This window comes from Lynx canadensis, chromosome A3 (genome assembly GCF_007474595.2).
Source record: "Lynx canadensis isolate LIC74 chromosome A3, mLynCan4.pri.v2, whole genome shotgun sequence".
Taxonomy (NCBI): Eukaryota; Metazoa; Chordata; class Mammalia; order Carnivora; family Felidae; genus Lynx; species Lynx canadensis.
This window is the reverse complement of record NC_044305.1, coordinates 51908747-52052925: the sequence shown is the minus strand read 5'-3', so window position 1 is coordinate 52052925 and position 144179 is coordinate 51908747. Positions and strand designations below refer to the sequence as shown.

At 40.3% G+C, this 144179-nt stretch overlaps 2 protein-coding genes and 1 pseudogene across 3 annotated transcripts; 2 read left to right on the top strand and 1 right to left on the bottom strand.

Annotated features, from left to right (window-relative positions):
* The first annotated feature begins 52195 nt into the window (after positions 1-52195).
* LOC115510437 (sulfotransferase 1C1) lies at positions 52196-96213 on the top strand. The gene is made up of 8 exons (XM_030310292.2): positions 52196-52404; positions 67544-67728; positions 69940-70068; positions 88876-88973; positions 91900-92026; positions 92974-93068; positions 94258-94438; positions 94673-96213. The coding sequence occupies exons 2-8, from the start codon at positions 67557-67559 to the stop codon at positions 94783-94785; spliced, it is 915 nt and encodes a 304-aa protein (XP_030166152.1). The 5' UTR covers positions 52196-52404; positions 67544-67556; the 3' UTR covers positions 94786-96213.
* Positions 96214-100623: 4410 nt separating this feature from the next.
* LOC115511213 lies at positions 100624-107681 on the bottom strand (annotated as a pseudogene).
* Positions 107682-114481: 6800 nt separating this feature from the next.
* LOC115509692 (sulfotransferase 1C2) lies at positions 114482-134450 on the top strand. 2 transcript variants are annotated; one of them, XR_003967456.1, is made up of 9 exons: positions 114482-114647; positions 120087-120264; positions 120698-120823; positions 126885-126982; positions 130684-130810; positions 131244-131338; positions 131470-131650; positions 132270-132387; positions 134097-134157. XR_003967456.1 is itself a non-coding variant. In XM_030309021.1 (8 exons), the coding sequence occupies exons 2-8, from the start codon at positions 120114-120116 to the stop codon at positions 134207-134209; spliced, it is 891 nt and encodes a 296-aa protein (XP_030164881.1). In that variant the 5' UTR covers positions 114482-114647; positions 120087-120113; the 3' UTR covers positions 134210-134450. The 2 variants fall into 2 exon arrangements, 1 of the variants encoding a protein (XP_030164881.1); XM_030309021.1 differs by lacking the exon at positions 132270-132387 and having other exon boundaries at positions 134097-134450.
* The last annotated feature ends 9729 nt before the right edge of the window (positions 134451-144179 follow it).

Here is a 144179-nt window from a genome sequence, read left to right as displayed (position 1 = left end):
AGAGGGATGGCTAAAAGAAGTCCGCCAGACATTTGAGCACAGATCTGGCTAACTATAAAGAAAAACATAAAACCATAACCATTAAATTCTAGAGTCTAACTCTTTTAAAAGTTTAAGTGAAGGATGCTCCATCTGCTAGCAGCTGAAGAGATGACACAGTGAAGAACAACTGAAGGACCCCACTCTTGATACATTCACAGGCTGCTATGACTTAGAATTTATCATTTTAAGTCCTTCATTTCTTCAATTTCACATTCTAATAAAATTTATGCTGAATGCCATATACCTTAGTTTTCTGTTTCTGATGGCTCAAATCTTATGCACAGAAATCAACCAGATTTGGGTTTTTTTTCTTTCCTCAGATGTGAAGTGAAAAGTTCAGTTCATTGGTATGGAAGATGCCTTCCAGAACCAAAGCCAAGTGCCCCGAGACCTAGCCTCAGTGGCCTCCTGTATCTGACTATTGTGGTAAAACATCTCTCTGGGGATCCACAGAGAACCTGTTTCACCCTCTCAGTGCCCTGGTAGAATCAGTGGAAGCCAGCATCTATCCTGACAATGTGTGTGAAAAGGCTTCCAAGCCCTCCTTCCACTGTGTGAATAATACAGAAGAAATCCAATTAATAGAATAAAAAGAAGAGGAACTGAACTAAAGGAATTTTATGGCTTTAAGCATATATTTCTTTACCACAAGTCCTATTGTGGTGTCTTAAAAACCTCTTTGTCAGCTCTGTGAAATTCAGCCTTTTTCCCTGTTTTCCATAATTTCTTTTGAAATAATTTTAAGCTCTTTTAGGGAATATGCATACATTCACACCACTTTCCTTGTTACAAGAAAATGGTAAGTCAATATTGGCTCAGACTATACTTTCAAAATCCTCATGGTATGTGGATGAGGCGCAAAGATTCTTTTGACCCAAACCTAACATTTTTGTAAAAAAGTCATAATAGCCACCTACACACAGCTCTTGCTGTTCTGAGAAAAGATGCACACAAAGATGCATCATGGAGACTGAGCTTTCTTGGAAAAAGCAAGGGCAGTAGGTCACCCTGCAGACCTTGGCTTTTATTCAGAGTGAAAGTGAAGTCATCAGAAGGTTTTAAGCAAAGGAAGGAGGACATAAACTAGCATATACTTTCATGATTATTCTGGTTGTTGTATGAAGAATAGGTATAGGGAGCAAGGGTGAGAGCAGGATAAGTCTTGAGGCTATTCCAACACAGGGGAGAGATCGTGGAGGTTTGATGGGAAGCGACCGTGTGATTATATGTAAAAATATACTGACTATATTTTGGGAAGGAAAGAGTGTACAAGGGCTCACTAACCTACCTTCAGCCTCAGAGACATCTGAGGATTTGTCTAACAGTTACGTTCTTCGTAACACTTTAAGAATGTTAAGAAGTATACCAGATCCCAGACAAATGAGGATTTTTCTGAGGTCACTGTGTACTGAGCATCCTATCAGAGCACATTGTACTGGCTTCAGAATTGTTAATTGTGTAACTTATAATTCATGAGATGCAGTTACACTGATTAATGGGCATAAATGGCTCACAAAGTATTGACAGTAAGGAATCCCAGAACTGATGGCTTCACTGAGCTGAGGAGGAACACCTCTACTTACTCAGTCTCATTTCTCATGATATACACATGCCCATGCATAATGACTGGGATCCTTGGAAACTTCCCCAGGAAATCATAAGACCTCTACTATGTGGCATCTGTGTATGCTCTGTCTGTCTTATGTTGTTTCTCAAAGCTAAGAAAACCTAGCTTTTGTTTGGAAAGTCTTTTGTGTCTTGTGAGTTTCTCAACCTGAATCAGACCTTCTTTGGTTTTGTAGGTAGAGGTGACAGTTCGATGATGGATTGAGTATAGGATATGAGCAAAAGAGGAGTCAAGAATGACTCCAGGATGGAGAAACATTTATCACCCAAGTAGATGTCAAAAGGAAGTCAAGGAAGCAATAAAAAAGGAGGGGGGCAATCCAGCAGGAAGATATAACAATTGTAAATATTTAGGCACCCAACATGAAAGCACCCAAATACATAACATGATAACAAACAGAAAGGAACAGATTGATAATAATACAAAAATAGTAGGGGACTTTAATACCCTACTTACATCAATGGACAGATTATCTAAACATAAAATCAACAAGGAAACAATGGCTTTGAATAACACACTGGAACAGATAGACTTAACAAATATAATCAGAACGTTACATCCTAAAATTGCAGGATATGCATTATTTTCAAGTGCACACGGGACATTATCCAGAATAGATCACATAGTAGGTCACAAAACATGCCTCAAAAAGTACAGAAAGATTGAAATCATACCACACATCTTCTCTGAATACCACACTTTGAAACTAGAAGTTAACCACAGAAAAAAATCTGAAAAGACAACAAATACATGGAGGTCAAAAAACAAGCTACTAAACGATGAATGAGTCAATCAAAAAATCAAAGGAGAAAATTTTTAAAATTTTTTTAACATTTATTTATTATTGAGAGACAGAGAGAGACAGAGCATGAGCATGAGAGGGGCAGAGAAAGGGTGAGACACAGAATCCGAAGCAGACTCCAGGCTCTGAGCTGTCAGCACAGAGCACGACACAGGGCTCGAACTCACAAATAGATCATGACCTGAGCCAAAGTTGGACACTTAACTGAGCTACCCAGGTGCCCCCAAAGAAGAAAATTTTTAAAAATACATGGAAACAAATGCAAATGAAAACACAGTGGTCCTGAGAGCAGTCCTAAGAGAGAATATAACAATTCAGGCCTACCTCAAGAAGTAGGAAAAATCTTAAATAAACAACCTAACCTTACACCTAAAGAAGTTACATAAAGAACAACAAATGAAGCCTAAAGTCACAAGAAAGAAGGAAATAAAGATTATTGGAGAAATTATATAAAAACTAAAAACCCAATAGATAGGATCAATGAAACCAGGAGCTGGTTCTTTGAAAAAAAATAAATAAAATTGATAAAATTCTAGCCAACTTATCAAAAATAAAAAGACCCAAATAAATAAAATCACAAATTATAGAGGAGAAATAACAACCAACACCACAGAAATACAAACAATTATAGAAGAATATTATTAAAAACTATATGCCAACAAATTAGACAGATTGGGGGAAATGGATAAATTCCTGGAAACATATGAACTACCAAATCTGAAACAGGAAGGAACAGGAATACTTGAACATATCAATAACCAACAAAGAAATTGAATCCGTAACAAAAACTTCCAATAAATAAAAGTCCTAGGGCCACATGGCTTTACAGGTGAATTCTACTAAACATTTAAAGAAGACTTAACACCTATTCTTCTCGGAGAGCCTGGGTGGCTCAGTTGGTTGAACATCCAACTCTTGATTTTGACTCAGGTCATGATCTCACAGTTCATGAGTTCAAGTCCTGTGTCAGAGTCTGCACTAAGCATGGAGTCTTCTTGGGATTCTTTCTCTCCCTCTCCATCTGTCTCTCTCTCTCTCTTTCTGTCTCTCTCTCTCTCTCTCTTTTCCCTCTCAAAATAAAAAAAATTTAAAATACCTATTCTCAAACTATTCCAAAAAATAGAAAAGGAAGGAAAACTTCCAAATTCATTCTATGAGGCCAGCTTTACATAATACCAAAACTACTAAAAAAAAGAGAACTACAGGCCAATATCCCTGATGAACATGAAAGTAAAAATTCTCAATAAAACACAACAAACCTAATCCAAAAATACATTTAAAAAATTATTCACCATGAACAAGAGAGATTTATTCCTGGGTTGCAAGTGTGGTTCAATATCCACAAATCAGTCAACATGATACACCTCATTAATAAAAGAAAGGATAAAAACTATGTGATCTTCTCAATAGATGCAAAAAATGCATTTGGCAAAGTACAACATCCATTCATGATAAAAATCCTCAAGAAAGTAGGTTTAGAGGGAACATACCTCAACATAATAAAAGCCATATATGAAAAACCTATAGCTAATAGCATCCTCAATGGGGAAAAGCTGAGAGCTTTTCCTCTATGGTCAAGAAGAGAAGAATTTGGGATTTCAACTCTCACCACTGTTATTTAACATAGTACTGGAATTACTCACCACAGCAAATAGACAACAAAAAGAAATAAAAGGCATCCAAATCATCAAGGAAGAAGTCAGACTTTCACTATTTACAGATGACATGGTACTCTGTATGGAAAACCATAAAAACTACCCCTAAAATGTGCTAGAACTGATATATGAATTCAGTAAAATTTCAGGATACAAAATCAAGATACAGAAATCTGTTGCATTCTTATACACCAATAAAAAAATAAATGAAGGAACCAATCCTATTGCACCAAAAGACTAAGCCTAACCAAATAAACCTAAGAATAGACCTAATAAAAAATGTAAAAGACCTGTACTCTGAAAACTATAAAACACTGATGAAAAAAACTGAAAATGACACAAAGAAATGGAAAGACATTTCATGCTCATGGAGTGGAAGAATAAATACTGTTAAAATATCTATACTACCCAAATCAATCTACACATTTAATGCAATCCCTATCAAAATATCAACAGCGTTTTTTACGGAGCTAGAAGAAACAATACTAAAATGTGTATGGAACCACAAAAGACCCTGAATAGCCAAAGCAACCTTGAAAAAGAAAAGGCTGAAGGCCTCACAGTTCCAGACTTCAAGTTATATTATAAAGCTGTAGTGATCAAAACAGTATAGTACTTGTGCAAAAGCAGACACATAGATCAATGGAACAGAACAGAAAACCCAGAAATGAAACCACAACTATATGGTCAATTAATATTCAACAAAGTATGAAAAAAATCCAATGGGAAAAGGTCTCTTCAACAAATGGTGTTAGGAAAACTGGACAGCAACATGCAAAAGAGGGAAACTGTACTACTTTCTTACACCGTACACAAAAACAAATTCAAAATGGATGAAAAACCTAAATGTGAGACATGAAATCACAAAGATCTTAGAGGAGAACACAGACAGTAGTTCTTTGACATTGGCCATAGCAACTTTCTATATATGTCTCCTGAGGCAAGAGAAACAAAAGCAAAAATAAACTATTGAGACTTCATCAAAATAAAAAGCTTTTGCACAGCAAAAGAAATAATCAACAAAATTAAATGTCTACCTATGGAATGGGAGAAGATATTTGAAAATTACATATCTGATAAAAGGTTAGTATTCAAAATATATAAAGATCTTATAAAACTCAACACTGAAAGAGGAAATAATCCATTAAAAAAATGGGCTGAAGACTTGAATAGAAATTTTCCCAAAGAGGACATACAGATGGTCAACAGACACATGAAAAGATGTTCAACATCACTTATCATCAGGGAAATACAAATCAAAATTACAGTGACATATCACCTCACACCTGTCAGAATGGCTAAAATCAACAACACAAGAATCAACAGGTATTGGCAAGGGTGTGGAGAAAAAGGAACCCTCTTATATTGTTGGTGTGAACTCAAACTGGTACAGCCATTGTAGAAAACAGTATGGAGGTTCCTCAAAAAGTTAAAAATAGAACTACCCTATAATCCAGTATTGCACCACTAAGTGCTTACCCAAAAAATACAAAAATACTAATTCAAAGGGTTACATGCACCCCAGTGTTTACAACAACATTATGAACAGTAGCCAAATTATGGAAACAGCCCAAATGTCCATTGACTGATGAGTGACTGATGATAAAGAAGATGTGGTATACATACATTGGAATATGACTCAGCCATAAAAAAAGAATGAAATCTTGCCATTTGCAACAATATGGATGGAGCTAAAAAGAATAATGAGAAGTGAAATAAGTCAGTCAGAGAAAGACAAATACCATATAATTTCACTCATTTGTGGAATTTAAGACACAAAACAAATGAGCAAAGGGGAAAGAGAGGGAGAGGCAAACCAGAAACAGACTCTTACCTGTAGAGAACAAACTGATGGTTACCAGAGGGGAGGTGAGTAGGGGGAGGGATGGATTAAATAGGTGATGGGGATTAAGGAGTGCACTTGTTGTGATGAGCACCAGGTAATGTATGTAATTGTTGAATAACTATATTGTACACCTGAAATTTATATTACATTGTATGATAACTAACTGGAATTTAAGTATAAACTTAAAAAAAAAATAAAGAATAGCTCCAAGGTTTTAGGCATGAGCAAATGAAGTACAACGTTGACATTGATAAAAACAAAAATGATACAAGAGGAGTAGGGGAAGCAAAGCATGCAAATAAATTATGAGTTCATATACAGATGTGTTAAACTTGAGACACCCTAGTAGAGTTACCTAGTAGGAGCACTGGATATATGAATATGAAATTCAGAAGACAGAAGGTATTTCATACTGAGTGTTTGGCACTTTAATATTTAAAGGTAAAGAAGAAGAAAATAAATCATCACAGAAACTAGAAAGGAATGGCCTTGGGGAGAGATGTAAAAGCAGGAGACAATGTTGCCGAAGACCTAAAGATGAGATGCATTAAGGAGATTTATCTGACATTACCTCTATTAAATACTGCTGATAGTTTGAGTAAGATAATGGCCAAGAGCTAACCACTAGAAATTGCTAGGTGAGGTCATACACAATACTTGAAAAGAATGGTGAGAATAGATGAAATGTCACAAAAATGGGATTATACTGCACGCACAAATGCACTGTCCATTTTCATTGTTAAGCTGAAGTGAAACTAGAGGGCTTGTTGATCTTGAAGATGTTCTTCACTGTGAGCACAGTTACTCTGAAGACAGCTAGTAAAGTCAAGAAACAAGATTACAACAAACATTGAGCTGTTGGAGTCTCTTTCTTGGTTAAGTACATATTCATTTTTGTAAGTCAACTTTTGTTGGTTATTTTAATGATTTTCTAACATAAAAGATACTACTTCTTTACTTTTAACCATAGTTCTTACAGTGACTTAGTCTTGAGTCTATATGTAAATGAAATAATTATCAATACCTATTCTTTGGCCATTGAGCCACCATATGCAAATTAAATTGAGGATTTGCTGAATTTAATCATTTAAGAGTTTTGTTTGGTTTATTTGTTTTCTGTTTTCATTTTTTAAGAAAGACGAGACATTAAATTTCTGAGTTCTTATATGTTTAATCATTTTATTTGTTTCCTTTATATTTAAAATGCAAGGTGGTTTCACTATCAAAAAGAATGAAATCTTGCCATTTACAATGATGCAGATTGAGCTAGAGAGTATTATGCTAAGTGAAATAATTCAGTCAGAGACAAATATGATTTCACTCATATGTGGAATTTAAGAAACAAAACAGATGAACATAGAAAAGGGAAGAAAAAGAGGTGGGGTGAGGCAAACCATAAGAGACTCTTAACCATAGAGAACAAAGTCAGGGTTGAAGGAGGGAGGTGGGCAGGGGATGGGGTATATGGGTGATGGGTATTAAGGAGGGCACTTGTAATGAGCACTGGATGTTATATGTAAGTGATGAATCACTAAATTCTATTCCTGAAACTAATATTACACATTATATGTTAAGTAGAATTTAAATAAAAAGTTGAAACAAACAAACAAAAATAAATGCAAGATGGCTCCAAAAACAATTTTTAGGGGCACTTGGGTGGCTCAGTCACTTAAGCGTCTGACTCTTGGTTTCAGCTCTGGTCATGATCTCACAGTTCCTGAGTTTGAACCCTGTGTCAGGCTCTGTGCTGGCAGTGCAGAGCCTGCTTGGGATTCTCTCTCTCTCTCTCTCTCTCTCTCTCTCTCTCTCTACCTCTCCCCTTCTCTCTTTCTCTCTCTCTTAAAAATTAATAAATAAACATTAAAAAAGGTATCTCTACTTTCACCCTTTTAAAGTTTTGTAGACACTGTTCCACTGTTTTCTGGAACTAAGTATTAGAATGAGAAAATATAAGATGAGCCCAATTTGTCCTTTTCGCCAAATATTTCTTTTTCCTGGCTGGATTAACTTAGTTCATTTTTCATTTTTGACATTTAGTAATTTTACCAAGATACACTTACTAGTGTTCTATCATGTTCTTCTCTGACCCCTCTCTAGATAATGCTTCATCCCAACTGAACAAACGTTTATTTCTTGACAATTGCATGAACCTGGCACACTTCACTCCTGGAAACTGTTTCTCTCTCATCTCCATAAAACAAATTCATCCTTCAGGTTTCAGCCCAAATGTTGCTTCCTCCAGCAAAACTACCCTGACCCCACCCTCACTACCTTGTGTCCCTACTATAAGCTTTCCCAACATATTGTGCTCCCATCTTCATGATATTCCTCTCACTTTATGCAATTACTTATTCCTCATCTGTCTCCACAGTCAGACTATATATTCTATGAAGGCAATGACCATATGCATCTTGCTTACCCATTCATCCCCAGTGGCTTTCATAGGACTACTGTACACCTAAGTTTTCACAAAGTCCTTAAAAATATTGGTTGAATGGACAATAAAGTGGTATTTACACCTGTGATGCAGGACTATTCCAATATCCATAAATTGATCAATGTGATACACCACATTAATAAAATAAAGGACAAGAATCACATGATGCAAAGAAAGCATTTGACAAAATAAAGCATCCTTTCTTGCTAAAAACCCTCAAGAAAGTAGGGATAGAAGGATCATACCTCAAGATCATAAAAGCCATATATGAAAATCCCACTGCTAATATCATCCTCAGTGGGAAAAAACTGAGAGCTTTCCCGCTAAGGTCAGGAACATAACAGGGATGTCCACTCTTGCCACCATTATTCAACATAGTATTAGAAACCCTAGCCTCAGCAATCAAACAAAATGAAATAAAAGGTATCCAAATTGGCAAGGAGGAAGTCAAACTTTCACTCTTCACAGATGACATGATGTATATGGAAAACCCAAAAGATTCCACAAAAAAAAAACTGTTAGAACTAATCCATGAATTCAGCAAAGTAGCAGGATATAAAATCAATGCACAGAAATCGGTTGCATTTCTATGCACTGACAATGATGCAGCAGAAAGAGAAATCAGGGAATCGATCCCATTTACAATTGCACCAAAAATTATAAAATACCTCAGAATAAATCTAACCAAAGAGATGAAAAATCTATACTCTGAAACTATAGAAAGCTTATGAAAGAAATTAAAGGACACAAGAAAAAAGGAAAAAATCGTCTATACTAATGGATTGGAAGAACAAATATTGTTAAAATGTTGATACTACCCAAAGCAGTCTACATGTTTGATGCAATCATTATCAAATAACACCAGCATTCTTCACAGACCTGGAATAATAATCTTAATAATAATCACAGAGCTGGAATAAATAATCTTAAAATTTGTGTGGAACCAGAGAAGATCCCAAATGGCCAAAGCAATCCTGAAAAAGAAAACCAAAGCTGGAGGCATGACAATTCCAGACTTCAAGATGTATTACAAAGCTGTAATCATTAAGACAGTATGGTATTGGCACAAAAACAGACACTTAGATCAATGGAACAGAATAGAGAACCCAGAAATGGACCCACAAACATATGGCCAACTAATCTTCAACAAATCAGGAAAGAATATCTAATGGAATAAAGATAGTCTCTTCAGCAAATGGTGTTGGGAAAACTGGACAGAAACATGCAGAAGAATGAACCCGGACCACTTTCTTACACCATACCCAAAAATAAACTAAAAATGGATGAAAGACCTAAACATAAGACAGGAAGCCATAAAAGTCCTAGAGGAGAAAGCAGGCAAAAACCTCTTTGACCTCAGTCACAGCAACTTCTTACTCAGCATGTCTCCAGAGGCAGAGGAAACAAAAGCAAAAATGAACTATTGGGACCTCCTCAAGATAAAAAGCTTCTGCATGGTGAAGGAAACAATCAGCATAACTAAAAGGCAATCAACAGAATGGGAGAAGATGTTTGCAAATGACACATCAGACAAAGGGTTAGTATCCAAAATCTATAAAGAACTCATCAAACACAACACCCAAAAAACAAATAATCCAGTGAAGAAATGGGCAAAAGACATGAAGAGACACTTCTCCAAAGAAGACATTCAGATGGCCAACCAACACATGAAAAAATTCTCAACGTCACTTGTCATCAGGGAAGTACAAATCAAAACCACAATAAGATACCACCTCACACCAGTCAGAATAGCTAAAATTAACAACTTAAGCAACGACAGATATTGTTAAGAATGTGGAGAAAGAGGAACCCTTTTGTACTGCTTGTGGGAATGCCAACTGGTGAAGCCCCTCTGGGAAACAGGATGAAGCTTCGTCAAAAAATTAGAAATAGAACTACCCTATGACCCAGAAATTATACTAGTCAGTATTCATCCAAAGGATGCAGGTGTGCTGTTTTGAAGGGGCACATGCACGCCAAAGCTTATAACAGCACTATCAACAATAGCCAATGTATGGAAAGAGCCCTGGTATATACACCAGGTCTTTATCCATTCATCAGTTGATGACTATATATATATATCTATATATCTATATCTATATCTATATATGTATATAATGGAATGTTTTCAGCAATCAAAAAGAATGAAATCATGCCATTTGCAACAATGCAGATGGAACTAGAATCTATTATGCTAAACAAAATTAGTCAGAGAAAGACAAATATCATATGACTTCACTCCTTTGTGGAATTTAAGATACAAAACAGATGAACGTAAGGGAAGGGAAGCAAAAATAATATAAAAACAGGTAGGGGGACAAAACATAAGAAATTTAAATATAGAGAACAAACTGAGGGTCACTGGAGGCGTTGTGGGTGTAGCGATGGGCTAAATGGGCAAGGACCATTAAGGAGGACACTTGTTGGGATGAGCACTGGGTGTTATATGTAGGGGATGACTTACTGGATCCTACTCTTGAAATTATTATTGCACTATATGCTAATTAACTTGGATGTAAATTTTAAAAATAAATTAATAGAAGGACAAAAAAATATTGGTTGAATGGGAGACTGAACTGACAAAACTATAAGCACATTGATTTTATAGGCACCCTTGATTTTAAAATATCCTTAATATCTGGTAAAAAGATTGATCTCTGATTTGTTTTTCTTTCCCAAACTATTTTATCTGTTCACATCCCTTTATTGTTCTACATAAATTTTAAATCAGCTTTTCAAGTTTACCTCAAAATCCTTTTGAGATTTTTATTGAGGTTACCTGCTGCAATCTGTGGTTTAACTCAGGGAAATTTGGCAGTTTTATCCAGTGCTTTTTTTTAAGTCCTGAAGTTTACATTTTTCTCTATAATTATCTATGCATTCTTTATCTATATTATTGGATTTTGATTATATTTAAAGATTTATTATCTCTATGAAGAGTAATATTTATTGGGGTGCTCATGATGTATCAAAAACTTTGCAGAAATAACTTATTGGTTTGGTTCTTTTGATTTATGAGTTATTTTGTTTTCCCTGTAGGTTTTCTTATCTTCCAAAACTAAAAAGTGTTATCTCTCTTGCTTCAGTTTTCAAATTCTTCCCTAAGTGGATATTTTCTATAGTTTTTTGGCAAGTAGCCTATGTAAAGTTGAAATTTTCTTCCAAACTTAGTTTCTGTAAGGTTTTTGTTGTTATCATTATTGTTATTTTTGTTGCTTAAGCATAAAGAGGTGCTGAACTTTTTGCCATAATAGAGTTATTTAATTCATGATTGTGGTAAATTCCTTCGATAGATTTATCTGATGTTGAATTATTCTTAAATTCATCCTAAATTTTTAGTATCCTATTAGATTTGACTAAATATGTTCTTTAGAATTTCCATGTTTGGGTTTGTCAGTAAATTTGTGCTAATTTGGGAATAAAGTTTGCTTGATAGAAAACTTCTGGCATGAAAGTAAGGTGACACAAATATAACTTTGAGGTGGTTAAATAAAACCCTGTAGACCTGAATTCAAAATGGAAACACCAGTGTGAACTCATGAAGTATTTTCTCCTCAAAAAGTGCATATTCTTAACCACAACCTCTGAAAAAGCCTAGAAACCAATGAACATACTGGCAATGGGAATGCTTAGTATACATTTTGAGGTTCTCTATCTCTATTTCCTTCCTGCTAAAGAGAAGTGAGGGCTCCTTGAACATAAGACTGATTCTTAGTCTGGGATGAGAACATTCCAAATGAGCCTAGAACTTCTTGTCATGACACAGCATGTCAATGGACTCAGGAGCTGACTTGAAGAGGCTTCCACTACCAAAGATGGGTTAATTTGGGTATCAATAAATGTAACTGCAATTTATTTAAACATATTACATATATTTAAATTTATGTGTTTTAATGAGTATGACATGTATGGAAGCAAAAAAATAACATTTTATCCGTTTGCAATACAACTAGGCATTGCACAAACCACATTTGGAGCAGTCAGGGGCGTGGGACATTGTATATGTTAAATGTTTAAATGAAACCAATAAAAGGCGATTGGATCTGGTTCTGTGCCCCAAACAAATGAAATCTTGAGTACTTATTTGGATTTGACACAAAAGCAAAGGTTGAGAGTGAGCCCAGGTGGCCATCAAAACACTAGAGCCATCTAGTGCTTTTCTATATGCCAAGGTCAGAATTTCCCATGGTATTATTTTTAAAATGCAAATTGTATGAGAATTTATTTTTTAAAAAGTCTTTAAGGATTGGAAAGTGCTGCAAACTAGAATCTTCTCTAGTTCCTTCTTAGGGATTCCCTTCTTAGGGATTCAAGACCCTCTTTAATAAATTCAAGTCTCTGAGATGTCGTGCAGGAGGAAAGCTGCTTCGCTCTGTATATCTCAGAAATTCCTCAAATTTATATCATCATAGGATCCATTTCTCCCATAACACTGGTTATCAAGCTATGGAAATATATTCCCCTAGATATTTTGCCATATGTTTAGAAAGAGAGAACTAAGAAAGAGAAAACTAACATTTCTTCAGTTTCCTATATGAAAGACATTGTACATTGTGAGCTCACATATTTTTGCATTTAATATGTCATCCTTACCCGAAATATTTCTGTTGCCTTTTTTCATTTCAATACATAGGTTGTTTTCTGTCAGCGAATATAAGACTTATTCTGAAAGGACTCTTTTCTTCTCTTCAAAATGGGATACAGGACCTCATTTGGCATGTATTGTAAAATGGCAGGGAACACATTGACCTTCTGCACAGAGATCTGGGAAGAAGAAAAAAATAAGAGACTATGGAAAATACACTGATTTTTAATATATTGAGCAAGGAGGTGTGGATGGAAAGTGAGGCATATATCAGCATTTAGTCTCTTTCCCCCCAGGGGGTTGTCTAGTTGGGCATAAAGCTAAAACATAACTTAAAATATTGATAGACCTTCTCCAGCAAAAAAATGAAAAATAAAAAGAGGAAGAAGAAGAAGGAGGAAAAGGAGGAGGGAGAGGGGGAGGACGAGAAGGGGAAGAAGAAGAGGGAAAGGGAGCAATGGCAGAGCATCATGAGAATTTTTTTAAATATACGTGTGTTGTACTGTACATAACAGATAAAGCAAGAACATCATACCGTGCATTTATATATGTAACCTAGTGTGAATTTCACAAACAAAAGAAGAGTCCCTTTATTAAGAGAAAGGACAATGTGTAGGCACAGTGCTTTTGCACCACTGATATGTTTGCGTATAAATAACTCACAAAAGAGAAGAGTTGATAAATAGGTTTTAGAATCACTTTTTTTTCTTTCCAAGAGTTTATTTGAATTCAAGTTAGTTAACATATACTGTATTGTCGGTTTCAGGAGTAGAATTTAGTGAGTCATCATTTATATATAACACCCAGTGCTCATCACAAGTGCCCTCCTTAATGCCCATTGCCCATTTAGCCCATGTCCCCATCCACCTCCCCTCCATCAACTCTGTTCTCTATAGTTATGAGTCTCTTATAGTTTGCCTCCCTTTCGATATTTATCTTGTTTTATTTTCCCTTCCTTTCCCCTATGTTCATCTGTTTTGTTTCTTAAATTCCACATATGAGTGAAATCATATGGTATTTGTCTATCTCTGACTGAGAAGCACAATTTTTTAAAAAAATTTTTAATGTTTATTTTTTGAGAGGGACAGATCATGAGGGGGAGGGGCAGAGAGAGAGGGAGGCATAGAATCCAAAGCAGGCTCCAGGCTCCTAGCTGTCGGCACAGACCCCAACGTGGGGCTCGAACTCACAAACCATGAGATCATGACCTGAGCTGAAGTCAGACCCTTAACTGACTGAGCCACCCAGGATCCCCTGAGAAGCACAATTTTAAATAACAATTACCTAATGTATCTGATCTGTAAATGGAGATTTGGGATGAAAGCACCATGCAGTAACATTTCTTGTAATAATTAGTTTATTTTGTGTTACACTAATAATAAGAATAATCTCAGATTCATTATATATTTGGTATTTCAACTATGTTTCAGTTAAGAGCTGACTTTCCATATGACCAAGTAAAACTGTCCTATTTGAGGAGAAGCCACTAAGAAGTTTTATTGACCAAGAGCTGCTGTCTGGGCAGAAGGCCTCAGAGAGACACAAGCTACAACTATTCTCCAAGTGCAAGGAAAGTATCAAGAGGGGAGGAATTTGGAGAGTTTTAAACTCAGAAATAAAATTAGAGAAATCCTAAAAGACTTCAATTACCATCTCAAAAGGTAATCAGGAACAATATACCGAGACTTTAATGCACAGAACAAAGTAATCCCCATGTGTTTGTGATTCTTGTTCCCACTGCTTGTAGTAATGAAACCGTGCTATGCTCCCCACCCCAAGCAAAAGAAAACTAAGAGGAGGCTCATTCTCTAGCCAACTTTGAGGACACCTTTAAGTAAGGAAAGCAGCTAATCCCCAGAAACTGTTTTAAAAAGAGAGGATGGAGGGTGGCCTGGATGAAGTTGCCCAATCAGGCATCACTCCACTGCCTCTACCAGCCCTATAATCCAACCCCCTGAAATACCACCCTCAGAAAGAGAATTTCCACTTAAAGGTAGAGTAAGAACAAAAGAGATTCATCTATCATTCCTGAATTGACAATAGACTTAAAGGCTGATTCCCGGGACAACTAAACTTTGAAATCCAAGAAGAAGACATAATGAGTGGCACCTGGGTGGCTCTGCCAGTTAAATAGTCAACTCTTGATTTTGGCTCAGGTCATGATCTCATGGTTTGTGGGCTCAAGCCCTGAGTCAGGCTCTGTGCTGACAGCACGGGGCCTTCTGGGGATTCTCTCTCTCTCTCTCTCTCTGCCCCTCCCTCGTCATGTGTGCCCTTTATCCCTCTAAATAAATAAATAAATAAATAAACCTAAAAAAAGAAGACATAATGGATAAAGAGCTCTGGGGACCAAGGTAAGGTCCACATCTAAAGTCAACATGAAAAAAGAAGAGAGACAAGAAAAAGTGAATCCAGTTTTCCTACTTGGTAATCATTCTCTGCTGATTGAAAATCAATTGAATGATGTAAATAAAAACATTTCCTGCATCACCCTTTGAACTCCTTGAGTGCTCATGACCAACTACTACAAAAGTTGCTTTCTTCAAGGAATGGACTATAACTGCATGGCTCTGCAGGTATTAAGGGGTACAATATTGAGATTTGGTATATAGAGCTGATGTATTTGGAGCAAAATATCTTGGTTATATGGTTCAGAGAATTTGAAAAGGACTGAGAATCCTTGATGAAATGCCTTGATGAGGGTAGGAATAAAGCTGCCTTGTATTTCTACATTGAGGTTTTGAGTTATTCTTCATCCTTCAGCACCATGCCTTAGCTGCAGGCTGGGGAGACTTAATAGAGTTGATAGATATACAGATATGCCAGATCACTTCTCACAGAAGCTTCTCCAGGAGATCTTCCCACTAGGAGTGGATGAGAATACCAGTTTTCCCACATCTTTCCTACCAATGGGCCTTATCATGGCTACTTAATTTTTGTTAATCTGATAACCAACAGATTTTACTCATTTTTATTTTGTGCGTTTTGTTTTGTTATTGTAATTATATACCATTCATGCTTTAGAGTTTCTGTGTGCATATGGGTGTGTGTCTGTGTGTGTGTGTGTGTGTGTGTGTGTGTGTGACTGACTTTTCTGTCCATAGCTGTTGCCTCTACTTTTTTTTTTTTTGTTTTCAAAAAACTACTTTTTTGATGTTTTCATATTTTTTCTTACCAGTTTGTAAGGTATGAATATATTTATATATATGTATGTGTATTTATATATTTAATTTCCACCAATCTTTGTTTATATTAACTTTGTTTATGCTATATTTTATCATACAGATGATTTTCTCTTTTGTCAAATTTGTAGGATCTGTAATCAAATTCTTATTTCCTTTTATGGTTTCATGGGTTTTGATATTCAAGACTAAGAAGGCATTCATCCATCTCTGAGGACATTTAAGGTGTAAATCTTAAATGCATCCATAATCATATATAGTATGAAGTAGGGAACGAGCTCAATTTCTTTCCAATTCTCCAAACACTAAATAACACTTTATTTCCCACCAATTTGAGATTCTACTTTCATTCTTTCTGAAACTATGAATGCATACATTCTCTTCCACTAAGCTATTTATCTATGGCAATGCCAACCTTCAGATAAGAATAAGATCCCCATTTCCCTTTTCTTTTATAAGTTGATTTGTATTTAGTTTAAAAAATTATTTTTTCATATGAATTTTAGAATATTTTTTGAAATTAAAGAAATCACAATTTCACTGAGATTGTATTACAGTATACAGAATAATTTTTATATTCTTGATTATTTATATTAAATCTTCACTTCCAGAAACATGGATTATAATTGTCCATATTTATATTTTGTAAAATTTTCTTCCTTTAATAATTTTTTCACATATTTTGTAAACACATTCAATTTTTGTTTTTTAATATTTAAGTTTTAATTTTCATTGCTTTAATGAAAAGGATCTTCTTTCCTTTTTTACATTTTTAAACTTTTTTCTTTAGTGCTACCATCAAAAAAAGTCATTGTATTATATGTGTGTATTTTATACATGTGTATGTGCACATATAGTGATCACATTACCAAATTTTCATTAGTTCTAACAGTTATCAGTTAGTTTTCTTAGGTTTTCTTTGTATGTTAATATCCTCTGGGCACTCCCAGAAGCAAATCTGAGGCAAGAATTTGAATGTAAGTGGTTTCTCTGGTAGATGAGGGGACTTCCAGCAGAAAAGTGGGTGTAATTCGGGGAGGAAGAGGGAGACAGTGTAAGCTAAACAAGCTTCACAGAAGACAACTAAATGAGCATCCCACAAAGAATCTCTAAGAAATCCTTCAAAGCACTGTTGAAGGAGGTCAGCGAGATGTGACTGCACATTGATCCATGAGCTGGACACTGACAATCAGAAGCTCCTCATCCCTGCCCCTGTCCTTGGAACATGAGTTCTCTTTGCCTTTCCCTGGTCAACAAAGGCTGCCCAAGGACACAGCTTTGACATATAGAAAGCATAGTGACTGAACCCACTTAAGGCCTGTATATAAACTTTTAAGATTTGGCTGGTAGGTGCATGGATCTAATCATCTTGCTATCACCCTTGACAAGTCTCATATGTAAATTCCCTTGCTTATTAAACCTGCCCCCTACCAACATGGAGTGGCCTGACTCGGTGTGTCCCTGCTGCGTCCTTGCCTTTTGTCTAGGGGCCAGTTTCAGATTACACCCAAAAAGCTCCCCAGGTTACAAACCAATAAGCACATGCTTTGGGGTGTTCACATTGGAGTGCTACCAGAGGCAGGATGTTTATACTCCTGCTAATCACTAGTTGATGGTTGCCAAAGGAAGTATAAATTCCAGCACTCCCAGCTTGCCACTAGTGCCTGCAGAACAGCCTTCCTGCTCAGACCCACAATGCAGATCCTGGTATTGGGGTGATTTCAGAAGCACATGGCATATGGAGGCCACCAGTGTCCACTACAGCCCCCATTGCCCCACTCAGCTCCATGTGTTATCCAAGTTAAATCTATCCTGTCTTTTAATTTCTTCAATGTTGGTGGCAATTTCTAAAACATAAAAAAGAAAATCTTACAACAGGAGTGTTAATAGGACAAACCACAGTCCCCACTGCTGTAATTGGTCCTGAGGCCTTAATGTATGTTCACCATCTCTTTCCTCTGTCTTTCCTTAGCCGTCTCCTAACTTTTCAGGACACTGGTCAATCAGTGGCCCATTTTCTCCTGCCCAAAAGTCCATGTATATCCTCAACTTGGGCAACTTTTGCCTCAGAAAAGAGATGATGACCAGATGTACTGCTCAAAGCTCTACTCACTGAGAGTTCTTTTTTTTTTTTATTTTTTTTTAATGTCTATTTATTTTTGAGAGACAGAGAGAGACAGAGTGTAAGCAGGGGCGGGGCAGAGAGAGAGAGAGAAAGACACAGAATCTGAAGAGGCTCCAGGCTCTGAGCTGTCAGCACAGAGCCCGACACAGGTCTTGAACTCACAAGCTGTGAGATCATGACCTGAGCCGAAGTTGGCCACTTAACCAACTGAGCCACCCAGGAACCCCTGAGAGAGAGTTCTTAACCTCACCATGCTCTTGCACCATTCCAGTAATGTGGAAACAGCCTATTATTCGATCTCATCAACATATAGAACACGCTGACAGCAAATCTATTCTAACTCACATCTTCACTCCTATCAGCTGGTCATGGGCAGGCAGAGAGGAGAACTGAAAGAAAAAAGCTGAACTGATCTTATCAGAAGGTTCTGGAGGTCTGACAATAAGGGAAAGCTGCCAGAGGGAGACGGGCCAAGAAGAGCATGGTCAGGTAAGAGAGGGGTCTGAAGAAGGATGTCCAGGCAGGTTTGAAAAATAGGAAGGAAGGGATCAGAGAAAATGATGAGTGAGCAGGAGAGATGTTGAGACGACAGAGAAGTGTTGAGAATCTATTCATGAAGCTGATGCCTTCTGGATCTGCTCTGGTCTGATCATAAATGTCCATTTCTAATAAACAATGGATTGCTGCTTATGCAATTTTACGATTTGGCAGGCCTAGCAATACCTAGTTCATGGTGGGAAGCTTTGCCTTCATAGTCTCTTGACATCTCAAGATTTGGTGCTTAATCTCTGCTACAACTGAGTACTGTGCCAGGGGCTGGTCTTCAGATAGTTAGCAGTTCTCTATTACAACACTATTGCTCCAGAGACTTAGGAGTCTGCACTGTGGATCTCTTAATGGGACTTTCCAGAAGCTCCACAAAGCATCTTCCATGAAAAGAAATAACATCTTTCTCTTCCTCTGAAACAATGGTTCTTAACTGGGAGTAAGTTTCCCTTCTCCTAGGGGACATTTGATAATGTCTGGAGATATTTTTGATTACCACAACTGGGGAGATGCTACTGGCATCTAGTGGGCTGAGGCCAGAGATGGTGTTAAACATCCTACAATGCGTGAAACAGTGCTCACCTCCAACAAAAAAGTAGGCTTAAAATATCATAGTGATAGGATTCAGAAACTCTGCCGTACATCATTTTATACAAACTGTGAGAGGCCATTCCAGCAGAACAGAGCAAGACTGACTCCAGATCACCTTGCTAGGATGTTAAATTTGGAAACATGGGAGTGTCCCCATGAATGAACTCTCTTTTCTAGTTCTATAGCCTGCCCACTCTGTCCCAAGTCAAACACAATGTCCACTCCCAAGTATCATCTACCACTTCCTGCCTGTAAACTGACCTGGTCCAGCAATACTTCTGGTGAATAATCCCTTTTCCCCAGAAACAGGATGTACCTTTCCCAGTTGAGCCATAATAAGACCAATTTTATAGTCCCAGAGTGTTTCAGGGGAGCACAGGGGCTTGAGGTTCTCAGGCTGTCCCAGGCCTCAGTTCTCATGCTTTCTACCAGAGCTTTGGTGTTAGCAAAGACTTGTCACAGCTGATGTGAAGAACAAAGGCAAAAGTAAATGTAGATAAAATTAAATTTCCTTGCTATTTGCAGCCCATTGACAAATATTTGAGATAGTCAGTGTGACATTCCTCCAGGAACTCCCAACTGTCTTAAAGTTTTTTTTTTCTTAATGTGTTTTTTCACTAGAGACAAAAAATAACCTTAGCCTGACAACAGCCAGGACTTTAGGATCCTAGAAGTCTTCTTACCATATGAAAATCTTTTTAGAAATTTCCTTTATCTCTACCGTTCCCCCAGTTAAAAAAATATATAATCAATTGTTCCTTCCAATCCCAGTGCAGGTCTTTCTGCCCATGGGTGCTGTCTCTGTGCTTTAATAAAACCACCTTTTTTTTGCACCAAAAATGCCTCATTTTTGCTCCCAAATCCCATATCAGATCACATCAAATCACATCAACAGCTGCACATTAAATCTGCCCTACTCTTCTGCCACATTCACAATTAAATCCTGAGTGTAGTTTTCTGCAGTGCTCTTCTAGCAGAGGGAGATGAGACTCATTTTGAATGCTGCCAAGGAGGACTTCTCACACCATAGTAGGCCCTGAATTGGCAGCTGGCAAATTTGAGCCTTCACTCTATTCCTTCAGCACATCATTGTCATTTAACAACACCCAACTAACCCCACAGTCCTTATGATGAGGTGTCAGAGTGATGATGGGGTCTGGAGGTGATGGCCAAGAAAGAATTCTCAAGATGTCTTTTGTGCAAAAAGGTGATTTTATTAAAGCACAGGGACAGGACCCCTGGGCAAGAAGAGCTGCCCTGGGATTGTGAAGAATGACTAGTTATATACTATGGAGTTCAGGGAGGTAAAGACAAGAGGAAGTTTCCAAAGTGATTTTCATATGCTAAAGAAGACTCATAGGATACTGGAGGCCTAGTTATTGTCAAGCTAAGGTTATTTTTCCCTCTGGCAAAGCATTAACATTAAGATAATAAGGAGTTCCTGGAGAACTGTTATATTCTGCCTGCCTCAAGTATTTGTCAATGGGCTGCAGGTTATAAGGAAATTTAATTTTATCTGTCATTTTCTTCTGCTTTTGTCTGTCCCCCCATGAACAATTTTGACCCTTAAATATTTAAGGTTGTTGAGAGTGGAAGGTCTTCTCTTCTGTAGCTTCTTCCTGCTGAATAGGGCCATAGAGATGTCCATACATAGGGCCAACATTGCCAGTTGGAGAATTTATATATAGAGTTACAAAGGCAGAGGCAGCCAATCCAATATGTTCTCTAGACAATATGTTGTCTAACATATATGAACCTCTTTGAGAAGAAAGGATCATCTGTCAGCTGGAAGTTATGGCAGGGAAGGAGTCTTGGAACTAAGCAAGGAGACACCAGAAAAGACAACAAAATAAGGTTAATGTTATGAGAAAGAGAAGCCTAAATAAAAGACCTTTGATAGTTAATCAGAATTTTCCTCAAGTCCTTTATTGTCATTTGAAGATAAATTTGAGGTCTTCCACAGGTTAACAGGAATAAGAAGACACATTAGTTTGCTCATTGGCTCCCTGCAAAGGAAGTACAGGTTTTATTCTAGATATATGAGCCCATGAAAGGTGCCCTTCTAAGTTTACTACAGTGGGAATACATAATATGACTGAGTAGGGGCCCTTCTATTTTGGAATTAAATCCCCTGCTGTATTAGACTTTAACTTTTTTTCTTTTTTTTTTTTTTAAATAAACCAGGTACTTTGGGTTTATATGGGGTGGGTTTCTAGTAACTGTCAGATCAGGTTGCAGGAGGATATGGTGTATATATTTAGTGATTTATGAATTAACCCAGCCTTGAGTGAATAATTTAATAAAGCAATATAGTCTTTATCTACTGATAGGTCTACAGTGAGACAAAGCTTTTCATATACAATTGTTGGAGGAATCCATCCCTTTTTCAGTTGTTCAAATAATCATATACCCAGGGGGTCCTGTTACTATTCCCATAGAATAACAAGCAAGAAGATTGCCCATACCTGTGCTATTATGACAATTTCTCAGAAGTTTACCTTAAGTTGTCCAGTTTAGGCTAACAACAAACATTTAAAGACAATCAGAACTAGAATTTAACATCCATATAGGTGCTATTGAAACATAATTTTTTCTAATAACCCTCATTTCCAGAGATAGCCAAATCAAGACTAATTTGTTTGCAAAACAGGGTCAGTTTTAATAAAATTAGCCTAATTATTTACATAAGTTCAGCAAGAATGGTGACTGATCATATAAATCTTTTAAAATTTGCTTTGCTAGAACTTTTTATAAGAAAACTTTTAGTAGCCTCTCCAGACTAGAAGCCAAGCCGAGTACTTGCCATTAGACATGCTGCCTGTAGATTTGGGCAAATTTCTCTTCATGAGGTTCCCAAGATATCCTGAGGTTCCTGCACCTGCTGGGAAGTGACATTCTTTACTCACCTGGTAAGGCTGCTGGGAACATGGCAACCAAGGTATCAGGCCAACATTTCCAAAAGGCTTTATGGCTCCATGTTTCATAGTCAGGTCTTCGTTCCTTAAAGCTGTTTGGTCATATCTGAGTCTATGCATATCTCTCAAATATGACATTCCAGTCAAAGCCTTGGTAAAATAACCAGTATTTCTAATGGTGTCCTGTTATAAGGAGAGCAGATTCTTATTGAACTTATGCAAATAAATATGATTGTAATGGAAGAGAGAACACTCATTGAGATTTTGTGAATTTCAGGGGGTTCATGTAGAGTGAAAAGCTAAATGCTTCAATTTGTTCACAGAGGAATACTTTATCTGATTTTTGTATATCATGGATATCTTAAGAGAAACTTTCCTTAATCTGGAAGCGCAAACATATAGAAAACCAGCATTTAACACAAGAGTCACAAAAACTATAATCTTCCTCAGTTCATTTATTTCCATGTTCTTAATTCTTGTCCAGTTCAAATGCAGCTTTTTAGTCCTGGAAATTCTTACCCATTTTAATTTTTAGGATTTTAAAGATGTCAAATACCTCTATTTGTTTTAAAGGTCCTTTTTATAAATCTCCTTGAAGATGTTCTTTGTAAGAACATCAGAACAATAACTATAAATGACAAAAGACTCAAAAATGGACATGGTTAATCTGAGGGTTCATTATTATGTAGTTGACAAGGTAATCCAGTTATTTCTGTGACACATAATATTTCAATAATCAGTATATCATGATGACCTTATTACCAAAACATATTAAAACTGCAGGAATTGCATTTATACATATGAACAGTTATAGCATTTACCCAGCAACAACCTGAGGTTTACTATTATTTGACAGGGCTTTCCAGAGTAACAACATACCAAATAAAAGAGGCATAATTGTTCAAAAAGGCTTAATTTACAATTTAAATCTTGGGAAGTTTGTTAAAGCCTTAGAAAGTTATAAAAGACAAGCCTGCTGATCACACATAAAATTCCTTTCCAAAGATTTCCTTTCATGAAACTTCTACAACTTTTCTTTGCATTCAGATTTTGTTCCAAGCCATTTCCACACAACCAGTCTCACTTAGGACAAAATTATTTTCTTTTACCTTCAACAAAAAATGTATTTCCATTCCTTGTATCTTTCTTACAGATCTCCTACTTTTCTACATACAGAGTTGTCTTCCTTATTTCTATCAATCTTAATTACATTTAGCAGAATTTTAACCCTTAGAAATCTTAGTCTCCAGTGAAAGCTAAGTAGTAGCCAATTGTAAACATTTACACCAGAAATCTTTAGATGGTAAATTTATGAATCAGTTAAGCACAAAGTATGTTTCCAATAGACACAAATATCCTTAGTTTCTCTGCAAGAAGTTAAAAGCACAAACCTATGTTTAGTATTCAATGCTTTAGCATTTTATCTCATTAGATATCCAATGAATTCAATCCCATTTGTCATGCAAGCCAAACTTTAAAGTTTCAGGTTACCAAAGACTTTGAAAGCTATCTTAATTACCCGTGAAAACTTTGAGACAGAATTAAGCATCATTTCAAGCCATCTTTTTGCTAACAAATTGCAACAGAGATACACTGTGTGGGACACAACGCAGACACCCCTTTGCCCGCTAAAAGATAATCAAGAGTTATTCTATTATCAAAGACAACTTTGGCCAGAGAATCTAAGGATCTTTATTGGGTACCTATTGCTTTAGCAGCAGATTTTGTAATTATTTTAGAAATTAAGGAGTTCTTGATCATAGCCTCATTTACATTTATCCCTAGTCAGAGAAGTAGGGACCTGCCAAAAGCAGTGAATTCTGAATCACAAAAGCCTTCTAGGTCCTGTTTAACTCAACAATATAAATTTAGGGGATTCAACTAATGAGATGTCTTATTTTGTTTGTGAAAAGTTAGAGGCACAGTTAGATTTTCTGCTGGCCCAGAATAAAACATTGTCCCCCCTTCCCAACAGCCTGGGGAATATAGACTGAAGACATTACCTTTCCAGGCCAATGCCAGAGGAAAGGAAAAGAAAAGGAGAAAGAGTTTTACATTCAGGTAAAGTATGAAGTCTTGATCTGTTTGTTGTCTTAATGTGCCTCTGTGTCTGCTACTTCTCTTCCTCAGTTTGGTTTAGAGCCTCCAGCATCTGGACTGGACCAGGTGTCAGATGAAGCCATCTTTAGCTGTGTGATGCATAATCAAAACTTAATACATTTTGCAGCACTGTCAGTGTTCAGGAGCAATCAGTAAGGTCCCTCTCAATGGGGCTTGAGGGCTTTCTTCCTCTGATGACATTTTAGAAAACCCAGTCACCCAGGCTCTACACTGTGACCAGCGGTTTCCTCTGAATTAGGATCCAGAAAGCTTCTTTAACCTGTAGGTGACAGGCTGGAGCATAAGACATTAGAGACTTAGAGTAGTTGCCATACTAGCATAGTGCAAAAAGGAATCAGCAGAAGGTTGTAGACTGATAGAATTTCAGGGAGTTTGTAAGGTTTTTGCTAAGGCTCATATAATTTGTCCAATGAAGTGAGTGCCTTAGTCACTGGAGATAGTAGAAAGTACACTCCAAGTGGAAAATGTATTTTTAATGGGTTTCTTTGTGTTTTTTTAATGTTTATTTATTTTTGAGAGAGAGAGAGAGAGAAAGCAAGTGGGCAATGGACAGAGAAAGAGGGAAACACAGAATCAGAAGCAGACTCCAGGCTCTAAACTGTCAGCACAGAGCCCAAGGTCGGGCTCAAACCCACAAACCCGTGAGATCATGACCTGAGCCAAAGTCTGATGCTTAACCAACTTAGCCACCCAGGCACTCCTGTTTTTAACTGTTAGGTCATCAGTCTTATGGCAGTGAAAGAGGACTTCAGCTACCTCTATTTTGACCTTAAAGTTTCTAATTAAGTTCTTTCCAGTGTATCTCTTAACTCAGGCAAATGACCCTGAAGGCAAAGCACACCCTGATGGGGACCAAAACTACCCCCTCAAAGAATAAGGACTGTTCTGATCCAGGAAGATACCTCCTCCTCGGCCGCATGATTGACCCCAAGACAACGATGGACCTGACCTTTACTTCCCACCTGCACATATCCTCCAAACTTTGTCCCACACTTTCATACATAAACCTAGAAGTACTTTCAGCATTTAGAGACAGTCTTTGAGATGCTAGTCTGCTGTCTTCCTGGTGTTGGGCTCACTGAAATAAATTCCTTTCTTGTGTCACCACCACTCCTCCCTCTGCCTTTGGATTTTATCATTGGTAAGTGGCAGAGCCTGGTCTGTTTGGGACCCCTGTCTGTTTGGGAGCCAGGTGCTCTTGCACCCCTCCACCCCAGCTACAGAAGGGAAGAGCATTAACCCATCCAGAAAACACACACAATAACAAGAACATGTTATTCTTGTTGAATGAAATCCAGCTGCAAATATTCAAAGAGTCCAGAAGGAGGTCTGAAGCCTTGGGAAACAAACAGAAAGTTTTTCCAGGATTATGGAATGAACAGGTCAGACATTGCCAGTAGACTGTTTTTGTCATTTGATAGAAGTCTCCACATCAATGTCTATTCATAATTTGAGTCATCTTAAATGTACCATGGTGGGCGGAAGAATGTAAATATCAAAAAAAATAGATTCAGGGAGCCAGGAGGAGCCCATTGGCTCTCTTGAACTTCCCATAGCCCTGTTCATTGAATTTACAATTGTTATTTTCCATCTCAGTTTTTCTTTCAAATATAGCCTTCTATTTTTTATTTTTATTTTTATTTTTTTATTTTACAGAGATAGAGTGGAGGGAAAGAGTTACAGGAGAGAGAGAGAGAGAGAGAGAGAGAGAGAGAGAGAGAGAGAGAATCTTAAGCAGGCTCCATGCTTAGCTTGGAGCCCGAAGCGGGGTTCGATCCCATAACCCTGGGATCATGACCTGAGCCAAAATCAACAGTCAGATGCTCAAGTGACTGAGACACCCCTGCCTACCCTAGTTTTTCTGATTCAGGAGCACTGTTGACATATCACAAGGACAGCAGAATGGAAAAAGTCTGACAATGAGGGACCACTTTAGTGGAAGCAGAATGGACTTTATATGAACCATAGTCTCACAAATATGATGCAAGCAAGGCTTAGTATTATTTATTTGACAATGCTTTCTATGTAATTTACATATCAAATATGTCTAATTAGTTTGAAAAATCTTTTGGAATATTCCAGGTCAAAAAGCTTTAGTTTAGAATTTGGGGGAAGTTTGTCAAAATATGAAAAGTTTTAAAGCACTTAACTAAATAAGATCATTATAAACTTAATATTTAAAAGATAAAAAAACTTTTATAATCTTATTAAAAGCAGACCAAAAGTCCAAGAAAATTCTGTCCTTTTAAGAAAGAGATACACATTTTGGGGCGCCTGGGTGGCGCAGTCGGTTAAGCGTCCGACTTCAGCCGGGTAACGATCTCGCAGTGCATGAGTTCGAGCCCCGCGTCAGGCTCTGGGCTGATGCTCAGAGCCTGGAGCCTGTTTCCGATTCTGTGTCTCCCTCTCTCTGCCCCTCCCCCGTTCATGCTCTGTCTCTCTCTGTCCCAAAAATAAATAAACGTTGAAAAAAAAATTTTTTTTTAAAGAAAGAGATACACATTTTAATTTTGCACCAGCTTAATTTTGCCTTTTAAAACTCGTTTTAAAATAAATCTATTTTAATCTTAGCCAACTTGACCACACATGACAATTTTTTTCAAGATTCCTTTTTCACAAAACTTCTACAACTATTTTTTCTACATTCTGATTTTGCCACATGATTTTCCTCCTTAAACCAGCCTTATTTTAAGGCAAAATTACTTTTTTTAACTCAACAAAAAAATGTACCTCTATTTCTCATCCTTTTTTGTAATTACTGAAAACACATCCTACTTTCCTGGCATACGGAGATGTTTTCCTTATTAATTCTAATAGTTTTAATTACATATATTAGAATTCTTAACCCTTAGAAATCTTCATTTCTAGTGAAAACCAAGGAGCAGGTAATCATGAACTATCTATCATACTAGTATTCTTTAAATTTGCAAATTCATAAATACATCTTAAAATTTTTAGAAGCATATGAATTTTTAACTTTCCACTGGAGCATTAATATATCCACACATCTTTAGTTTTTCTGTAATAAGGAGCCAAACATAGTGTGGCAGAACCCCTCCCTAAGGAATGCGGTGGAGGCCTCCTCAAAACAAAAAAGGCAGCGTGGTCCAATCAACTCCTGTATCCAGATATATGTACCTCTGACACAACTCTGTAACTTGGACTGTGTCCAATCAAACTATACGTCACCATATATGGGAGACAAAGAAGTAGAAATTGTATAAAAGGCTACACCCCGCTGCACTTGGGGCTGTTTTTGGATACAAACCCACTGAGCCCATGCCGGCACGAAACATAAAGTTGCCTCCTGGAAAGAAAAGCTTTGGTGTCCCAACTCTCTGTGCAAGAATCCTGCTACAATAGGTAAACCTATGTTTAGTAAATATTTTAGTATTTTGTCTCAGTTGGAATTGATTTAGATATTTAAAGGCTATAACTCATCATTTAACTTAACAAAACTTTAAGGTTTTAAGTTAACAAAAAGACTTGAGAAAGCTATTTTAAAATTTTACCCAAAACTTTTTATTTAATCTACTTGTTCTTGGGGTGCCTGGGTGGCTTAGTCAGTTAAGTGTGTAACTTTGGTTCAGGTCATGATCTTGCAGTTTGTCAGTTCCAGCCCTGCATCAGGCTCTGTGCTGACAGCTCAGAGCCTGGAGCTTGCTGCAGATTCTGTGTCTCCCCCTCTGCTCTCTGCCCCCCTCATGCCCTTGCTCTGTCTCTCTCTGACTTTCAATAATAAATAAAAGTTAAAAAAAATTAATCTACTTGCTCTTAACACTTATGTTCTGATTACCTATAAAAACTTTATTAACATTAGACAAAGTCAGTTATTATCCTAAGCCATTATTTTTTTGTTGACAGATCTTATAAGAGATAACATGAATTTAGTTGGCTAGTAAACTTAGGTAGAAAAAAGTTTTATATTTAGTGTTGCTAACTCTAAAGACATGTCTGTATTAATTAAACCATTAACCTTCAACTAGCTTTTATGACAAATATTTTTCCAGATCACATGAACTTGAAAAACATTTGGGTTAGTTTCTACCTGTCTCAATTTTAGAATACCCAGTCCTTACAAGCATTAGATGGAGCTTTTTTACAAATTAATTTTAGTAATACCATCCAGAGGTAGAAACACATTTACAACACACACACACACACACACACACACATACGTATATTGTATATATATAACATATGTGTATATATATATTTACAACATATATGTGTGTGTGTATATATATATATATATAGAGAGAGAGAGAGAGAGAGAGAGAGATGTGAACATACAGAGACATGCAGAGACCCTGTAGCTTCTGTTTTAAAATTACCACCATGCCTTAAAAAGACAAAAGTACCACCATGTAATAAGTACAGAATTGACTAGTTATAAAAGTTGGATGTGAGTTTGTTTTCCTGGTAGATGGAATAAGTTAAGGTTATTTATCTGGATGGCTAAAACTTTCTTTTAATATTTGTGAGGAAGACACTTAACAATTTTATTTGTCCTTGACAAGTCAACTTCTAAATGAACTTCTGCCTAATTTTTTTTTCTTGGTAAGATTATCTCCCTGGAATTTGCATTTTATTTTTTTAAGTTTATTTATTTATTTCGAGGGGAGGGGGAGAAGGAGAGAGGACTGGAGTGGTAGAGAGAGAGGGAGAGAGAAAGAGAATAGCAAGCAGGTTTTGCACCATCAGTGCAGAGACAGGTGGGGTTCAAACTCACCAACGATGAGATCATAACCTGAGCCAAAACCAAGAATCAGACACTTAATCAACTCAGCCACCCAGGTGCCCCTGGAATTTGTGTTTTTGTTGGAGAAATGAATAAAGTACTTCACCAAAGATGACCAAGGGGACTAAAACAAACTCTGGTCTCTAGCTTAGAGACTCCTCTTCTGGGTTCTTCTTGCCCTGTTTGCCATGTGCCCAAAAACCTGCCACAGATATGGAAGCTGACAACTATAAATTACCCTTCCCACTTGCATTCAGGGCTCAGATCTTTAGAGAAAACAGTCTCCTCTAAGCCCACCAGTGTTAAATAAATCTCCAATCCACCAAGATCTCCGAGTGCTGCTTGGTTTTTCTGCCAGCATTCCAGCCTGGTTCCATAACATTTTAAAGAGATGGACTAGATAAGAAGTTTCTGGAGAAGACCAGGTAGAACACAATAAATTTATATTTCAAAGGCACAGGGGGAAAAAATGTAGGCACCTTCTAGAAAGGCCTTTGTTCCCTTAAGGCCAGATTTTTTTTACAATACTTATAAGCCTTTTGAGATAAATGGGGGAGTTTGGGAGGTTGGTAAAAACGATTGGTGGTCTGTGAATTGTTTCTGAACCTGTTTCTGAATTGTTTCTCTGGCCTGGTAAAAACTGGATTTGTTAAACAAGGATAGCTGTTTTTCATTTCTCAAAGAATTGGTTTGCAACCTAAATCATACCAAAGGATTGACACACCCATTCATCTATGGGAATGTCTTGTTTTCCTCTGGGTACATTTAGCTTAAGGGAGAAGGCCAAGAAAAATTCCTATCAGGCTCTGAATATCACCCTTCAATTTGGCCAAGTTTCTGATCGTAAATAAAGTTAGATACCCCCAGTATGGAAACCTACTTTTCACTGAGGTTTTGTTTTGTTTTGTTTTGTTTTGTTTTGTCCAAAATGGGGGTTTAAAGCAGACAGCATGGTTCTGGTATCAACTATAATTTGGCAAGGTTTTTCATTTTTTTTTTAAATATTTATTTATTTATTTATTTACTTTTGGTTTTCCCCTGAGCTCTAAGGGAATATTTGATAGCGGTTTCCTGGAGAATCCTATAGAGTCCCATCAACTCTGGGAGGGACCTGTGTGTGAGCCCTCCCTTGAGGGGCACTCAAACTGAAGAATTTGCCTAAGGTCTTTGAGGACAATCTTTTTGCTAATGCTTCATTTTATTACAAATGAAACATCCATCTTAAGACCATGATTTTGATGGTGGACAGCTAGAAAGGTGAAATGTGGGAAGCCCAGGTGTTACTTTAGGTCTCTGGCCTTGGAGCCATTGTAACTAGAAAGCCAACCATGTGGCAGGCTTTTGTTTACAATCTTTCCCCTAGGTCCTTTCAAAATACTCAGCTATATCAGTGAATTCGGTTAGGCCTGTGGCCTCTCATCATATTTTGTGCCTTTTTATTAACCCACTTACAAACAGGGCATCTGAGCAGATTTCCTCACCTCTTTTATTATATGGAATCTGGAACTCCGCAGGAAGAGCACCTCCAAGTGAGCACTAAAGTTTGACAACCACTCATCTTTCTTTTGTTTGCATATTTGAGTAATAGACCAATAAGTATGGGAAGGGAAGACTCTAGGAATGTCTTTTAAAAGATTAGCTGCTATTTTTCGAGCCTTCTCTGGTCCAATGTATGGGCATCTTGGAAGCCAAAAAGTCACAAAAAATGGTGGGCATGGGTCAAGCATTTAAAAGTGAATGCTCACCTCAAGAAGACTCCCATGATAGGGTAAGTTGGTCATAGAATGGGTTACATGGATACTAGGTCACCTGCCAGGCTCAAGAAAATGAGATATGCTGTATAACATACACAACCCCCAAACCCACAGCACATCCCCTTACAGTATTGGTTCAGCTCCAAGAAATCCAAAGACTTAGCTAATGAGATCCTTAAATTCTAGAGTCATGCATGACACTTCAGGCACACCTGTTTATTTTATGTCTAAGAACTACAGTCCTGGAAGTTGCAGATATCCTGCAAGATGGAAAAAATTTACTAAAAATAACCTAGAATTACAGTGGCCATCATGGGGAACATTCCAGTTAGATAAGATTATTCATTTAAAAGGTGGACTTGTGGGGCGCCTGGGTGGCTTGGTCGGTTAAGCGTCCAACTTCGGCTCAGGTCATGATCTCATGGTCCGTGAGTTCGAGCCCCACGTTGGGCTCTGTGCTGACCACTCAGAGCCTGGAGCCTGTTTCAGATTCTGTGTCTCCCTCTCTCTCTGCCACTCCCCTGTTCATGCTCTCTCTCTGTCTCAAAAATAAATAAACGTAAAAAAAATTAAAAAAAAAAGAAAAAGAAAAAAAAAGTGGACTTGAAAATAAGGGTTCCCAAATTAAACAAATAGAATGGGATGCATACTTTAATTGGTATGTAGAAGCCTCCAAAAGTCAAGATTCTAAAATAGCCTCATTGAAAAACTCATTACAGAAGGCCGGTGAAAAATTGAAAACCTAAGAGGTACTGTCACCAAACCAATGTGAGTTTACTCCTTGGTGCTTCATAGATACACCAGGTGCAGTCATTACACAAAGTAAACTTTATTTGCAGAAATTAGGAGATCACAGGGAATAACTTCCAAACCTGTGACTCCATGAGCAAGGGTGAATGGCTTTCTTTTATTTAGGGTTAGAGTTAGGATAAATATTTAGATAAGGAAGGCTTATGACTGTGTGTAGAGGCAGCCAGAAGGCCATACATGTGCTTTAAAACATGGATATACATACATTGTATATTATGTAAATGAGGCTTGTGCTCCTCCTTGGGTGGAGAGTTTAGTATTATAATGAGGTGAAGGTAGTTGTCGGTCATTCTAGAAGACACTTCATGGTCCATTTGTACAGATGTGAATTGAGGGTTAGGCTTAAACTGATATGGGTGGTCTAGGCCACCAGTGCTTTTCTTCCAGACAATCACTATTACCTGACGGGTAGCTTTGGTTTCCGTCCTGGGATGTTATGCCTGTAGAGACCTTTGAATTAATAGATAAGCTGGATAGAGGAACTTAAGGGAAAAAATGTGGGATAAAGGTTGGTGGGTACAAGAAGCTTGTCAGGAAAGGTCAGGTTTTGGGGTCTAGTTGCTGACAGTACTTAACACAAAAGATTATAGGACTGATGTGCCTCTTTCTGTCCTTTTTTACCTGAGTACTCATGGTCTACAATTTTTCACTCTGAAGAGAAAATGAAGCAGTTACTTTTTAAACTAAAACTTCCTGAGGTTGTAGGGAGTCCTCCTCGGATATCTTGTACTCCTTGGTCAAAGACTGAACTAAGGGCCATAGTTAAAGAATTTCTTAAACCAGGGGAGGTTCCCCAATGGTTTTTTAAAGAGTTTAAATTCTTTATCAGGATCTATGACCCCAGACTAAAAGATAACTTATCAGCTTGTGCACCTATTAGTAGGAGAGGAAGAATGGATGTTGGAAAAAGAATGATATAATCTCTAGGATGATATCTGAGATCCTCAGTCTCCAACATGGTCTTCTTTGGACCAGAGAAAGCTTGCAAAATAGCAGCTAATCTTTTAAAAACCATTCCTAGAGTCTTCCCTGCCCATACTGATTGGTCTAGTACTCAAACATGCAAACAAAAGAAAGATGAGTGGTTGGCGGACCTTAATGCTCACTTGGAGATGCTCTTCCTGCAGTGTTCCAGACAGAAAAATTCCCACAAAAGCATCCAGACACAACATAGGCCAGGGATTAGGGAAAAATGCCCTGTCTTCTTGGGCTTCTTGGGGCTTAACTCAGGAACTTAAACCAGGCCCTAAACTTTTGGCCCTCTAGGAAGAGATGAAGAGCAGTGTTTTTATCCTTCTGAGTCAGATTAACTAACTAGACCAACGACTAGAGATCTAATTCTTATTAATGTTCAGAATTCTCAGGATATTAGGGGTTTTTATAGGAGAACTGAGAAATTCAGGGAAGTTTTATTTCCCCAACATCCACATCATAGGATGTTATTCAGCCACTGAAAAGAATGAGTTTGGGCTGTTTTTAATCAACAAGGTTAGCAGTATTCACATGGCAATTAAACGTAGAGTAATGCATAAAATGGGATCTCATTTAAAAAAGTAAACAATAAGCATACAGAGGTACACATTATATAAAAGTGTTTAAGCATGAAGAAAAGACACATATCAGGTTTTTAATTCATTAAGAGGTATGGTATATAATAGAAGAATAAAGCACACACACACACACACACACACGCACACACACACACACACACACACAACTGTATTTTTAAGGGGCACCTGGGTGGCTCATTCGGTTAAGCATCCGATTTCAGCTCAGGTCATGATCTCAAGGTTCATGGGTTAAAGCCTTGCATCCGGCTCTGTGCTGACAGCCCAGAGCCTGGAGCCTGCTTCACAGTCTGTGTCTCCCTCTCTCTCTCTCTGCCTCTCCCCACTCACACTCTGTCTCTCCCTCTCAGAAAATAAACATTAAAAAAAATTTTTAACTGCATTTTTAAAAGGATGCCTATATAAAACTCTATATCATGTATATGTAAAGAAATATATATGCATATGTAAATATAAATATGGATAAATACATTATATATATGTAATTATAGATACAGAATACTTACATTTGATTGTACATAAGGATATGGAAATGTATGAAGGTGGTGTTATTTTGAGTGATTACCATTTCTTCCTTATGTCATAATATACTACAAATTTTTGAGACAACTACAAACATATATTATTTACTTGCTCAGAAAAACAATCTATTTTTCTCCTAAAAAAAAAGTATTTTTTACTTTGAATGCCTTGAGATTGTATACAGACTCTGCACTTCACAACAGGCCCTACTATATCCATTCCCCTCCCCAAATAAATTTACCACCCTGTGCTTGAAGAACCCAAGTTTATTCTTGCTATATACTTTTGTTTATTTTTATCTATGTGATTTCCCAAATTCAGAGAAAGATGTGATCAATTCTACCATGAAACAGAAAATTTCTTAATTTTCACTTTGTAGAATTTAATGCAATGATTTTTAATATTATAAATATTCATGACTGATGTAATTTGTATTAAATATCTCTAGACATTAAATAAGATTGAAATAATGTTTAAAGCACACCATGCTCTTGGATAGAAAGACTCAATTTTGAAATCTGTCTGTCAATTCTCCATAAAATTGGAGGGGATTCCTTTTCCTTTACATTTCCTTTTTTTTCTGAGAATTTGACCAAAAAAATATTAATAAACCTGTAAGAATAGGTTGGGAAATGCTAAAAAATAAAAGTGATAAGAAAGAGCTAGGTCTAATGAAATAAAATATATCATGATAATATATAAAAAAGTTTCTTCTACAATAAAGAAGAAATATACCTTTAGAATAAAAGAGAAAATTCCAAATTCATGTTGAAATTTAGATAATGATAAAGGTAGCATTTAAACCAGTGGAGAAAAGATACATTTTTCAATAACTATATTCAAATCAGGGGCTCACCCTTGAACCAAATAAAGCTAACATCCTACCACAGTCTTCTTATTAAAGTGAACCAATTCCTAATGATTCCTAATGAGTAAATGACTTAAACATTTTTAAAAAATCAAGGAATTGAAGAGTTAATCTATTTAGAATCTCAGAATAAAGAAGATCTTGCAAAGCATGGCACACAAAACCCAGAAGCCATAAAGGAAAATATTGACAAATTTAAATATGTAAATATTTATATATTTTACTTTCAGGAGAGAAATGTCACAGCTAAAAGACAAATGACAAACTGGGGAAACAATATTGAAATTTATGTGCAGGATATTTGCTCTTTCTTGGATATAAAAGGCTTCTATTCAAATGAGGTATGTTTCTCCTCACAGATTGATAAATATCACAAAGTTAGAGAACACCAAGTGCCAGAAGGGATATGGGGAAGGAGACACATGCTCATCCTAGTCCTGTTTTGGGAGGAAATTTGTGTCTATCAAAAATTTAAATGTACATTCCCCTGCCCTACAATTTGCAGTGCAGATCTGATCATGAAAATTTTCAAAACATATATCCAAAAAAGGCCTCTATAGCCTAGGGGACTGCTTAAATAAACTATGCATCTGTGCAATGGAATAAAGAGTATTTGTGCAAAATAATGGATGGGAATAAATATTTGTAAGCACTCATATCAAAAGATATATGAGCTGTATTAAGTTTTTAAAAGGCAAGGTACTAAGCAGTGTTTTTAAGATGATCTTTTCTGGATAAACCAAATAAACAGAGAAATGATAGATCATATAGAGATGATAGATGATAGAGAGATAGATGTAGACAGACTTACAGACAGACATGCATAACTTTTTAATGGACAGATGCACTAGAAACCATTGACAATTGTTTACCTTCTGAGAAAAGAGCTGAGAGTAGAAACAGAAGGGAGAAAGGCTACTTTCCATCCTATATTGCCTTTGTGCTTTTAAATTTTTTCTTCCTTTTTTTTTTTTTTGAACTGCAGGGAAAAGTTTATTAGAGTATGAAATTAGAAAAGAAGTAGGACACCTGGGTGGCTCAGTGGGTCCAGTGTCCCTCTTAGGCTCAGATCATGATCTCACAATTCGCGAGTTTGATCCCCACATCCAACTCACTGCTGTCAGCCTGTCAGTGCAGAGCCTGCTTCAGATCCTCTGTCCCCATTCTCTGCCCTTACCCCCTGCTTGCACTCTCCCAAAAATAAATATTAAAAAACAAAAAGTAAGAATGGTAGGAAATCTCTCCTTACAGAGAGGGAACATTCAAAAGTGAATGCCCATTTTTTTTCTTGCTTTCAATTTTCAATTAATGTTAACAAATTTACCAATGTGCCAGTCACTGTTCCAGTGACTGACACAGAGTCAGCAAGTCACAATCCAGCTCTTGAGAAGCTAATCGTCCTATTGGTGAGAGAGAGATAGATGTTCATTAGGAGACTTACTGACAGCATGCTTCATAGATGAAATCACAAAGTGTCATGGGGCCATGGAGGAGGGAGAGATGACCCCATATCCTCCATTTGCCCAGTAAATAACACGTTTAAATCTACTTGTCCTGTGAGAGTTGCTAAAAGTAGCTCCTTTCACTCCATTAGGTGATAAATTATACAGTCACCTGAGGAACTAAACAGACTAAATCAGGAAACACAGGTCAAGGAAGACAACCAAAGAAAGGAAAGTTTCAGCTGGGTTTTTTTTTTTTTTTTTAAAGTATTTATTTATTTATTTTTTTTTTTTTTTTTTATTTTTGGGACAGAGAGAGACAGAGCATGAACGGGGGAGGGGCAGAGAGGGAGACACAGAATTGGAAACAGGCTCCAGGCTCTGAGCCATCAGCCCAGAGCCCGACGCGGGGCTCGAACTCACTGACCGCGAGATCATGACCTGGCTGAAGTCGGACGCTTAACCGACTGCACCACCCAGGCGCCCCTCAGCTGGGTCTTAAAGAATGTCTATAGCTTTCTAGGGCTGGCATACAAAATACCATAGACTGAGTGACTCAAACAAGAGAAATTTATTGTCCCACAGTTCTAGAGCTTAGAAATTCAAGATCAAGGTGTCACCAGGTTTGGTTTCTCCTGAGGCCTCTCTCCTTGGCTTGCAGATGGCCTCCATCTTGCTGTGTCCTCACATGGTTTTTCCTCTGGGTGTGCCTCCACCCTAATCTCCTCTTCTTTAAGGACACAAGTCAGATGGAGTAGAGTCCACCCTAATGACTTCATTTTAACTAAAGGCCCCATTTCCAAATACAGTCACATTCTGAAGTACTGAAAGTTAGGACTTCAACATGTGAATTTGGGGGGCACAATTCAACCCATAACAAGATCCTGGCCAGAAACTAAGTTGGGGGTGGTCCGGACAGATGCAACAGTATCTTGCTAAAGATTGCAATAGAAGCATTGTTTTCTCTTCACCTTTAACAAATGTGTCTGAATTTATTTCTATACTCTCTTTCGAGCTGACTGGTTCTCAGCTGTGCACACCAAGAGCTGAAGGCCAGGCAGTTCTAAGCCACCCAGGAGAGACATTGAGCTCATTTTCCTGCCTGGTTAGGAGAGAGTCCTAACTATAGCATTCCTGGGAAATGTCTCCATGTTGCGACTGTGAGTGTCTAACCAGCCAAGGCCATTTTGGTTCCAGTTCAACTCTGGAGCCATATCCAGGTGCTTTTGCCCAACCCAGCCTCTGAACTTAGCAATCATGAGTCCCCCCTTGAAGGGAAATGAACCTTTTCTAAAATCCCAAGTTTCCTTTAGAACACCTCTAGGATCCACCTCTGCTAACTCCCTCTCTTATACACTGTCCTATAACCTCCTCTCCAAACTAGAACAAATAATATGTACTGGGGAAGTGCAGATGGGACATAGCCCTGATCTCAGAAGTTTAGTAATTACAGAAGAATCTATTTAGGAAATCCAAGTTGGGGTAACAAGTTTCCTGGGAATGCAACTCCATCTCTCAGAAAAGTTTACTTTTCTCCTCTAGAAAGTGTTTTGGTTTGTTTTGTTTTGTTTTCAAATACAAACTTACTAAAATTATAGTCCTCTCCCTTTCTGAGAGATGAGTTTTACTCAACTATGTTTTTCCTCTTTACCAGTAAGGAGAAATAAAGTCAGCAGGCAGCCCCTGCAGCCCACTCCCTATAGCCTGTGTATCTGTTCACAGGCTCACTTCCACATGCCCTCTACTTCTTCATGATCAGGTAAACAATTTTTTAATCCTTTTGTGGTCGCACACAATTGAGTTTATTTTCACCAATGATGGAATCGTGTGAAGTCCCGCACGTGTAACCGAGTAGTGAGTCTGGCTTTCCTTGAAAATACTTCTATTGTGGAGAGAAAGAAATGATCCCTGCAGGTATCCAAATGGTAAGTCAATACTCCCAACAGGTGTATCCACTGAAAAGGGGCCAACAGGTAAGGCAGCTGGGATCTGTGACTGGTTCACTCCCCCATGGACACCACAGGTCTTTAACAGCATTAGCCAGAGTACATTGTTGAACCTTGGACTCTAGAACAAGTCTATAAAACTAATGCCTTTGTAGCATTACTCCAAGGCTGAACAAATTCCAGTAAGTAATTATTTGACTGCAGAACAGTTTCTGAGATGCTCTTGCTATTGGCGTGCCTGTCCCCTACCAACTATTTTCCAACAGCAGCCAGGGTAAATAAAAACCTGTCTGGTGTAAATCAGAGCCCTGAGTTTAAGCAAGGGAGTCAAGCCCTTCAAAAGGCCATCTTAATTTAGAATAAAACCCATACTCACTTTAGGTCTCAAAGCCTACTTAAGCTGATCCCACCTACCTTTCTGATCTTGCTCCTGGTCAGCCCACTTGGAGGCTCAGGCCTTCTATTGGCTCCAAGGGCAGATAAAGCCCTGAGTCTTAGAACCCACAGTTCTGTCTTTCTGGCATTCCCCTGTCAAGGTTTTTCACTGACTTGACCGCTTCAGGCCTGAATTCCAACTCAGAGAGCATCTGTTAGACTCTTGGCTTCTTGGCCATGACCTCTTTGCTTTCCATCACTAACTCTCCTTATTTCTTCATAGCATACCACCTGCTACAATTTTATTCATCATGTTTCTATTATGCATCTCCCTACACCAGATGAGAAGCTTCATCCCACCACACCAACACTCAGGAAGTGCCTGGCACATGGAAGGTGCTCCGTAACTATCTGCTGGACGATGGATGGATGCATGCATGGACAAATAAAGATCATCTATCTACCTATAGAGTTCAGACAAAAAACTCCATAGTACCCCCCCCTCTCTCTGCCCCTCCCCTACTCACACTCTCTCTCTCAAAAATAAACATTAAAAAAAAGTTATGTTTACTACTCTAATTTCATAATCTAAAGTCATTCTTTCAAAATGTGGAGAATTGGGGTTGCCTGGGTGCATTATTCGGTTAAGCATTTGACTCTTAATTTTGGCTCAGTCATGATCGTAGGGTCATGAGATCGAGCCCCAAGTTGGGCTCTGAGCTGGGTGTGGAGCCTGCTTGAGATTCTCTTTCCCTCTCCTTCTGCCCCACCCCCACTTGCTTGCTCACTCGTGTGCAGGTATGTGCATGTGCACATTCTCTCTCTCTCTCTCTCTCTCTCTCTCTTTCTCTCTCTCTCTCCCTCAAAAAAAATAAAAATAAAAATAAAAATAAAAACAAAAGTATGGGGAATCCAATAGATCTAATATATCTGTTTCTGTCTATTCAAAGTGAGTATTCTGGCACTGAACTACACTAATCTCCTTTAGAGCTGCAACCTCTCTTTCCTCTGTGGAAAGAACGGTATTGTGGTTAAGAGGCTTCCAACCTTGGCTGACAGGAAATCCCTGACCAACAGTGTGACTTTGGGAGGTTATTTAAGCTCTCTAAGACTTAGATTCCTTGTGGGTTCAGCTTTTGTCTTTGACCAGCAAAGATGAGGATGGCAGAAAGGATTACTCAAGACTCCATTCAAGACAAGAGAGGTGAGAGGGAGGCTAAGGGAAGTTTCCCCAAGCTTCTCTCAAGCTCCCATATTCATTAAGCATACATTTAGGGAAACAATAAGTCAGTGGTCTATGTGCAAATAAGAACATATTGAAAACGTGCAGAAAAACAAGTTAAAACAAGATAAAATATTACATGCGATAACATGGTCTAAGGAATTTATGAGCATAGGCAGGACCTAAACCCTCAATATACATTAACTAGAGAAGTGAAGCATGGCCACTGTTTTCAGCAAGGCCAGAAAGCAGTGTTCTGCTTTGCAATGTGTTCCCTATAATCTCCTAACCCAGGACATAGCTGTTTGATTTCCCACATATCCCCCTTTTTTTGGTTGAAGAATATTCTTGTTCATGGGAGCTGAGGAGGGCAATAAGTTGTTGTTGATGACATCTTAAGGAGGCCACTACAGTGTAGATCATTCAAAGGGCTATGAGAAATTTAAAAAAAGATTAACAAGAAGAGAGCTCCAAAAATCCAAATACATAAATCGAGGCCATGGAACCAGTTGGTTGGATTCAACCATTCCACATTTTCAGATAACTCCTGTTCAACTTGTATCTGTGCTTTCTGTTGAATATCTAATAGTTGTTGGTGCAGCTGGGAAGACAGAGCATTCATCTCAGACTGTAAATTGGTGGAAAAAGATCCTTGTAGGTGTTTTTTTTTTACTAAATCCCAGGAGTATAAGACGTATTATATTATAAGGAAGTGACACAAATTTTGTCGTGTTGCTGGTCACATTGTATATTTTGATCAACAAGTGTCTGTTGGTGGTCCCCCATCCGCTCGAGTGCTGTTCTTGCAGCTTGCAGTTTCTGCATGATACTGTTATCAATCTGTGTTTGAGTAATCATTGCTTTGGTGATATTAGTCATTAGTGATTGACTACTTTAGCAGTATGGATAGACTGTCAGGGAGACCACTGCAACAGAGGCTGTGGCTAACATGACAACCAATGAGATAAGGAAGGCAATGAGCCATCCAACAAATCTTTTAGGTCTCCACTTAGAAATGGCTTGGGCTAACTCAATGAAGCCATTGGAAACTTCCCGGGGCCTTGTTAAATTTACTGGCAGCCAAATTTGAGGATGTCTTATTAAGATACACATATGTGAGACAAGAAGTTTGGTATTATAATGGCTGATACAGGCTGTGTACCAAGCCAGAGGAGGTATTTCAAAAACATAATATGGGTTGGCAAATGTTATATTAACAAGCTTAGTGGAAATTATGAAAACATAGGGATGAGATATACAGATCATGACGCTGTCTGAGACATTCTGTGTGAAATTCATATAATAGGTACTGTTATTATTAGCATAATGCCTATGGGAGAGATTGTATTAAAAAAGGGGGGGGGAGGCTGAGACACCATAAGTTGTCTTATGCATTGGGCTATGTGAAACTTTGTTTTCAATTCTTAATATTGGCCTTAAAGTCTGCCATCAGTCCAAAGGATGGAAGATTTGCTAGGTTCTGAAAACCTAATAGGTTTGCCTGCTGAGGTTAAGTGTCCTTTAGGACCCCAGTTAATGAGAGTAAGATTTTGAAAAAATTTCTTTTTATTGGCAAGGGAGGTCTGGCAGGGGATGCCAGATAACTGAAGAACTACTAGGGGACCATATCTTGTTCATCTGGCAATGATCAATGGGGGGTGGGCAGGTGGATAAGAATCATTGGTGGAGGTGTACGTAGCAAAAGAAGCTACTGAAATGAATGTCAAATTTGTTTTATTTTATTTATTTATTTTTTATATATATATGAAATTTATTGACAAATTGGTTTCCATACAACACCCAGTGCTCATCCCAAAAGGTGCCCTCCTCAATACCCATCACCCACCCTCCCCTCCCTCCCACCCTCCATCAACCCTCAGTTTGTTCTCAGTTTTTAACAGTCTCTTATGCTTTGGCTCTCTCCCACTCTAACCTCTTTTTTTTTTTTCCTTCCCCTCCCCCATGGGTTCCTGTTAAGTTTCTCAGGATCCACATAAGAGTGAAACCATATGGTATCTGTCTTTCTCTATATGGCTTATTTCACTTAGCATTACACTCTCCAGTTCCATCCACGTTGCTACAAAAGGCCATATTTCATTTTTTCTCATTGCCACGTAGTATTCCATTGTGTATATATACCACAATTGCTTTATCCATTCATCAGTTGATGGACATTTAGGCTCTTTCCATAATTTGGCTATTGTTGAGAGTGCTGCTATGAACATTGGGGTACAAGTGCCCCTATGCATCAGTACTTCTGTATCCCTTGGATAAATTCCTAGCAGTGCTATTGCTGGGTCATAGGGTAGGTCTATTTTTAATTTTCTGAGGAACCTCCACACTGCTTTCCAGAGCGGCTGCACCAATTTGCATTCCCACCAACAGTGCAAGAGGGTTCCCATTTCTCCACATCCTCTCGAGCATCTATAGTCTCCTGACTTGTTCATTTTGGCCATTCTGACTGGCGTGAGGTGATACCTGAGTGTGGTTTTGATTTGTATTTCCCTGATAAGGAGCGACGCTGAACATCTTTTCATGTGCCTGTTGGCCATCTGGATGTCTTCTTTAGAGAAGTGTCTATTCATGTTTTCTGCCCATTTCTTCACTGGGTTATTTGTTTTTTGGGTGTGGAGTTTGGTGAGCTCTTTATAGATTTTAGATACTAGCCCTTTGTCCGATATGTCATTTGCAAATATCTTTTCCCATTCCGTTGGTTGCCTTTTAGTTTTGTTGGTTGTTTCCTTTGCTGTGCAGAAGCTTTTTATCTTCACAAGGTCCCAGTAATTCACTTTTGCTTTTAATTCCCTTGCCTTTGGGGATGTGTCAAGTAAGAGATTGCTACGGCTGAGGTCAGAGAGGTCTTTTCCTGCTTTCTCCTCTAAGGTTTTGATGGTTACCTGTCTCACATTTAGGTCCTTTATCCATTTTGAGTTTATTTTTGTAAATGGTGTGAGAAAGTGGTCTAGTTTCAACCTTCTGCATGTTGCTGTCCAGTTATCCCAGCACCATTTGTTAAAGAGGCTGTCTTTTTTCCATTGGATGTTCTTTCCTGCTTTGTCAAAGATGAGTTGGCCATACGTTTGTGGGTCTAGTTCTGGGGTTTCTATTCTATTCCATTGGTCTGTGTGTCTGTTTTTGTGCCAATACCATGCTGTCTTGATGATGACAGCTTTGTAGTAGAGGCTAAAGTCTGGGATTGTGATGCCTCCTGCTTTGGTCTTCTTCTTCAAAATTCCTTTGGCTATTCGGGGCCTTTTGTGGTTCCATATGAATTTTAGGATTGCTTGCTCTAGCTTTGAGAAGAATGCTGGTGCAATTTTGATTGGGATTGCATTGAATGTGTAGATAGCTTTGGGTAGTATTGACATTTTGACAATATTTATTTTTCCAATCCATGAGCAGGGAATGTCTTTCCATTTCTTTAAGTCTTCTTCAATTACCTTCATAAGCTTTCTATAGTTTTCAGCATACAGATCCTTTACATCTTTGGTTAGATTTATTCCTAGGTATTTTATGCTTCTTGGTGCAATTGTGAATGGGATCATTTTCTTTATTTGTCTTTCTGTTGCTTCATTGTTAGTGTATAAGAATGCAACTGATTTCTGTACATTGATTTTGTATCCTGCAACTTTGCTGAATTCATGTATCAGTTCTAGCAGACTTTTGGTGGAGTCTATCGGATTTTCCATGTATAATATCATGTCATCTGCAAAAAGCGAAAGCTTGACTTCATCTTTGCCAATTTTGATGCCTTTGATTTCCTTTTGTTGTCTGATTGCTGATGCTAGAACTTCCAGCACTATGTTAAACAACAGCGGTGAGAGTGGGCATCCCTGTCGTGTTCCTGATCTCTGGGAAAAAGCTCTCAGTTTTTCCCCGTTGAGGATGATGTTAGCTGTGGGCTTTTCATAAATGGCTTTTATGATCTTTAAGTATGTTCCTTCTATCCCGACTTTCTCAAGGGTTTTTATTAAGAAAGGGTGCTGGATTTTGTCAAAGGCCTTTTCTGCCTCGATTGACAGGATCATATGGTTCTTCTCTTTTTTTTTGTTAATGTGATGTATCACGTTGATTGATTTGTGAATGTTGAACCAGCCCTGCATCCCAGGAATGAATCCCACTTGATCATGGTGAATAATTCTTTTTATATGCTGTTGAATTCGATTTGCTAGTATCTTATTGAGAATTTTTGCATCCATATTCATCAGGGATATTGGCCTGTAGTTCTCTTTTTTTACTGGGTCTCTGTCTGGTTTAGGAATCAAAGTAATACTGGCTTCATAGAATGAGTCTGGAAGTTTTCCTTCCCTTTCTATTTCTTGGAATAGCTTGAGAAGGATAGGTATTATCTCTGCTTTAAACATCTGGTAGAACTCCCCTGGGAAGCCATCTGGTCCTGGACTCTTATTTGTTGGGAGATTTTTGATAACCAATTCAATTTCTTCGCTGGTTATGGGTCTGTTCAAGCTTTCTATTTCCTCCTGATTGAGTTTTGGAAGAGTGTGGGTGTTCAGGAATTTGTCCATTTCTTCCAGGTTGTCCAATTTGTTGGCATATAATTTTTCATAGTATTCCCTGATAATTGTTTGTATCTCTGAGGGATTGGTTGTAATAATTCCATTTTCATTCATGATTTTATCTATTTGGGTCATCTCCCTTTTCTTTTTGAGAAGCCTGGCTAGAGGTTTGTCAATTTTGTTTATTTTTTCAAAAAAACAACTCTTGGTTTCGTTGATCTGCTCTACAGTTTTTTTAGATTCTATATTGTTTATTTCTGCTCTGATCTTTATTATTTCTCTTCTTCTGCTGGGTTTAGGCTGCCTTTGCTGTTCTGCTTCTATTTCCTTTAGGTGTGCTGTTAGATTTTGTACTTGGGATTTTTCTTGTTTCTTGAGATAGGCCTGGATTGCAATGTATTTTCCTCTCAGGACTGCCTTCGCTGCATCCCAAAGCGTTTGGATTGTTGTATTTTCATTTTCGTTTGTTTCCATATATTTTTTTATTTCTTCTCTAATTGCCTGGTTGACCCACTCATTCGTTAGTAGGGTGTTCTTTAACCTCCATGCTTTTGGAGGTTTTCCAGACTTTTTCCTGTGGTTGATTTCAAGCTTCATAGCATTGTGGTCTGAAAGTATGCATGGTATAATTTCAATTCTTGTAAACTTATGAAGGGCTGTTTTGTGACCCAGTATATGATCTATCTTGGAGAATGTCCCATGTGCACTCGAGAAGAAAGTATATTCTGTTGCTTTGGGATGCAGAGTTCTAAATATATCTGTCAAGTCCATCTGATCCAATGTCTCATTCAGGGCCCTTGTTTCTTTATTGACCATGTGTCTAGATGATCTATCCATTTCTGTAAGTGGGGTGTTAAAGTCCCCTGCAATTACCACATTCTTATCAATAAGGTTGCTTCTGTTTATGAGTAATTGTTTTATATATTTGGGGGCTCCGGTATTAGGCGCATAGACATTTATAATTGTTAGCTCTTCCTGATGGATAGACCCTGTAACTATTGTATAATGTCCTTCTTCATCTCTTGTTACAGCCTTTAATTTAAAGTCTAGTTTGTCTGATATAAGTATGGCTACTCCTGCTTTCTTTTGGCTTCCAGTAGCATGATAAATAGTTCTCCATCCCCTCACTCTGAATCTAAAGGTGTCCTCAGGTCTAAAATGAGTCTCTTGTAGACAGCAAATAGATGGGTCTTGTTTTTTTATCCATTCTGATACCCTATGTCTTTTGGTTGGCGCATTTAATCCATTTACATTCAGTGTTATTATAGAAAGATACGGGTTTAGAGTCATTGTGATGTCTGTATGTTTTATGCTTGTAGTGATGTCTCTGGTACTTTGTCTCACAGGGTCCCCCTTAGGATCTCTTGTAGGGCTGGTTTAGTGGTGACAAATTCCTTCAGTTTTTGTTTGTTTGGGAAGACCTTTATCTCTCCTTCTATTCTAAATGACAGACTTGCTGGATAAAGGATTCTCGGCTGCATATTTTTTCTGTCTAGCACACTGAAAATCTCGTGCCAATTCTTTCTGGCCTGCCAAGTTTCAAAGGAGAGATCAGTCACGAGTCTTATAGGTCTCCCTTTATATGTGAGGGCACGTTTACCCCTTGCTGCTTTCAGAATTTTCTCTTTATCCTTGTATTTTGCCAGTTTCACTATGATATGTCGTGCAGAAGATCGGTTCAAGTTACGTCTGAAGGGAGTTCTCTGTGCCTCTTGGATTTCAATGCCTTTTTCCTTCCCCAGTTCAGGGAAGTTCTCAGCTATTATTTCTTCAAGTACCCCTTCAGCACCTTTCCCTCTCTCTTCCTCCTCTGGGATACCAATTATGCGTATATTATTTCTTTTTAGTGTATCACTTAGTTCTCTAATTTTCCCCTCATACTCCTGGATTTTTTTATCTCTCTTTTTCTCAGCTTCCTCTTTTTCCATAACTTTATCTTCTAGTTCACCTATTCTCTCCTCTGCCTCTTCAATCCAAGCCGTGGTGGTTTCCATTTTGTTTTGCATTTCATTTAAAGCGTTTTTCAGCTCCTCGTGACTGTTCCTTAGTCCCTTGATCTCTGTAGCAAGAGATTCTCTGCTGTCCTGTATACTGTTTTCAAGCCCAGCGATTAATTTTATGACTATTATTCTAAATTCACTTTCTGTTATATTATTTAAATCCTTTTTGATCAGCTCATTAGCTGTTGTTATTTCCTGGAGATTCTTCTGAGGGGAATTCTTCCGCTTGGTCATTTTGGATAGTCCCTGGTGTGGTGAGGACCTGCAGGGCACTTCCCCTGTGCTGTGGTGTATAACTGGAGTTGGTGGGCGGGGCCACAGTCAGTCCTGATGTCTGCCCCCAGCCCACTGCTGGGGCCACAGTCAGACTGGTGTGTGCCTTCTCTTCCCCTCTCCTAGGGGCGGGATTCACTGTGGGGTGGCGTGGCCCGTCTGGGCTACTTGCACAATGCCAGGCTTGTGATGCTGGGGATCTGGCGTATTAGCTGGGGTGGGTAGGCAAGGTGCACGGTGGCAGGGGGGGCAGGCTTAGCTCGCTTCTCCTTAGGTGATCCACTTCAGGAGGGGCCCTGTGGCAGCCGGAGGGAGTCAGATCCGCTGCCAGAGGTTTGGCTCCGCAGAAGCACAGAGTTGGGTGTTTGCGTGGAGCGAGCAATTTCCCTGGCAGGAACCGGTTCCCTTTGGGATTTTGGCTGGGGGATGGGCAGGGGAGATGGCGCTGGCGAGCGCCTTTGTTCCCCACCAAACTGAGCTCTGTCGTCCGGGGGCTCCGCAGCTCTCCCTCCCTTTGTCCTCCAGCCTTCCCGCTTTCCGAGCAGAGCTGTTAACTTATGACCTCCCAGACGCTAAGTCACGCTTGCTGTCGGAACACAGTCCGTCAGGCCCCTCCGCTTTTGCAAGCCAGACTCAGGGACTCTGCTTGGCCGGCGAGCTGCCCCTCTGGCCCGGCTCCCTCCCGCCAGTCTGTGGAGCACGCACCGCCTTGCCGCCCTTCCTACCCTCTTCCATGGGCCTCTCGTCTGCGCTTGGGTCTGGCGACTCCGTTCTGGTAATCCTCTGGTGGTTTTCTGGGTTATTTAGTCAGGTGTAGGTGGAATCTAAGTGATCAGCAGGACACGCGGTGAGCCCAGCGTCCTCCTACGCCGCCATCTTCCCCTCGAGACTCAAATTTGTTTTATAGTTTTTGTTTAGGCATGTAGTGAAGATATATCTGTGCTGTGATTTTTAAACATTCAGAAGTGTTCATAGTGTTACACAAATAGGAGGGAAAGGTGACACAAAAGGAACAGAAGTATTCAGCTTTAAGCAATCTCTCCATTCAGTAAGAGGGCCTTTTGGCGGAAGCCAGATGTCTCCAGTCCAAAAAGAATCATTAATGGTTAGTGGTGGGACGCAGAGCCACGACTAACCAGTAATGTAACCAACTTAAAGAAAGTGGGGGGGGGGGTCTATGATATTAGCCCAATGAAATGATGAAAAAGCAATAGAGGTCTGGATAAAGAGAAACATTAAGAAAAACATTACCTTAGCCAAGTTTTGAGAAACCACAGCTAAATATGCTAAAAACCTGTTTTCTGGGGTTGGTGGTGCTCCAACATGGTGCATGACTTCAGTGGCATTTTGATTAAGCTTCTTAAGTTGTCCCCAGGTGACATCATTTGCCTTGGTCGTTCATAGGCATGGTCTCCTCTATTGTCCTTGTAAGGATAAATTAGCCATTGGAGAAAGAGAGGTGAAGGGCTGATCCTTCCAACTCATGATACGGTTATAATCAAATGGGCAGGCACCCTGTGTGGTCCTGATGGGAGAAGAACATGTGCATATTGCCTTCCCCGTGTTATCAGTTCATAAGGTTCTTTCCAAGAATTATTGCCTTGTATGTCTTTGAGTAAAACCTTGGTTCATGGAGTCGAGCCAGGAGATGGTTTAAAATGCTGTTTGGCAGCTGTGAGTCCTTGGAAAACACAATTTTAAAAAATTAGAGTGTATAAGGCTTTACGTAGTGAATTCCAAGGGGAGGAATTATGTGGGTTTCCCCTTTTTTGTTTATGAAGCATTTCTTTTAAACTGGCATGTGTACATTCTATAATAGCTTGTCCAGTAAAGTCATTTAGTTGTTAGCAAAATTTAGCTCCTTCAACACTGAGAAGTTTTAAATAAGTCATCAAAGACCTGAAAAACACAAAACATAAGCTTTGGTTTTCCTGGCGGACAAAAAAAAGGAAAAATGAAAACACCTTGTTTACATTTTCTTATTAAGAGCAGATCACAGTCCAAGAAAACTTTGTAATTTGAATAGAGGGGAAAGCAGAATTCCAATTTTATACCAGTGTACTTTTAAAATTCATTCATTCCGGGGCGCCTGGGTGGCGCAGTCGGTTAAGCGTCCGACTTCAGCCAGGTCACGATCTCGCGGTCCGGGAGTTCGAGCCCCGCGTCAGGCTCTGGGCTGATGGCTCAGAGCCTGGAGCCTGTTTCTGATTCTGTGTCTCCCTCTCTCTCTGCCCCTCCCCCGTTCATGCTCTGTCTCTCTCTGTCCCAAAAATAAATAAACGTTGAAAAAAAAAATTTTAAAATTCATTCATTCCAACCTTGGTCCATCCTGACCACACATAAAATTTATTTTCAAAGATTTCCTTTCATGAACCTTCTATAACTTTCCTTGCATTCAGATTTTGCCCCACGTCATTTCTCTCCAAACAACCAGTCTCATTTAGGACAAAATTACATTCTTTTACCTTTTAGTAAAAAATGTATTTCGTTCCTTATATCTTTCTTACATACCTCGTACTTTCCTACATACAGAGTTGCTTTCCTTATTTCCATCAGTCTTAAGTACACTTAGCAGAATTTTAACTCTTAGAAACCTTAGCCTCCAATGAAAACTTAGTAACCAATTGAGAACCGTTACAACAATTTTTAGTTGGTAAATTTATCAAGTAAGCACAAAGAAGGTTTTCCATAGTAAAATCTTTAAAAAGCATGAAGCATGTTTACCAGACCCAAATAGACTTGGTTGTTCTGCAATAAGCACAAACCTACATCTACTAATCAGTGCCTTAGCTTTTTATCTTATTAGATATCCGAAGAATTCAATCCCATTTATGGTGCAAATAAAACTTTTTTTTTTCAACGTTTATTTATTTTTGGGACACAGAGAGACAGAGCATGAACGGGGGAGGGGCAGAGAGAGAGGGAGACACAGAATCGGAAACAGGCTCCAGGCTCTGAGCCATCAGCCCAGAGCCTGACGCAGGGCTCAAACTCACGGACTGCGAGATCATGACCTGGCTAAAGTCGGACGCTTAACCAACTGCGCCACCCAGGCGCCCCACAAATAAAACTGTAAAGTTTCAGGTTACCAAAGACTTTGAAAGCTATCTCAATTACCCATGAAAAATTTGAGACAGAATTAACTATTATTCTAAGTCATCCTTTCGCTAACAAATTACAACAGAGATAACATGAGATTATTTGGCCTTTAGCAAACCAAGATAGAATAAAAAGTTTTTTATTTAATGCTGATAAACAGGTCTGTATCAAACCAACAAACTTAGATTAGCTTAAACATCCAATACATTCTGTATCCACTAAAAAGTTAATTTGTTAGGGGCACCTGGGTGGCTCAGTTGGTTAAGCATCTGATTTCGGCCTAGGTCATGATCTCATCAGTTCCAAGTTTGAGCCCTGTGTTGGGCTATGTGCTGACAGCTCAGAGCCTGAAGCCTGCTTCAGATTATGTGCCTCTCTCTCTTTGCTCTTCCCCCACTCACACTCTGTCTCTCTCTCAAAAATAAAATAACACATTAAAAGATAATTTGTTGTTCCCATTGTAACTTTTTACCTGGGACACCAGTGGGGGAATCTGAAGTAGGTGGTCCAAGGGGGTGCTCTTTGCTTCATGACATTGAGGATAAGAGGAGGAACATATGGTGCCTGAGGCACTGAGGAGCCAGTATGCAGGGAGCACCCCAGGTGGTACAGAAACAGGAGCAGGGGGAGGGGAAGGCAGAAGATGTGAGGTGCTAATAGAAGTCAGAGAAAGAGGACTCCTGGTTCTAAACCTTGTCAGCTCAGACAGAGGAGCAGGCACCAGGTTTTTGTTTTGTTTGTTTTCCACCAACTAGTGGAATTAGGCAGTCCATGTCAGGCTGGAGAAGACAGGGAATTTCCTGAAACAAAGGGAGTTTCAGCAGCTGCTTGGGAATATTCTTTAAAGTTGCCATCTTGAGGTAGACTAACCACAGTTGGCTCCAATTATCATAGCCATTAACCTGGGAAATGAATGAGGGACAGGCCCTCACCTTTATTAAAAACAGTAGGAGAAAGTCAGCATCCCCTTCATTATGGATGGCCTGTGTTTCCTCCAGCAACTGTGTTCTATTAGGAGGTGGCATATTTAGATAATTATTATCCAATATATCAGGAGGGAGTTTACTGGTCTTGTTCCTGACCAAACACACTCTGCAAGAGGCCCATGGGTCCAGGTCCTGATTTAGAGCCATGAAGGCCTAGACCTAGGGTACCTCTGTCCATTTGCCCTGTTTAATAAGGTCATGTAGTGTTACAGGAGATCATTTCCTTCCCAAAATTTTCAGTCTGAATTGTTTCCAGTGGGTTAAAAAGGCATCCCAAGGGAGAGTCCTTGGAGACCAAAGACAAGCTTCCATATTCCTCCTCGAGAGAGGCCTTGCTGAGAAGGCCAAGAAGAAACTGCTGTTTCAACCCATGGAAAACACTGGAAAAGCTTTGCAAGGGGGAATTACCCAATTTTGTAATGTAGGTAGTTGGTAGGGGACATTGATAGAAAACAATAAAGACAGAAATCCATCATGATCTAAGTGACATTCCAACACATATAGAAAAGTGAGGTGAGAGCCCCCTAGATATACATTAACTAGGTAAGGAAAGCATGGTCTGCTGTTTTCAGCAAGGCCAGAAAGCAGTGTTCTGCTTTGCAATGTGTTCCCCATGGTTTCCTAACCCAGGACATAGCTATTTGATTCCCCAAAATTCCTTATCTGTAATATAGGAAAAAAAATGATACTATCTCTCTGGCATGGCTATGGTAAGAACTTTAAAATTATAGTAACACAAGTAAAGCACTTAGAAATTGAGCCCAATATATTTGAGCCTTTAATAAGTGTTAGCTGCTTATTGTTTGACTTAATTCATTTGGGGGCCCATGGTTTCCTTGCATGGTAATTTCCATAAGAGGGCAAATATTAACATGTAAGCCTTGAAAATATCAGAGAAAGAAAAAATGCAGTTTAAACTGTGAGTAGCAGTGCTCGCTTCGGCAGCACATATACTAAACTGTGAGTAGCATAAACTCATAAGCAAATGTAGCTATCACTTTGTGAAATAAATTAAAACAAACAGATTTTGAAAATGTGCAAGATAACCATGTGTAAGGACATTTTATGATAATAGAATTGTGTAAGGCACCCAGGTAGTTCAATTAAACAAAACAAAAAATGTTTACTTTGCAATTACCAATAAATGGAATCCTAAACAAATTTTAAAGATCCATTGCATTTTTAACCTTTGACTTATATTCTATCAGAGCATTATGAACATCATAAACCAGGAATGGCAAAAGGTTTCATCTTTTAGCCAACTATTATCAATTGGAACTCTTTGAAAAATGTTAAGAAGGATTCTGAGGACACATTTTGGTTCATTGGAAAGAGTTTCCTGATCAATTATTAGCACACACTACAGATATACAGGGAAAGTGATGCTGCACATGCCATAGAATTACTCTTCCTTGTAATTCCAAATTTGTAATTCCAAAATAGTTTACAAGTGCCAGAAAATAGACAGCCATATAGCAAACAGTTTGGAACCAAAGGTCTGTCTGTGTTGTCAGTGAGATCTGCTGGAGATAATGACCAGGGCTTTCATTGGCTACTTCGTTCACCTCCTCTTTCCATTGTTAAGCACTTAGATGTAGCCTGATGCTCGACTTACCTTAGCGGGTCCTATATCAAGGGAACCGAGGGACAGGATCAGTGTACATCCTGTCCTTGTTTGTGGCACACATCTGAGGCTTCAGAATCACAAAGAATCCTGCAAGAAAAGCCTAAAATAAGCAGAGTCATCGAGTGTCAACAAATAGAAAGCAACAATCAAGGTCTCATAAAACCACTTGCCTGGAATCTTGTGAGTATTACCCAAAAGTCCTTATATGGAATCACCAGATTAGTTTCCTTCAAGGAGAACATAAAGCAAGGTCAGGAAGATGGAATGAAAGCTGATTACTTTCTACAGCTCATAAAGGAGAAATCTGTTTTTCAAATTTCTGAAGGAGAAAAAAGATACTTTTCTGCCCCTAGTCCCAAATTTCCCAAGGCCTCTGTCCATTGGTCCTATGGTGGCCTTACTGGATTAAAGTATAACTCTTTCCTCAGAATTAACTTAAATTCTCTCTGAGCACACTATTGCCAGGTCTTTCCCCTCCCTGCAGGTGGGAGACACTGCTGGTCTACCTCCACAGAGTAAGGCTCCCAATCTGTGTCTGTCAAATAACAGAGACCATCCTAAAACAGGGTTCAGACGAACCAAGACACTTAGGTCTCAGGTTCTCTGCCAAGGGTGTCATGACTGAGCCAGATTTCCCTGCCTGTTCAATGGACGTTGTTTTGAAAAAGTTGAAGGGCACAGTAGGAGCAGATTCAGGAGTCCAGGCAAGCAGCCTACAGGGATGACCATAGGCCTTCTTTGCCTTTCTGTGGCTACAGAAAGAATTCTCTCCTCCTAACTTACTATCTTCAGAAAAGGTTCAGGCTAGGCAACCATAGACATTTAGTTCTGGGAGTGGAAGGACAATGCGCAGGCTCTCTGGAGCCTCAGGCCAGGGAGCTGTGACATTGAGTTGTGACATTCCAAAGCCACAGGAGAAACAGGAGCCTGAGGTAGTGCAGGGCATCTTGCATAACCCACATCTTGCATAAGTGAGGCTCAGAGGTTCTCTGAAAGCTTCACCCTTTACCTCAGTAACAGGTTGTCCCGTTACTGAAACCCCACCCCTTCCCGAGATGCCAGAACTTGGGTGGTGGAGACAGTCCCTGTGTGGCCAGCATGATCAAGTGAGTGAACTGCATCAGGTCAATTCTGTGACATTCCAGAGCTGAAGTTCTCCCCTCAGGTGGGCACTAGTAATGTTAACTACTACCCCCAGTAACCTCCTGAAAGCTGCTCTACAGGGCAGTGTGGGCTCCTGGGCCCTTCACCTTGCCTTGGGGCCCAACAAAGTTGTGTCAGAATGCAGTAAATAGGCGGATGGGGAAGCAAGATACATCCCTGGCCCAAAGGGACACATTCACATTCCACCAAGACAGGGGACTGGAACTAGGGGCCTGCAGGGGGGCACTCATGGGCTAGTGTCCTGGGCAAGTCCTATCTCATGCATGCCTCCACTGGCTTAGCTGTGATTGAGGATGGACCCAGAGGGCTTGAAATCAGGAGGAAACTCCCACCTTCACAGTGCACAGGAGAGCTGACCACATGCCAATTCCATTTTCCCACAACGAAATACACAGGCTGGGGCTTTGTCTATAAGTAGTAGCAATGACGATATGCTGTTGGGGTTAAGGTCGCACAGAAGGCAAGCTGTGATTCAGGAAGAAAAAGATGTGTCTTCCTATTTGATGGGTAGATAAGCACATTTAAAGTCAGTTAATGACAATAACAAAAACCAGGATCCCACTCTGTGCCAGTTATCAGACCAGCACTGTGGAGGCCCTGAGATAAATGGAATGTGGTTCCTGAGATCGAGAAGCTGTTTATAGATTTCCAGGGCACCACTATTTTCCTGTGTCATGGAAATTGTTTTCACCAAACTTATTATGTTTAGATGATCTTTTAAGAAAGAATTTGGTTTTTAAATAAATGTTATTTAATTTTTCAATCAATGTAAGAAGTGTTAAAAGTTTAAAACCCAGGCGAGTCCTTTCTGCTGGTGTACAGAATAATAGTTTCTTCCCTTAAGCCAAAAATAATAGATTAATGAACTGGTTCCAATAACAAAACAAACAAAATTGCTTGAAAATCCCGCCAATGCAAAGAAATTCTATTACATACAACAAGCATACTTTTGGGCCAGGAATGTATCTTGCTTCCCCATCCACCTAAATGTGAAGCTGAGCATGAGGAAGAAAAAAGGACATTTAAAGGTACCCAGGGGAAAAAAGGCTTGGTGTAGCAGGGCACCGACCACTGCTGGGTGTGGTGGGGAAAATGCCCACCTCCTCGCCTGTGAAGGTCAGAAGCAGGGACCTGAGGGAACTGAAGATAAACAGCCCTGTTGTGAACTTGGATTCTTTAAAATATTCTGAAAAAAAAAGTGTTCTGAAGAAAACTTGTCTCTCTGTACCAGGAGACAGTGAGGAAGCTTGACTATGTTTTCATGGGTTATGGATGGAAAAAAGTGTCCCCTAAAGATTTGTAAGCTTGAGTCTGTGCTACAGATCAAATTCTACAACCCACTGGGCCCAGCAACCCCAAAACAATAAATTAACATAAAAATAAGTCACAAATTAGAAATAGCTCTGGTCCACCTCACAGGGGCACATCCAAACCTCGGACAGACAAGCCCGCAACCAGACCACATAGGACTCTGACATGTGTCCCCACAGAAAACAAACTGACAACTCCAAAATTAAAACCTCATTTATAAAGAACCAGCAGAAAGGGCAAACAGCATATGAAGACTTCTTAGAACTTTAGGTAATATGACTATGAAGCCATCAATATTTTAAAGTTTATATTAGGCATAGCCAGAGACAGAATTGTATGTTTAGAGAAGCAAATACCCTGAACAAGCCAATAGTTATAGAACGTCCTTTTAAAAAACTATACAGGGGCGCCTGGGTGGCGCAGTCGGTTAAGCGTCCGACTTCAGCCAGGTCACGATCTCGCGGTCCGTGAGTTCGAGCCCCGCGTCGGGCTCTGGGCTGATGGCTCAGAGCCTGGAGCCTGTTTCCAATTCTGTGTCTCCCTCTCTCTCTGCCCCTCCCCCGTTCATGCTCTGTCTCTCTCTGTCCCAAAAATAAATAAACGTTGAAAAAAAAAATAAAAAACTATACAAAATATTTTTCAAATATATCTTGTATTTGATGTGGTACTGGAACCCATGTGAGGCTGGAACCCACCAACCTTGAGATCACAACCTGAGCCAAAATCAAGGGTCAGATGCTCAACCAACTAAACAACCCAGGTGCCCCTACATGAATTTTTGTTTAAATAGTGTGAAGAACACCTATAAACATTCTCCTAGATTCAACAAGGAATAAGATTTTGCTGCACCTATTCCCCACCATTTTCCTCTATTTACAAATAAATGTATAATATTTTAAAGGAACATCAGAATGTAAACTGAGGTCACTGTGACACTTCACCTCCTACATACTGCAGTTGATATTTCCTAAAAGTAAGGACATTCTCTTCTCTTATTAGAACACCACTAGGCAGGCAATCTATGTTCAGACTTCCCCAACTTGCCCAATAATGTCCTGTAAAGCTGCTTTTTTTCCTGTTAAGAACTCAGTAAACATCCTTGCGTTGCCTTTTGTTATGTTTCTTTTGTCTCTTATAAATCTGGATCAGTACCCCTGGCCCAAACCATTTTGTTCTCTTTTGTTGTCTATTTCCCTGATATTGATTCTTTTGAAAAATTCAAGCCAGTTATTTCACAGAACAGCCCACATTCTGGTTGCATCCAATTAGTTCTTGATGATGAAATTCAGGCTAGACATTGTTACTAGAAAATGCCCCAGGTGATGCCTCTGATATCTGGCTACATCGCAGCTGGCACACAATCCAGGTCATTCTGCTATCAGGAATGCTAATTTACACTTGGTGGAGGTCATCACCTCCCCATCTCTTCATTAGAAAGTACATTTTACCCTCTATAATCTGCTGTGAGTGGATACTTTGTGTGAATATCCTATTTCTCTCAACACTGTATCTAATGGTGGTTAGCATCCCCTGGTGCTGTTTTTATATCTACCGTTCCTTTTACATTTATTAGCTGTATTCATCCACAAAGAAGATCAGCTGAAATGCTTTAAAAGCAGTCACAGAGCCCAGCAGAGCAAACAAAAATGTTGTCTGGAGGATCCTACCTTCAAAATAGAACTAAAGAAGGTCCACATATCAAGTGTTCCTGACCATAAATTGTGCTGAGAAGCCAGAGCAAATGTGCTGAAGTATGAATATGCAGGACTGACCTGCTGAATGAAGAGGCACGAGCTCAGGGGCAACAGGTAGCTCTCTCAACATCTGACCTCCCAGTCTGGGGCCATGAAAACCCTGGAGTCATTTTGATTGAAGATGCAATTTCAGTATACCCACATAAACGAAGTACAGCCACAAGATTTATTATTTAGAGATCCCAGAAGGGAGGTGATGCAATGAGCCCAGGGAAGGGCTGTCTTCAGTCCCAGGTCACCAGCAAGCAGGAGATCAAGAGCGGGGTAGCAAGCATCTCTTACAAGATGATCAGGATGGTCGTCACTGACTTTTCGTGGGCCTAACCCTAAGTGGTTATTTTAGAAGATGCCCTGGTAAAAGTCAAGCAGGAACTTATGGTGGGCATCCTAAAATGAATTTCAGACCCTGGGTGTGAGCTAGTTGTCATACTGTGAAATCCCTGGGCAGCAACTCAAAATAGCTGTTTTCACATCACAAGTGACCCCTCAATGCCTAGACTTTAGTCTTTAGGGAAACTCATGGGCACTGTCCAGACAGCAGAGATAATGAAAGCTGCTGACATGGATTGGTCACCCAGCACGTGAAACATATGAGCAAAGCATAAATGCCAAACAACAATATAATTCAACGAACAACAGTTCGAAATCCTGTCAAATCTTTCCCCTCATTTGTTGCAGTCCAGCCAAGAAAATAAATCAAAGCCCTTGGATAAGATAGTTGTACCTGTTGGGCTGTCTGAACTTGTCCAGAATTATTAATACATATGCATCAGGGGGTGGCCTTTATAGGACACACACCTCCTTGCTGGGCCAATAAGTAATCTAAAGCCACATGGTTATCTAAAACCATCTGTATTAAGAAATCACTAAGAAATGCACTAACAAACAAGACTATTAGAGGGCTTAACAGGGAGATTATGGAGCCCTGAGCAGTGACTATGGGGAAGGGTGGTGTGGGAAGGTGACCCTGGGGCTTTGTTCTTGAAGTGGGGAGTGCTATGCCAGGTGCACCTCCAGCCAGGGAAGGGTCCTCTCAACAGAAATTAAAATCACTAACTCCTAGTAGGATGCATGATATGGACCAATCTAACAGGTGTGATGACAGCAAGCAATTGAGTGATGTGTTAAAAGGGCCCCACAAAGTGGTAAGACTGGACACATACCTTGGCTTCCCAAAACTTAAAGGCACAGCAGAGAGCAGCCTGCCTCACAGTCAAGTAGCAAGCAAGGGGGCCTGGGATAAACATAGCTAACTATGCCAAATGGGGATCAACAGCAGGGGATTCTGATAAATAAATTCTGTTCAGTTCACAACCAAGTCCCGAGGAGTATTCACCATCAACTGCCATGTGTTCCTGGATGTCATCTCTGCTACAGGAGAAGATCACAGAGATAGCATTCAGGATGAGGCTGTGTCCTGGGGTGTCATGGGCTAGGGTTCTATCATGTCCAGAATCCTCAAGTCCCATACTGTTGGTATGGTCATGTCTCAGATTTCATGCCATTGTGGACATGGGCATTGCCATCTCCAGCATAGCCACAGTCAAAGGGAGCCATGCTATAGTAGAGTGGCTCTCCCAGGGAGCCACTTAGGAGGGGGACTGAGGGGCCAAGAGGTCTAACAGGGTCTCATGGATTTAAAACGCCCTGATTAAGGTTTGCTTGCCCTGCCAGGAGAATTTATCACAAATTCTCAATAAATTTTGGGGGTCCTCAGAGATGCACCTCACAAATGATTGGGTGGTGCTCTCCTCCAAGGCATGAGTCTCCATCATTGAACAGAACAGCTGGAGGCACATGTATAGCCGTGGTTTTAAGAAAATTTAGTGATATGCGCTTGGCAGTTTGATGTTTGGCCTTGTCTTGCCAGAGATTGGTGTGAACTGCATACACCTATCAGCCAATTAGCATTGAAATTAGGGCAGTGTAATGGCCTGTTCCCAGAGGTGAGGATGCTGATGATCATTTGGGCAGGGCTGGTGGCCTTTAAGCATTTGTGCCATTGGTCCCATTTAAGAGAGAGGGCTTGAATTGCCGGCTAGTATCCACATGTGGCGTCCTTTCAGGTGTAGCCCCTCCAGAACTGACTTCCAACACTAGCCTTCCCCTGACTCTGGGTGCAATTGCAGGCGAGTGGCCAGGCAGTTTCAGCAACTCTCTAGTGTTGCCTCTCTGGGATCCAGGCGAAGCCCCATGACCCAGATGGCATGGCACACGAGGCACAGAGTAAGACCAGCAGCAGCAAACATCTGTAAGCATAATTTCATGCCTGTGCACTGACTGCTCCTCGTAGTGATTTACTATGGGATCATTGTGGGTCAGCTGCTTGCTGGTAACCTCCTCCAAAGTGGAATAGGACAAAGTGTTGTGACTGTCACAACACACCATCATCTAACACTCTGGTGTCAGGCATCCTGAGCTCCTTATCGGCTTTTAGGGTCTCACTTCTTGTGGGGAGGTGTGGTTAGGAAAAATGAGCTATCCACTGAAGCCACTAAACTTCGGAATTTCAGCTGGAATTTGCATATCAAGTGGGTAAGTGTGGCCCAGCAGCAGTAGAGGGGGTCTTTGTTTTTCTAATGGGCCAGGACTACCTACAACCAGGGTATCATCACTAACCACCTGTCCCCCATTGGGTCACCAGTGAATATTGGAAAGCAAGATGTTTGACGTTTGAAATCGGGAAGGGGACTCAAAAATGTTGGAAAACATGTAAATAATATCTCCCATAAGGTGAAGGCATTAGATTCGTGAGATAAGAATCAGGCAGCAGGGCCAGACAAGCCCATTGGTGTGAGGAGAGTGGTGGCCATATGGCCAAGAGTTTAAAGTGTCCCTGCAGCAACGAAGTTCATTTAGGAGTCCGTGTGTTGCCCTGTCACTTAAGGAGCAAAGACTTTAAAAGACCACTGTGACATTCAATAATGCTAGAGGATGGTGGTGGTATGGGATGTGAAATTTCCATTGGATGTCCTGCAGGAGGGCCCAGGGCAGTAAAATGAGATCCTTGAACTGAGTCAGTGGTATCAAGAGGGCTGAATGGGGGCAGGACATACTTAGAAAAGAAATATTATCTGCTCTATGAAAGTGTTCCTTGTGGGTGTAGCAAGCAGTAGTCTGGTAAAAGTATCCACACAGGTAATAGTGAAGTGGGTAGTGCCCACTAACAGAGGAAGTGGTCCTATGAAATCAAACTGCCAGTGGCTGAAAAGGCAGTCCCCTCCCTGAACTGAAGCATGACCTGAAAATTTCCAGTATTTGGCTTGAGAGTATAGTTTGCAATTCAGAACAATGCATTTTGCAAGGGCTGTCAACTGCCCTACAGTGGTCCCAGACCAGTGTGGCAGCAGCTCCCCTGCGACCTGAAGAGACACGGGAAGAGTAAGTAGTGAGGGAGAGGTAACTAAGAAAGGCCAAAATGGTGGAGGTGAGACCTAGAGAATGACGGGGGCGTGGGGGTGGGAGCTGTGGTTTTATGATGGAAAGTGGAGCCTGTAGAGTTGTTGGTAGAGTCAAAAGTTGAAAGCCCCAAATGGTTGGTGACCTGTATTAGGGGAGAGGCATCCACCTTGTGGTTAAGTACAGCCTCTGGTATGGTCATTTGTATGTGCTGAAATGGTAGTCATCTTAACTGTGACTGGTTCAGAAAATGGAAATAAGTCCAGTATGGGTACAGCACAGGCATGGTGGAGAGGAAGATGATAGTAGATGAAAAGGGATTTCCATCAGGGACCAGATTCTCTCTTCCTTGAAGCTGTCTTTGGAATCACTGGTAGAATCATATTTCTCTACATTTGGAAAAAATGCCATTTTTTAAATATCTCATACTTCTACCCAAACCTAGAACAATTTCTAAAAGAACTCAGGCAAAACATACATCCCATTTAGGAAGAAGAGGTAGCACCAACAGGTATGGCGGGCAACACCTGCCAAAGTTGGCTTCACTGGCCTGTCAGGATTTTCTACCATTAGAGTCACTTCTTAAAGTTATGACTATGTCTCCATGGCCCTATTAAAGCCATCCTGCCAGACTGGTAACCTGTTAATTTTGTTTTTAAATAGCATCTACGAATCTACAAATGCTAAAGAAAATATGTGTAGTGGCTCTGGGTGTGCATGACACAGACTACATATCTCTGAAGCATCAAGTTTACTTGAACATTCCGGGTGGAGACAAAATATTGTTAGATGAAACATTAATAGATATATCACAAGGAAGAATGGAAAACTCATTTTAATTTTTTATAAGAATTTATTTTCTAAAGTGATTTTAGGTTCACAGAAAAATCGAGAGGATGGTATAGAGATTCTTCATATATCCCCTCCCAATGTATGCCTAGCTTCCCCATCATGGATATTTCCCACCAAAGACTGAATTCCAGTTCAAGATTACAGTGTAGGAAGATCCTGAACTCAACCTCCTCTCACAAACTCACTAAGTCTATAGCCACATATGGAACAATTTCCTGAATAAAAAACCTAAAGGCTGACTGAGCAACAGCTATGGATTGGGCAAATGGGAAGACCACATTGAAGTAGGTAGAGAGACTGGGACAAAATCTCACCAAAAATCCTACCTTTGGTGTTGCACCTCACAGCTGGGAGGAAAATCAAAACCCACAGTTTCTCCCTGAAGAGCCCACATCGAGCACCCCAACTTTTAAGGCATACACCTGAGAAATGGGTCTCTAAAACATCTAACTTTGAAAACCAAGGAAGGTCATGTCCCAAGACCCATAAGACTATATATAGCAAACTGAGAAACAGCTCTTAAGGGGCTCATGTGCTCAGACTCCCCCACCCCAGGGCTCAACACAGAGGCAGCTGACCACTCCCAGACTTAAAGTGAAGGAGGCTCACCTGTTTAATGACACCAAATAGCAAGTGATGGTGAGGATTGTGCACTGTTGATGGGAAGGTAAATTGGTGCAGCCATTATGAAAACAGTATGGAAATTTCTCACAATATTAAAAATCCATCTACTATATGATCCAACAATTCTACTTTTGTGTATTTAATGAAGAACATGAAAACACTAATTAAAAAAAATACATGCACCCCCATGTTCACTGCAGCATTATTTACAATAGCCAAGATATGGAAACAACCTAAGTGTTCCTCAATGAATAAATTGACAAGGGATTTGTGGTGTACATATACAATGGAATATTATTCAGCCATTAAAAAAGGGGGGGGGGGTGCCTGGGCAGCTCAGTAGGTTTAACGTCTGACTTTGGCTCAGGTCAAGATCTAATGGTTCATGAGTTCGAGTCCCACATCGGGCTCACTGCTGTCAGTGTGGAGCCTGCTTCAGATCCTATGTCCCCCCTCTCTGCCCTTCCCCCTCTCACACACATGTGCCCACACATATGTGTTGTCTCTCTCTCTCCCTCTGTGTCAAAAATAATAAACATTAAAAACAAAACATAAACAAAAAAAGAATAAGGGGCACCTGTCTAGCTCAGTTGGTAGAGCATGTGACTCTTGATCACAAGGTTAGGAGTTCAAGCCCCACATTGGGTGTAGAGATTACTTAAAAAAATAATGAGGGGTGCCTGGGTGGCGCAGTCGGTTAAGCGTCCGACTTCAGCCAGGTCACGATCTCGCGGTCTGTGAGTTCGAGCCCCGCGTCAGGCTCTGGGCTGATGGCTCAGAGCCTGGAGCCTGTTTCCGATTCTGTGTCTCCTTCTCTCTCTGCCCCTCCCCCGTTCATGCTCTGTCTCTCTCTGTCCCAAAAATAAATAAACATTGAAAAAAATAAATAAATAAATAAATAATGAAATATTGCCATTTGCAACCATATGGATGGACCTCAAAGGCATTATTCTAACTGAAATAAATCTGACAGAGAAAGACAAATACTGTATGATCTCTCTTCTATGTGAAATCCAGAAAAAAATATACATGTATTTTTTAAAGTAAGCTCATAGGTACAGAAAACAGATTGGTGGTTGTCAGAGGTGAGGAGAGGTGAGGAGAAAGTGTTATGAGAAATGAATGAACTGTTTTGGTTACATAAAATAAATTTTTAAAAAATATCCTCCCCCCAAAAAGAAATAAAATAAAACAGCTATTTTAAAAATACTCCATATCTTCAAAAAGGTAGAGGAAAGTGTGATCATGGTGGCAGAGATATGTAAGATATATAAAAGACCCAATTAAACTTTCAGAGATGAAAAAAAGAAACAACATCAAATATGGACAACACTATGAACAGGATAAGCAACAGACTGGACAGTGCTAAAGAAAAGATTAGTAAACTTGGAGGTGTAACAAAATAGAAATTATTCAAAATGAAACACAGAAGATCAGGGGAAAAATAGAATGAAGCATCATTAAACTATGGGACATTGTGGGGGTGCCTGAGTGGCTCAGTCGGTTAAGCATATGACTTCGGCTCAGGTCATGATCTCACAGCTCATGAGTTCAAGCCCTGCCTCAGGCTCTGTGCTGACAGCACAGAGCCTGGAGCCTTTTTCAGATTCTGTGTCTCCCTACCTCTCTGCCCTTCCCCCACTCACACTCTGTCTCTCCTTCAAAAATAAATAAACATTTAAAAATAAAAATTAAAAAACTGTGGGACATTGTGCAGTCTAACAAATGTGTAGTGTGAGTCTCAAAATGGGAGGAGAAAGATGAGGAATGGAATAAACTTGAAGTAATGACCAAAATTTTCATAATTGAATGAAAAGTATAAACTCACAGATCCAAGAAGCCCAAATAAATCTCAAGCAAAAGAAACATGAGGTAAAACACATGAATGCACAATAAAATGAAATTGTTGAGGGCCAGAAACAAAAAGAACATATTAAGAGCCATCCAAGAAACAAGATGCAGTACAGAGAAACAGAGATGAGCCAGAGTACATGGAACAACACCCTGAAAGTACTGAAAGACAAAAACGTGCACCTACAATTCCAGACCCAGCAAAAAGCTTCCAAAAATGAAGTCAAAATAAAAACACTTGTTGACATAGAAAAGCTGAGAGAATTACCAGCAGACCAGTCGAAGAAATGGAGAAACAGAAAAGGAAGTTCTTCTGGTAAACGATAACCGGTCAGAAATGTAGGTCTATACAAAGAATGAGGAGCACTAGAAATGGTAAATATGTGGGTAAATATAAAAGGCATTTCTCATAATTTAAAAAATATTTAAAATAAAGATGTCTGTTGAAAGCAAAAGATAACAACAAGGTATTGTAGAGTCTATAATGTACGTGGAGGTAAATATGAATGGCAACCAAGCACAAAGGCTGAGTGGAAACAAAAGGAAGTATGTGCTATTACCATCTTTATACTATATATGAATTAGTATAATGTTACATAGGGTAGAATGTGATGAATTAAAACATGTATACTGTGAACTCCAGAGCAATCATTTAAAAACAAAAACAACTATATATCACTAATAAGCAGATAAAGAAGATAAAATAAAATTATAAAAAGTATTCTAATTAATCCAAAAGAGGGTAAGACAAGAAAAACAGCAAAGAACAGATGAGACAAATAGAAAACACATAGAAAAGTGGTACATTTAAACTCAACCATATCAATAATCACAGCAAATGAAAATGATCTAAACACACAATTTAAAGGCATAAATAGTCAAAGGCAAGCATTAACCTAACACCAAAACCAGATGAAGACATTTCAATTAAAGAATAACAACTACAGTCTATACAACAATATTCCTTGCAAACATGGATTCAAAAATTCTACCAAATCCAACCCAACAATTGACAAAAATGGTAATATGTCATGACCAAGTAGGGTTTATCCCAAGGATGCAAAGTTGGTTTAACATTTGAAAATCAAACAATGTAGTTCACAATTTTTATAGACTTAAAAAGAAAAATTTGTGTAATGGTCTCAGTAAATGCAGAATAATAATTTGACAAAATTCTATATCCATTTATGCTAAAACTCTCATCAAACTAGGAATAGAAGGGAACTTCATTTTACTAATAAAGGGCATTACAGAAAACCTATAGCTAATGTCATACTTGAAGATGAAAGATGGAATGCTTTACTCCCAAAATTGGGAACAAGACCAGGAGGTTTGTTTTTAACCACTTCTGTTCAACATTTTACTGGAAGTCATAGCTAATGCAATAAGGCAATGGGAAGAAAGGAAGTAATATTGTTTTTCTGAAGGAACCAATAAGTAACCTTGTAGAACTAATTAAGTGAATTTAGCAGGATTGCAGAATACAGATCAATACACAAAAATCAATTGTATTTCTATATACCAAGAACAATCAGAAATTGAATTTTTTAAAATACCACTCATGAATAACACTAAAAAATTTTTTTGAAAAATCCTCCACCAGAGTGTCACATTTGTTACTATTGATGAACCTGCATCAGTACATCATAATCATCCCAAATTCATAGTTTACATTAGGTTTCTCTCTTGGTGCCGTCTGATCTATGGGTTTGGACAAATGTATAATGACATGTGTCCATCATTATAGTATTATACAGAGTATCTAAAGACAGTCTCTGCTGCACTTATTCTTCCCTCCCTCCCCCCAACCCCTGGCAACCACTGATCTTTTTGCTGTCTCCATGGTTTTACCTTTTCCAGAATGGCAGATGGTTGTAATCATACAGTAATAAAGTCTTTTCAGATTGACTTCTTTCACTTAGTAGTATGCACTTAAGTTTCTGCCATGTCTTTTCATGGCTTAATAGCTCACATCTTTTTAGTTCTGAACAATATTCCACTGCAACTCATTTAATCATTAAGAGAAAAGAAAGTTCTCCAAAATTGTTTCATTTGCTTCAGTATGCTTTAGGGTACACTTCCACCTGTCTCTTCTCCTCCACCCCCAATATTCATCTCCTCTGATTTTAGGGACATTAATTCCTGGAAAAGTACTGTAATTGCTGCTTTAGAAGTGGAGAGCAGTGTCCTAAAAAGGTGGTTGTCACACTTGTTCTAGGCATCCCAGAGCCCTTTCTTCAAAACAAAATGTATCTGGAAACCCAAAATAGAAGATAGGTAAATGCAAACCTGCCCCATCCAAATGGAAGAACAAGACCCAGAGCCCATCTGCTGGAAAACCACAAGCTCCCAAGCCTCCCCTGCAGTCACAGAGGCATCCCAAGTGATCCAGAAGCATCTATTGCTGCCTGAAAATAGCTAGGAGAGAGATGGAGGAGGGACAGACCAGTTGGAATGACAGACCTGGATGTGGTGTGCCATGCCTGCATGAAGACCCCCAAGGTGGAGGACAGGTGACGGGAAATGCCACAGTCAAGCTCTGTCAAGAGCGCAATTGCATATTCTGCTTGATCACTTTAAATTTTAGGATTGAAGGAAGAGATCTCAGGAAGCAAAAACCTCTTTGTGAATGGAGTGGTCATGATTTTATCTGACTTTCAGCTAAAGAAAATGTTAAATTAGATATGCAGTTAAGTCAGAGGCAACTTGGAGTTATAGCCTGATCCCCTCATGCTACAGATGAGAAAGCAAAACTGAGAATTAAGATTAAAACAGTAGATCACAGAATATCAAGGGCATATGTGTAAATGTTTTCCACTTACAAAGGCTTCTTCAACCTAGTTAATAAGATTCCACTAAATATTTTAAATTACATTTATTGTTTTTAAGTTCTTTGGTTGTCTGACAATAACAAAATAGGAAGAAATCCTAATTACTTCATTAAATCTCACAAATCTAGCAAAATTAAGCTTTGAATTGACTTAAATTCTCTTAAACATTTCTCGTAAACAAAGTAAAATTGCCTAAACTTTCAGCCTAAAATCCCAAGTCTAAACATTAAAATAATAACATATTAACTTATTTTTTTTATTTTTTTAACATTTTATTTATTTGTGAGAGAGAGAGAGAGAGTGCAAGCAGAGAGACAGGAAGACACAGAACCCAAAGCAGGCTCAAGGCTCTGAGCTGTCAGCACAGAGCCCAACACGGGGCTCGAACTCACAAACTGTGAGATCATGACCCGAGCCGAAGCTGGACACTTAACTGACTGAGCCACCCAGGCACCCCAATAACATTTTAACTTCTAATTGCAAGGCTTATCTGTTGGATATTCCAGTATGTCAAAGTTTCTTCTACATAATAAGTACTTACTAAGTGTGCCAAGATTATTCTTAAACTTAAAACTAGTAATGCTGTGGTTTGATTTAGTGTGCTACATTTCTATAATAGATGTAGGATTTCAAGAAACTGAAATAAGTTATCTGCAAAGGGAACAGCTGTGGCATCCCAAGTCAGTGGGGGTTACTCCCCCAAGCAAACTGAGGTTACCTTCTCAGCTGGCAAATGTTGCTCTTCAGCCAGAGATTTGGGGCAGGGTGTGATACCTGGAGCTGTAGACCCGCAGGGAGACTTTCGTGTAATGCAGACCTGACACACTGAGATCCCTTTCTGCCCCACCCGCTCTATGACTCTGGTCAGATCTAGAGCTGTCTAGGTCATACGTGATTTCACCGACCCAATTAGCCCAAGTGATGATTCTGTTCTTGCCCTCTCTTGTTGCTCAAACTTGACAAGGGCCTGTGAACCCAGTGGCCTTCTGCCCTGGTCCTCTCTTGTCACTCAAGCCTCAGACAAGCCATCTCTGATGAGCTCCTTGAAACCCATGCAGTCTAGCTGATTTCCCAGTGTGCTTTCCTCTGAAATATGTTCCTGTCTTCACCATCCTGATGCTCTAAAACAAAGCTATTGAAAATGCTTTCTGGCTCCACCATGACTTCTCTTACTTAAGTTAACATTAAGCATAGTAATGAATGCCCACCATGTCTCTCCTTTCTTTCTTTCTTTTTTTTACATTTATTTTACTTTTGAGATAGAGAGAGAGAGAGTACAAGTGGGTAGGGGCAGAGAGAGAGGGAGACACAGAATCTGAAGCAGGCTCCAGGCTCTGAGCTGTCAGCACAGAGCCCGATGGGGGCTCAAACTCACAGACCGAGAGGTTATGAACTGAGCCAAAGTCAGACCCTTAACTGACTGAGGCACCCAAGTGCCCTTCTCCTCACTTTCTCAGAGAATATTTTCATGACAGGAATGACTGTTCTAAGCTGACACAAGCACACTTTTCTTTTATGCATCTGTCTCATAAGTCTATGTAGAAAGATGTCCCTGGAGGAAATGAAAGATCTTCAGCTGGTGGGAAAATACATACAACCAGAAACCAAGGAAGTGAATGGAATCCTTGTGACCAAGATGATGAGTGAAAATTGGGACAACATCTGGAATTTCCAAGCAAGACCTGATGATCTCCTCATTGCATCCTATGCCAAGGCAGGTAGGTTTGCGAAACTGGAAGTGGGGAGGCCAGCTATAGAGGAGCAGGGGCCTCCTGATTTTAAAAAATGCAGATTTTCTCCAGGCCTGGCCCCAGGAAAAATGAAACCAGACTTGTTTCTGGGCTCCAATCCCCTAAGATCCAAGGTTCTCCTGTTTTCTTAGGTCTCTGATGGAGAAAGAGATTGCCAGAATCCCTAATCTTCAAAGGACTGAATGAATTATTTAAAAGCAGAGTCTGAGAAATTGCACAGAAGTTATCACAGTCATCTTGCCAACCCAGCCACTCCTGGTTCCCATCCACGAGGAAGTCCTGGAGTGACAGCACCACTTGCCCATAAAAAACATCTCTTAGTGGGGGACACTGATGTGGAAATGAGGGCTTTCACCCCAATATGAAATGTTCTGATAGTACTGGGTCCAAACCCCAAGCACAGTGGGAAGAATCTGGAGGAGGGGAGATGATACTTACCAGGACCTCATAAAATGAAGAGGAGGTTGTGACAAAAGTGAAAGTCTGAAAAGGCAAGGGTTCCCAGGCTTGTACAGGGTTGGGAGAATCCTAACTGGGGAAGCTCCAGGAATGATTGATGATCCCCCTGCATTACCTGTGCTTATAATGTCAAGTGACTGAGTGAGGCATGGAAGTTGAAGCTGTAGCCAGTTTGGGAAAGTCCCAGTGACCATTTGACTCATCAAGAGGGACTCTAGGTATTCACAACCAGAAAGAACTCAGAAAATAGTCTGGTCACTACAGTTCTTCAAACCTTCATTAGACTGTTCCTGTCCTCTCTGGCTGGGAATTCCCTCCTTAACCTCACTCTGTTCTCATGATTCAGCATTACTTAAACTAGAGAAGGGTCTTCCTGTCATCAGGGTTCAGTTGTTTCAAGAATCTCCTTCTCTGTCTGATTTGCACAGGACATTTCTCCTGCCCAGAACTGAATTTGAATTTGCATTGCACCTCAGAGCAGAAATGTTTTTCAGCTCACCTTTGAAATTATGCAGTCAGTCCCAAAGCCCCTCATAAGACAGTCCCCAAGTCTCCAGCCTTATTTCCTCACCTTCCCTACCACCTCCTACCCACTGTGAGCCTGCTTTTACTTCCCAGTGAGGAAATGTGACTCTTTATCCTGCTCCTGAGGCTCCCTGCCTGGGATGCCCTGGCTTCTTAATGTGAATGCACATTCAGTCCTGCTTGACTCTACACTCCAAAGCCATCTCAGCTGAGCCTTACTGACCTCTTCCACAGCAAGTTGGATCTCCTCCTCTGTAGACCAGTCCTCTAGCCCTTTGCACATCCTTTCTGGCTTTTACTATATACTGTTCATCTTCTAGTTATCTGTGTATATGTCATATGTATCAGTAAGGAGCAGGTTTTGCTAAAAGCCAGAAAGACACAAATACTTCTGATGTAAAGAGGAAAATGGGTATTTGATGGACAATGAGCACAGTCTACCTCTTTGCCTATCTATATGTCTATGTCCATTCCTCTTCTGTGTCTGTTTGGATTCAATTTGGCCAGAAGTGTCAAAAACCCAAAATAACACAAAAGAAAAAGCAGTCTGGAGAATTAGTAGTCAGTTATGAAATGGTGGCTGCCTTGATCATCAAAGACCTGGGCTTTTTCTAACTTTCTGCTGCACCATCTCCAGGTGTAGCTTTTGGTTTTATTGTCCAATCTGACTCCTGGAGCTCTAGCTATCACATGCACATTCCAAAAAGCAGCAAGAAGGTAGGAAGGGAGGAGTAAGTTCATGTCCCTTCCCTTTAAAGACAACTTCCCAAAATGACATTGCCACATCATGCAAGAAAAATATTACCTTTGAGGCAAGTAGTTATATGCCCAGCTAAAAATTAAGGATCTATTAATTTGAGAAAGAAAGGAAGAATGGATATAATCTAGGCAAAAAGCAGTCACTGTCCTATCTTATCTCCTCCAAAAAGATTGTAAATGTCATAGGACAGGGAGGGTGGCTAATTCATCTCTGTATGTCCCTACATTCACTTGATTCAGTATTCATTCACTCAGACTACATTTACCAGTTGCAAAGCCCTATGCAAGGCACTGGGAATTAAAGAGAATAAGGTAAGTAAGCTGATTCTGTTTAACACTCAGCAAATGTAAATTTTGCTGAATACATAAATAATCAAGGAAATGAATTGAACTGTGCAGTGAGTGGATGGAATTGACAATCAGTATTGCCTCTAGGCACCACCTGGACACAGGAGATTGTGGACATGATCCAAAATGACGGAGATGTGCAGAAGTGCCAACGGGCCAACACCTTTGACCGGCATCCTTTCATTGAGTGGACTCTACCCCCACCCTTCAACTCAGGTAAGTGCCCAAATAAGGCCTATGATGTTGTAGCTAAGACCCATGACTACTGTGTTAGGTGAGTTTGCATCTGAGAATAGAATTATTTCTACAATCAACCTTCTGGAAAATATTTCAAGGTTACTGGGGAAAAGGTTACGATCAAAGTACTCACTTCAATTGGGAAATAATACTCTTAAATTCTTCTTCTAAAATATATGATTGGGGAGGAGCCAAGATGGCAGAACAGCATGGAAGTTTTATTTTGCACCTCATGTCCATGAAATACAGCCAGATCAACACTAAACCATCCTGAACACCTAGAAAACTTATTTGAGAATTAACACAACAATCTGCACAACCTGAACCAGAGAACTCAGCAGGTATATGGTGTGGAGAGGTGAACTGGGGAGAGAGAAGCCATGTAGAGCAGGGAGCTGTTTTTGCTTGAGGAGAGAGGACAGAAACGGGGGGAGAGTACAGGAAAGGCACCCCCCCCCAAGCAGCTGGAGAGAAAGTGGAAAAGTGGAAATAGCTGCAGGAACTGAACTAAAAAGGGAGAAAGGAGAAAGGAGAGGGTTTAAATTCCATTGAGACTCTATAAACAGGGGGAGTGCAGGGTCTGAAACTCTGCAGCTCAATACCTGGCAGTGCTTTGGTGGGAAGGGCAAATTCCCAGGAGCAGAGTGAGGTCTGGGGATCCTCATGAGGAAAAGTGGTTCCCCTGCTGGAAATCCTTTGGTAGAGGCTGTGTGGCCACCTGGTCCCAGCAGACCCTAGGGAACAACCACATTTGCTGCTGCTGGAACAAGGTCATTAAGGGTGAAGCCTGGTGCCAGATGTGTGTTGTGACTTTCCATAATCCCTGAAATGCTGCTGCTACATGATCATGTGAACTTTTTCTGGGGAAGGCTGACACCCAGCCCCAGTCTCTGGGCACTGGCAGCAGCTCGGTCCCACAAAGCTGCCATTGCAGCAGCTCGGTCCCTCATTCCTGGGTGCAGCCAGCACCCGGCCATTGCTTGGTGAGACCCTCCTCCAGAGGGTCAAAGCTGCAGTCCCTCAGAAGCAAGGGGTCAGGAAACACAGCCACATCTGAGATAGAACTCAGGAGAGAGGTGCCACATGGCAACCTGATGGCGTGGTCACAGACAGTGTAAAAGCAGCCAGAGACAAAGGATGGGTGCACAATTGCTGATTGGGGAGAACAGAGTACTGATACTAGAGACTAGGTAACTGGGTGGCATCATTTTCACCCCTCCCGTGCATGCGTGTACACATCTACAAGTGCCACAACAATCCACCCCAGTAAGCTAAGCAGCACCACCTACTGGAGAATGGAGCCATTACACTAAGCCTAGCACAATTGGGCCAATCTCGCTCTTCAGGAACACCACAACTCTCTCTGCCTGCTTAGTTTACGGACTATAAAGTGCTTCATAGTTTGACATCTAGGAGAAAATGATGTAATTTCAGTCGTATTTCAGTCGTTCACTGGTCCATCTATTCAATTTTCTTTTTTTTTTTCCTTTTTCCTTTCTTTTCTTTTTCTTGTAAACAGAAAGAGAAAAAAATTATTTTTATTTTCCATTTTTATTAAAAATATTTTTCTTTAACTTTTTCTACTATATATTTTTATTTTTGTAAAATTTTTCAAATTCTATTCCATCATTTCATTTTATTTCATTCTACTCATTTTTTCAAATTTTCAAATGTTTTTCTTTTTTTTTCCCCCCTCTCTTTTCTCTAATCTATCAAGCTTCTTTCAACAACCAGACCAAAACACACCTGGGGCCTAACATCATTTATTTGATTTGTGTGTCTGTGTGTGTGTGTGTGTGTTGTTTTTAATTTTTTTAACTAAAAAAATTTTTACCTTATTAATTCCTTTTCTTCCTTCAAAACGATGAAACGAGGGAATTCACCCCAAAAGAAAGAGCAGGAAGAAATGACAGCCAGGAACTTAATCAACACAGATACAAGCAAGATGTCTGAACCAGAATTTAGAATCATGATAATAAGAATACTAGCTGGGGTCAAAAATAGATTAGAATCCCTTTCTGTGGAGATAAAAGAAGTAAAAGCTAGTCAAGATGAAATAAAATGCTATAACTGAGCTGCAATGTCGAATGGATGCCACGGTGGCAAGAATGGGTAAGGCAGAAGAGTGAATCGGTGATATAGAGGACAAACATGGAGAATAATGAAGCAGAAAAAAAGAGGGAGACTAAGGCAAAAGGTCACGATTTAAGAATTAGAGAAATCAGTGACTCATTAAAAAGGAAAAACATCAGAATCATAGTCCCAGAAGATGAAGAGACAGAAAAAGGGGTAGAAGGGTTATGTGAGCAAATCATAGCAAAAAAAACTTTTCAAAAAAAAGAAAAACTTTCCTAACCCGGGAAAGACACAGACATCAAAATCCAGGAAGCACAGAGGACTCCCATAAGATTCAAAAAGAATGAAATCCATTTGCAACTAAATGGATGGAACTAGAGGGTATAATGCTAAGCAAAATTAGTCAGTCAGAGAAAGATAAAGATCATATGACTTCACTAATGTGAGGACTTTAAGATACAAAACAGATAAACATAAGGGAAGGGAAGCAAAAATAATATAAAAACAGGGAGTTACCCTAAATGGGTAAAGGGCATTAAAGAATCTACTCCTGAGATCATTGATGCACTATATGCTAACTAACTTGGATGTAAATTTTTAAAAAGAAATTAAAAAAAAAAGAAATTTTGTTAACAGAAAATCTAAAAATAAAATAAAATAAAATAAAATAAAATATGCAATTGGGTAACATCAGACAGCTTACTTCCTACTGGTGATTGGGAATTCAAGAGTGATCATTAATGTATAACACAGAGAAGGCAGGGTGAGGACTCCTAGCATCCAGTGATTAAGAACCATATTCCTCTGTGATTGTGCTCCTTTGGCATAGAGGATTATCTTCAAATATATTTCATCTATAACCAGTCAACCACAGAATCCAACAAAATTATATATAGCATCATTATCATTAACAAACAATTACACTTCACACCAAAGATACTAAGAAACAGCACACATACACAGATATCAAATGTAGGATTTAAGAAACAAAACAGATGAACATAGGGTAAGGGAAAAAAAGAAAGGGAAACAAACCATATGAGACTCAACCATAGAGAACAAACTGAGGGTTGATGGAGGTGAGGTGGGTGGGAGATGGGCTAAATGGGTGATGGATATTAAAGAGGGCACTTGCTGTGTTGAGCACTGGGTGTTATATGTAAGTGATAAATCACTAAATTCCACTCCCGAAACCATTATTACTCTATATGTTAACTAACTAGAATGTAAGTAAAAGTTTGAAAAAAAAAACACAAAATTAAACTTAAAAATTTAAAAAAAAAAAAAGGAAACAGCACACAGTCACAGACAGCACCCTTGAAGAGCTTGAAATCAGTTAAGAATAAAGGACATGTTTTTATAAAGTAAATAGTGGCAAATACTAGCTTTTGTAATAGATGACAACCCAATGATGAAAAGCCATAGACTTTGGAATCAAATAATCCAGCTTCAAATGTTTATCTGGGTGACATTGAGCAAATTATTAACTCTCAAGCCCAAGTTATTTTTTTATTTTTAAAATAATACCTATTGAAAACCCATTATTGATTGGGTCAACTATTCTAGCACCATTAGTTGAAAAAAATATATCTTTTTTTCCCATTGAATAACCTTGGCCTCTTTTCCAAAATCAACTAACCATATATGTATAGGTATATTCTAGATTTTCTATTCTGTTCCTCTCCATTTTGTGTCTATCTCTATGCCAACACTACACCTTCTGCTTGCTGTAGCTTTATAAGCTTTGAAATTAGGTATTATAAATTCAGATTTCTTCTTTTTCAAAGTTGCTTTAGCTATTTTAGGATCTTTGTAAATTCTAGAATCAGGCTGTTAGTTTCTAGGAAAAAAATACATCCCAATATTTGGTTGGGATTGCATTGAATCTATTGATCTGTTTGGGAAGAAGTATTACCCTAACAAAATCAGGATTTCTAATCTGGGAATGTGGTTCATCTCAATTATTTAGGCTTTGTTTAGTTTCCCTTGCTGGTGTCTGGTACCTTCTATCACTTATGTCTGGCACACCTTCAATCAAATTTAACCCTAAAAATGTTTATTTAATGCTATTATAAATGGCATTTTTCTATTTTAATCTTTATTTGTTGCTGGTATACTGAAATATAATTGCTATTTGTATTGGACCTTGTATCCTGCATCCTAGCTTATTGACTCTAGTAACTTTTTTGTATATTCTATTGGGTTTTCTACATGAACCATCATGTGATCTGTGAATAATGAATATTTTTCTTCTTCCTTTCCAGTCTGGATATCTGTTATTTTCTTGTCCTTGCTTTATTGCATTCCCTGGAGCCTCCAGTGCAATGTCAAACAGAAATCATGAAAACAAACATCCTTGTCTTCTTCCTGATCTTAAGGGAAAAGCATCCAGGTCTTACCATCAAGTATGATGCTAGCTAAAGCTTTTTTGTAGATATTCTTTATCAGGGCAAAGAAGCTCCCTTCAATTCTTTATTTTCTCAGAGTCTTTAATCATAAATCACTGTTGAATTTTGTCAGTGTTCTTTGAGCTGGGGATTTAATCCATTCATTTTCAGCCATTCTCTGTTTATGACTATACATTTTTCTCGATTGCTATTTTAAATATATTTGGTTTTGATATGTAGTGTTTTCTTTACATTTCATTTTACCACATTTTTCAGAATTCCTGTAATTTTACACCAGAGACATTTAGTAGATGTTTTTAATTTCCAGATGGAAGGGTGTTTTTTTTTGGGGGGGGGTGCTTTGTATTTAATTACTAGTTTTATTGCACTTGTGATCAAAGAGTGCTGTTTGTAGTATTCCACCTTTTTGAAAATTATTCATTTGTACTATATTATCAATTTTTATGAATATTCTGTGTGCACTTGAGAAAATACATTCTCTATTATCCAGATCTAATATATTCTGTATGTTGCTTAAATCTTATATATGCTTTTTCTTTTTGTCCACTTGACTTGTCATGTACTAAGAATTAAACATCCTATTATTAGTGTATTTCTATTTTTCCTTACATCTACTGTGGTTTCTGTTTTATATAAGTGATTATTCTGTTATTTGGTACATAAATATTCATGATTTTTCTATTATATTATTATAATGGAGACTTTAGCATTATAAAGTTCTTTTAAGTTTTATTTATTTATGCTGAGACAGAGAGAGAGCACACACAAGTACATGCACAAGGAAGGGCAGAGAGAGAGGGACAGAGAGAATCCCAAGGAGGCTCTGCACTGTTAACACAGAGCTTGATGCAGGGCTCAATCCCATGAACCATGAGATCATGACCTAAGCCAAAATTAAGAGTCAGACCCTTAACTGACCAAGCCACCCAGGCACCTCTAGAGTTCCTTTCTTCTCTTATATAATTCTTTTGGGGTTGAATACTACTTTATCTGATAATATCATAATCCTTGCTTTTTTGTAGTTTCCATTTGCATTTTGTATATCTATCTACCCTTTTATTTTTACTCTTTCTTGTGTTTTAGGTGTGTCTTCTATGCTGCATATGGTTGGGTTTTCTCTTATGAGCCAATTTGAACCTATTTTTATTCACTTAAGTAACCTCTATATCCAACATGGGGCTCAAACTCACAACCCCAAGATCAAGAGTCATGTGCTGTTCCAACTGAGCCAGCCAAGCACCCCTTGAATCATCTATTTATAATAGATGATTTAATCCCACTCACATTTATTGATATGACTGATATGTTTGTTCACAATTATGTCATATATCATATGTCATATGTCAAACTAACATGAGTTTACTCCTTAGTGAGTCACAGATAAAAACTACACCAGGTAGAGCTGTCACACAAAGGAAACTTTATTTGCAGCAAATAAGGAGATAATGCGGAATAATTTCCAAAGCCATGACTCTCACAACAAGGGTAAATGGGTTCATTTTATTTAGGGTTAGGATAAATATTCAGAAAGGGGAGTTTTGTCATGTATGTTAAGGGGGAGGCATAACGTCATGCATGCGCCTTAAGGAAACATGCCTATACATACATTGCATGTTATGTTAATGAGGCCTGTGCTCCTCCTTGGGAGGAGATTTTAATATTATAATGAAGTAAAGGTAACTGTTGGTCACTCCACAGGTCACTCCATGGTCCATCTGCACAGATGTGAGTTGAATGTTGAGCTCAAACTGGTCTGGGTGGTCTGGGCCAGTTGGAGCTCATCATCAGGGCAGTCGTTATTGCTTGAGGGATAGTTTTGGTTTCCATCACAGGATGCCATGACCATTGGGTCTTTTGCCCGAGTTAAGAGATAAGCTGAAAAGAAGAGCTTGACAGAAAATGTGAGACAAATGGTGGTGGTTACAAGCAGGTGGGTAAGATCAGGTCTTGGTGTCTAGCTAGTGACAATATTGTCATGTGCAATAAGAAATATTTAGTTTCTTTCCCTATTTGTTATATCCTTTTTGTTTTTCTTTTTTTTTTTTAATGTGTGGGAGTTTTTATTTTTTTAAGTTTTTTATTTTAATTCCAATTATAGTAAACATACAGTGCTATATTAGTTCAGGTATACAATACAGTGATTCAACAATTCTATATGTTACTCTGTGCTCATCACAATAAGTGTATTTATAATCTCTTTCACCTATTTGACCCATCTCCTCATCTAGTTCCCCTCTGGTAACCATCGGTTTGTTCTCCATAGTTAAGAGTCTTTTCTTGATTTGTCTCTCTCTTTTTTTTTTTAATTTTTCTTCTGTTCATCTGTTTTGTTTCCTAAATTCCACATATGAGTGAAATTATATGGTATTTGTCTTTCTCTGACTGACTTATTTCACTTAGCATAATACACTCTAGCTCCATCCATGTCATTACCTCATTGCAAATGGCAAGAGTTCATTATTTTCTATGGCTCAGTAATACTGCATCTTCTTTGTCCATTCATCTATTGATGGACACTTGGCTTCTTCCATATTTTGGCTATTGTAAATAATGATGTAATAAATATAGGGGTCAATATATCCTTTCGAATTAATGTTTTTATATTCTTTGGGTAAATGCCCAGTACTGTGATTACTATATTGTAGAGTAGTTCTGTTTTTAATTTTTTGAGGAAGCTCTATAGTGTTTTCCACAGTGATTGTACCAGTTTGTATTCCCACCAACAGTGCAAAAGGGTTCCTTTTTCTCCACATCCTCACCAACACTTGTTATTTCTTGTGTTTTTGATTTTAGCTATTCTGACAGGTGTGAGGTGATATCTCATATTTTTTTAAATATATACATATATTTTTTAAGTTTATTTATTTTAGAGAGAGAGAGAGAAAGAGACAAGGAGGGCATGAAAAGGGGGCAGAGAGAGATTGGGAGACACAGAATACAAAGCAGGCTCCAGGCTCTGAACTATGAAGGTTTCAAGCCCATGAACTGCAAGATCATGACCTGAGCCAAAGTCCAACACTTAATCGACTGAGCCGCTCAGGCACCCATTATTGTAGTTTTGATTTGCATTTCCCTGATGATGAGTGATGTTGAACATCTTTTCATGTGTCTGTTGGCCATCTATAAGTCTTCCTGGAAAAATGTCTATTCATGGCTTCTGCCCACTTTAGTGGCAAAACTGCCCACTTTAGTGGCAAGTGCCCTTGGTTTTTGTGGCATTGAATTATATATGTTCTTTATATATTTTAGATACTAACCCTTTATCAGATATATAATTTGCAAATATCTTCTCCCATTAAGTAAGGTGTCTTTTTAGTTTTGCTAATTGTTTCCTTTTCTGAGCAGAAGATTTTTATTTTGATGTGGTTACAATAGTTTATTTTTGCTTTTATTTCCTTTGTTTCAGGAGTAATGTCTAGAAAAATGTTGCTATGGCCAATGTCAGAGAAATTACTGCCTGTGCTCTCTTCTAGGATGTTTATGGTTTCAGGTCTCACATTTAGGTCTTTCACCCATTTTTTAAGTTTTATTTATTTTTGAGAAAGAGAACACAAACAGGGGAAGAACAGAGAGAGAGGAGGACAGAGGATCTGAAGGAGCTGACAGCAGCGAGCCTGATGTGGAGCTCAAACTCACAAACTGCAAGATCATAAACTAAGCTGAAGTCAAATGCTCAACTGACTGAGTCACCCAGGTGCCTTTTTCATCCAGTTTGAAGTGATATTTGTGTATGGTGTAAGAAAGTGATCCAGCTTCATTCTTCTGCATGTAGCTGTCCAAATTTCCCAACACTACTTGTTGAAGAATGAGTCTTTTTCCCATTGGATATTCTTTCCTGCTTGTTGAAGATTAACTGATCATATAATTTTGGGTTTGTTTCTGGGCTTTCTATCCTGGTCTATCGCTCTATGTGTCTATGTTTGTGTCAGTACCATAGTGTTTTGATTGCTACAACTTTGTAGTATAACTTGAAGTCCAGAATTGTGATACCTCCAGTTTTGTTTTTCTTCTTCAAGATTGTTCTATTTGGGGTCTTTTGTGGTTTTATACAAATTTTAGGATTATTTGTTGAGAATAAGTGCTGTTGGTATTTTGATAGGGATTGCATTAAATGTGTAGATTACTTTGGGTAGTATGAACATTTTAACAATATTTGTTCTTCCAATCCATGAGCATGGAATGTCTTTCCATTTTTTGTGTGTCATCTTCAATTTATGTCATCAATGTTTTATAGTTTTCAGAGTACAGATCTTTCACTTCCTTGGATAACTGTATTCCTAGGTATATTATTATTTTTGATGTAATTATAAATGGAGTCACTTTCTCAATTCCTCTTTCTGGTGCTTAGTTATTATTGTATACAAATGCAATAGATTTCTGTACATTAATTTTGTATCCTGTGACTCTGATGAATTTATTTATCAGTTCTAATAGTTTCTTGGTGGAGTTTTTAGAGGTTTTTTATATATAGTATCATGTCATCTGCAAATAGTTAAAGGTTTACTTCTTCCTTACCAATTTGGATGGCTTTGTGTGGGAGTTTTTCATTTTTTTTTCTTTAGGAAATTCTTAAGTTTTTTCTAGCAATTGGTTGCTTATGTATTATTATCACCTTTTATAAGTACTTAATCCTCTTTTTTCTTACTTAAGCTTTTACTACCTGATCTGCCAGTTTCAAAGGAATTTTTTATTCCCCCTGTTACTTATACAACTACCAGTAATCCTACTCTAAATTTTAAGTTGCATTCTTTCTACTTTATTACAGCCTATAAGGTTTACATATTGTTCTTCCACCTATCCCTTCATCCCTTTTAAGTTTTAGTTCTAGTATTAAATAATGTGAAATTCTCACTATCAATCCTTGTACTAATGTTTTCCTTTTGGTTAAATCAAACTTACCCTAGTGAATTGTTCAGGAAAATACATATATATTGTATTCTGTGTGTGTTCTTGAATGTTTTAAACTGTTTTCTATAGTGTTGATACTTGAAGCACAGCTTGCCTGGATATATCTTTCATTCACACTTTCTTTCCTTAAGTTTCTTGAAAATGTTCTACTGTTTACTTGCTTTGTGTGATGTTTTTGATAAGTCTGATGCCAGTTTAATTCTCTTGACTTTATGAATCATTTCATCTTTTACCTGGAGTAAGAATTTTTTTCTTTATCTTAAAATATAATAATTTTAGTTTGGTATGTTTCAGAGTTGATCAATAATAATCAACTTTTTATGATATGCATGGTTAAGAAAGTTTTGCAAAGTGTTATATTTTGGCTAGCATGGTTAAGAATACATTGTTTGGCTTGCCACAAAGGTAAAATGATGTCTACCACCACCAGGCAGTCAACAGAAGTTTTGCAATTGTTTTGATGGAGGCAAGTTTCTCCAGAGAAGCAGATAGCTCTTTCAGAAAAGTAGAATCTATGAGGTCTTCAGGTTCCATCAAGTGGAGGCATTTTTACAAATGGAGGCCTCTGTGCTGACAGTTAGCACAGTCATTTCCTTCCTGGGGCAGAGGTGATCTCAAGGTGGGAATCCCAAGTTCAAGTAAGGTTGAAGTACATTGTCTCTCATCTTTCCCTTGGGTTGTGGCATTGCTGTCTGTAAGGCAGTCACAACTCTAATGGCAGCAAGAGCTCTTGGGCTGGGGCAGTGTCATCTGAGGCATTGCTGTGCTTGGGGATGGTGAGGCCAGGAGAGGGTGGTTTGCCAGGTGAAGATCCATGAAGGGTAGAAGTGGCTGCTGGTGTTAAATACCAAGTACATGTCCTAGAGGCCTGGCTCGGGGTGGGACTACAAGTGTGGACTCTACTACTAGATGGGCAGACCTCATTGGGCTCCATTAGATCATCAGGGTGCACTTTGCAAAGGAGCATGCAATATCCATGACTGAACTTTATGGGGACCACATCCATAATGCATATAGATTCTGGATACATTGATAGGCTCACAGTAGGGATATTTTGTGGATGGCAGATGTACAATCCAGAGATAACCCCATGAAAACTATGATAGGGTGGTTAGAGCACAAACCTGCCAGCCAAGATGGGTCTGATTTGGTTATGACAGTAGGGCCATTTGGCCTGGGGTAAATATAATTTGAGGCACGGTGTAAGGATGGAATGACTCTTTTAAGCATCACTTCCATTGGCACCATTCAATGTAGAAGAGATGAACTCTGGGTCAGAATTTGTGCCTGATGAATTGACCCCTGCCACATAGAGCCTGCAACACTTGGTGCTCAGCCATCGTTCAGTACAGTTGTATACCTGGCTAATTTTGTTCCAGCTCATCTCCTGAGATAGAGTTAGGCTGGAGGGATCTACCAACAACCCTATTATCCAAGGTAGCCACAGTAAAAGAGAGCATTTGCATTTGAATAGCTTGTGGGGTGTCCTTCAGGGAAAGCAATCTGGATAGCAACAAAAGGAGGAGCATGTTTGCTTAGGAGCAAGAGGTCATTTACCTCTTCATCTAAGGTGGGGTAGAGACCTGCCCTGCATCCACTGAGAGCCACCATTGGATTCTATGGTTCTTTTGGGGCTTCATTTCTTAATGTGACTGGCATCCACTGGGCAGAATACCTTTTTCTTCTCTCTGAGATCCACAATCCCACTAGTTGACCCTGAAGCCATAATTTCAATCTCCCACAAAACTTCCTATGAAATTGCTTTAATTAACCTGCCTTAAACCAGAATATTGAGCAAGGCCAGTGTCCTTACCTTTGTGGCTAATACTGGACCATCATCCATGCCAAAGAAATTGGTATAATCATGATCTCTAAGCAATTTGGTAGGGTTTGTTCCATTGAGCTCTCTATTAGAAGAGGGTCATATTGTACAATCCACCCCTGATGAGGTTGCCAGCATATGGAAGACAGTGAGACAATGGAAAGACCACAATGGTGAGGGAAGCATTCATCCAGTGAACAGAAGTGAATGACATCCTCCTTGATGTCAGAGGAGTCAGGGTTCCCTGTCAGTACCAGAAGGGGGGTTTTGGAGAAGATGTATTTGGTGTGGGGGTAGGAAGAGCTGAGAGCCAGGAATCAAGCAGTATTAGAGCCACTAGGAAAATTTCTGTCCACTTGGGGCCTCCCTTCTGTTTAAAATTTGAGAAGCATGTCTCTGAAGGCCATTGTTCCTCTCCATACGTCCACCTGCTTGGGGCCAGTGAGCTAGGCAGAAATTCCACAAGATTCCATGTTTCAGAGCCCATTATTGAACTGCTTGGGAGGTGGAAGGCTATCTTGATCTGAATCTGTAATGTCTGGTGGGTGTAAGGGGACAAGCACATATCTGGTTAAGGAGGATATTGGGCAATAGGAAGCAGTGTTTCTGGAGAGAACAGCCTGTAGGCATCCTGAGAAGGTATTGATGATGGTGTTTACATACCCACTAGCTCCAGCAGAGGGCAGCAGCAGTCTGATACAACAAATTTGCCATCACAAGTTGTCACACTGACCTGGTAATCTTCCAGAGTTTTGTTTGGGGACAAAGAAGCAATCAATTATCTACCACCAGTTTGGATAGAGCAAGGGTGAAAAGGATTCCACGCCTGTTTCCCCAATCAGTGAGTGTTGTTGCTCCCCTGTGGCCTGAAATAGGGGTCTGCTCTTCTGGTGGGCATGGCATCTCTGGAGGAATAGTTATATGGAGGTTATGTCTGGAATGTTATTGGAATGTTGGAACAAGGAGTCTGCAATGTTATTAGAATGTGCTTCTGGTGTTTGTTGGCATTTGTACGCAGACATGAGTGACTATAATTGGCATAAGTGAATTGGCTGTCCCTCTCCAAATGGAGACACCCAGAGACATTGAATTATCCTTTTGCCATTATCCAGACCAGACTGAGAACCCACTGGTTAAGAGCTCAGGAGTCAGTAAAAATATATGCCCTTGGGAGTCTCACTTTGTGGTCTGTTGTGAAACCAAGCACACTGCCACCAACCCTATCATCTGGGCCAAGCCAGGAGCGGCCTTCTTGACTAGGGATGACCACTGCAGCCTGCTGGTGGGCAGCACTGTGTATGATGGCAGCACTGCTGTATGTGAAGAACACTCACTCCCTTTCCATGCCAGACAACTGGTCCCAGGGAGCTTCTCAAAATGCTATAGGGGCCAACATTGGGGGTGCCACCAGTTGCCTTCATTAATAGTAAGCAAGAGGCTGAGCTTTGAGGAGCCACACCTTCCTGTAATCTGGAAAGGCCCTTGACATCAGATTGAGCGTTTTTAAAGGTACCATTTTCACTTTAACAATGAGGTCTCAGGACCATGCTGAACCTTTGCTGGGTTGAATTGCTAACCCAATGAAGGATGGGGACTTTTTGCAAATCAGGGTGGGCTACGAATGCCTTTTTTCCCAAAAGGGCCCAGTGGACTGCCAAAATTTCATGCTCAAGTGGCATGTGCTAAGCTGCTGTCAGGCAGATCTTTGATCCATGTCCCATGGACAGTCAGATAAAGCCATGCTTAGTCCCAAGACTCCACAAGGCCTAATCAAATATCTCCACTGATTCAACTCAAAAGCCTGAGCCCAGAGAGACTAAAGACAGGACCTGCTGTATGGCTTGCTGGGCCAGATGCAAGACAGTTTGGTGAGGTTCTCCCAAATGGAAAGAAGCTGGATTGCATCTAACAGCACAAATAGGTTTTAGTAAAATGGTAAATGTAGAATGTGTTGCCCCCCAAAAGTGAAGACACCTGATATGTGTTTTGTCTGCTATAATGTAACAGCAGGCTTAATTATAAGGAGTTGATGTTTTATAGTGAGAGAAACTTCACAGTCCTCAGCTGCCACATTATGTCTAGAAACTTGAAAGAAGTGGCTGGTCCTTGGATCTTATGCAAGGTAATGGCCCATCCTCTCTGCTATAAATACATTACTAAGTGTAAGTCTCCTGGATGGCATCCTCAAAAGGTTCCAAAGGGAGAATGTCACTTATATAATATCAAAGGCTACAGTGGGTTAATTGGAGTGAATTTAAATCTTGTCTGCATTGGTTATATGCAAAAGCAGGGTGCTTAAATGTTTAAATAACCCATGGGCACCCAAGTAAAGGTTCAAAATGCCCTTGAAATGGAAAGCAAATTGAAGTTGTGAGTCTTCCATTATCAGGATCAAGTGAAACACGTTGGCTAGATCTAGGACATCAAAGTAAGGACCGCATGCTTTTTGGATGTCATCTACCATGTCTATAATACTGGGAATGGGAAACTTAATGATAGAAACCTGTGCATTTAAGTTTTGATAGTCAATTGTGTTTTTTTAAGTATTTCTTTTTTTTTTAAGTTTATTAATTTTGAGAGAGAAGGGGAGAGGTGAACGGGGGTCGGGGGGACAGAGATAGAGGGAGAAAGAGATTCCCAAGCGGGCTCCACACAGTCAGCACAGAGCCCAACGTGGGGCTCAGTCTTACGAACTATGAGATAATGACATGAGCTGAAACCAAGAGTCAGACACTTAACTGATTGAGCCACCCAGGCACCCCCCCCCTCCTCCAATAATAGTCAATAGTTAATCTCCATTAACTGGTAGCCAGTTTTCACACTGACCAGACCAGGCTATTAAAGTCTGAGATGGGGGGCCTACTGACCCCAATTCAAGTGTATCTCTAATGACAGACCTTAGGTCCTGTGTACTCAGTCAATAATGTGGTGTATTTAGTTTTTTTTCCTGGAGGAGGCAATTGGGCAGGTTACTGCCTGGCACCTTTTATGAGAAATCCAGGAATTTGGGTTTATTCTACTAGGCATGTCATGAAGTAAGTGCATGCAAACCTATAATAAGGAACAAGAGAGCCAGGGAGGCCACCACCACTGGCAACTGGTTTGGAAAGCCATAGCCAGCTTTCCTTGTACTCCCTTTGTGGTTTTATTGGCTTTGACTTGTAGGCTGTAGGAGATTATTTGAGAAATTTAGGATTACCTAATGACTTGGGCTATGGTGTTTAACAAAGAAAAGAATGTCAGGTTACTGCCTTAGTCCCTGTGGACTACTGAGTCATGAATAGGCAATTATCCCCAGGAGGTGACAAGTTCCATGAGCCATTCAGTTCTAGGGTAATGCTCTGGGGGTTTGTCAGGCCCACAGGTCAGTGATGTTGTTTGGGGCAGAGGGAGCTTTGAAACCCCCTAAAGTCATCTGGGCCATTGAGATTGGGATCTTTTTCAAAATGAACATGAGTTTTTGAGAGGAGCTTGCACCATAACTGTCCAGATATGAGATCTGGACCCCCAGCTGGCAGAGTGTCTCCCTCATGAAGGAAGAACTGTCAAGTCTATTCCCAGCATGGCCTCCAGAATATTATGGGAGGTCCTCTTAAAGTGAAATTTGGTCCTGTCATTTGGTGGAGGCTCCCTGCAAGAAGAATTCTCTGAATTCATAATCAATTGGGACTTCCTCAGATTGGAGATGAAATCCAAGTCATCTGGATAGGTTGCTATATTCAAAGGAGTGATATACCCACAGGACCATATCAATCATACAGGAAAGGAGTTGGGCCTCATTGAATATCTTCCGCTGGCTTTGAATCTTTGCAGTAATAACTATGATAAAAGGGTAGACTTCACAACAAACCTTGAAAATCCAAGTAAGCAGAGAGTGGGATTTTCCCTCTATATCTTTGGGGCTTGTGCCTTTGGGTTTGGATTCTCCCTTGTTATTATAAATCCCAGTTAGGACATGGAGACAATCTGTGGCTGCAGTTTTTGCTTTAATTCTGGTTGAATTAGTCCTGGGGTAGTCTCTTGTGGGTTGGGGGTTGGGTCATCTGTGTCTGTCCAGAATTTGGACTTTTAAAAAGTTATCCATTTGGGGCTTCTTGTAAATACTGACTAGTTGACTCATGTCTGTGAGTTGAGTAATAATAGCTCAGAGTCAGTATTAAACACTCTCAACAGCCAGTCAGCCCCTTTTCCTTCCTCCTGCTCTACAGTCCTTTCAGATAGTTTTAATCTTGAGGTGTGTAAAGCTTCAAATTTCAGTTTCTAATTCTCTATTACCCACCACTGATTTGACTTTCTGAATCCTCACTGGAAAAATCTGTGGTAGACGTCCCCAGTGGCCAATACCTGCTGCTTCCCTCTCCAGGGTGTCCCAATTGACTTCACTGGGTTTAGTGTTAGTCTCCATCAGACCAGCAGTGGCAGAATCATTAGGGCTGGCCCCAGATCCCTAGAGTATAGAACCAGTCCCTTGGTCTGTTGGTACACCACAACACTGAGCAGTGCCCACAGCACCTCTATGAGTGTTTTCCATTTAGTACAGAGCTTGCTAATTTCTTCAGACAGTTTTAGTTGATGCAGACACCAGGTGCTCAAGTCATTTGTACTTGGCTATTAGATTTTGTGCCCCTATACACCAGGAGTGGGAACCCTGATACCTCATAGGGTCAGGGGACAAACTGCCACAGCAGCAAGGTATGCAGTGACAGAGGGACCGTGGGACCCAGCCACTCTTGCCTTTTTGAGGGGTCATTACCTCCCCAGTGAGGACATCCCTATCATCCAAGTTATAACTTACAGTCCTAGTACATCCCATAAGCACCGCCAATCAGAGACAGGGAGTGTCCCTCTCCTCTTAGGGGCACTGCACATTTATGTGGCCCTATATGTGAGCCGGGTGTGCAACTCACATATTCCCTTCTGTTAACTAAGGGCAACAGGATATTGCTAAAATCTTAGCTAGTTGCCCCTAACAGTCAGCATCTGGGTCTGTACTACAAGCTGAGAAACATGCTCAAAGTCTAACAGCCACTGAGGGTAACCCTTGGGCATTAATAAGTGGGAAATACATCCATGGCCCCTCAAACCAGCTCTGATTAGCAATACTCTCAAGGTTTTGGGAGAATTATCATTGCTTTTTTTGTAACTTGCACTTTTGGGATGGAAACTTGGGGCAGCTCTCTGAAAAGGCAGTATGCAGTAGGGCAAAGCAGTGCAACCAAACTCCAGTAGGCAGTGGATTCCTCCCCCATGGAATTATGCACATGATAAAGCCCGTCAGTAAGCCATTGAAACTAAAATGCATTTCTTATTATCAAAAGCAAGCTGATTTAGTCCATCCTACTTGTGAACCTAATTGTGACTTTGTTAAATTAACATTTGGTGGTCTGGTGAGCCTCAGTTCAAGGAAAGACCATAAGGAATTGAAATAGCACTGTCCACTACTCCTTGGTCCTGGAGGAAGTACAGGGCATGCCTTGAGTGACCAAATGAGAGGTCAAGGCAGGATGCTGGTACAGAGATGGGACCTGGGGCACATGCCCTTATTAAGGTCCATAAGTGGAAAGCTTTGGGGCTTCTGGGCTAAGTTCAGAACAGTCAATCCAAACCAAAAGGATCAGGGTTTTTGTAGGCTCTACAGGGGTTTTGTCTAAAGGGGTGCTCCCAGGGAAGGCCTTGGGAGGTAACAGACACTGTTGATCTCAGGGCCATTGGGTAGTCTCTGCAGACTGTTATGCAGCTGGGGCATGAACTGGCATGCTCAAGGCCCCTGTAGGCTGCTTGGCCACCCAGAATGGATTACGAGACAATATTATGGAATAGTTTAGCTAAAATCTCAACAAATTCAAGTCTTCTTTTCAAGAAAGTTTGTTCATATTATAAGTTTCAATATTAGTTCTATTCCACCATTTTCATTTTCTTTTCAGGAACTGCAGTTTATACCAACGTTAGAGCTGCCAGACTTGTCTTCCAGATCAGACACTTTCTCTCTGACCCTTTTTACTTGTTTATTTACCTCATTGTCCATCTCTTGGTTACCTTCTTGCTTTTCTTCAACATCCTTTTTTAAATTTCCTTTCAAACCTATCCTTCATTGTCAACCTTATGATTTAATCTTCCCTTCTTATGTTATTGTGCTTTTTCTTTTCTCAGTTCCATAAAATCTTTTCTCATTTATCCCCTTTTCTTTTTTTATATATTTTATTTTATTTTATTTTATTTTATTTATTTTTATAAATATATTTTGTCTATTTCATTTCCTAATTTTTATATTTCTGAGTTGTTTGTTCCTTTTCCCAAACGCTTGTTTTGCATATTTAATCAAGATCGGAGTATTGTATCACAATTTTATTTAGGATTGTAGTTGGTTTTGGGGGGAGAATTTTCATCAGGTTAAAGGCTTCGGGTTTGCCTTTTCGGTTTTTTTATAGCAGTTTTGTATTCACGAGATCTGCTTTTTTATGTTTGTATTCATTTTATTGTCATAATTTCTAGTTTGAAAGCACCCTCTTCTGTCCATTCTGCCCTCTACTGTGCAGTTGTGTTCATGGACAGCATTGGTGGTTGGTGGGGAGGAAGAATTGGCATGCTGTTTCTTTCATTTCTGCAGGATCTTTATTTTTCTTTCTCTTACTTCCTTATTTCCCATCACTGCCAGGTCTCCAGGGGGTGCCTCCTCCTTCTGATTCTCCACTAGAAGCTGTGCTTCTCCAGCCAAGGCTGCCTCTCTGCCTCAGTGACAAGCCCCCTCCCTGAGACTGGTACTGTGTGTGGCCAAATCCTAGCCTATATTTGGTATTTTAACACTCAGGATTGGACATTCTGTTTCCAAGGAGGATTTGGTTGTGATTTATCTAATTGTTCCTTGCCTCTCTGGTGCTTTTCACAAAGTGTCTTGAGCTCCACCTCCCCCCACTCCATTGGCTTTCCACACCAAAGACTAACTGATTTCCAGCCCTGGCTGTCATAGTTACTAACTTGGAGAAATTACTGAAATTACTTGACTACTGTAAGGCTCAATTTTTCATCTGAAAATACATCCTAGCACAGAGACCAGTGTGGTGTTTTGATAGTGGCTGTTGCAGTTCTTGGCCTGGAAAGTAAAGGTTGGAAGAAAGATCAATGGAATTGCTTGTGTTGTAGAGCTGGCCAGTAATTCACCTACATCAAGAGGGACACCAGCTCTTCTCCAGCTGCTTTAATCTACTCTCCATTGCAGTAATAGAAAACCCCAAAGGACAAAATATCCAAGTGCTTGTTGGGGTCATAGTTATCACCATCCTCAGACCTCCCAAAGCATCTTCATCTTCCCACACAAGTACAACCAATCCATCAAATAAGAATAGTAATGTTGCCTCCCTTGGTGGTTTCCAGTATCTCATCAGTGATTTCCTCTACCTGAATGGATGGTAGAGGTGTCACCAGGAGGGAAGCATTTAGACATGTAAAACCATAATTTTAGTCAAAGACAACTGTTTGGTAAATCTCATTCTAGATATTTAACAAACAATAATATTGAATTCAGGGGGCTGATGTGAAAAATGTTCAAGTAAATGGTGTGGCCTTCTTTCCCAGGTCTAGATCTGGCCGAAAAAATGCCTTCTCCTAGAACTATGAAGACTCACCTTCCTGTTCAGTTGCTGCCACCTTCCTTCTGGAAAGAAAATTCAAAGGTAGGAAAATCCAACTCTTCAAGCCCAGTTTTGTTCATATGGGCAAACACTATCTCTGTCTAAGTGGAAACAATCAAAGATGTTGAAAGATAAATAACCAATGAAGGTATACAGCAGATGGTGTCCTTGCCTCCACATTCCCACATACTCCATCCTGGATCCAACTTTCTTTCAAAATATTATTTCTGGGTACATACTAGGAAGTTTTCATACAAAATCATTCTGATTAGCTGCCAGTGAAGACACATCCAAAGACAGCAAGTTGTGAAACAAAGCACATATTTCCTGAAGGCTTTTATCTTAGTTTGAATCATCTAAGAAGAAAAAGCCAAGGCATAAAAGTGATTTATTTAGGGACAACTTGTGAAGGGAAAGGTAGAGCAATACAAAGAAAGATGAACAACCATAAGACCATGATACTACATTGACCACCCTTACAGAATATCTTGTGGAGCAAGCCCCCAGGAACTATTATAACACTATGTCCTCCGTTTTCAAAAATTCTCATTTATTTTGACCTTCCAAATTCAGGATCAATGTGTAATGTACAGCAAAATGCTTGTGTTTCTTTTTGATATATGCTTCATCAGTGAGTCTTAAAGTCAATGAAATATGGAATATAAGCAAAATATGGACTTATAAATTTGCAGTGAAAAGTGTAGCCATCCAGCAGAATCAAAATGTTTGTATCAACTAGACCAGAACATCTTCTCCTTGCAGGCAAGCTACTTTAGAAACCCAGACTGAACCCTTACCAAGAAAACCATAAGGGTCAAGTCTATTTAGTCAAGACAATTTCCCCTATGTGTGGTGCTCAGATACACAGGGCAAGTGATTGCTTTTGACTCTTTTTTTTTTTTTTTCTGGGCTTCCATGAGTCACCAGCTCTTCATCTTGCCCATCTCCCATCTCCAAACAAGGTACAATTGAATAAGATTCCACATTCCAATATGCTATCCCATTCATTACCTGCTTCTCTGAGATTACACCCAGGTCATTTTGATTTGTGAAAACTTCCTGCTTTGTTCCCACAGGTAGATAACTCATGTGACTCTTGATGCTCAACAAGCAATATTATTTCCAAATGGTATTATAGATTCAATGTGAGAAGACACAATAGCATTTTGTTAGTCATCATACTAGCACCTTCTTTTTATAAAAATCAGGCCTTCCAAAAATGTAAAAATCTCAATGATGGCACCTCCTTTTATCTGTTTAGAATTGTGGATTATTTGAGCAGGAAGTGACATTAGAGAGTTTAGGCCAAGATTTTCATTTTATGATGCAGTGGTAAGCTAAATAGCCATCCCCTAAAGATATCCATGTCCTAATCAACAGAACCTGTGAATGCTACCTTATATGGTAAAATGAGATTTGCAGATTTGATTAAGTTGGGGATCTTGAGATGAGAAGATTATCCTAGATTAATAGGTGGGCCCTAAATATCATCAAAAGGATTCTTAGAAGAGGGAGACAAGAAGATCAAAGTAAAAAGTAGGAGATGTGAAAAGTGAAGCCAGGGATTGGGTCAAGAGCCAAGGAATGCAAGTGGCCTTTGGGGGCTAGCAACAGCAAGTGAAGGGATTCTCCCTTACTGCCACCAAAGGGACCAGCCCTGCCAACAGCTTGACCTGAGCCCAGTGAAATCTAGCCTCTAGAACCATAAGAGAATAAATCTCTTATTGTTTAAGCCAGTACATTTGTTACAGCAGCCATGAGGGATTCACACAGATAAGTCAGCAGGCTCTCAGAAAATGTCCTGGACATTAGGTCATATCCAGTCATCAGACTCCTGCCACAAGCACACTGGATATGTTCCCCGTCTAGCACAGACTGCCCCTTCACAATTAGTCAAGTTTACAAAAAGGCAGTAACCAACACCAGCATTAAGAAATGTATTTACATTATAAGATGGTGCAGCTGTGTCACACTTTTTGGTTCCCTACATGCTTTCACAAATATCAGAGATCCCAAAAATAAATAAACGTTGAAAAAAAAAAATTAAAAAAAAAAAAAAAAAAAAAAAACAAATATCAGAGAAAAATCAAGCAGTAGGAAAAGAGGCAGAGAAACATGTTGGGTCTGTGCTCCTCTAAGACAGTAGTGGGGGAAAGGCAGCTGGGAAAGCAAGAGCCTGGGGAGATTGGCTGAGAGAGAAATACCACTGGGTGAATGGTTGTGTTGGACACAGAAATTCTGTTCAGTAAGTGACACATGGGAAAATGCTTGTGACACCATTAATGTGCTCCTCCTCTCCGGCTCTGCTGAGAATGCACACAGCAGCACAGGTGGGCATTAGAGCCTGGACAGTGAGTGGGAAAAAGGGAACCACAGGACACAAAGCAAAGAGGTGAGATCTCCCCGGCCAGACCACACCCCTGCTTTTCCAATGAAAAGAATCATCACAAGCAGCTCCAAAGGGAGACTTAGCACTGCCGTCAAAAGTCCTGCAATCTTACCACAAATGAAAAGTAGGAGTGATATCATTAATCTATAAAGCTGCAGTTCATCATGTGCAGATGAGACCAAATGGCTGACTGCATTAGCTACCCCCATAAAATAACCTAGAGTCCTCACTTAGTGCAAGCCAAGGAGGACCTACCTTACACACTGGAAAAAAACACAGGGGCCTCTTTAGCCTCCAGGAATATAATAGTTAGGGTGACCATAGTATTTATCAGGCAAACCAGGATACTTTTAAGAAAAGGAGGGATGCTCCTAATCATTATCTGAAACCACAGATATATGTTGGAACTCTGGACAAACCGGAAAATGTGGTCATCCCGATCACAGAAAAGGCACACACGTTCAGATACTCAAATGGGATAGTCTAAGATTCTTCTAATACTAAGGTCCTCTGCATTGAGCAATAATATTTCTGTGTTTTGTTTTCTCTTTGTCTCAATCACTTGCTGGCTGATTTCAGATTATCTATGTGGCTAGAAATGCAAAAGACACTGTGGTATCCTACTACCATTTCTCAAGAATGTCTGCACTACTACCTAACCCTGGTACATGGGAGGAGTTTGTTGAGACATTCAAAGCTGGTAAAGGTAAGTGAAAGGAAATTGTGGGTGCATGTGTCCTTATTCATTCATGTTTCCTTGTTCACTACTGACTTCAGAAAGGATGGGTTTTCAGTGAATGATTGTAGTCATCAAGGTCATGGGAGGGTGTGATGGCACATTCAAACTGGATCATTTGGGGAGAATTTAACCAAGAGACTATTTAGAAAGCTACGGGCAGAGTTTAAAGAAACAAACAGGTGATAATACAGTGTTCTTGGGTGAGTACGAGCAGGGAGCCATTGCCCCCTGGAAAAAGGACAGGGTCCCTTAACAGGAGCTGAAGCCTTCATTAAGGGAAACAGACCACAACAGTGAGCCAACAGGAAGAGCATCAGGGAAATAAACATACCTTCCCTACTCTCCTTTACCCCCAAAAGCCTCTGAGTACCTTTTCCTGACAAAGCCCAGGTGGAAGTCTGAGCACAAAGGAGGCATTGACGCAGTCCCTAGAGGTCAACCTCACAGGGTGGAGGAGGGTGAAGAGTGGATTTGGCAGGGCCAACAGAAGACACCCAGTGCACCTCTCTTCCTCTCATTCACCATTACAGAGAGTAAAGGTGCCCAAATATCTGGTAATTATAGATTTTCCAGAATGAAAATCAGCCTACTAGGATACAATGTTTATTGTGTAACACTAATCTAGGCATCATGTAGTGATGCAAAAGAAAGAAAGATTATGACTCCTGGCAACTACACAGTATCTAATGTGCTATTAAGTTCCAGAGAAGAAATATAAAACCAAGGAATCCAGAATACTTCTTATCATCTCCCTAAATATTTAAAAAAAAAACTGTCTTCTGCAAATAAGAATTCTGTCCAGGGTCTTTGTCTTCTTTGCCTTTTTCCCTTTTATTTGAGACATCCATGCTCATTTTATAAGTTTCAAGTTGATATTGATGCCCCCCCCCCCACTTCTCTCTTGTTCCCTCCAGTGCTATGGGGCTCCTGGTATGACCATGTGAAGGGATGGTGGGATGCAAAAGACCAACACCGTATTCTCTACATCTTCTATGAGGACATGAAGGAGGTGAGAGGCAGTGCAGTCTACCATATTCTCCAGGGCAGCAAACCACAGTCGTGATCCTGTTTGTGGGCTTGCCCACAGGAGAGCCTTCAGTGCAAGTCCTTTCTCTCCATGACACTCTTCTCGACTCAGTTTTACCCTTGAAAGTTCTAACTACTTTTCTGCTCTTCTCAATTTTTTTTTTGCTTCAGTTCACAGTTTCTGGAAGATCCTTCCTCCTCAGGAAATATCACATGTCTTTATAGTTGAATTAATTCTGACACTCATGAACCATGTCTTCACCTAAAAGTGGGTATCATCTCATTTTGTATCTCATGAAATTATTATAAGGATTTATAAGATCACATATGCAAAGTGCCTAGTTGTGTTCAGTGAACGTGCAGGGAGAGTTTCCTTCTCCCTCTTCCACACCCCAGGCCCACATCACAAACTGAAGTTTAATCATTGGCAGGATTGGTCTCACATATTGGGACAGAGGACGGATTTTTCCATTTCAAATCATTGTGTATGAGAGGCATGACAAAATCACTCTCAGGACCCCAGGGTTAGTGTCCTAGAATTAAACTACTTCTTGTGCCAATGGTGAGAAATCTAATCAAAAGCTATAGCTCCTTTTCTGCAACTCTTTGATCAAAGAACCAGTGCACAAGAACTCACATTTCTGTATCAACTTGAGATTCCTTTGCATTCATCCCCTTACTGACCTTCTATTAAATTCACAGACTTTTTGTCATCTTTTATAGCTCAAATACTAAATTTGGTCATACCATGACTCACCTGCAACATTTTTTCTCCTTTATACAACTTTTCCTCATCTCTACCAGGAAACATAATTGCTGCTTTCAACAAATCTCATGGATCTCTTTCTCTCAATCTTTCTCTCTCTCCCTGTGTGTGTCTGTGTGTGTGTGTGTGTGTGTGTGGACAGCATGTTTTCTGGGCCAGTTCTTACAGTTCGTTATGTCTACATTCATCTCCCTATTGCAGCGTGAGCCTCCTGAGGGCAGGAACAGCTCTCATTTTTGTGTCTTGGCAGCACCTTTGCACATAGTCGTCACCTGAGGGATGTTTATTGAATATATTTGAACTGATCCCTTACCTCATTTCTCCCCAAACACTGTTTGTCCACACAGAATGTCATCCTTAATGGAAAACTAAAATTATTTGCTTTGTATAACTATTCTACATACAGGACCCAAAGCGGGAAATTCAGAAGATTTTGAAGTTCTTGGAGAAAGAAATACCAGAGGAAATTCTGAATAAAATCATCTATCACACCTCCTTTGATGTAATGAAGCACAACCCAATGGCCAACTACACCACTTTTCCTGTCAGCTTCCTGGACCACTCTATCTCCCCTTTTATGAGGAAAGGTACGTTAAGACTCATATTCTCAGATGCCAGATTGGACTCTGTGGTCCCCATGCTCTGCTTAGATTTTCCAGTAATGTTTCTTGCCCCATTATGCATTCTTGTCAGTGACACTACATAATTTTTCAGAGGCAAACTTCCTTTTTTTTTCCCACTCTTATCCTGGTTCCAAGGGTGTGTGCTCACTCCACCCTGTACTCTTGTGTGGTAATCACTGAGACTTTGCTCCATTTCAGGGATGCCTGGGGACTGGAAGAGCCATTTCACTGTGACCCAGAATGAAGAATTTGACAAGGACTACCAGAAGAAGATGGCAGGGAGCACCCTGACCTTCCGCACAGAGATCTGAGGGCAACAGGGGAGCCCATCAGTCAAGGACCTCCTTCCTAGATTTTAGACACTTGAGCCTCATAATCAAGAATACTTAAACTTTAATCCTGAGCTTTCCTACACTCTCAGAAATTCTATGCCACTGTGATATACTTCATCCAAATGCAACCAAATCTTGGGTAGAAATTTAAAATTAAATTACATGATCATTCACATAGACACCCACCACATAATGGTGTGCTTATCTGCAAACCCCTGATATAACCCAATCACTATCTCACAATAGCCTGGCTTTCTGGATGCAAAATTCATTAAAAGAGAGAAATAGAGAAGAGTAGAACTTCAACATAAGATAAACTGAGTGAGGAGCAGAGAAGGAGAAGGTGAACACTATGGAGAATGTGAAAAGGGAACCAGGTTTTATCCTTAACCATCAACAATGAGACACAGAGGATGGCCCAGCTCTTGGAAGTATTAGGTTATGAGGTGCAGAAGGTAAAAAGAAGGGAAGCCAGTGAACTGTGCCTGACTCAGGAGGTCTCAAGCTGGACATGAAGAAAGGCCAGAAAGGAATGGGTGATAAGCAGCACAAGAAACAGAAACAGATGCAGTTCACTTTTGAGACCAACACAAGGCAGACAGGCAGAAAACAATATATATTTCAGATGGGCTTTTTAGAGAGAAATGGAGGAAAATCTTCAAATTAGCCCCCCTCCCTCAAAGAAAATAAAATACCAGCACCACATGCACTTTAAGAAAATCTTGAGTATCACATCTCTGGAAGGATCATCTTTCATGCTTCTTAAAAAGAGGCTCTAAGCAAAATGGTCAATATTGATAAATTATTCAGCTACACATGTAATTATGTTCTGCCTCTTTTTTTCATTAAAGCCTGTCTCAAGAAAGTGTCTAGCATCATTTACCAAGTAGTGTGAATATCAATGTATTATTTTAAAAGGATGTCAGGAAGGTACAGTTTGTGGGAGTACTGCATTCCTATGCCACTAAATCATAATATACAGAATATTATCAACTCTGTGCAGGAACAAAAGAAGCCCCATTTGCATCCTTTCATCGTCATACTTTCTAAGCATGAAAATCATTAACCACATGGCAAATAATCCAGTACAGTATTTGTGCAGTGCCAAACTGCTCTGAGGAAATACATGGTGAAGTGAACCAGCATGATTGAATAGTAAATACATTTTTTATCAGTGAACACCCACACCACATTCCCAGCTCACATTCTAAGAGCTACCTAAAAATATAGACAGCAGACTGCTAAAACTCCCTTTCTGTGCACAGTATGACCTGGGCAAATAAAGGGAATATCTGTAATGCGTCTGGAGTTCACAAATTGGGAAAATGTGCAGCTATTCTTTTATGAATTGTAAGATTCTTTTTACTTTCATTATAAAAATAAATTCCATTCTTGTATTCTCCATCAGTTTCAGTTGCAGAGTATTCATGGATTTCTCTCTCACAACGTTCTGATATATGCTTTAAAACAATACTTGGAGTACTAACAAGAAGTAATGGCTTCATTCAATTTTAGTTAGTTAGTTAGCTACCTGGTTAGTTATTTTGAGAGGGGGGCAGGGAGAGCAGAGAGAGAGAGGGAGAGATAGAATCCCAAGCAGGCTCCATGCTGTCAGCAGAGCCCAAAGTGGGGCTGTATCTCATGAATCACATCTGAAATCAAGAGTCTGAGGCTTAACTGACTGAGCCACTCAGGTGTCCCAGGCTTCATTCAATTTTAAGTCTTTAGTCCCAGCTCTATAAAATGATGATGATGGAGAAGGTGACTATCCACATATCCAGGGCAATATAATATCCTTCTAATCACATATTACATATTTACACACACACACACACACACTCCTCTATATACTGTGGTTGTGTAAGATGATATTGTAAATATTCATGGTTAAGGGATTTGGAGCCATGCACTTAGAAGGAGAGAAAAACAGAGTAATGGGAAATGAAACTGAGCTTGGAATCCTGAAACCAGAATAAGAAGTTGAGGAATCAGGTCAAACTGCCCAAAGACTTCACTGGTGATGAGATGACTAAGAATCAACAGGTGGGACCCAGCAGAGCTAAGTGAACTCATGTCCCTGCTCCCGGCCAGGCCCATTTTTTAGCACACTCCTGGAGCTGGAGCATATTGCCTGCACCTCCTCCAGGCTTTAGTTCGGTTCATCTGGGCACTCAGAACACTGTCATCACAACCTGGGGTTCCAGGGATCCTTTCTGATTATCTAACAAATACCAAAACCTTCCTAACTGGCATGTTTAGAAAAAGAAAACCAAGGCTTAGTGGAAATATGGTTAGAAAGGCAGTTTTTCCCTAGTAGAACGCTGGGATCAGAGTGTCTTTGTCATGGAAAAGTCTGTGAGTGTGAGGTAGCCCTGAGCAGAAGCTCCCCTTTCCCAAAATAGTGTAGCCTTCTTGGTCCCTCCATCCTTCCAAGCCATCTGTTGTCCCAGGCTCCTGGGCCCTTCTTTTGCTCTTTGGTATTCTATGGGTTTCCCATCCTAACATACCCAAGCCCATTGCCTACCCTTGGGGAAGAGGATCTCATTCCCCACCCTGCATCCACCAGTCTTCTGTCCTTTACCCATCTCACTCATAGTAAACCTGTGTGGGGTTTGCTGGTAATGAAACTTCAAAACATCCATCTGCGTCAAACTTAGTCCACATAATCTGGAATATTCTGAATTCAAGTATGTGAAATGGTAATAACAAATGATGGAGGGGGCACCTGGGTGGCTCAATCTGTTAAGTGTCTGACTCTTCATACCAGCTCAGGTCAGGACCTCCTGGTTTATTGGTTCAAGCCCTACACTGACAGTGTGGAGCCTCCTTGGGATTCTTTCTCTCACTCTCTCTCTGCCCTTCCTCTGTACTCTCTCTCTCCCTTTCTCAAAATAAATAAATAAACTTTAAAAAATGATGGAGAAAGGAAGGCAAGGCATGGGAATAAAAACTCTTAAATCTTTCTAGGTATCCACTCTTTTTTTTTTTTTTTTTTTGGCTTGAAGAAATTAGAGTTTATACTAGTGAAATCTGATGACCAGCTTTCTTCTGAGTTTACTTTTCAGTGGCAAACCATCCACCCTTCTTCATCATCACTGCCCTGCCCTTCTCTCTCCCTGCTCAGTTGTTGGTATAGGGGTCACAAGGGCTGGAAAACTATGGCTCCTGGGCCAAATTCATTTCATTTGGTATGCATGGGAGCTAAGAGGATTTTTCTATTTTAAAAAGGTTGCAGAAACACCAGAAACAAAGAAGAAGGGATCCCTAAAGCCTGAAATATCATCTACTATCCTGTCTCAGACCTGAGTTTCTGGATCTGCTTTATCTGGACCAGGACTTGGTGTGAATGAGTGTAGAGGCATCCTGAAAGTCCATATTTGTGAAGACTCAGACTCCCACATTTGGAATGCAAGAGCAGAAGTCCTGGATGGGATCAAACTGAAGCCCCAGAAATCTAGATCTTGCCAGAGCTTCTCCCTCTGCTTCCCAAAGAACAGTGAGGGCACCTCCAGCAACAAAAGTATGTGTACCTAGGAGAGGCCTGCCTCCTTCTGAGGCTTGAGGGGGCAGTACTTCCAGCCAAGTAGGCCCAGACAGGGCCCAGGGCAGCAGAGATGCCCAGCTCCTAAGGTGGGGTCTGCCCCACCACCCTCATCTGAACACATATTTTGGGTTCTAGGAGCAAGCAGGTGAGCATATCCAGGACCCATGGTGGGTGTGGACCAGGCTAGCAGGGAACAATGTCCCCAGCCAGGAAAAGATAAGGACCAGGAAGGGCTGCAAGTGGCTAATGGACATCTGTGTATTAGGTCACCCCAGTGAACCCCTGTATTGCCAAGGTCTGTGGGTAATCAGTCCCTCAGGAGCAGTCATTGGTGGGGTCAGTCTCAAGTCCAAAGTTTGGCAGGAAAAGCAGGACTGAATGGCTAGGGCTTGGTCCACACTATGCTTAAAATTCCACAGTCCATCATAGCCTTAACCAGAAGACCACTGACTGCCTCCCTGAGTTCCCGGGAGCTGGAGAACATCCCTGACCACCACCAGGATCAGCAATGTGGAGTAGGGAACTGTCGGGGTATGCAGAGAGGCAGGCCAGGCAAGCTTCCTACATGAGACTCTTTTTACAGAGTTGGCTGTGACACCCAAATATAAGCTCAGCTATCCTTGCCAGCACCATGTGCTCTGAACACAGGACACTAGCACAGAGCATGTCCCAGCTCTGCCCCCTCAGGTCCTAGGGAGATGGGATTTGGTGGAATGGCAGGTCACTACCCTGCTTCTAGAAGCAGCAGGAAGCTGCAATTGGCCACAGGTTGCCCCCAAGGCAGAGAGTTCTCAGGGCTCTCCAGAAGCCTGTGGCATCCCCTGTTTGCGATTGGTTTCCAGAAGCAGACCTTGGAATGAAGATTCCAAGTAACTTATTTTATTTTATTGTTTTTTAATGTTTATTTATTTTCGAGAAAGAGAGGGAGAGAGACACAGTGTGAGTAGGGGAGGGTCAGAAAGAAAGGGAGACACAGAATCCAAAGCAGGCTACAGACTCTGAGCTGTGAGCACAGAGCCCGATGCAGGGGCTCGAACTCACGAGCCGTGAAGTCATGACCTGAGCTGAAGTCAGACGTCCAACCTACTGAGCCACTCAGACACCTCTGCAAGTAACCTATTTTAAAAGTGTTCCGGGGCGCCTGGGTGGCGCAGTCGGTTAAGCGTCCGACTTCAGCCAGGTCACGATCTCGCGGTCCGTGAGTTCGAGCCCCGCGTCGGGCTCTGGGCTGATGGCTCAGAGCCTGGAGCATGTTTCCGATTCTGTGTCTCCCTCTCTCTCTCTGCCCCTCCCCCGTTCATGCTCTGTCTCTCTCTGTCCCAAAAAATAAATAAACGTTGAAAAAAAAAAAATTAAAAAAAAAAATTGTTCCCATGAGAACCCTCTTGCACTGTTGGTGGGAATGCAAATTGGTGCAGCCACTCTGGAAAGCAGTGTGGAGGTTCCTCAGAAAATTAAAAATAGACCTACCCTATGACCCAGCAATAGCAATGCTAGGAATTTACCCAAGGGATACAGGAGTACTGATGCATAGGGGCACTTGTACCCCAATGTTTATAGCAGCACTCTCAACAATAGCCAAATTATGGAAAGAGCCTTAATGTCCATCAACTGATGAATGGATAAAGAAATTGTGGTTTATATACACAATGGAGTACTACATGGCAATGAGAAAGAACAAAATATGGCCCTTTGTAGCAACGTGGATGGAACTGGAGAGTGTGATGCTAAGTGAAATAAGCCATACAGAGAAAGACAGATACCATATGTTTTCACTCTTATGTGGATCCTGAGAAACTTAACAGAAACTCATGGAGGAGGGGAAGGAAAAAAAAAAGAGGTTAGAGTGGGAGAGAGCCAAAGCATAAGAGACTCTTAAAAACTGAGAACAAACTGAGGGTTGATGGGGGGTGGGAGGGAGGGGAGGGTGGGTGATGGGTATTGAGGAGGGCACCTTTTGGGATGAGCACTGGGTGTTGTATGGAAACCAATTTGACAATAAATTTCATATATTGAAAAAATTAAATAAAATAAAATAAAATAAAATAAAATAAAAAATAAAAGTGTTCCCATGAGAGAATAATCAGAGAACGGGAAACAGGAAAGGGAGGGATTCTGCACAGTCCCAGCCTCAGTCTCATTCTCTAGGGAGTCCCTCATTCCTGGGAGAGTCCTTCCTAGAGGCAGGGCAGGGAGCTGGGCTTTACTTTCCTGCCCTCAGTCCCTCCATGTGGCTGCCCCAGGGGGATGTCAGCTCCCAGATTCCTGTGCTGTCAGAGCTTCTGGGCAAAGCCATTCAGTGCCAAAGGACAGACATCCTTCTCTGAAGGAAGCAGGCCAGGGCCTGTAAGAAGGAAGTACATTCCTGAGACATGAGATGGAGGCTGGGGGTGCCAATCCACGGGAATCTGGGCAGGGCACCAGTAGTGCTGCCCCATTCCAGAGCTTTTAAAGAGGAACCCAACCCTGAGTCCCATGTGAAAAGCACACCGCTGTAGTAGTGCCACCAAGAACCATGAGTTCTGCATAATTAGAATGCTTTATTCTGAGGCCAGGCCCTGTGTAGTCAGACCACAGGGTGAGGATGGGGACTGGCAAGGGAGAGGAATGGCAGTGTGGGCGCATGTGGGATAGGCCTGCCAGCTCAAGTCCCCCTTCTTATCCCACCACACCTTGTTCCCTGACACATGGTGTGTAGCCACTCAGGTGGGAACCACTTGGAACCTTAGGCGCATACCCTAATCCCCTCCCGTGGAGCAGAAAGTAGGAGGTCCCAGCCAGCAGGGGTGCCAGAGAGCATGTCCCCTGTCACACAAGTCCTACTGTGATCAAGAGAGCAGAGTCAAGAATTAAGTCTGAAATGGGGGACTGAGAGACAAGGTGGCCAGAGAAGATGGCCTGGAGAGGGCCTGAGCGTGTGTCAGGACTGAGACACAAAGCTGAAGGAGAAAGGGATGGGTAAGAGGACAAGATGGGTGGGGAAAGTGAGCATCAGAAAGGATTTGGGGGTAAATACTGGACCCTTGAAGTAAGATGATGGCAAAATTCCTAACCAGGTGAGCACCACTTCACTAAAAGGGACAAAATACTGCCTTATTTTCTGGATATAAATATTTATTAAATACTTAATTTCTGAGAGAAAGTTGAAATTTTGAAAACTTTTATACTTTCCTGCTTGACATTGAATTTTACAACAAAATCTCTTATTGAGGTACATACATAGATAGATGATAGACCTAGAGAAAAAAAAATTGAAGCTGTTTTAAAGTGCATTTGATTTTGTGCACATGTCTTAATGCCTGGCACAATAATGTTTGCCTGGCACATCAACCCCAGCAAGATGAAAGATTTGTCTTTTCAGACAGTCTTTAGGAATTCAAGCTGGTATTATATTACGTCAAAGAAGATCTAGGGGCACCTAGGTGACTCAGTTGGTTAAGCGTCCAGCTTCAGCTCAGGTCATGGTATCTCATGGCTCATGAGTTTGAGCCCCACGTCGGACTTGTTGCTGTCAGCACAGAGCCCACTTAGGATCTTCTGTCCCCTTCTCTCTGCCCCTTCCCTGCTTGCACTCTCTCTCTCAAAAATAAATAAATCTAAAAAAATAAAAGATCTAAAGCTGAAAAAAATACTTTGAAATCATAAACCAATCTGCATACAAAGCTTCATACAGCAAGCCTGTCAAGATGAGTGATAAAAGACCTTGGAGTTCAGCTTCTTTCTGGAATGTTGTGGAAAATGTAAGTCGTTCATCAACAGAAGTGGAAGTCCTCCATTCCTCAGGAACCTGACTCATCTTCTCACTCAAATAGGAGAGCATGCTTGCACCTCTGTCAACTAATCCAAGGGCATTTCATAGTACATATATTTCTTATTAGGAGATTGGGGGTTCATTGTAAGAAAGAGACTGAAGACTACATGCTTCCCTCTGGGTTGGAGGTGTAAACAAGAGAATCATCTAAGTTTCCTTTAAGTCTAGCGTCTATGAATTTGAAATTCAGATCTGAATATATTCTGCCCCCTTCAAAAACTCCAAATGGTGCTTCTGTGTGATTCACTCACACATTGAAATATCCAGTCTCAAACCCTCCCCACAATTGTTATATTTTCAACTGCCTCATAGATATTCCCACCTACAGTACCTGTGGCACTTCAGTCTCAAAAATGTTTAAAACCTAACTCATTCTCCTTCTCTTCCCCTGTTCCCTCTCCCTCATAAACAATTGCTCCTGATTTCCAGTTGCTATTTATAGGAGCACTATTTTCTTGGGAATTTTTCTCCTTGACGTCCTACAGCTTAAATACTATGATGTTATGAAGTAAATACTTAAATAACATGTAAAATCAGTACATAAACACAAACGTATTCATAACAAAATAAGGAGGAAATTCTCATAGTAGTTACTGTTCTCATTAATGTAACTGGTAATGTGGTCATAGCTGGTATTCATAATTAGCTTCTTCTATTCCATATTCCCTTTGCCTTCAGTAAGCACCTCAGCAGGTTGTGGTTCTTTACCTGGTGGGGGTACCCAAATATTCATTCCTGAAGCATCTGGACCATTAGTATCCTGCCTGGATTGGGTTGTTGTAGTTTTTCAATGATCTTTTTTATTTTTTTTTTATTTTTTTTTTTAATTTTTTTTTTCAACGTTTATTTATTTTTGGGACAGAGAGAGACAGAGCATGAACAGGGGAGGGGCAGAGAGAGAGGGAGACACAGAATCGGAAACAGGCTCCAGGCTCTGAGCCATCAACCCAGAGCCTGACGCGGGGCTCGAACTCCCGGAGGACCGCGAGATCGTGACCTGGCTGAAGTCGGACGCTTAACCGACTGCGCCACCCAGGCGCCCCTAGTTTTTCAATGATCTTAATCACAGGGCATGGTAATACTAAATGATGCCCTACAGGTTTCCCGTATTCCAGACATACTCTTCCTCACCTCCATTGTGGAGTATAGTCCCCTTGGTAGCAAACAACTACTTTCTTTACCTGTTGATTCAGAGGCATGAGGAGCCCAAAATGGCCTGGCAGCAATCTTAATTTCCAGTTCAATGAGTCTCCTGCTGGAATCATCCTGTCCTTTGGAACTAAGGCCTCTAGATCAGTAGAGCAGAAGCTTACAGGAACAGGAAGCAAAACTTTTGCTGGTGGGTCTCTGGGTGTTGATAGCAATTGGTGCCATTATTCCTACTTCCACACCCTCATTCCTGGACTCATGAATCCTGGCTATGGGAGGAACAACACCATACATTGAATGTTGATTCAGAGACTATAGAGCCTCCTAACATATCTTACCACCCCACCTGTACTGTAACTGAGTCTTCAAAAGGACATTCCACAGTTCTATCAAGCCAGCTGTTTTAGGACAGTGGGAATGGTAAGACCAGTGAACTGATTCTGTGAGCACAAGCCCCTTGGCTCGCTTCACTTACCATGAAATGATTCCTTGATCAGAAACAAGGCTGTTTACGATAACTTGGTGCTGGATAAAGCATTCTGTAAGACCATAGATAATAGTTTTGGCAGAAGCATTGCATCCAAGGAAGGCAAATTGTATTGTAACAGCACTCCAACAGGTCTTAAATGTTAACTTGCTTCAAGGTAGGCACTCTTTGCTTGCTGACCTAAACCCCATAGTTTATAGCAGAATTAACCTACTTCCCTTCAGAGCCTGCAGACCCCTGGCCTTGAGGAAGGAAGGACTAGACTTTCTGGAAGATAAGGCCTTACTACACTCGAAAACAGCCACCACTGACCATGGTATCCTCAGTAAGAGACAACCTGGGTGTCTTGATTCCTAGCACAGGCAGTGGGAATCTGGACTTCCTTGCCAGGACATGGCTTGCTGGCTGCAGGGGCATCCTTTACTGAGAGACACCTGGGAGCCTTGATTACTGGCAGAACAGAGGATTCTGGAGGCCTTGCAAGGACAAATGATTAACCCCTGAGCATCAGTTTTTCCTGCATGTAGCCCCCTCCCCCATTTTCTCTCTTTTCCACTGGTTCCTCTGGATAGGGAAGACAGTCTTGGGACATGAGTCCACCATCTTCCCAGGTTGCCAGCTTCCTGAATAAAGCAACTTTTCCTCTCTCATCATCACCTGTCTCTCGAGTATTGACTTTGGAGCAGCAAGCAGGCCAAATTTGATTTCAGAACTGGTCCTTTGTCCTGCAACAATATCCGGAGTAAGTGTCTGTTCCAGTGGGAACAAAATGCTGCCCCTTTCATGGTGGAAGTGCCTTATGCAATTAACCTATACCTGATTCATCACCCTGGGGAATGGTGCAGATCTAGAACTCTGGGCTGGTCTCTGCTGCTGGCAGATAGGACACTCAGCAGTGGCCATAGCCAGACTTGGGTAATGAAAGCCCATATTGGTGATCCCACACATAACCTCCACCCTGCTACCATGGCCACTTTGTTCACAAACCTAGTGGGCAATGACAAGGGTGGCTGGGGAGAGAGGCTGACTGACATCCACAGAACAAGTCATCCTACTCACTTGATTATCACTGAGGTCACTGAGCATTCTCACAAGATACAAATATCTTCACATTATTTGCCCACTGAGAAAGGCCTATCCACATATACCATGCCCAAATTTCTTTGTCACCAATTTTCCAACATATTCCTTCCAAGTCCTTGACCATCAGCCAAACCATTGGCCATAGCCTACAAATCAGTATATAATTACACATCTGGTCATTTCTGCATCAAAGTTAACAATGAGGTTCATTGCTTGAAGTCATACTTCAAAGATGCCCCATAAAGGGGCTATAGCATGCAACTGTCTATGTTCACGTGGGCCCTGCATATCCTGCAGAAGCATCTATAAAGCAGGCCTGAGTCTTCTCTTCCTTTGTTGACTGATAGTAGAAACTCCCTATGAGGCCACAGGTGTAGGCTGGGAGAGAGAAGGCCATGTAGCAGGAGCCAGACCATGGGTATTGGCGCCACTTCATGTAACTTACTTGTGCCTAAGGGCCTGCTTGGGCCTGGTCATGTATATACCACCTCCATCTGATTATGGAGTGCTGCTGTGCATACCCAGCTTTATAATTTGGTGAGTCAGGTAACACCCAATTCCTGATGGGCAGCTCAGGCCACATGACAACTTGGCGGCTCAGGGTTAAGTGTTCAGTCTCTACTAAGACCCAGTAATAGGCCAAGAGTTGTTTCTTAAGATGAGTAGTTATTTGAAGAGCTTGGCAAGGCTTTACTCCAAAATCCTAAGGGCTGTATTTCACCTGTAGGAGCCCATCAGATGCTCTGAACAGCATCCTTCTCTGCCACTGCCATTCCAAGCACTGTTGGATCTACTGGGTCACATGGCCCAAGTGGCAGAGCACCTTGCACAGTAGTCTGGACCTGCTGTAGAGCCTTCTCTTGTTCTGGGCCCCACTCAAAACTAGCATATTTGTAGGGTCGCTCAGTAAATGGGTCGGAGTAGCACACCCAAATGGGGAATATGCTGCCAACAAATCCAAAGAGGCATCCTAGGCACTGGGACTTTTGGTTGTGGGAAGGGCTAGGTGCAACAACTTATTCTTCACCTTAGAATGGTTTCTCAACATGCCCTGCACCACTGGGCCCCTAGGAATTTCACTGAGGTAGGAGGCCACTGAATTTTTGTTGGATTTATGTCACACCCTGTGACATGCCAATATGTCTAGTGTCCAATAAGCCTAGTGCTCAATAGTTCCAATCAGCATAATATCAACAATGTGATTGATCAGCGTGATATCTTGTGGAACAGAAAGGTGATCAATTATGACATAGAGCTGGAGAGCTGATGTACCCCAGACAGTGAAGGTGTATTGCCAGCCTTGCCCACTGAAAGCAAAAGTGCTGGTGGTCTCTATGAACAGATATGGAGAAAAAAGCATTGGCATGGTCAATAGCTGCATACCAGGTACCAGCAATGCATTAATTTGCTCAAGCAAGGAGACCACATCTGGTACAGAGGCTGCAATTAGAGTTAATACCTGGTTGAACTTACAATAATCCACATCATTCTCCAAGCTCTATCTGTCTTCAGCACAACCCAAATAGGAGAGTTGAATGGGGATGTAGTGGGACTGCATCCTTCCAGTCCTTGATGGTGACATTAATCTCTACAGTGTCTCCAGGAATGTGGTATTGTTTTAGGTTTACTATTTTCCTGGGTGGAGGCAGTTCCAGTGGCTTCCACTCAGCCTTTCCCATCACAATAGCCCTCACTCTACAGGTCAGGAACAACCATGAGGATGGATTCTGCCAGCTGCTGAATATGTGTATTTCTATTATGCACTCCAGAGCTGGGTAAATAACCACAGGATAGGTTTAAGGACCCACTAGACTCACTACAAGACAGACTTGAGCTAAAACTTCATTGATCACCTGACATACTGATCACCTAAGCCCCTACTCTGACTAAGGAACCATGGTGATATTTGGGGTCTCCTGGAGCCAGTGTCCATTCAGAGCCAGTGTTCAGTAGTCCTTAACAGGTCTGATTATCTCCCTTTCCCAAGTGCACAGTTATCCTGGTAAATAGCTGTAGGTTCCTTTGGGGAGGGAGAGAGAAAGATTAACAGTATGTGTTTGATAGTTTACCAGGGTCTCTCCTCAAGGGGACCTGGCCTCCCTTCATCCTATGAGATTCTAGGTCTGTAAACTGACTCCTGTCTCAGAATTGAGTGAGGAGCCTTAACGATGTGTTTTGATGAGTGAGGTTAGACTTTGTTCACTTGACCTAGAACTTTTCTGCTTATACAGATCAAGTAAGAATTTAGCAGCCTTCCTATATCACACCACAATCAATGAGGCAATGCCGTAGGTCTGTACACATCAGAGTACTTGAGCACTGGTTTGACTCAGCTGTCCTTTACAGTGACCTCTTGCTCAACTATAGACCCCAACAGTTAAAACCAGAAATAGACAATACCGCTTAACTAAGGCTCTAACAGAAACACGTTGTGCTTATTCCTTATCTCACTTTCTTGAGACAGTGACAAGGATATTTTACAATGACTGGATCAGAAAAGCCCTGACAGCAACAGAATGCCTAGAAGACCACATCTGGCATGTGATCACATGCTTAACACACACTGACCCCCACTGGTGACCATGTACTCTCTGCCTACCCTCTTGCACACACCCATCCCCTACCCCCAGCCTCTCCTTATAAAACTCTAGATGCCCATCTTGCAGGTGGAGAGGTCAGTTGTTAAGGCTTGAGCCTGCCACCTCCCTCAACTGCTGGCACTTGAAATAAATTTTTCCCTTCCTCTTTTCCAAACCCTCGCTTTCTGAGTTATTGGCTTCTCTTGCTACAAGTTTATCCATGTTTGTTCAGCAACAGTGTTGGCAAACTCAGTCAGGTGCTATGCTTCCCATTTGTCCAGCCCCATTGGGATTCAAGCAGTTGGCCATGGCAGCATGCCAAGACTCACCTGTTTGTTTCCTGAATTAGTGGCTGTGATAGATGGATTAGTAACAACCATACCCACTTTGTCTCTGGTGGTTGAGTGCCATCCCTTGGCCCTGCCACCCCAGAATCTAACTACTCTCCTTGCATTAGGCTACCCAGTTCACAGACTGCAGGCCCCAAACTCCACAAGGATGCCAGGCTTCCCTCATAAATTTATTCCTCACAGCCATGGTGGAAAGGATGCCTTCTGGACCCTCCCAGTGTGGCTGAATAGGTCCTAAATGACAAATCCACTCTAATATTCTGGTCTCCCTAAGCCTTTGAATGTCTTCCCCTACATTAAACCAATTCAGGCACAGTATTTCTCATTGGCTCAAAGTGGGCCACCTCTTGGGCCATGCTTCAGGCAACCACCCACACAGTACAATGCTCCCTAACCCCCAGAGTTGCAACAGTAAATGCAGAATCTCTGCTTAGTGGGCCCTCATGCATGAATTTGGCTTAATTAAATTTTATATTCCTTCCACCATTACTCCTCACCCTTATATACATTCCTACACATAGTCCCAGGATTTGGTTTTATAAATTAAAAAACTCAAGTAGTTCTTTGGAGTGCAATGCACCTTCTTATGAGTCACACTGTACCTCACCTTTAGGGATCTTATGGGACTTGAGTCTAGGTATTGGTCTAGAATCAAAGAAGGTGCTAGAGTGGGTCCTGAGAAGAATCAGCAGTTTCTTACAAGGCAGTTGTCTCAGGAGAAGCCAGTACAGTCTCCTCAGTCAATGCAGGGTCAATCCCCACCAATGGAAGTGGAGAGGCCATTCTACTGGCACTGAATTCAGGGGGCACTGAATACCCAGCTCCACAATGGTTTCTATACACACACCCATTCTAACTTTCAGTATCTCACTCCTCCCAGTCAATAACCTCACTTTAACAGTAGATACCCAATGAGCTGGGTATTCTATTTGTGTTCTAATAATTGCATTGTATTGTAATCCAGCCACTTGCAGGATAGCTTCTGAGTTTGGTTTTTGACATCTCAGCCCTGCAGATGTAAGAGATGAGGATCTCTTTCAGGCAAGACATAGAGGCTTTCAGATCACTTATGTGGCATTTTAGCAGGGAATTCAAACTCCTGAGCTTGTCATTTTCATTCCTCATTTTGTCCAGCAATATCTGTGTCCAGTGATGTTGCAAGCAACCAGCCAATCTAATTACACTCACCAGTTTATAATGACAAATGTTTGAACATATCACATGCATGATAACCCAGATCTTTGTTTTTCCCAAGTGCTTGATTAGGAGTATCCAATGGTGATATTTCACATATCTCTACTGCTAAATCACGCCAAAGGATATCAATGTTCTTTTTACTACCGGAAATAGTATCATTTATATGTCTTTAAATCTTATCAGATTAGAGAACCAATTCCAGGAACTCCCAGAACCAATTTGGAAAATTCATCCTTAAGATTCTATTCCTCCAGAACCACTCTTTGTACCAAAATCTTGTTAGAATTCTCCAGAGAAACAGAACTAGTATATGTATTAAAGAATTGGCTCATACAATTATGGAGACTTGCAGAGCCAATGTCCCAGTTCCAAACCCCTCAGGAAGGAGAATTCTTTCTTAATCAAGGGAAGTCAGTCTTTTGTTCTATTCAGGCCTTCAACTGAGTGGATGAGGCCCACTCACATGGTGGATGGCAATCTGCTGTACTCAGTCTACCAACTTAAATGTTAATCTCATCACAAAAACACAGAAAATAATATTTGACTGAACATCTGAGCACTTTATGGTTCAGTCAAGTTGACACATAAAATTAATCATAATAAGCATCTAGGTTTAAACACTGAAGTCATGTATTCTTAACATCTCACTCCCTAGTAATCCCCATGTTAGTCATATGCTGGGTGCAGTAATGTCCACTTCTGCTGACCTTCTCTTTCCCACTCTCCCTTCTGCTTCAGTAACACATACCCCTTGCCTAGGCTCCTAGAGCAGCCTAGTAATAACCTTGTAATTTTGCTCCCAGCTTCTACTCTTGTTTCTTCAACCCATTTTATAGTCTAATTCATATGGTTCTTAAAAGGCAGCTCTGAGTATGTCATTCTACTGCTTCAGCAGTAATCCACTGACTGTCAAACTAATCATACACTCTTTGTCATGAGAAACTAAAAAAGCCACCATAGTATATCTCCATTTCTCTACCCATCTGGTCTATACCAGTGGTTCTCAGGATCCTTACACACTCTTAAAAATTTTTTGAGAATCCCAAATAGATTTTACTTATGTGGTTTATATCTAGCAATATTTTCCATATTACAAATTAAAACAGAAATTTTTAAAACACAAGAATAATTCATATTAATTCCATCATCCCATCTGTCATCAAAACAATGGCATTGTCACAGATAATATAGCTCTGGAAAACCCCACTGTACAATCCTGAGAGAATGAGTGTGTAAAAGGCAAGCATAGTTTATTATTATGAAAACTTTTGACCTGAAGATCCCCTGAAAGAGTCTCAGGGGTCAACATGGATTCCCAAAGCACATGTTGGGAAATTGCTGCTCACTGTTAAAGTCAAACAGGACTAGTCTCTGTTCCCCAGACAGATCTCACACACACACCCAAGATTCTCATCTTTAATGAGGCTGTTTCCTCAGTCTGAGTCCTATCTGCCCCACTAACTCTAATCTATATAACAAGGCTTTTTCTTCTCCTTTGAAAGAGGAACTTACATGTCATCTCCTTTGTGAGATTTTTCATGATGGGCCACCACCATTTGTGTGTGTGTGTATCTGTGTGTGTGTGTGTAAGTTTCCTTCTGCAGACTCTTCAGAGTATTTTATTTATGTCTCTTCTATGGTACTTATAGAATTTTCCCTTTCATTATTGCTGTTTATGTATTGATTTTATTTCTTCTTGTACACATACATTGTTCTCACCTTTTCAACACTAATTCCCCCTTCCACTATTACCATCTCAGTTTTGCTTTGACAAACTTCTCCTCCCCAAATGTATATAATTTCATGGAATTAGCCATAAAGGAACCCCACCTTTTTCTGGCCAAAGGGTGAAAATATGAGCCAAACTAGGTCAGTCAGATACTTAGCCCTGGAATTTTAATTACGAGCAAACACTGAATTTATTTGGGGTTCACTCAACTTGAGAGAAGTGCCTTGAAGAGAGATTGCCCTTTGAGTACTCTTCCTAGATTCCTAGGGCTGCTTCACTTACTGCCCTGGTTCTTCCTCTTTTCTTTCAGTTTTGTAGGCTACCCTGTATCTTTCAAATAAAATATTTTTGTGTCTAACTTAAGCATGGTCAGTTGCTATTATTTGTGAAAAAATAACTCTAGTAAGCTGGCCTCTGCCTCAATACACACACACACACACACACACACACACACATCACAGACTTTGAGTCTGCAGTTCTCTCTTGTCCAGCAAGAGAGCGGATGCAGAATTGAATACAAGAAAGGCTAATGTCCAGGAGGAGATAAGAGCCCTGAACAGGGGTTTTGTCTTTCCCTTTTGATGACCCCTTTCCTCTATAAACTTTTGTTTCTTCTTCTTCTTTTCTTCTTTCTTTCTTTCTTTCTTTCTTTCTTCTTTTTATTCCTTAGAGAGAGAGAGTGAAAAAGAACATGCGTGCCCATGCATGGGAGGAAGAGGGAGGAAATCTTTTTTTTAATGTTTATTTATTTTGAGAGAGGAGAGTGTCATCTGGGGATGGGAAGAAAGAGAGGGATAGAGAGAATCCCAAGCAGGCTCTGCAGTATCAGCACAGAGGCTGACTCGGGGCTGGATCACATGAAACATGAGATCATGACCTGAACTGAAATCAAGTCAGACACTTGGCACTGGGCACCTGGGCACCAATAAATTTTTATTTCTAAGAAGATATTAAAATACATTTCAAACTAAATGTTTTACAGTGGCTTATATTTTTTCCCTGAAAAGACCTAATTTTGTCAAATAAGCCACTAAATATTAAGCATGGAAACCTGTCATTAGAGTAAAAGATTTGGTTTTTTGATATGCCTTAATTATGCACTTTGTGAGTTTTAATTTAAAGAAAGCCACTGATACTGAAATCTTGAGGGCAGCTACATCTATTTATAAGCCTTAGTACATTTTCTGATGTTTTAAAAGAAGAAACATTGCCTTGATTATATGAACAATTCAGAAAGTACATTCAGCTTGTAGTGGTGAATTCTCTTAAGGAAATACATGAATTTTAAAAATTACTATTATACTGTTTTTAAATACTTACCTTATTTTAATGTTTAGTATTATCCCCTCCCTACTCATATATATTTAGGTATATATCCAAAACAAATGAAAAAGATCTGTTCACATAAGAACTTTCATATGAATGTTCATAGGAGCATTATTTATAAGAGTCAAAATGTCCATCAACTGATAAATGAATAAAGAAGATGTGGTGTATACCTAAAAGGAAATGCTATTTACAGTATGGCTGAACCTTGAAAAGACCACAAAATTGAAATTATAAGTTTAAGAATATTATGAAAGAAGTCAGCCACTAAAGGCCACATAGTGTATGATTCCATTTGTATGAAATATCCAGAATAGGCAAATTTTCAGATACATAAAGTAAATTAGTGGTTACCTAGGCTGGAGGTGGTATCTAAATGGTACAAGATCTCTTTGGGGTGATAAAAATGCTCTAAAATTGATGGTGGCACAAATCTGTGGACACTAAAGCCACTAAATTATACATTTTAAATTGGCAAATTTGTGGTACGTGAGTTATATCTAAACAAAACTGTTACATAAAGGAACCAAAAAGAACAGTGACATCACCTTGAAGGTGATAGCTGGCTGACTGTGTAGTGAAGAAGAATGGCAGCAGAGAACCCAGAGCTATAGGTAGGAGGGATTTACCAAAAGTAGCTTTTATTCTAAATTCAAGACTTTTCTCCTTATTCTATATACCAGAGTGAGCAAACTATGACGCACCACCTGTTTTTGTAAAGAAAATTTTATTGGAACACAACTATGGCCCATTGAGTATTGTCTGTAACTGCTTTCACGCTGCAATGGTGGAGCTGAGTAGTTGCAACTGACACCGTATGATTGGCAAACTCTAAAATATTCACTACTTCCTCCTTTACAGGAAAAGTTTGCTAACCCCTGATAGATATTATACAGGGTGAAGCCAGTGAGAGTTTTTTAACATTTATTTTTGAGAGACAGAGAATGAGCAGGGGAGGGACAGAGAGAGAGGGAGACACAGAATCCAAAGTAGGTTCCAGGCTGTCAGCACAGAGCCTGACGCTGGGCTTGAACCAACGAACCGTGAGATCATGACCTGAGCAGAAGTTGGACGCTCAACCAACTGAGCCACCCAGGCGCCTGGGGAAGTGAGAGTTTTTGAGAAGATAACTCTGCTTGCTGCTCAGAGAGTAGATTTGATGGAGGAGGAACAAGTAGATCCTTATTGTCCTAGACACAGACCCCCAGAATTCTGTCTACCGCTTCTTCCGCAAGCTGTCACCCTCTGCTTGAACCTCTGCCCATCTCTGTGCTCAGGGCTATACAATAGAAAGCATGGCCCAACACCACTTCCATTTGTCCTGATACTAAGGACACAGGCCCTTTCATTTGTTTAGTTGGTTGTTTTAATTGAGACCTAATTGACATAAAATTAGTTTCTGGTGTACAACATAATGATTCCATATGTATATATGGTGAAATAATCACCACAAGAAGTCTAGTTAACAACCATCACTACCCACAATTATAAATTTGTTTCTTATGTTGAGAATTTTTAAGATATACTCTCTTAGCAACTTTCAAATATGCAGTACAATATTATTAACTATAGTCACCATGCTGTGCATTATATTCTAGGACTTATTTATTTCATAACTCTAGGACTTATTTATTTCATTTATAGTCACCATGCTGTGCATTATATTCTAGGACTTATTTATTTCATTTGTACCTTTTGACCACTTTCACCTTCACCCATTTTGCCCACCCCAAACCCCCCACCTCTGGCAACCACAAGTTTGTTCTCTGTATCTGTGAGTTCAGTTTGTTGGTTTTTGTTTTTTTTTTTAAGATCCCACATGTAAGGGAGATACAGTGTTTGTATTTCTCCATTTTCTTTCACTTAGCATAATAGCCTCAAGGTCCATCCATGTTGCCACAAATGACAGTATGTCCATTTTTATGGCTTAATAATATCCAGCATGTATGTATCACATTTTCTCTATTCATCCACCAATGGACAGTTAGGTTGTTTCAATAACTTGGCTATTTTAAATAATACTAAAATAAACATGAAGGTGCATATATCTTTTTGAGTTAGAGTTTTGTTTCCTTTGGATAAATACCCAGAAGTAATATTGCTAGATCATGTGGTAGTTTGAGTTCAAGAGAGTACTCTGTCTTCTCACTGTGGCCTGATTTTCATGGAAGGGTGCTCATTCCATCATTTCCTCCCATGGTTGCGAATGAATTCACCCTGTGTGAACAGAAACCTTTGAACAGAAACCTTTGAACAGAAACCCGACCCTGATTCTGTACCTAGGTGTGGTGAATGCTATCAAAAGTAAACTCTTTGGTCAGGGCTCTAATACAGTGATAACAGAAAATGAATTCTTGGATAGGAAAGCTGTAGCAACGTACAGGCTACAGCATCACTAAGAATGTGACCACATGCCTCAGTGGTGGGACCAATGGTGATTGGACCTCCATGCTGCCAGTTTTCCCTGTGTCAAGGTGTTCAAACATCCTGTAGGTGAAGCCTGGTTAAAATCTCTCTAAGCAAAACCTAGATCTGGTCCCCAACTTCCTCGTCTGAAGATACATTGCTTGCTTTTAAACGCAAACTGTAAGTAATAGTAGAAACAGAGGGAGGATATATTTGTAGCTCTTCCTTTAGTTACTCCTTTAAATGAGATGGATTAAAATATTGAAAATGAAATGTTATTAATTTTGAAAGGGGATAGGATTGTTAGCCTCTTAAAAGACAAAACTAAATTTCAGGTGAACTTGAAACTTGAAAATGGTTTATTTACTTCTTTATCATTTTATTTTTTCCAGCTTTATTGACATATAATTGACATATTACATTGTGTAAGCTTAAAATGTTCAGCGTGTTGATTTGATACACTTAAATATTTTGAAATGATTACCACCATAGCATTAGCTAACACCTCCATTATGTGACATAACTACCATTACTTCTTGGAGGAGAGAAAATTTAAGGTGTACTCTCTTAACTTTCAAGTTTATAACACATATTGTTAACTATAATCCCAATGCTTTACATTAGATCCCCAGAACTTATTCATCTTATAACTGGAAGTTTATTTACCCTTTCACCAACATTTTCTCTACCCTCTAGCCCCTGGTAACCACCATTCTACTATCTGTTTCTAAGAGTTCAGCTTTTTTTTAGTTTCCACATGTAAGTGAGATCATACAGTAGTTTGTCTTTATCTAACTTATTTCACTTAGCATAATGCCCTCTAGGTCAATCTATGTTGTCACAAATAGCAGAATTTCCTTCTTTCTCATGACTGAATAATACTCGTGTGTGTGTGTGTTTGTGTGTGTGTGTGTGTGTGTGTGTATGCCTCATCTTCTTTATCCATTCATCTGTTGATGGATACTTAAGTCATCCCATGTCATGGCTATTGAGAATAATGCTCAAAAAAACATTGAGTGTAGATATATCTTCAATATCCTTTTTTTTCCCATTTTCTTTATATACCCAGAAACAGAATTGTTGCATTGTATGGTAGTTCTATCTTTAATGTTTTCAGGATCCTCCATACAGTTTTCCACAGTAGCTGCACCAATTTACATTTCCACTGACAGTGCAAAAGCGTTCCCTTTTCTTCACATCCCTGCCAACACTTTTTATTCCTTGTCTATTTGATAATAGCCATTCTAAGGTGTGAGGTGGTATCTCATTGTGGTTTTGATTTGTACTTCCCTGATGATGAGTGATCTTCAGCATCTTTTCATGTGTCTGTTGGCCATTTGCACATCTTATTTGGAAAAATCTCTCTTCAGTTCCTCTGGGAAAGAAATTTTTTTAAAAAGTTATATTTCTCCATACTCTGAACTATCAAAGCACCTTTATACTTAACATATAAGACCACAAAGATGAACAAACAATTCCTTTGGAGGAGAAGGTGAATTATAAGTGATGTAGGGTTGTGGCCCAGGGAACATATGGGGAAGGGAGTCAGAAGTAAGCTATGCTATGAGAAAGTATCTGAGGACTTTTGTGTCCAGAAATTGAGCCTGGAGCTCTGACCTCAAAAAATATGACCCAATCTGGAATATTCCTCACTTTGTACTAGTGCTGCTACTCTACATTCACCAGGAAACAATGCTATAGAAGTAGATGGACTTAAACATGGTATAGTCTGTTTAAAAGCCTGTGTTAGGGGTGTAGCTTCCTAGGGTTCAAATTGTGGCTCTGCTGCTGTGATCCAGAGTGAGGAATTTACCCAAGTGCTTCAAGTGCTCGATTCTGCTGCCAAGCTCAGCTATCCACTGAGCATGCACAGATACTGAGAAGCCAATTCAGAGGAAGGAACATCCACACAACCCTCAAGTTTGCATCAAGTCAAGGGAGCTGATATTTGCAGAGTGGTCAAAGCCACATTTGACCTTGTTTACATTTCTTCCACATCAGACCAGGTCACAGGGCTAGTTCCTGTTCAGGACTAATTCTTCCAGGAATGGCTCCAACTTACCACATGGATGCCAAGAGCCCCCAAAGGGCCTTTACCTGCTGAAGGCCCCGTATGCCTCAGACACAGTGGTAATTTGAGCCTCTGCAATTGCCATACCCAGGGAATACTACCCTGCTTCCTTGGAATGCATTTTGTGTGTCCACTGACCCTTGGTCAGGACTTTGGGCTGCCAATTTTCAGCTGGAACTTGAAGGTAAGAATATGGCTTAAAAGAAATCCTCAACTCACTGATTTATTTTTCAAATTTTTATGTAGGTGCTGCTATATTGATATAAATAGAAGTGCTTAACTAAAGCCAGAGAATATTTTAAGGAACCTAAAAAATAAAAGTTATTTATAACCAACAAATACCAGCTTAACAATGTAAGTCTAGAAATTCAGGAAGCTGAGTCAAAAATCTCCAAAATCCCTGTCCCATAATATCATCTCTCCTTCCCACCTGGATCTCTCCCCTACATGCTGAGCCTACAAAGGGGACTAGACCAGGTAGGTCCCTGAGCTTCAGGATGGCTAGAAATAAAAATAAGTAATTGTAGGACAGTGGAGTAAGAGCTAAAAAATCTACACACAAAATGCTACAAGATCCCATGAGAAGGGACAACTCTTTCTGTCCATGGAGTCAGAGACAGCTTCACAAAGGAGGCCCCTGACCTGAAGGGATGACAAAGTTTCCAGCTGGTTTCTCAAGTGGAAATTTTATGCCTTTATGCCTGTAAAGGAAGAACTCTTTCTGTGCCTCTCCTTTATGCTACTTAAGTAGCATACTTCATACATACTTTATACTTTCTGGGACCAGATATGGGGCAGGGTGGGGGCGGTTTACCAAGCAATCCTCAGATTTTCTGGATACTGGCAGTTGAGACACTCTTTACCTAGAGATAGCATCAGATCCCACAGGTTAAGGGCTTAGTCCCCACAAGACTGCTCCCCTCAACCCTGACTTCACATGCCAGTCACAAATTCATATTACAGCCTGTGTTTCTAACCAACCACTTTTTATTTTATTTTTTTTATTTATTTTTGACATGGGGAAGTGTGCACACAATGGGGGGAGAGGCAGAGGAAGAGGGAGAAAGAGAATCTTAAAGAAGGCTCACACTCAGCACAGAGCTCCACATGGGGCTCGATCTCACGACCATGAGATCACAGCCTGAAGTGAAATCAAGAGTGGGTCACTTAACCAGCTGAGCCACCCAGTCACCCCACTAACCAACTACCTTTAGGTTGAAGGTCCCCATGACCCCTTCCTTGAATTTAATTCATTTGCTAGAATGGCTCATAGAACTTGGGAAAACACTTCACTTAATATATTACTGGATTACTAGAAAAGGATATAACTCAGGAACAGCCAGATGGGAAAGATGCATAGGGAAAGGTGTGTGGGAAGGGGCATGAGTTTCCATGCTTTCTCCAGGGGTACCATGCTTCCAGCACCTCCACGTGTTCATCAGCTGAGAAGCTCTCTGAATCCCATCTTTTTTGGAATATGTTTATATTGTAGATTATAATTGTGTGAGCCCCTCAATATAGACATATCAATATATATTTGAAAAAAAACATAAAAACATAAAAATAATTTTTCTTCATACATTTGGGCTTATTCCAAATTTTCTGGTACATATATACACTCACAATAAAAAACAAGAGAGCTAACCTTTTTTTAAGGAATCTGGAATTTGCAGACACACACTGGCTACAACCTTGGACAACTTATTGATCATGTGACTCCCAGCTTCCTCACATTTATGAATGTAAATTATAAAATTGTGATATGAATTAAAAGAGAAAAGAAAAGTCTATAAAAGATCTAACATAGAAGGTCTGTAAGAAATGTTAGCTCTTGGGATGCCTGGGTGGCTCAGTCAAACGTCCGACTTCAGCTCAGGTCATGATTTTCATGGTTGGTTAGTTAGAGCCCCTCATTGGACTCTGTGCTGACAGCTCAGAGCTTGGAACCTACTTCCAATTCTGTGTCTCCCTCTGTCTCTGTCCCTCCCCTACTCATGCTCTGTCTCTCACTGTCTCTCAAAAAATGAATAAACACTAAAATATTTTTTAAAGAAATGTTAGTTCTCTTCCCACCTCCCTCTTAATGTTGATCACATGGTAATTTTGATATTATCCAAACTCTACCTTCTTTGACATATCGTCAAACCAGCTGTTTCTTACACTTGAAATTTTTTTTTGGAAATAGTTCATCTTTCATTTTCTTAAAACATAGTCTCCATTCTAAGAGATTTACCTCACTCTGAGAGTAGAACCTTGAAAACGAGCCTTACTATGGTAGCACAAACTCCCTCTCACCCACTGCCTGGAAAGGCTGGGCCAGATTCTCTTATTCAATTTCCAGTAAGTATGGAACATTTCCTGTAAGGATGCTTTCAATTCTAAAGTCCTGGCACTGAATTTATATACAATAGTTAAATTTATGTATACAAGGAACTCATCCCAGCACATGCAAATTGAAGTGTTCAATAAATGTTAGCTTTTAAGTAATATTTAATTACTAGCAGTAGCAACAAATGTCTTCTGGGATCGCAGTAGCCAATTATTCTGGAGTAATAGTGGCCCATTCTCCTGGCTTTCTCATTTTGTGCGTTTCATACATTTCTTTCAATAGAACAAAACACACAAAAAAACTGATTCAAAAAATGGGCTAAAGATTTAAATGGACATTTCTCCAAAAGAGATATATGAATGACAAATAGGCACATGAAAAGATGCTCAACATCACTAATCATTAAGGAAATAAAAATCAAAACTACATGAAATATCACCACATACCTGTTAGAATGACTATTCTAGAAATTAAAAACATTTTAAACATATACTTAATAAATAAAATAAACAGAAAATAACAAATATTGTTGAAGATGTGAAGAAATTGGAACCCTTGTGCCTTTCTGGTGAGAATGTTAAATAGTGTACTGTGTACTGTGGAAAACAGCATGGCAATTTCTCAAAAAATTAAACATAAAATTACCATATGATCTAACAATTCCATTTCTGGGTATATACCCCTAAGAATTGAAAGTAGGATCTTGAAGAAATATTTAAATACCCATGTTCATAACAGCATTATTCACAAAAGTCAAACATTAGAAGCAATCTAAATGTCCATACATGGATGAATGAAAAGCAAAAGGTAGTTTTTGTCACACAGTGGGATGTTTTTCACCCCCAAAAAGGAATGAAATTCTGACACATTGTACAACATGGATAAACTTTGGAGATATTATCCTAAGTAAAATAAGCCAGTCACAAAAGGACAAATATTGTATGATTCCATTCACATGAGGAACCTAGTGTAGACAAATTCATAGAAAAAGTAGAAGGGGATAGGGGAAAAGAACTATGGGGAGTTAGTGTTTAATGGTGTAGTTTCATTTTGGGAAGATTAAAAAGTTCTAGACATGGATGTTGGTGATGGCTGCACAACAATGAGAATGTACTTAATACCACTGAACTGGATACTTAAAAATGGTTAAAATGGTAAATTTTATGTTATGTGTATTTTACCGCAATTGTTTTAAAAGTCCTCTATCCTGTGCCCACAGGGACTCCCCCTCCCATTGCAAGACAGTATGGCCCTGACCACAGAGTTGAGGACACAGCTACAACTGAGAGAGGTGGCAGGGATCCCCCTGCAGGCTAGCACTGTGGACAACTGGAGCCAGATCCAGAACTTTGAGGCCAAGCCAGATGATCTCCTCATCTGTACCTACCCTAAATCAGGTGACTGTGGGGTTAGGGGACAACCAAACTTCAGCCTGTGGAGTAAGAAAGGGCTGCTCATGTCAGTTATAATCCCCCTTGATACAGTGCACTCACTCATTCAAGGAAAGCTGCTCCTTCTCGCTATTCCATGATGAGGCAATCTTGGGATGCCTAATGTCCCTGGGTTTATTAGGGTCAAGCATAATGGCTTTAGAGGACCCAGGCTGTTGTGCTCTATTATGGATTGCTCTTGGGTGACAACATCATGCAGCTCCTTCTGTCCATAGAGACCTTGTGGGGTTTTCCCACATGGACGTTCAGGACAGGATCCTGACCTGAGGGGAGGTTGAACCAAACACCATCAGTCTCCACGTCCCCTTTTTCACCCAGGACACTTAAGACAGATTGTCTAACCAGTTTCTACATCTCACCCTTTCCATTTGGGCCCCAGGGACCACGTGGATTCAGGAAATTGTGGACATGATTGAGCAGAATGGAGATGTGGAGAAATGTCAGAGAGCCGTAATTCAACACCACCATCCATTCATCGAGTGGGCTCGGCCACCCCAGCCTTCTGGTGAGAGTTCCCCCATTATTGCTATGACTCCATTCTTTCTCTTCTTTTAAGATTTTTTTTTAGAGCACTGTTAGATTTACAACAAAGTAGAGTCACAGAGATTTTCTGCACATGCATAGCCTCCTCCATTATCAATATCTACCCCCTCCCCCAGATGGCGCATTTGTTTCAATTGATGAACCTACACTGACACATCATAATCACCCAAAGCCCAGTGTTTGCTCTGGATGTTGTACATTCTATGAGTTTGGACCAATGTATAATGACCTGGATCCAGCACTGTAATACCACACAGAGTAGCTCCACTGCCCTAAAAATTCTCTGTGCTCCACTCGTTCATCCCTCCCTCTCTCCCAAACCTCTGACAACCACTAATCTGTTTACTCTTTCCAGTTTTTCCTTTTCCAGAATACCATATAGTTGGAGTCATACAGTATGTGGCCTTTTCAGACAGGCTTCTCTCACTCAGCAATGTGCATTTAAGTTTCCTCCATGTATTTTCATGGCATGATAGCTCATTTCTTTTCAGTGCTAATATTCCATTGCTTAGATGTACCACAATTTATCCATTCACATACTCAAAGGCATTCCAGTGGCTCTCCTTATCCCTTTCTCTTCCTCTCTCTTCCTCCTTTCTCCCTCTCTCATTCTTTCTACATATTACCTACAATTATTTGCCAAAAGTGAATCTAAGTAAAAAGGAGTTGCCTTATTTTCTTCTTAAATGCTCCCTCTGACCATCACGCTATAGAACACACAGAGAAGGTAGAGAGCTATTTATGAAACAATTTGCACGCTCTCCTCTCCTTACTCCACCATACAAAATCCCAGAGCAGCCAAGAAAGTGACAGATAATCATCAAAAATAATGCATTTCGGGGCGCCTGGGTGGCGCAGTCGGTTAAGCGTCCGACTTCAGCCAGGTCACGATCTCGCGGTGCGTGAGTTCGAGCCCCGCGTCGGGCTCTGGGCTGATGGCTCAGAGCCTGGGGCCTGTTTCCGATTCTGTGTCTCCCTCTCTCTCTGCCCCTCCCCCATTCATGCTCTGTCTCTCTCTGTCCCAAAAATAAATAAAACGTTGAAAAAAAAATTTTTAAAAAATAATGCATTTGCAGCCAACTATTTCTGTTCTGTAGGGAGACTTTTTTAGGGTAATACTCAACCTAGAATTGAGTATTCAAAACACACAAAAAAAAGACAAAAAGACAACCAGAACTTCTTGGAATTCAATACACTTCTTGAAATTAAAAAAAAAAAAAGGCAACCAGAAGGCAAAGAAGCCATTCCAGGTAACTGGCAGCTGCTGGAAGCATGTTACAGAACAAGGATAAGAGGAACACCTACTTTGCTATTTCAGTATTGCATAGGACAGCACAATGAAAAACTGGAAACACAACTAGCTAGAGCTGCAATATTATAGGCAGCACAACTCTAGTGTTGAACCAATTGTGGATGGAGCTACCAATGCCTTGTGATAGAGAAGTTCCTTATCTGATGCCCATCAAACCTTAAACTTGTGTCCAAGTTAGAATAGCCTTAGGTACTTTCTTGTCCTTCTGGTTCTACTTGCCTAGCCACTCAGACTCCTTTGACCCTCAATTCCTGTCTGTCTGGTTATTCACTAGTTTAGCAATCCAGTGCCAGGTCTGATCGCTGCTCTGAACTACCTGTGAGTCTCTGACACTGCACGCAGAGTACTCTCTGCCTGCTTAACTGTGACCCCACTCTGTGTGTAGCCAGGGCCTTCCATTTTTGTTGGTGTCTGGTCCTTTGATCCCTTGAGCAGCAGGATGGTATAATGAATAAAGACAACAAGGGTTTAAATCCTGATGCCATCACTCACTCAGCTCAGTGACCTTTAGCAAGTTACCTTCTCTGTGTTACAATTGCCTCAGCTGCAAAATGTCAATAGAATTGGTGCCTACTTTAAAAAGTCATTATAGGGATTAAATGAGTTAATATGTGTCAAAAGCTTACAACAACACCTGGCACAGAGTAGATACCTTAAGTGTTAGGTATTCCCGATCACCTCTTAGGCTAAATCCCTTGCCCCACAAGGGCATGTGTTCCCTGGTCATCCAAGCCCAGTTTTTTATCTTATTTCTACATTCAACCCCAGCCACCATCATCTTACCTCTGACAATCTGGGAGATTAAAGAGAGGGAAAAAATCCTAAACATGATTTCTAGTGAGGCATTCTTGGCAGTGGGGAGCAGAGTATCCAGTATAAGCATATGCTATTGTTAAGTCAGCATAAAAAGCAGGATAAAGCTTCTCTCAAGGCAATGCCAGTAGCTACAGAATTCAAGAAAGGATAATAACCAATAGCCCAGCATGGCACATCATACAGAAATCAAGATGGATCTTTACAAAACAAGGTGCCCTTGGGGTGCCTGGGTGGCTCAGTCAGTTAAACGTCTGACTTTGACTCAAGTTCTTGAGTTTGAACGCCACATCAGGCTCTGTGCTGACAGCTCAGACCCTGGAGCCTGCTTCGGATTCTGTGTTTCCCTCTCTCTCTGTGTCCCTCCCCTGTTCTCTCTCTCTCTCTCTCTCTCTCTCTCTCTGTCTCTCTCAAAAATAAATAAACAATTAAAAAAAAACAAGGTGCCCCATGTCCAAAGATGTGATAAACACTGAAAAGGGTTATGGTCTTTCCAGCTATAAACAGACAGAGGCTGGGTAAAGACTCGGCTAGGCAGTAGTTTTATTTAAGAGCAGATGGTCCCTGCCACCTGAGGTGAGGGCTGCCATTAGGAGGGTAATATGGTTGCTGAAATAGACTGATGGGTGTTGGTCAAGTATACTGACCACCCTCAGAGGGTTCAAGAGTGAGCGGACACTCCTGGATGTAATGGAAGTTTGTGTCCCGCATGGTCAGTCTCCCTCCCAGGAGCCCTCCTACCCTCCCACCAACTCCTAGCAACAGAGCTGTTTGACATCTAAAGCATTGCATATATGACCTAATAAAAGCAAGGCCGGGAAGAATTTGAAAAGGTGCATGTGTGTGTGTGTGTGTGTGTGTGTGAGAGAGAGAGAGAGAGAGAGAGAGAACTGTATATAGGTGAGATCTAGAAATAACTCCTACAGCTCAACAAGAACTTATACTACAGGCCCTGGGCTGCATATATAACTCCATACCTCCACTTGCCTTCAATAGTTCATGGTCCAATGGAGGAGGCAAAGGCAGACCATATGATGACAAGGAATGGGTATGTTGGGTAGAGGTTAGCATAGGACACCATCAGCAGGGTGAAGAACGTGCCTGAAAACCAATGCCTGGAGAAGCTGACACCTGCAATGACAAGCTGCTACTGCTGCTGTTGCTGTGTTTTTCCTGCCAGACTGCAAGCTTCTCATGCAGATGATTAGGGCCAAAAATTACTCCATTGGCCCTCTTCTTCCACGGGGCAGGCTCAGGAATGACTTTATGACCTGAGGTGTGTTCATGGACACTCTCCCCTGCCCTTCTCACCCCCTGAGGCTGAGCACTCATGGCAGAGTGCCCAGGAAATGAGACCACCCCAACCAGCTCTCCTGAAGCATTGATAAGAGACAGAGAGAGAGAGAGAAGGAGAAAACATATAATTTACTTGAATCTGTGAAAGAAAACATGGGTGGAATGCTCCATGTAAAGCCCTAAACCTGCAGAATCTGTCTATTGTAGGGGTTCTTTGGGAGCAAAGTTTGAAGCTGGAGCTGGGTCAAGCCTGCTGGGAGGGTTGCATGTAAGAGGATGAAAACCCAAGACTACCAGCCCCCTTCCCACACAGGGGTCACTGAGCCCAGGATCTGAGGGGCAAACATGCTCGGGTCATCACAACCTTATCTTCTTCTTCCTTCTCACCTCCCTGTCTTGCAAGTCCCTCTGCACTTGGGCCCCTGGGGAGCCTTCTTAGTTTTCTTGCGAGATTGGTTATGCATTTAAAGGATGTTTGTGGTGTTTTAATCAGATTTTACAGGTGCTTTACAACAGAAGAGGTCTTCATAGTGTCTGGAACACTATATTGCTAGCAGTGGAAGTGTCTGGAGAGACTCTAAAAAGTGACTGGGACGAACCAGGTGCCCAGAGATATAGGCAAGGAAGACAAGAGACCTGGAGAAGCAGAACAAGTGTAAATAGCTCTGAAGGGTAACATGTGAGCAGGAGACACAATGGAAGCTGAGGAAAGGAGCTAGACGCAGGACAATTTCACAGTCTTGCTAAGGAATATGGGCTTTAATTATAGACCAGTAGCTTTCTAATTTTTCTTTTCAGTACCAGAATTTTTTTTAATTATTGGGACCATATGAATCAATAATTCCACCTCTGCGTATATGCCCTAAAGAATTAAAGACAGAGACTAGAGAAGCATCATTCATAGAAGCATCATTCACAATAGCCGAGGATGGAAGAAACCCAAGTGTCCAGGACAGATGAATGGATGAGTAAAATGTGATACATACATGCAATGAAAGATTATTCAGTCTTAAAAAGGAAGGAAATTCTGATACCTGCTACAACAAGGATGAACCTTAAGGACATTATGCTAAGTGGAATAAGCCAGTCACCAAAAAAAGACAAACACTGTATGATTCCACTTATATTAGGTATCCACAGGAGTCAAATTCATAGAGTCAGAAAGAATAGTGGCTGCCAGTGGCTGGGGAAGGGTGGAATGGGGAGTTAGTGTTTAACAGGTACAGTGTTTAAGCAGATTGGTTGCACAATAACATGAATGCAATTAGCACTACTGAACTGTACTCTTTAAAAGAGTTAAGATGGAAAATTTTACTTTATGTGTATCTTACCACAAGTTTTAAAAAAATTATTAGGTGTTCCAAACATATAAAATAAGCAAAACCAAAGATGACCAGAATGAAACACATCCTTTCAACTCCACCTTGAATCCCCTACCTCAAACACATAGCTTGGGGAGCAAGTGTGAAAAACCACCTTGAGTATAGAAGGTTTCCAAACAGAAGAGGTCTGAGCTGCTCAAAAGCAGCAGCACTCTCCCCAGTCTCCATGTGTTCACCAACCCAGAAGCTCTCCAAACCCCAGACTTTAGGGACTTAATGGAGGCTTCATCGTGCAGGTATGATCTCTCATTTACTCCATTTTCAGCCCTTCCTCCCTCTCTTAAGAATGGGGGATAGGGCTGAAAATTCCAAGCTTCTAATCATGGCTGGTCTTGCTGGTGACCAGCCTCCATCTAGGAGCCCACCTAGAGTCAGCTCATTAGAACAGGACACCCTGGGGTGCCTGGGTGGTTCCGTTGGTTAAGCATCCAACTTCAGTTCAGGTCATGATCTGACACCTCATGAGTTCAAGCCCTGCATTGGGCTCTGTGCTGACAGCTCAGAGCCTGGGGCCTGCTTCCAATTCTGTGTCTTCATCTCTCTCTCTGCCCCTTCTTTGCTCATGCACTTCCTCTCTCTCTCTCTCTCTCTCTGTCTCAAAAATAAATAATCATTAAAAAAACTTTTTTCAAAAAGCAGGGCACCCTTATCACCCAGGAAATTATAGGGGTTTCAGGAATTCTGTGCCGAGAAGCAGAAGCAGAGACAAATATAAATTTTCTATTATCTCACATCCCCTCCCTCAGTCTAACACAATGATTGCACAGAGCAAGTGTCTAGTCAGTGTTTTAGAGGACAGAGTGGAAATCACAACTCATGTGACATCAAGTACATATGTTTAGCACATGGGCCAAGTACATGGGCAGCCTGTTGCAGACACGCAGGTGTGGGCACTGGCTGGGAGGCAAGAGAGGCCTGCACTCTGGTTCCCCCTGGCTCTGCTACAATAAGAACTCACTTGTCCCTTCTCAGCTTCTGTCTCCACATCCTGGAAGTGACAGAGTAAATTAATCTAAGCTCCCTTCCAACTCTCAAGCTGTTTCAGTCTACAGAAGTGATGGTAAAATAAATAATCTTATTATGAAATCCCAAAGGAAGTCAAGAGATAAGCAGAAAGATGGGGGTGGGGGTGATGGGACATTCTGGACAGAGCCCAGAATATAAGCTCCCCCATGCAGTACTTGTATTACACAGATGTTTCTTCTTGATTTACTTCAAAGGGGTGGAAAAAGCCAAAGCAATGCCCTCTCCATGGATACTAAGGACTCACCTTCCAATTCAGCTCTTGCCTCCATCTTTCCGGGAAAATAACTGCAAGGTAAGACAGCAATAGCTTCCCTGGGGACAGGCGGGGAGACTAACCCTCCTGAGAGCAAATCCACTAGACCCTAACTCACAACACTGCCATCATGTTTACTTCTCCGCTATCTCTGCAGTATTGCTGTTGATCAGCAATTAGAGAAAATGTAAACTTCTATACTCAGCAGGATATTCACCTGAATGTTTTCAAATAAGATGTGGATTGTTTGAAGGTACAGACGAATTTTTGGAGAGAACAAGAGATAGTGAGTGTCCACAGTTGATCCAAGGGTGTGGGCAATGGAATTCTCATAATAAGGACAGAAGAAAAAGTGAGGAGAAAAAAAACCCTGATGATTGTTTAAAAGGGTAAATAGATGGAGCAGTGTTTCTTGAGGGGAGCAGTTGGCCTTAACCTCTAGTAAACTCTGGGCTCTTAGCTTTACTGCTTCTGGGACTTTATTTATTCTGTATTCAGCATCTAATCAGTTCCTGGCACATAGAGGACATTCAAAATGTGTTTGCTGAATGAATAACAAATGAATTAGGTCAAGGAAAGAAACTGAGGTGTCAGCCAGCGATGTTAAGGAAGTTTTCTCAAAGGTGGGAATGAAGGGAACAAAGGGCTAGGAAGGGTGTATTTCTAGGGAACAATAGAGATTATGTGGGTCCTTTCAGTAAAGTTATATAAGGGAACAAGAACCTCCATTTCTGGGATTATGTTAAGACTAAACACCCTGAAACCTCTTGTATAAAACACTTAGCAATTACACATAACAAATGACAAGTTTCCTTGTAAATGTGTAACTGAGACCCAGATACAGTTGAGGAAATCCCCCAGTCCCACAATGAAGAGGGCACTGGAACTCAGAGAGGTCACTGACACTGTAGCTGTCCTGTGGGTATTTGATGACCTGGAGAATGCAGCAGCGTGAGTTTCAATGGCTGCACAGGAGCAAATCCCAGAGCAGAAGGAACCAGAAAAGTAAGGAGCCCAAGCTGGGACAGCTGAAGGGCTTCACTGTCAATGGACGGAAGTCTCTCTGTGTTGACCTGGGCTCTCAGCTTCCCTGAAAATGTGTGGCCACATTTTGAAGGTCTCCTCTTCAAAGGAGGAAATTCAAGCTGCACTTTTTGCACTGTCCAAGAAGCCCCATGCTGAGAAACTGTATAAGGTGGTTCCATTGGTGGCATCCCCAGGATGACCAGCAAACACAAACATGGGATGGTCGGGGGAGGGGGGCATACCTTCTGCTTTCAGTGCTCCCTCTTGAGTCGACCATCTCACATTACAAAATATACAAAGGAACAAGCTAAAAATATATTAAAAACCAACCAAACAAATAAACTGAACAACAACAACAACAACAAAAGGAACAAGTCAGCAAGAGAAAGAGTCTGCAGAAAGAACAAACAGCAGGGTTGGACCTCAAGGACTTCAGATATCAAAATGACCAGATATAGAAATATAAGTTGTGTAAGAAAATTGAAAGATTGAATCAAAAATCAAAGAATGGAATAAGATGCTATTTTTAAAGCATAATTTTTATTAAGTTAAACAAATAATCAGGATTTCTGTGACTGAAATAATATATAAGCATCTGCTATAAAAATCCAACCAAAGCTCTCTGATTTGCCAACACCTGCGGTGGCTCTCTCACATGGACCTGGGAGGACACAGCACGTGCTGCCTCCGAGGGGCCGCCGAGGCCCCGGAAGGGCCAGGGTGCCTTGGCTGGCTGCAGCAGGGTGGCCACGGGGACAAAGAGACCGCCGTGGGTGAGAGAGGAGGCGCCCCGTCCCACTTCATCTCCCCACTTGCTTCTGGGTCCTCTGCCTGCGGGAGGGTATCCGCTCCTGCTGTGCACTAGGACCCCATCGCGAATCTGCGCCTGTAGGACTGACCCTCACAAGCCAAGCCTTCTTGTCTCCCTCTCGCTATCTCCGGGTTTGTGGCCTTAAGCTCCATCACCATGGTCTCTGCTTTCGGATAAAAAGCACCAGCGTTAGAAAGATGGTGTTCCTCAGACCTGAACCAAGACCGCAAAACTGGAAGTAGAACCCAAGCCCTGACAATCAAATTTCTTGTCAGTGTTTGTGGGATGTGAGATTGCCACAGAAATAGCTTTTGTCGCCACTTATTGTCATGCACCTTCCAAAAAATGTGTTATTAATTACCTGTGGCTATTTCACACTGTTACTTAGTCCCTTTCTTTCTAGCCCTTTCAATTTCTGAACTAAAAAAAGCTAATAATACACTCACACACACAAATTCAACAACAGGTGAAGTGCAGAACGGACACCACAAAAGAGAGAATAAATGAACTTGGTGGGGGAAATGGGATGAAGTTTTGAGGAGGGAAGGGAGAGCCTTGTGGCTGGAAGTGAGAAATAAGATAGGAAGATTAATTAAATGATTAGCCAACCAGAAATTAAAAAGCCTAAGAATTCAGGTGGATTTTTTTTAAACTTCTCATGCCTAGGAAGCACCAGGGTCAGTCAGGAGGCAGAGGGAGCAAGGGTAACATGTGGTCAAGAGCCTTTATTGTGGTTTCCGAAGGAAGGAATGGGTGAGGCAGGTAAGCAGGTTTAGGATTGGGTAGTTTGGATGATTTCTGCAGTCTCTGGGGCAGAAGGGATGATGCTCCTGCTTTTGTGGTCCTGGCCCTGGGGTGATTAGAGCAAATGGATAGTGGCACAGAGTGTGAGAGTCTAATAAGGGAGGTGTTTGAGATGTAGGCTTCAGACTGGTGGAGTGATAAGTGAGCGTAATTGTGAGTTGTTACTATCTCTAGTAACCTGCTAAACCTGGCAGGGGCAGTCCATCCAGGGTTAGCAAAGCCCCAGGATGTCAAAGCATCAGAATATAGGAAGTAGCACTACTGACGTTTTGGGCCAGATAATTCTTTTGGGTGGAGAGGCAGGGGGCTGCCCTGTACACTGTAAAATGTTGAGCAACATCCCTAGCCTCTACTCATTAGATGCCAGTAGCACTGCCACCTCCTGTTGTGACAACAAAAAATACCTCCAGACATTGCCAAATGTCCCCCAGTGGGCAAAATCATTCCTAGTTGAGAACTGTTTTAGGGTAAAAACAAACAAACAAACAACATTGAAATGACTAGTTATGGATCTAAGGTGACCAGTCAATGAGACCAGCTCAGGATTGATGCTGTCAGAATGTGAGTTGAGTACTTAGCAATCATTAAAGGTCGTATTTGGTTAAAGTGAAAGGCTGAGAGGGTAGGAGACAAGGTTGTGGTCAAAATGAAACCTAAACAGGATGCTTTGTAGGGAAAGACCTGAAGTGATTCAAGATGAAAATAATAGAGTTGATGAGAACAGGAAAGAAATAAGACCGAGACGTCATCCTGCTTCTCCAGGAAACTGAGATGAGATGTTGGGAGGATCATCAGCACATGCATGTGGTAGTTTCTGTGTGACGGGAGGTCATAGTTGCTAGAGAACGATTGGACTCTGACACTAAAGGGGCAAGCAAGAATCAGGCTACTTAATAGGACTGAGTTTGGATAAAGAGGACAATCAGCAGAGAAGCAGGGGACAGCCAGAGAGGAGGAGGTCATGGCCAAGTCGAACTGTCAGCACAGGAGAGCTGAGGCAGGTGTGTGTGGCCACCCTTGGCATGGCTCAAACTGAGTGAATTCTGTGAAAATTCACTTTTCATACCATCTTTTACCCTCCTCTCTTGTCACCCCAAAGTTCCTTTATGTGGCTCAAAATGCCAAAGACTGCATGGTTTCCTACTACCATTTCCAAAGGATGAATCAAATGCTTCCTGACCCTGGCACCTGGGAAGAGTATTTTGAAACCTTCATCAATGGGAAAGGTAAAGGATAATCCTTCACATCTTTGGGTTCCCAATCCAGGTATCTAGGAATCATTTGATTCCTTAGAAGGTTGTGTTCCTCCTTATATGTGTCCTACCTCAGACTGGGACTGAGAAGGGCAGGCTGGCTGAGCTCAGAGTGAATACCCATAGTCCCAGCAAATATCTCTCACCCAATTTGAAAGCCTTTATCCCAGGTTACCTGACCCATAGAGTCACCCCCATTCCAAAGAGTATCCTTGTTCCAATATCAGGGCATATGTGATTATACACAATAAATATGAATCCATTTTAGGTAGCATGTTGGGATAAATTACCCCAAGGCTATACCATACAATATCACCCTCTAAGTCAAACAGATCAGGACTCAGGATATATCTGGGACTTTGGGTGATCCCTATGTAGAGTGTTATGTTTCTTGTGTCTGTTACAGTGGGCTGGGGTTCCTGGTATGACCATGTAAAGGGATGGTGGGAGATGAAAGACAGATACCAGATTCTCTTCCTCTTCTTTGAGGACATAAAACGGGTGAGTAATGGCCCTTCAGAAAAATCACTCTAGGCTCTTTCAGGGCTGCACCTCTGGGAGGGACACCCTGAAGAATTTATGTGTGTCCTGATACCATCTTCCACTCCAATGCAATGTTACCGTCACCACAGGACCCAAAGCAAGAAATTCAGAAAGTGATGCAGTTCATGGGAAAGAGCTTGCATGAAACAGTGCTAGATAAAATTGTCCAAGAGACGTCATTTGAGAAAATGAAAGAAAACCCCATGACAAATCGATCTACAGTTCCCAAATCCATCCTGGACCAGTCCATTTCCCCCTTCATGAGAAAAGGTGTGTGTGGCCTCAAATACTATATAAATATAAGTATAAACCAAACACTCAGTTTGTCTAGTAATATCTGTCTGCCTTTTAGCAAGAAGATGTTAGGGTTTTTTTTTCTTTAAAATTTATTTATTATTGAGAGACAGACACAGAGTGTGAGTGGTAGGGGGATGGGTAGAGAGAGGGGGAGACACAGAATGGGAAGCAGGCTCCAGGCTCTGAGCTGTCAGCACAGAGCCCGATGTGGAGTTCGAACTCACAAACTGCGAGATCATGACCTGAGCCAAAGTCATTGGCTCAACCAACTGAGCCACCCAAGTGCCCCAAGAAGATGTTAGGCTTTATTAATTTCAAGACAATACACTTAACCTATTAAAATAATATGCCACTAATAAGGTGGGGATTTAATCGTGTTACAGAAGAGAGCTCTCTGGGGTATTTGGTTGTAAGAAACAGGGGTTTGTTAGAAGTCAGACAGAGGTATAAGAGAAATGCAGTCTTGCAGGTAGTTAAGAGCAGGAGCCACCATTGGTCTAGACCTTGTGGGGATCCCTGGATCTCAGAGTAAGAGCTCGGAGGGTACAGCAGGAGGGTACAGCTTTTTGCTAGAAGGCTTCATCCCTTACAGGACTCAGCTGCCCTTCACATATCTGCTAGAAGTGCTTTCCTCCACTGACCAGCTTCCTGTCACTCTGCCCATTACACTTCTACTTTATAGCTTCTGCTGACTCGGCTTCTTCTCATAGGTTGGTCTTTATTTATTATTAAATTATTTTTTATGTTTATTTACTTTTGAGAGTAAGAGGACAGAGGGAGAGTGGCGGAGGGGCAGAGAGAGAGGGAGACACAGAATCTGAAGCAGACTTCAGGCTCTGAGCTATCAGCACAGAGCCCGACACAGGGCTTGAACTCACAGACTCTGAGATTGTGACCTGAGCCAGAGTCAGACACTTAACCAACTGAGCCACCCAGGCACCCCTGCTCATAGCTCGGTCTTGATGATGGCCCACACATGGGCTATCATGACTTCCAACTATCACTGCAACTGAGCATTGCTTCATTGTCTTAATTTTTTAGTTCTACTTCCCAAAACAGGAATTCTAATTGGCCCCAGCTAATATTTTTTTGAGGAAAAAAAGCCTTATAATTTTTTTATTTAAAAAGTAATATATATCATTGTAAAAAAAATTAGATCAATATGGAATTGCATTTTTAATGAAAAAAAAATTTTTTTCTTCACCAAAACCCTGCCCCCCAGAAGTAGCCACCAATAGTATGGCTCCCTTTCTATTTAAGAACACAGACTTCTTTTGCACAACAGAGGAACCATGGTATACTACTGCTTTGCAACTTTTCTTCTTTTTTTAATTTATTACTTTATTTTGTTGCATTTTTGAATTTACAGCATCATCCCATGCTAGTGCAGCAAACCAAAAAATGCCATTCCTTTTCTCTTCAGATAATCAATGGTGATGATTTGGCAAGTAGCCCTTCTTCAGATCCAGACAAACTTATCTTTCTATACACCCTCCTTCCCTCAGGCTCATACATATGCAAACAAAAATATAGAACTTGGTGAAGGCTAAAACTCAAATGTGGTCATACTTCACACCTTCATTTGCCAGAATATCAGACATCCCTCCAGAGCAAGGCATGTAGGTCCATATAGCTCACTGTTTTTAGTGGTCTCATGTTATGCCAAAGCATGGATGCATCATAACTCATTCAACTATTCCCCTAGTGAAAGATACCACAGTTTATTTTGTTTTTAATATTTTATCTTTATGAATAATGTTATAGTAAACATCTTTGTATGCACGTTATGTCCTGATGCTTTTATTTCTGTTGCACAAATTTTCAGAAGAGGCACTGCAGAGATATAGAGTATTTCCCCTTTTTAACATTATTTTAGTAGTTACTAGTTGGTGAAAAAGCTCATACATATCCAGTGTCTCAATGACATTTTTCCCAAAAGTTATTTTTTTAATTGAGAAGTAACTTACCAAAAAATGCAAACTCTGAAATATGCAGTTCAATATATTGAAAAATGTATACACCCATATAACCAGCACCCCAGTTAATCTCTACCCTCAGATACAACCACCGTTCTAATTTCTATCACTACAGATTGATTTTTCCCGTTCTTAGACTTCATATAAAAGAAATCATACAGTATGTACCTTCTTGTGTGTTGTGTCTATCACTCAGTGTAACGTCTGAGATTCCTCATTGGCCTGTGTCATTTCTGTGCAGTGGTCCATTATGTGAATACATCACAAGTGAGGCCAAGCACCAGCACTTTTGAGGCAATTGTCCACTCTAGCTAAGAGTCCACCCCCTGTGGAGAGCATGCTAGGGTCCTTCTTAGATCAGAGAGCTGCAGGTGGAAGGGTAGGCATCGAGGGGGAGGTGGAGAAAGGCAAACGTGTTGTCGAGCTTGGTTTTCCTCTTCTAGGAACTGTGGGGGATTGGAAAAACCACTTCACTGTGGTTCAGAGTGAAAGATTTGATGAAATCTACAGACAAAAGATGGAAGGAACCTCAATAAATTTCTGCATGGAACTCTGAACAAGATGTACATAGAAAGGTAGATGACAAGAATGGGGAAGCTATCTTCAATCCTTCAGGCAAGCCCAAAGAATCTCTGAAAGCATATTGTAAAAATATACAATTGTGATACCACTGTCTCTGTGATTATTACCAACCTGATTTTTCAAAAGGATCATGTCTAATGCTTATTTTCTCACCATCCTTTCCAAAGTAAGAAATAAAATGGCTTAATAAATAAAATAAAATAAAATAAAATAAAATAAAATAAAATAAAACAAAACAAGATAAAATAAAATAAAATAAAATATAAAATAAAGACTTGAATACTGCAAAGATTTTTTTTTTAGGTCTCCATTATTCTGGAAAGTGCATCCTAGTTTTCTAGTGTGTAATATAAAATACCTTGGGTATAAATATGCAAATACTAGGTTATATCTATGTTGAAAATATGAAATCACTGATATCTGTCCCAGTCATTCAAGAAACTCCAGCTGTGCTAGGTTCTGGGGTTCCACCTGATTAGCATGGAAGGGACACTTTGAGGGTAATCTTGATACAGCCAGCCCTGAGAAAACATGTCCAGAGTGCCAGTTAATCTCTACCCTTGGATAAAACCACCATTCTAATTTCTGTCAGCACAGATTGACTTTGCCTATTCTTGGACTTCATATAAATGAAATAGTAAAGTATGTACCTGCTTGTGTCTGGTGTCTATCACTCAATGTAACATTTGAGATTCCTCCATTGGCTTGCATCAGTAGTTCACTGCTTTTCACTTCTGTGCAGTAGTCCATAATGTGACTATATCTGGTGAGGAAGAAAAGGGAAGAGCATGAAGGGGGGTGCCAGATGACCAAAACCTAATTAGGAGTCATAGTGTGCTTAATTACAGAAACAGGAAGTTTAAGGGTGTCCACTTGGGAGCCTGAGTCATATCCTGCTAAAAGCAGAAAACGGGAGATAGCATCAGCAAAGTCAGCCCAGGCATGGTTGTCAGATTTAAAGATAGTCTCAACCGCAATGCTGTGTCCACTGAGGGCTTGCATAACCAAGATGCAAGACCTTTTCACTGGTTTCCCATATTTTACCCCAGCTGCAGCCCTCTTGCTCCACATTTATTTGTCAATTTACTTGTCTATATCTCCCACTTGATCATAAATTCTTTAGCACTTGGTTCCACGTCTTATTCAACATTTTACTCCTAATACGTAATGCAATGCAAGGTACATAACAAGTGTCCACCAAGTATGTAGTGAATAAGCAAATGAATGCATAGATGAATGACTATAGGAAGGTGGGCACATTTCATATCACAGATTCCCAACTTTTAGTCCCAACTAGTGGCATTCCAAAGCTGAGGGCAACAGGAGCAGTTTACCTGGGGAGAAGGCAATAAGAGTTTGATTTAAGCCAACTAAAATTGATTGCTTTTTATAATCACCCTCCTCTGGCAGTTCTAAACAATATCAGTGATAAATATTCCAGTGGGGGGCAAAAGGCCATCTTCTATTAGCCCTAAATTCTAAACAATTGCTTGGTTACTACTAAATTTTAATCATATGTATGTAAGTTCAAATTAGCATCTTTTTCCTGTGTAAAAAAAAGTTGTTTATATCCCTCATATTTGGCAGTTTTAGATTTTAATTTTTTGCGATTTGGTTTCATGTCTACTTACCTCTGTATGGAAGTTAATTCAGAGAACACCCAAGTATACAGCCAGCCTCTGTAACTGACACACAGATGCAGTTGATGCCTGCTTCCTTTCAGGGTAAGTTCATAACGGTTCAGAATCCTTCAAACTCACTTCAAGTACAATTTGTGTCCCTGTTGTATATGAATATTCCTGTTTCAACAGTAGTAGATTCAGAACAATGATAGCAAAGTAATTATAAGAACAAAGATGCAAATTTTTAGTTTCTTCAATTCTGTCATTCTATGTGACTGCTTGGGGTTTTGTATTCATAATTCAGTGAAATTTAAAGAAGTGAAAATAGGGGCATCTGAGTGGTTCAGTTAGTTAAGCATCTGACTTCAGCTCAGGCCATGATCTCACAGTTTGTGGATTCGAGCCCCATATCAGGCTCTGTGCTTACATCTCAGAGCCTGGAGCCAGCTTCAGATTCTGTGTCTCCCTCTCTCTCTGCCACTCTCCCGCTCACACGCTTTCTCAAAAACAAATAAACATTTAAAAAAATGTAAAGAAGTGAAAACAGCAAGGTATTAATTTTTTGCTTAGTAAGTGCAAAGTTTTGTTGTTACAGGAAATAGTTCACTGATATTTTTAAATTTTTTAAGTTTTTATTTATTTTTGAGAGAGAGAGCATGGGGGAGGGGCAGAGAAAGAGGCCAACAGAGTATCTGAAGCAAGCTCCGCACTGAGAATGGAGAGCCCAATGTGGGGCTCCAACTCATGAACCATGAGATAATGACCTAAGTCAAAGTCAAACACTTAACCTACTGAGCCACCCAGGTGCCCCACTGATTTTGCATAATATCTTTAAAATGGAAATTTACTCTCTAATGATTAGTAGTAACCAAGCAAGAATGAAGAATGAATCAAGAAAATGAAATATTACATTAGTGGTATGATTTAGTAATCAAATGGCACATGAAATGTAGGTCATGTTTAGGCAAAGCTCTTCTTGTCCGCCTCTCCCACCACTCCAATGAGTGAACACTTATAGAAATTTTTCAACAAAATAAAGCCATGGTAAAACTGTGCAGGATACTAATGAATATTAACTTATAAAGAAGAAGTGGGAAGAGAAGGAAAAAGGAAAGAAAGAACAAAAAGAAAAAAGAGAAGATAACAAGCTACCTAACCCCACATGACCAGTTTAAATTGTTTCAGGCTCTTCATCCAGTTGTGGAGACAGTCAGAATACCACTCAGCCAAGTCATAATGAGATGTGTTCTTAGGTCTTCTGGTGAACCATTTCAGAGTGTGCCAAGAGTTAACACGCTGACATCTCCCATTGTGCTTAGTCATGATGTGATAAAATAAATTATTACAGTGCCTCAGCTATAATCAACAGCACTGCAAGTGAAATCACACCCTGATCCTCTCTTTCCAGGGAGCATTTCCTTCCCTACCACTTGGCAGCTAGAACTGTCCCCAAATAAGACAAGCTTACACATTGCTGCAAGCTTGTACATTTCTGAACATCTCTACTGAGACAAACTACATCAACTAAAATAAAATACTTTGCCCTCTCTTTTTTATTTTATTTGTTTTATTTTAGAATACCATTTCCCAATGGCCCAGAGCAGAAAGGCCAAATTCAGCACCCCACAATGGAAGATGTGCAGGGAATTTTGTTGACCAAAGCCATGTATGCCTTTTGGAATGAAATTCAGTGCTTCCAGGCTGGCCTAATGATCTCATTGCTACATATCCTAAAGCAGGTGTGCAAAATTGCTGAGGAAGATAGGAAGGCAGGTTATGGGAAGCCAAAGAGCACATCTAAGAGCAAAGGCATCTCACGCATGTACCCTCATGGGTAGCGTAGGGTTAGTGCTCCCACACATCACCTCTAATCTCCTGGTTATTCCCCTTGGCAGAGCAAGCATCAGTGTGAATAGTGCTAGGCAATATGCATCAAAACACCAAAGTACTGGCACATATGCATGCACGCATACACATACATGCACACACACACATACACACACACACACACACACACACACACACACATACAGAATCAGGCAGCATTGTCATCTACCCCTGCCCAGGAGTGAGATATATACAGGTGGAAGTAAGTTTTCCTAAACCTGCTTCATCTTGACCCTGAGCATCCCCTCAGCAGTGTTTCCATACAATTCTATTTTATTTTAGATATTCTCCTCATATCCTCTTACTTCTCCTTTCATTAGCTCTTTTTTTAATAAAGTCTCTTTTTGAGAGAGAGAGAGAGAGAGAGAGAGAGAGAGAGAAAGAGAATGAGTGGGAAGAGGGGCAGAGAGAGAGGGAGATACAGAATCTGAAGCAGGCTCCATGCTCTGAGCTGTCAGCACAGAGCCCAACACATGGCTCAAACCACAAGATCATGACCTGAGCCAAAGTCACGCTTAACTGACTGGATCCATTAACTATTGATGGAAGAAGCAGAAGAGAAATCAATCCAATTCCTAGTCAGTTGGTGATGTGTATGAAGTGCCAAGAGTGAGTCTGCACCACACCCATGAGAAAATGCTCTAACTCCTTTGGCTTTCATTTTCTTACATGCATAGTGAGGAAGTGGAAGAAAATGTTTGAATATGCTTGCATTCTTTGTTTTAATAAAAATTTACTGAACTTTGCAGTGTGCTAGGCACTGTGCTATGTATGACTGGAGACCTGAAGATGAGTAGGAAAATAGTCCTAACCCCTAAATAAAAGAGAAGCTGTTATGTGGATCAGTGGAAAGAGAAAATCCTTCAACCTCAGACTCTTCCACTTACAAGCTGTGTGATCTTGGACAAGTTAATTAACTTCTCTGGGCCTCCCATGTTACCAAGTCCCCAACTTGAGCACCTGGGAAGATGGTGGGTTTAGTTTTCTTTGGGGAATTAGGAGGTGCCCATGAAATGTGTTAGTGGAGATAGGACTCCAAAGAGACCACTAGAGGGGCATTTGGATGGCTCAGTCAATTAAGCATCTGACTTCGACTCAGTTCAAGACCTAACAGTTCATGGGTCTGAGGCCTGTGTTGGGCTCTTTACTGACAGCTCAGAGCCTGGAGCCTGCTTCAGATTCTGTGTCTCCCTCTCTCTCTGCCCCTCCCCTGCTTGTTCTCTCTCTCTCTAAAAATAAATAAATAAACTTAAAAAAAATTTTTAATAGAAAAAATTAAGAAGAGAGAGAGAGGCCACTGGACTAGAGAGGTAAATAGGAGAGTCACCAGACCATGGCCAGGAAGTGAAGCCCAGCGAGGGACTAGGATTAACCATGGAGAGCATATAGATTGAGAAAAAGGCCCTCTTGTGGAAGCAGAGAACATTGATCAATATTTATCCAAACTCCCAATGAAAAGGAAAGACAAAAAAGCAAGGGCATTGAGAGCACTAGCAAGAGTAGCTGCAGTGAAGGACAATAGACACAGTGAAGGCAGAAAGGAAGGACAGATTGGGAGAGTTGAGTGATGTGTTTGGATGAAGAGAGGAAAGTGGGATCGACTGTGGCCACAGCACTAACTTATGCAAGGTAGGCTGTTAGAGAAGACATCTCTTTGTGACCATAGCTCCCAGGATATGGGGGAGGAAGCAGGTAAAGTACTTAGTGATAGAGCATTCTCCTTCATCACCCAGCAAACAAAATCACGTATGTAGAAACATCTTCTAATTAATTTTCTTTTTTAATTTTTCTAATGTTTTTATTTATTTTTGAGAGACAGACAGAGACAGAGACAGAGTGCCGATAGGGAAGGGGCAGAGAGAGAGGGAGACAGAATCTGAAACAGGTCCAGGTTCTGAACTGCTAGCACAGAGCCTGATGTGGGGCTCAAACTCATGAACCTTGAGATCATGACCTGAGCTGAAGTTGGATGCTTAACTGATGGTGTCACCCAGGCACCCCCAAATTAAGTTTCTTAAACAGACATAAATAAAATCAAATCAGTTTACAGGCTTAGAAAAGGCTGATGTAATGCTTTCCTACAAATCATTAAAACAACTCATTTTGCAATTGATGTCACCATCCATTTGGCGGGGGGGGGGGGAATTGCAAGTTAAGAAACAAAAGTAAAAAAAGTGCTATTTTATGAAAATTAAACATCCCACTTAATTTAAAGGATTTTGGATTTGTGAAAATTTAGGCTGAGCTTGTTTGCTTTTTGTAACACCTAGGAAAAATGTCTTGCTAAACTATTAATTGTATAAACAAGATTTCAGAAGGAATGTTATAACCCAGTACAGGATTAAATGGTACCAAACTACTCTTATATGTTCATTATTCCTACACAAATCAACGTTTCCATATGTTTATGTGGTTATCAATGTTTCCACTGTTAACCTGTGATGTGTACAGTAATACCCTACTGCTAATTATAGAGAACACTTAGACTCTCTGAAGTAAAATTGGTAAGACCTCTTCTTGGAAACATTGATTAGCAATTGTCCTAAATCATCAAATGTAATTTAATGTAATACATTATTGTTGCTTTTTATTATTATATATTATATATATAATATATGTATTATATTTATTATATATATTATTTATTATATATATTATATATTATATTTATTATATATTATTTATTATATATAATATATTATATATTTATTATATATATTTATAATATATGTATTATATTTATTATTATATATTATATATATAATATATGTATTATAATTATATAATACATTATTATTGTTCAGAAGTAATTCTGAAATTAAGCTTGTTCTTTAACTTCCCTCTCCATTAGCTCAAATTTGTGAGTTACTCAAAGTTGTTATCAGGTCTTTTAAAGAAGCCCCAGAATTACCTTGGGTACCATGTTCCTGGCTAATTATACACCATAGCAAATCATAGTTTGCAATAGAATTTAAAACCCCTGACCATTAGGCCAACAGGCCACTGTAAGATCCCAAATGTCAATTCACAACATTCAGGAATCTGAGTCCCAGTAGCTTTCATGGCCCTTGAAAATTCTTCCATGTCTTATGAAGAGACTAGCCCATTTTGCCTTTAATGGGTGGTTAAATAGAAACAACCAACTGCTGTGCCTCAGACATCTTAAATACCAATTGCCTCCTGTCTGAATTGGAATCCTTCCTTCTGGTTCCATTACTTCCAATTACTCTGCTTTTTAATTGTTGTCTTCAACTTGCAATGCCCAGGTCTGAATCAATTCACCTTTTAGCTTTCTCTCTTTCAAGCCACAGAACTGTTTGACAAAACTTGTGTAAGAATGCTGCAGAAATCACTGCAAATTCTGGTGTCTCTCCTCCCCATGTCCTTCTGTCTCTGTGCCAAAATTTCCTCTGACTTCTCAAAGCCTGAACCGCCCCCCCCAAGTCTCCCAGTGACTATCTAGATCTCCCCCTCTTGTCTCTGGGGCAGATAGAACCCCCTTCCCACCCAAGGCTGACCATGCCATCGATGCTTCAGCTCTCATCCACCCCATCACTTCTTTGGTGTCATTTCCTTTTTTTTTAATATGAAATTTATTGCCAAATTGATTTCCATACAACACCCAGTGCTCAACAGGTGCCCTGCTCAATGCCCATTGCCCACCCACCCCCGCTCCCCAAAAACCCTCAGTTTATTCTCAGTTTTTAAGAGTCTCTTATGGTTTGGCTCCCTCCCTCTCCAACTTTTTTTTTCCTTCCCCTCCCCCATGGTCTTCTGTTAAATTTCTCAGGATCCACATAACAGTGAAAACATATGGTATCTGCTTTCTCTGCATGACTTATTTCACTTAGCGTAACACTCTCCAGTTCCATCCACATTGCTACAAAAGGCCTTTTTTCATTCTTTCTCATTGCCAACTAGTATTCCATTGTGGATATAAACCACAATTTCTTTATCCACTCATCAGTTGATGGACATTTAGGCTCTTTCCATAATTTGGCTATTGTTGAGAGTGCTGCTATAAACATTGGGGTACAAGTGCCCCTATGCATCAGCACTCCTGTATCCCTTGGGTAAATTCCTAGCAGTGCTGTTGCTGGGTCATAGGGTAGATCTATTTTTAATTTTTTGAGGAACCTCCACACTGTTTCCCAGAGTGGCTGCACCAGTTTGCATTCCCACCAACAGTGCAAGAGGGTTCCTGTTTCTCCAATCCTCTCCAACATCTATATAGTCTCCTGATTTGTTCATTTTAGCCACTCTGACTGGCGTGAGGTGGTATATCTCAGTGTGGTTTTGATTTGTATTTCCCTGATGAGGAGCGACATTGAGCATATTTCATGTGACTTTTGGCCATCTGGATGTCTTCTTTTTTTTTTAATGATAATTTTTTTTCTTTGAATTTTTTTTATTATGAAATTTATTGTCAAATTGGTTTCCATACGACACCCAGTGCTCATTCCAACTGGTGCCTTCCTCAATACCCATCACCACCCCCCATAAACCCTCAGTTTGTTCTCAGTTTTTAGGAGTCTCTTATGTTTTGGCTCCCTGCCTCTCTAACCATTTTTCTTCCTTCCCTCCCCCATGGTCTTCTATTAAGTTTCTCAGGATCCACATAGGAGTGAAAACTTATGGAATCTGTCCTTCTCTGTATGATTTATTTCACTTAGCATAACACTCTCCAGTTCCATCCACGTTGCTACAAAGGCCATATTTCATTCTTTCTCATTGTCAACTAATATTCCATTGTGGATATAAACCACAATTTCCTTATCCATTCATCAGTTGATGGACATTTAGGCTCTTTCCATAATTTGGCTCTTGTTGAGAGTGCTGCTATAAACATTGGGGTACAAGTGCCCCTATGCATCAGCACTCCTGTATCCCTTGGGTAAATTCCTAGCAGTGCTATTGCTGGGTCATAGGGTAGGTCTATTTTTAATTTTTTGAGGAACCTCCACACGGTTTTCCAGAGTGGCTACACCAGTTTGCATTCCCACCACCAGAGCAAGAGGGTTCCCATTTCTCCACATCCTCTCCAGCATCTATAGTCTCCTGATTTGTTCATTTTAGCCACTCTGACTGACATGAGGTGATATCTGAATGTGGTTTTGATTTGTATTTCCCTGATGAGGAGTGACGTTGAGCATCCTTTCATGTGCCTGTTGGCCATCTGGATGTCTTCTTTAGAGAAGTGTCTATTCATGTTTTCTGCCCGTTTCTTCACTGGATTATCTGTTTTTTGGGTGTGGAGTTTGGTGAACTCTGTGTAGATTTTGGATACTAGCCCTTTGTCTGATATGTCATTTGCAAATATCTTTTCCCATTCTGTTGGTTGCCTTTAAGTTTTGTTGGTTGTTTCCTTTGCTGTGCAGAAGCTTTTTATCTTCATGAGGTCCCAGTAATTCATTTTTGCTTTTAATTCCCTTGCCTTTGGGGATGTGTTGAGTAAGAGATTGCTACGGCTGAGGTCAGAGAGGTCTTTTCCCAGCTTTCTCCTCCAGGGTTTTGATGGTTTCCTGTCTCACATTCAGGTGCTTCATCCATTTTGACTTTATTTTTGTGAATGGTGTAAGAAAGTGATGTAGTTTTATCCTTCTGTGTGTTGCTGTCCAGTTCTCCCAGCACCATTTGTTAAAGAGACTTTTTCCATTGGATATTCTTTTTTGCTTTGTCAAAGGTTAGTTGGCCATATATTTGTGGGACCACTTCTGGAGTCTGTATTCTATTCCATTGGTCTATTTGGTGTCATTTCAATGATCCCTTGTCTCATTTCTCTGATGGCTTGGGAGGGAGGGGTGTCTCCAACAACTTTCAAAAAAATTCTCCCATTTTTACAAAACACAATGTACTCAATTAATTACGTGAATAATTGTTTACCCTTGACTTCCTTGTTAGTATTGAAGTGCCTTTGGGAGAAGAGATCATGCTGTTAGATGGTGTATAACAGGTGCTGGATAAGTATTTGATGAATGAATAAATGAATGCAAGGGAGAACATCAGGGAAGGAGTGATCAATAGTAGCCAACTTATAGAGAGGACAAGAGAAAAGAAAGAAAAAAGTTTCCTTAGCAAGGAGATGGGCATCACTCATTCTGAAGGTCCCCATAAATTCACAGTGAGTGGGTGCTAGGAGTCTAATTCACTCCTGTGTTAAAGCTTCTGATATGCTTGCCCTCAGATCAGTGCAGGAAAAACTGATGAAATTATCATGCCTAGTGAAGGGCTGGAGCTGAAGCAGGGGAGGCTTGCACAAGCTCCACATCAAGAAAGGGAATCTGCGACTTTAGTCACAAAGACTGTCAGAACTTGCTAAGATTCTAAAAATTTTAAAATTATTTTAAGGATGTCCCAGGACTAGTTCCCCACAGTGAACAGCCATAAAACTCTCAAAAAGTGTCCTCATGCTTAGCTTGAGGGTCCTGCTTTCAA

Excerpts from the sequence above, each read along its gene's own strand:
- LOC115509692 (XM_030309021.1), top strand. The coding sequence starts at position 120,114 with ATGGCCCTGACCACAGAGTTGAGGACACAGCTACAACTGAGAGAGGTG. Across the intron at positions 120,824-126,884 it reads TCGGCCACCCCAGCCTTCTG|GGGTGGAAAAAGCCAAAGCA; the intron begins GTGAGAGTTCCC and ends TTTACTTCAAAG. Across the intron at positions 130,811-131,243 it reads AACCTTCATCAATGGGAAAG|TGGGCTGGGGTTCCTGGTAT; the intron begins GTAAAGGATAAT and ends TGTCTGTTACAG.
- LOC115510437 (XM_030310292.2), top strand. The coding sequence starts at position 67,557 with ATGTCCCTGGAGGAAATGAAAGATCTTCAGCTGGTGGGAAAATACATA. Across the intron at positions 70,069-88,875 it reads ACCCCCACCCTTCAACTCAG|GTCTAGATCTGGCCGAAAAA; the intron begins GTAAGTGCCCAA and ends CTTCTTTCCCAG. Across the intron at positions 93,069-94,257 it reads TCTATGAGGACATGAAGGAG|GACCCAAAGCGGGAAATTCA; the intron begins GTGAGAGGCAGT and ends TTCTACATACAG.